The 144,179-nt window shown below is 38.0% G+C and overlaps 1 protein-coding gene across 4 annotated transcripts; it reads left to right on the top strand.

Annotated features, from left to right (window-relative positions):
• Positions 1–48,808: 48,808 nt before the first annotated feature.
• On the top strand, positions 48,809–118,918 carry SUCO (SUN domain containing ossification factor; the record flags this gene model as incomplete). Of its 4 annotated transcripts, none has more annotated exons than XM_084251008.1 (24): positions 48,824–48,885; positions 70,637–70,745; positions 72,309–72,419; positions 74,466–74,620; positions 76,343–76,480; positions 76,686–76,836; positions 82,000–82,123; positions 82,798–82,922; positions 84,280–84,347; positions 87,280–87,387; positions 88,975–89,080; positions 90,931–90,951; positions 91,158–91,213; positions 91,636–91,727; positions 92,826–92,891; positions 97,728–97,796; positions 98,545–98,635; positions 99,594–100,757; positions 102,070–102,157; positions 104,368–104,472; positions 106,163–106,317; positions 106,786–106,877; positions 117,042–117,097; positions 118,475–118,918. In XM_084251008.1, 24 exons carry the CDS (start codon positions 48,824–48,826, stop codon positions 118,916–118,918), a joined length of 3,756 nt encoding a protein of 1,251 aa, XP_084107134.1. The 4 variants fall into 4 exon arrangements, with proteins under 4 accessions (XP_084107135.1, XP_084107134.1, XP_084107133.1 ...); XM_084251007.1 differs by having other exon boundaries at positions 82,786–82,922; XM_084251010.1 differs by lacking the exon at positions 72,309–72,419 and having other exon boundaries at positions 99,594–99,758.
• Between the last annotated feature and the right edge of the window lie 25,261 nt (positions 118,919–144,179).

Here is a 144,179-nt window from a genome sequence, read left to right as displayed (position 1 = left end):
GAGACAATATTCTATCTATCGTGGCTACTCCCAAGTTAGAAATGGAGAAATAAAAGTTTTTATGGCAGATTAACCATGGCATTGGGATGTTAATTCAGTGCTCCCCAGTCATTTCTTTTTCCTACAAAGTCAGAACTTGTCTGTGTCTGTCATCTTAGGCTCTTCTTGCAATGGAGGACTAGATGATAGCTTTTATTAATTGTCATGCTGGCATCCAGACAAATGAGTTTAAGCTGCTAGAGCCTTCAGTGTTTGAGACAGAACTGCCCTGGAGTCCCAAGACTAATTCTGGAATCCTTATCTGGAAATGATGAATGCTGATTGAGGTTTGTTTTTTGTTTTTTTTATAAATTTTATTTTTATATTCCCCATATAATTGCGACCCTCTTATTTTGACCCCAATCCCTCCCCTCCCCACCCCCCACACCCGATTGAGGTTTTGAGAGAAACCATAAAAACTATTATAAACCATAAATTGGGCAAAAGAGGTAGAATTCTAGGTTTTTCTACTACAAGGAATCCTCAGAGATTCTAATTGCTCAAGCCTTCTGAAGGGCTCCTATCATATCTGATCTTTGCATGATTCAACCTTTTGCATAATTCAGGTCTCCATTTAAATATCACCTCAGAGAAGACCCCCTTGATTATTTTATCTATACTAGCCTACCAAGATGCTTGCCCTTTATTCTGCTTTTTTTAATCATAACAATTACCACTATCTGATATGCCTGAAATGATTAGTTAATTGCTGACTACTTTCCCTCCCCCCATCTCACTAGAGCCAGTTCAGTGCCCAGAAATACTTTAAAATACTTAAAAATATTTAAGTGAGTGAACAGTGACTTAATCAATGAAGAAAATAAGGACAATAGATTTAATTATCTCAATTTCAAGCAAATGAAATTCTCTATCAGGTTTAGAGTGGGTTTTAAGTGAGTCTTTCTTTTTTTTTTACTTTTAAAATGCTACCATATATTAGTCAATTGACTTTCTTTTTTTTTGTTTGTTTTATTTTATTATTATTATTTTTTTAAATAATAAATTTTATTTTTATATTCCCCCATACAATTGCAAACGCCCCATTCTGACCCCAATCCTTCCCCTCCCCCCCCACCCCCCAAAAAGTGTCTCTGGTTCATAGTTTTTTGTTGATTTTGATTTTCACTTTCTTATAGTTATTCATTTTCCTGGTCCCTTATTTAAGTTTTCTAGATTCCTGCTATGAGTGAGACCATCCGGTATTTTTCTTTTTCTTTTTGGCTTATTTCGCTGAGCATGATCCCTTCCAGCGCCATCCATGTTGCTGCAAATTGCATGTGTTTATCTTTTTTGAATGCTGAGTAATATTCCATGGTATATATGTACCACATCTTCTTGATCCAGTCATCTATTTTTGGGCATTTGGGTTGTTTCCAAAGCTTAGCTATTGTAAACAGTGCTGCTATAAACATAGGGGTGCAGGTGCTCTTTGGAATTGATGTTTCTGTGTCCTTTGGGTAAATACCTAGGAGTGGAATTGCTGGATCATATGGAAGCTCTATGTTTAGTAGGTCCAGAAATCTCCACACAGCTCTCCATAGTGGTTGGACCAGTTTGCACTCCCACCAACAGTGCAGAAGAGTTCCTTTTTCTCCACACCCTCGCCAACATTTGTTGTTGCTAGTTTTTTTAATATGTGCCATTCTCACTGGTGTGAGATGGTATCTCATGGTAGTTTTGATTTGCATTTCCCTAATTACAAGTGATGTTGAACATTTTTTCATATGTCTGTTGGCCATTTGCATTTCCTCTTCAGAGAAGTTTCTTTTTAGCTCTTCTGCCCATTTTTTGACTGGATTATTTTCTTTGTTGTTGCTGAGTCTCATCAGCTCTTTGCAGATTTTTGTGATCAGTCCTTTATCATTAGTGTTGGGTGCAAAAATGTTCTCCCAGTTGGTGGGGTTTCTCTTTGTTTTTGTTATTGTCTCTTTTGCTGTGCAGAAGCTCTTTAATTTGATGTAGTCCCAGCTGTTTATCTTTGTCTTCACTATCACTGCTTTGGGTGATGTGTCTGTAAAGATGTCTTTGATGTGCAAATCCCGTAGTGTTTCGCCTATATTTCCTTCTATGTATTTTATGGTTTCAGGTCTTATGTCTAGTTCTTTAATCCATTTTGAGTTGATTTTTGTGTATGGTGTGAGGTAGTGGTCAAGCTTCATTCTTTTGCATGTAGCGACCCAGTTTTCCCGGCACCATTTATTGAACAAACTTTCTTTGCTCCAATGCATAGTCTTTGCTCCTTTGTCAAAGATTAGTTGACCATAAATCTGTGGGTTTATTTCTGGATTTTCTATTCGATTCCATTGGTCTGTATGTCTGTTCTTGTTCCAATACCATGCAGTTTTGATGATTATGGCTTTGTAGTATAGTTTGAAGTCTGGGAATGTGATGCCTCCATTTCCTTCTTTTTTTTTTCAGTAGAGCTTTGGCTATTCGGGGTTTTTGGTGATTCCATATGAATTTCATCAATAATTGTTCTATTTCTTTGAAGAATGCCATTGAGATTTTGATTGGAATAGCATTGAATCTGTATATAGTCAATTGACTTTCAATGATATAACTGAACTCCAGTTTCAAGTCCAGAGTGGGCAAAGGAGGGCAAAAATCATCGAAATAAGGGGGTGAAAACATTGGGGCCAGGAATTTGATCACCCTCTTACATTCCCATTTTGAATTTTAAGGGATTCATTGTGTGGAAGGAATTAGCTCTAATGTCCCTGTACCACACTTCTTAGCATAGTACCTGCCATGTACGAGGCTCCCAGGAATTCACTGGATGAATGAATATTCATCATATACCCCATGTATGATTCTCTGGAAAAGTGACAAGACTTATCAACAGGGAACAATGACATAGGTGATGTAATTAACAACAACAAAAACAAAAGCAGTTGGAAAACCCATTTTAGATGATATGAAAATTGAAAGGGATCAAATAATTTATAGATTTTTTAAATTTTTAAAAAAGATTTATTGTATTTATTTATGCATACAAGAGCTGGGATGTAGGCCAGAGGTGCAGAGGGGGTTTGAGAGGATTCACCAGAGACAGAGTAGGGAGCAGAACAGGCAGATCTACTGAAATACACTGCTGAGGGGAGCAGCAGGCAAGACAGGAGAGGTCTGCTATGCCATGTGGGTTAGCTCCCTGGCCGGGGATCGAACTTGTGCTGTAGTGTTTGCTAATAGCTTCATAGTGCTGAGACTTAACCCCTTGTGCCACCAGGGAAGCCCATAATTTATAGATTTAAAATAGGCCTTTTTAAATGAAAATCTTCAAGACTGACAGTGGCATGCAGGAAGACTTGTAAGGAAGAAGAGAATCAAGATATCATCCTTGTCCATGCTCCTCTCATCCCTTTTGTTAAGTAATCAGGGAGGTTATAAAATTTTTTAGGTGGATTTTAATCATAAGGTCACTTTTTCCTTGACTAAAGAGTCTGCTCTGATAATAATAGATAAACTAAGTGACCTTTCCAACATCTTCCAGTCTTAGAATATTCTGAATTTGGACATGGAAAAGCTACTTGTTCATCATTCAGTAGCCATTTACAAAGTGCCTGCTAAGTACCAGGGAGTATTCAGGATCCTTTATGTTACAAGTAACAAAACTCAATTCAAACCTTAAGAAAATATGGAAGGACACTTGAAGTATCTCGCCTCCCCACACACACTCCCCAGAACAATCAAACCATGGGACAGGCAGGGATGCTGCGGACACCAGGGACCATTAAGGCCTAATATGCTGTGGGTTCCCTTTTTCATGTGCTTTCATCTTTCCTTCTCCTGTTGCAAACTGCCTCTCTCCACATGGTGGGAAACTGACTATGAGCATATTCTGAACTTTATATCTTTCAGTCACTTTGAGTCCAACCCCCAAATCCAGGGCAAGGCACTTAGCCTAACTTGGAAAGGTACCTTACCTTCAAGCAATAAATTAACCTTTGGCTTAGGAATCAAATAAGACCTCCATAAAGATGAAATGGTGGGGGGCCTCCCTGCTGGCACAGGGGATTGGGTGCCACACTGTGGAGCAGTCCGCAGCCTCTGCAGCAGGAGATTGATCCCCAGCTGGCCAGGGAGAAACCCACATGGCGAGGCGGACCTCTCCTGTCTCGCCCACTGGTCCCTTCGGCAGTGTATTTCGGTCGGCCTGCCTGTTCTGTTCCCCACTCTGTCTCTGGTGAATCCTCTCACCCCCTCCCCCCACCCAACCACCCCCCCGCATCTCTGGCCTGTGCCCCAGCTCTTGTGTGCATGAATAAAGACATCTTAAAAAAAAAAAAAAAGATGAAATGGTGGGGAGAAAGAGACACAGTTTCCAAAGGAAGTGGGTGGAACTGAGGGGCAACACCGAGTCTGTTTGTTTTGGCCTGGCTCTGTGTTGAACACTGGTGAGGCAATGACTAAGCCTTTGTACTGTAAAACCAAGTGTAGTCAACAGCCCCCCCTACACAATGGGGCTGTCAATGATTTCCCCAGAAAGTGAGAATGAGGTGCTGTGTTTAGGAACAGCTGAGATTGGCATCTCTCTTTGAGAAGACTGCTAGTGGGGGAGGGGGGGTGATGGCTTTTTGTTTTGGGGTTTTTTTTGTAAAGGGCACATTCTGTCTCTCCACTTAAGAAGCTGACCTGTACTTCAAGCTAGTGATGATGGTAGAGGTGAAGGTGAGGTGATGGTAGAGGAACTGGTTTGTCAACTCCTAGAGTGTGGAAAAGAGGTCACTATGACTTTGGGGATGAGCAGAATGAAGTGAGAAACAAGCAGAGTAGATGGAGAGGAGAGAAAGAAAAGAAAAAACAGGAGAGGACTACTGTTCATGGGGTCAATGTAAAATTTAACTACAAACCTCACAGTTCTCCATGTCCTTTTCAGTTCAGAGAAAGAGAGGCTCTCCTGAAAAATACTGAGGGGCGTCCCTGGTGTGCAAGGGATTAGGACACAGCATTATGAAGCTATCTGTGGCCTCTGTAGCAAGAGTTCAATCCCTGGCCAGCCAGGAAGCAACCCACATGGTGCAACAGACCTCTCCTGGCTCGCCCACTGCTGCCCAGCAGTGTATTTCAGTAGATCTGCCTGTGCTGTTCCCCACTCTGTCTCTGGTGAATCTTCTCACACCCCACACCTTTGGCCTGTACCCCAGTTCTTGTATGCATAAATAAATCTTAAAAAAATAATATTGAGAAGATAAGTTTTTTGGTCTGGTTCTCTGATAATTCACTGTCCCTTCTGGTCTGAGGCTGCCTGCTCAGCTCCTCTTCCTAACAGCGCTAGGAAAGTGATGCTAGGCTGAAGGAGCTGCTCATGCCACAGCTTTGTTTCCATGACAACCAATCCTCAAGTATTGCATATGGATCCTTATAACTTAAAACTTTCCAAAATGAGAATCTGTACCTATGAGGAAGGGATGGGGTTGGCTTATGTCACATAACTGGGCTTTTCAGAGATTCTCCATTTCCTTTAGAAATATTTCTGTTTTCAATACTTAAAGTAATAGTGATTCTTTCCAGATGCCATGAAATCAAAATTTTTCACTTTTCCCTTTAGTAGATGGTCACAGCCCAGTAAGTTCCAAATAGGCCTATAGCAATAGCACAGACTAGAGTATGTACATTCATTTGCCAGTCAAATGGGAAAGTTGGCAGAAGTAATGAATTGGTTTAAGCAAAGAGCCATATCCCTTTTCCTTGGACTGGAGTGATTTGCCAGAGCTGGAGCATTTCAGGGAAAGAAATATTTTAGGATGTTCTGCAAATCAAGTGAAGCATGTTGCTAGAGACCTGGAGGAGATGGATTTATTCAGGGAGATGAAGATGATAAACACACACTATAAGACTATCAGCAACTCACTCAGCTCTTCCACTAGGTTTAAAGGAAAAAGCCATGACTTAGCCATTTCTTTGCATCTAGCCAGATTGGACCTGGTACAGGTATTAGGGAAGTTTTGGTTGATAGACTGAATAAAAGTAATATTAGACATTTCCAATTATATTTCAAGAGCAATCCACAATCTAAGGCTTTCTAAGGCCACACAATTTTCCCTCTAGAATTGAATTTACCCTTGCTTTATTGTTAATGATCCCTCATTTGATTCTGATTTGATTTTTCCTAATTGTGCTCCTGTTGATTCACAAAAATTGGTTCCAAGTGAAAGAGAGAAAATGAATATCCTTTTTCATAGTCTTCTCAAGGAGGAGCAACTCCTGAAATCCAGAAAATCAAGGATAGGGATTTCTGTAAATTCCTGAAAAAACTCAGGATTGAAACTAAGAGCCATTAGTGCCTTGCATATCTCTTTTTGGAAGGATACAACTACTACAGAAAGGTAAAAGCATTCCAGTCAGCCTGGAATTCTCTGTGCATTCCTTCCAATGTGTAATGTCCTAGACCTTATGTAATTGAAATCTGGGTTATTTCACAAAGTCAAGCCTCTTTTTTGTGCATGACAATTGCTAGAGTAAATTGATTTAAAATGGAAAAACAACAAGGAAAAGATAAGCAATGAGAATCAATGTTTGTTGCTGAGAAACAACTGTGAGATGAGTTTATAGCTTAGTGGCGGAGAACAGTGTTGCTGGCGTCAGCCTGGCTGGCCCCATCCCGACACTGCCCCTTCTCAAAGCCTATGGCTTGGGCAAAATTGTGGTGAGAGTGAAATGTATTGTATCCAAAAATGTGCTCAAAAGATGCCTGGCACATCGTAAGTGCTCAATAAATATCAACCAATCATACTATTATTATTTTAAAATGCTTTCTAAATCACCATTCTAATAAGGCCATTCTACAGCTTAAAAAACTTCAGTGACTTCTTGTTTTTCCCCAAGATACACTGCAAATTCTTTACCATGACCTACCGGGCATTCTAGGGCTGGCCTCTGCTTATCATCTACTTACTCATCTACTCCCTGAATAAACCCTAAGTACCAGCCTCACTCAGAGCTCATTGAGGTGACTTATTCTCTTTCATTTCTGTTCCTGTGCTCTTTCTGCTTAAGGTACTCTTTCTCAACTCATGCATGTGGCTAAAATCTATTTGTCCCCAAATTTGCACAGGAATCTATTTCTTCTTCCAGAAAGTTCCTCCTAACATAACCAACTTTGGGACAACTCCTACCAACTCTATTCTATTGCATTATGTCCTCTAATATACTCAGCTGAGGGGTCCTGGGTTTTCTCCTAGAGCAATCAATCCACCAGAAGGCCAGGGATGCAGCTGACCTCAGACACCATTAGAGGCCTAATGTTTCTCTCTCTCCCATGGATTATGCAGTCCTATGGGGGAGGAAATTGTATATCATTTTCTAATGTATCCCAGATCAGTTGCTCTCCAAAATGCTGGGAATCTTTAGACTAGAGGAAGCTTAAAAATGAAATGTACTATAAGGTTGAGTACTGAAATGCCAAGGAAAGGGAAATAAGAAAAACCAGTAGTCTCTCCCCTTTCAACCACTTTTGCACTTTCACATTTGAAGGCCTGGGATTCAATCTTTTATTATTTTCCATTCTCAAGTTCTCCTTATGTCAGGAGTCACATTCTGTGGTGACCCACGTCTTTGTGACTGTTTCGAGATCCTGCTTCATTTCCCAAGAGAAAACATTGCACTCACTCTGATCCTCAACAGGAAATTCTGAGCAGTCCTGGTTTTAGATTCTTCTAAGCCGATTATGGTTCTTAGAGGTAAGGGATTCGAGGCTTTCCATAATCTAGACAATGTAGAGCCTGCCCATCTGACTAGCCCAGCACTTGATTAATAACAATTCCCTTTACCTTTTGTGAGTATCCTTGAGAGCACAGTTAATCCTTTAAATGCTGCTGTGGGTGGAAATGCCATCCTGTTACATTTTGATCAGGAAGCTCTAGCTCAAGGTTGTATTCAACAGATCAGCACCAGATCCAGAAGGTCAGACTCCAGCTCCACCCAATAGGGTATTAGCATCATATAACTCAAGTCAGGCTCTTTTTTGCTTTGGTGTTTTTTCATTCTGGACACAGAACTAGGAGTTAAAAATGGAAGACGGGGCAAGCTAATGAGAAAATCATATATTGAACAAGATTTTAAGATGTACAAATAATAAATAGCATTTGTGAAGTCCCTGTGAACCTGTTCCCAAAAATTTGGAAGGCACTAGCAAAAGCAAACAACCCAAGACACACGAGGGAATTACCCTGTCTTTTTATTTAGCATGATAAAAACCCCCAAGGAACCAGAGTGAGGGTTAAGAAGAGGAAGAGAAAAAAATGTTTCTGAAGAATTAGGGGCATGATTTTTCTGGTATTTAGTAAAGATTTTATTTTGAGAGCAGTTATCCCTGAAGCTATTTGCCTATCTCATAGAAAGCAAGAGAATATTTGTGGGGTTTCTCAAAATTAATGAGGTCTCTTCTGGTACAGAAATCACAAAATACCTATTTCTATAGTTCTTATACCTACTACAAGATTTGTCAGTTTGTAGGCACTCAGTGAGTTTTGCTGAAAAAATTGTGTATGTTTGGCATGTTTGGTGAAGGAATCCTGGTCTCTTAGATCTCAAAGAAAATAAAGTATCACTTTATAGCTTTTGCCAATTTCTGTGCTGTAAATACTCCCCCACATACCACTTTTAGACACTATGGATTGGCAATAAAGTCTCTATGATAGCTAGGCAAAGAATTCATTAGATAATCAAAGTGAGGATTCAAACCAGGGAAGCAGTCCAACAGATTTTTACTCTCTGAGAGCTTGTGTTTGATTGAGTTGATAAAGGTAGGTACAGTGAGTCATTGACATTTAAGAATGTAATTATTTTTTTTTTTAATTTGGGTATGGTGGCTGATTTTTTTTTTAAAGATTTATTTATTTATTTATTTATGCATGTGTGTATGTATACAAGAGCTGGAGTACAGGCCAGAGGTGCAGAGGGGTGAGAAGATTCACCAGAGACAGAGTGGGGGAGCAGAACAGGCAGGCTGACTGAAATACACTGCTGAGGGGAGCAGCGGGCGAGACAGAGGAGGTCTGCTTCGTCATGTGGCCTGCCGGGGATCGAACTCATGCTGCAGAGGCTGCAGGATTGCTTCTTAGTGCAGTGCTTAACCCCTTGCACGACCAGGGAAGCCCCTGTTCAGTTCTCTTTATCTGGCTTCTGGGTCATCAGTAGGTATGAAAAGACAGGCTTTACATCAGAATTCCTTTATAGGCTACAGGTTGGAACCTGTTCACACTTTAAGTCTATGAAGACAACTTTGCTCTCTGGCCTGCTGGACCTTGGAGTGGGGTGTGTTCCCCAGAAAATTTCACATAGTTTTCACACTATCAATGGCTTACTAAGTTCATAAAATTCATAAAAAAATTAATCATTGGTTTTCATGACTGGCAGTAGTTGATGCTCGTACACTGGGGTTGTGGCAGTACAATCTTGGCTCTCTTTGGATCCCGACTGAGTACTGAGTGTTTTCAAGGTATTTAACACTTGCAAGGAAAAAGAGGTCCTGGGTAAAGGTGGAGATGGCAAGGGGAAAGAAATTCTGAAAGATTGCAGAATGATTAGTTCCTCCTGCACAGTAAAGCCCATCAGCAGTCTCCTGTTGGAACTGCCAAGACAAAAATACTTTTCTGTCTCTATCCTGCCATGAAAAATTGAAGAAGCACACATTAACTGTTCTTCTGCTTACTGCATGCCTCTTCCTGCAAGCAAATAAATATGAAACCTCCAAATTCACAAACCCTTTTGACAGGAGTTGGGTTGGCATGAACAAGTCAGAAACCCTAATCCAGGTTTGAACATGCTCAAAATCAGTTTCTAATTTAAGACATCTATATTATGTAGCTATTAGACTAAAGAGAGTTATTCCTAATTACCTAAACATTTATATCAATGCCAGGGATATTTTTTGTGTGTTTGGCAGTAAGCATTCTTCCTCAAGACAAATAGATTACTATTTCCATTTTCCCCACAATTTGTAGCATTCACATAGTTTTTGTTAAATGTCTCTCCATTTCTAATGCTGCTAAATGAATAGGGTGTCTTGCTTAGCATGAGTGTTCTGTGATATGTGTTCTTAAGAGACACACATGTTCAGCCATATTCAGCCAATGTGACTCCTTTCAGCCAATACATCTCCCTCTATATACTCTGGGCAGATCTGGAAGCTGACATGGGTGTTCTGGTTATGGGTTGCAAGAATGTACTTGAGACCAGGTTCTGTCTGACCCACAGATACTTCCTTTTCTAATTTTGCCTTATCTGGGAGGTGGGAGCCTTAGATGGGGCAATAAGAAATGAAAAGAGGCCAGCAGGCTCTTATAATTCACACTCATCCTTACCACACAAATAGTATTAAAGTCAGGTCTCAGCCTGTTTTTCTACTTATGGCGTTAGTTCCACATCACTTACTTTCACCTGCTCTTCACATGTCACTTGCTCCTGCTCTTGGTGTTGATGGTATTCACTTTGGTAATTGTACTCTTTCTAAGAACTTTCTTTGGAATCACCCTCCCAAGTTCCATTGACTCCTCTCAGAGATCACAGCAGATTCTGAGAAGTTAGATGTTCTGGGTATGCACTTTGACCCCTTCACTGGCTGACTGTGTGATATTGTGAAAGTGATTCGACCTTTCTGTCTAAGCCATGCGTCTGCTCACCTACAAAACAAGGTCCCTATGAGTCCCTCACTTAGGAGTGTTATGATGCAAAAATGAGAACATGTGCCAAGTTTCTAGCAAATGTCTATGTGATAAACACTTACATATGTTAACTCTTATCAACACTACTTCTATCTTTGATATGATTGTTGCTGTCAGTAGAGTGGAGATTCCATGGCACAATGTTGCCTTGAGTATCTTGCCTACAGTCAGGTCTAGTCTGGCTCTACATCCAAAGATTCCCAAGACCAAGGTCCCTGAGCAAAGTGTTGATAAGAGCTTAAAATGAAGAGATGCTTCTGGAATGGATGCCAAACCTATCTCCAAGCTTAGACCCATGTTATAATTTGGCTTTCAACGTATCCTGCAAATTTGTCTTGGATAAGAAAATCCTTAATGACTTTTTGAGTTTACTTCCCATGTGCTTTGATATCGCTGACATGAAAGTGTGAACATATTGCAAATGCTCTGGGAATATCCTCATCCCCACTCCAGTCTAGCAGACAAGCAAGCAAGTCCATATGCTTAGGCTATAAGTCAGAACTCACTCCTCATCCTGTGAAACAGCCACACAGAAATCTGCTATCTGTGGGTAAACCAGTCTTTCAACTTCCAATAATGTCCAAAGAGCCAGATAAGATTTCAACAATGGGTATCCAGCCTTTTGAGTCTTTAAAGTGCATTCTTTAGAAATCAGGGGTGATTGAACCCCAGCATTTGCCCTTCACATACAGTTAGTATTGACATTTCTTTAGGTCAAGATCACTTAGTAAATCGAAAGATCTAAACCACTAGACAAAAACCAGAAGCTTCCCCTCCACCCCACTGCCATCAAGAATAATTGCTTTTTTTTTTTTTTTAACAACGACTCACTTTTTCTATCTATATATATAAGCCAAACTCAAACTTGTGATTGTTGGAACAGAACTCATAGAGTAAAATCTGTCAGATTGCTTCCTGGGTTCCAATTCTCATAGTGATCATCTATTACTGAGACTTTTAGTCAACAAAAATATGCCTAAAAAATGTACATCTTTTCTTCAATTTACATTTGATAAGTATGACTTTTTTTTAAAAATAGAGGCATTTTATTTATTTATTTGTTTTGTTTATACATGCACTGGGTACAGTCAGAAGCGCGGGAGGGTGAGAGAATTCACCAGAGCCAGAGCGGGGAGCAGAGCAGGCAGAAGGACCGAAGTACACTGCTGAGGGGAGCAGTGGGCGGCAGGAGAGGTCTGTGCGCCATGTGGGACCCTCCTCTGGTGCCTGGGGAGCAGCTGGTGATCGAACCGGGGCCGCAGAAGCCACGGGCAGCTTCGCAACCCAGCGCTCAACCACTGCGCCACCGGGGAGGCCCAAGTATGACTTCTTAATCTGCGAAATAAATGATGGCCAATGTAACAATGATGGCAATGAAATGGTTATATCATCTTTTCCCCTCTAACAAGCTAAATCAGGAACAGGTCTCTGGTACCCTTTGTAATTAAAGATCAATCTGGAATCCTGCCTGAAAGCCTTACCTTTTCCCACTTCCCTCCACTGGTTCCAGGGAAACAGCCAAGCTTCAGAAATAGGACAGATGCTACCAGGTTTTGTCAGGTCTGGCTGCCCTTGAAAGCAGCATCTGAACTCATCTGTCAGGATCAGAGGTTTGAGCTTACCCTCAAGGTCAAAAATACCTTTGAATTTTTAGGCTACACTAAAAGATACTCCCTTTATGTAGTCAAGTGTAGCTCTGTCTGGGAATGAAACTGTATTTTATAAGTACTGTGACAATAGACTTCCAGGCTCTTGAGGAATCAGAAGAAGGCAGGAGATAACCAAGAATGAAGGTCAAGAGTACTTGGGGTTTTTCAGTGACTGTAGAAGTCACTGCCCAGGAACCCTAGTGCCAGTCTCTGATGGCACTGTCACCATTTCCTTCCACTCTATGCCCAACAGCCCCCCGCTCCCACCAAAGCCCCACCAAACCCTTCCTATAGCTCTCGTTGCCTCTCCCCAATCATGCTGTAATTCTGTTCCATCTTCAATTTCAAATGAGGATGGAATACTTTTGGCAAAATGCTGCAACCTTTGCATAGGCATCTAAGGTCCAGCTAGGACTTTAGTTCACATATTGCATCCATGCTGCTTTAGGGGCTGTTCAGAGCTGATCCCACTGTCCCATCATAAATCCTCAACCCAACCCCTGAACATTGTATTTGTATTAAAAATCCAAAGATTTTATTGTGATCTTTTATTTTTTAAGTTTTTTTTCTTACATCATTGTTCATTTTTATACAATATTTGATTTCTTCCCTCAGGTGTAGTCCCCATAGTTCTCCCACCACCCACAGTACCTGTGCTGAGAATAGTGTATTTGTATTTTACAAATCCAAGTTCAATTTTGTGATAGAATTACAACTGCAAATGTAAAGAGAGAGATCTAAGAGATGGAAGGTCTTCAGGGACCCTCTTGTTCAATGAGAGCATGGTCCAGTCACAATATTCTTCATAGAGATATCTGGCCTTTGATGAAATACCAGGTAACAGAGGTCACCTGTTCAGAAACTAAATAAATAAATAAGGAATATGTGTGTGGGGGGGAAAGGGTGGGAAGATTAACTTTTCATTATTATTTTTGGCTTTTAAAAAAATTTTCATCTTAACAGCCCAAATGCCCAAAAATAGATGACTGGATCAAGAAGATGTGGTACATATACACCATGGAATATTACTCAGCATTCAAAAAAGATAAACACATGCAATTTGCAGCAACATGGATGGCGCTGGAAGGGATCATGCTCAGCGAAATAAGCCAGAAAGAAAAAGAAAAATACCAGATGGTCTCACTCATAGCAGGAATCTAGAAAACTTAAATAAGGGACCAGGAAAATGAATAACTATAAGAAAGTGAAAATCAAAATCAACAAAAAACTATGAACCAGAGATACTTTTTGGGGGGTGGGGGGGCGGGAGGGGAGGGATTGGGGTCAGAATGGGGGGGTTGCAATTGTATGGGGAATATAAAAATAAAATTTATTTTAAAAAAATTTCATCTTGTTGCATTTGTTACCAATTCAAAAAAATGAATATTTTAAAAATGCATTCAGTGTGAGAAGATGTATTCCTCCAAAGCAGACCATTCACTTTCAGATGGCTGGAACCGGTAGAAAAGTTGTTTCTCTTGCTGAGCTGAAATCAGTCTCTGGTGTGGCATCTAGTCACCTACCCATCCCCCAAAATAAGTAGTACAGAACCAGTCTAGCCTCTCCAGTTTAAAAAAAAAAATACTTCAAATAGTTGAAGACAATCATTCTATTTTCCTTTGGTGATTTCTTCTCAAATGCCACAAAGGCCACCCACTCAACTCAAAGGGCTAGAGAGAAAGAAAACTGACCTTAGTGTTTATGGGGACAAAAAGGAACTGGCTCCAGAGATGCATTACCTCTGTGCTGTCTTGCTGAATCTGGCCTCCACTGCTCACTGAAGGGTGATGATTTGTAGAACAAAACTTCACTCCAAAATAGAGAGGTGGCTCTGGCCTTGTTTAGCTTTGCAGTCTGAGGGGGAGGAAAGGGGAACTCTTTTTTTTTTATATAGTGGACACCTGAGTTTCATAGAAACCCTTAATAAGTTTCATGAGCTTCCATAACAATTGCAACCTCTTTCTTTTTTTTGGGGGGGGGTGTAGGGTAAGGTAAAAGGTATCAGGTTTTTCTGCCATTCCGCTATCAGGATAGATGAGGGAACCCTGGGATCCTGAATGCATGCCTGATGGGGGGCACCTGAAGTGGGCACACCTGGGCTAAGGGAGGTGTCACGGGGACGCCAGTAGAAGCTGAAAGAGAAGCCGAGAAAGAAGCAGCAGAAGCCGAGAGAAAGAGAAGGCCAGAGAGCCCAGATAGAGTGAAGACCTGCTGGGGGCTGGGAGGCCTGCCAGCCTCCCAGCCCCCCAGCCTGCCGTGTACCTGGTGATCCCAATAAAAGACCTGCAAAACCACTGAGGACTCTGACTCCTCCTTTACTTGGTCTGCATGGGATCTTAGAAAACCTGCTCAGTGCCCATTCCTGCCCCTACAGGGGGGGTGTTGTTTCTATATGACCCAACCTTTCATCAAGAAGTTTATAAAGAAAAAAAAAAATCAGGGACTAGATTTAGGAGCCCTGTGAGTTAGAAAGGGAATGGACAGACCAGGAACTTTGTGCCCAATGCCTTTCTTGATTTGTCATTTCAAAAAGCATTATGTCTCCTCCCCTCTCCTACTTCCTAGAATTTTGCCAAAATACAAAAGAAGCACCAAAATATTTACCCTGCCCTGAAAGAGCATATATATTCATTTTAAGAAGGCTGTATACACACAAAAGCAATGAAAGTAAAAATACAAAACCAATTAAACTGTAGTTAGCACTCCCCAGGGGCATAACTAAGACCATCGAGTCCTTCTGCAGTGGGGGTACCCCCCACAGACTATCTTCCTTACCAGGTCCTGGGTATTTTCTTCATTACTGTTCATTGCTTCTCTCCTATGGAAAAGGCCCCTGTTGGTCTATTGGAAGATCATCTTAGTGTTATGTATCCAGTTTCAAAAAAATGTACCCTTCCCCAGCCACCCAAATATCTGTATCCAGATTACCTATGACCAAGGACATATCTAGTTGATCCTCGAATAACTTGGGTTTGAACTGCAGGGGTCCATTTATACTCATATTTTCTTCAATGTGTTGGTTCCATATTCCCAAATTCAACCAACCTTGATGTTAGTTAAACCCATAGAAGTGGAACTAGTGAAAACTTGAACACAGGGGTGCTGGGGGGCCAGGAGGCTGGCAGCCCTCCCAGCCCCTAGCAAGACTTCACTTTATCTGGTCTCTCTGGCCTTCTCTCATGTTCTCTCTGCTTCTCTGCTCTCCTGCTTCTGTTTGCTCTTGACTTCTTCTCAGCTTCTGCTGGCATCCCTGTGACGCGGCCCTTAAAAGCCCAGTCTTAGCCCAGGTGAATCCCATCTACCTATGCTCACACCCCTGTGTTCAAGGCTTAACTGTATTTGGGATCAGACCAGAAGTGGGAGAGAAAGTTAACAATTGTGAGGTTTGAGAAGTGGGACCAAAGAGGCTTTTCTTCCAGAAGGATATCTTTAAGACTCAGATTCAGGTCAGAAGAAAGCTCACCCTTAGGAGTGGCAAATCCCATAATGCCTTGCTTAGCAAGTCCATGACCATCCTAAGCCTCTTGTCAGCATTGTAAAGGCTTTGCAGAAATCTGGCGTTTCGGAGTATCTGCTTACCTTATCAGAATTGCAACCCTTAGAGGAGCCAGGTGTGTAGAAAAGCATCAGATTGAACCGAGAGGAGGCCTCTGTATAAGCTCAGACACACCTTTTATTCATCTGTCCACTCTGGACCAATTCACCAGCCTACCAATCACCTCTTGTTTGCTCAACTTAATCAATTCACCCTGGGTTTAAGCTGGAGCGTGTAAAACATGTTCTCACCTGGTGTTTACCTCTAACCAAGCAGAATGACCTAGTGTTTCTTGCCTGTTATTGTTCTCTCGAGGTGAGGGAATCCACCTGTGAGGGCCTACTAATTATAGCGTGGCAAGGAGAGGGAGGGCACGCACAGAATAAAAAGCAGTGAAAATCTGTTTTCTGTCTGGTGCTATCCTTGGCAAAGAGAAATAGGATGCTCATGTCCTTGTGTGGAGGGAGGGAGCAGACCAGTAAGTAAGTGGTGAGGTAACAATGAAGAACCAGGGTTGTGAGTAGGCCCAGGAGGGGCACCTACTTAACCTTGGTGAGGGGTGGTGATAGGAAAGATGATTATAGGGCGATGTGGGGGAGGTGGCAACTGAAGAACTGATTGGTATTAGCTAATCCAAAGACAAGGCAGGGTAGGGGGACAGAGAGGCAGTTCAGTGGCCAGAGTGACCTCTGGGAATTGAGAGAAGATGTGTTAGAACTGAAGGATGAGTCCTTGTGTCTCCGGATATTTTACTTACAACTGAAATGTTCTAAAGGTTTAATTATTAGTTTTTTACTGAGTGAAATAGTGGTTAATAAAAATTAGCATTCACAATGAGTCTAGTTTAACGAAAACCCTCTGTCCTGATCTGTGAGAAGAAAGCTTCCAATATGTGGACGTCAGAAAAAGCAGTTTTTCTGCTTCTAGTTCTGGTAGAAAAACACAGTTCGCCAGCACATGTGAACCATGCTGGAATGTGCTGGAGCAGCTCAGGGGCTGGGGGCATTCTCTCGTTTTTTCCTCTCTCCTCTTTTGGTCTTGTGAGCTTGCAAAATATGTGCATTCTCGGAGCTGGCCCTGTCAGGTCTCATACACACCTCCTTGCTCAACCAGGCACACATCCTCCCTGGCTTTCATGCAGGCTTCCTTCCCCATCCCCCATTCTTCCACCCACACATGCCCCAGGGCCCTCAGAACTGTGACAACTCTCTGGAGACAGAAAGTCTGCAAGGGGGGAGACAAACCTTTTGTGAGAAGATATAAATATTAGGCAAAATGCAAGATGTGGCTCTTACCCATGAGACCCAGAAGGAAGGGAGGGGATTCGCTCTCCTAGACAAATCTTAAAAATCTCAAAAGTAGGGAAAAGAACTTCAGAGTCCTGCTTCCGTTGCACAAGTAATATTCTTAGGTGTCTATAGGGTAAGGAAAAAATGTCAGGCTTTTCTGCCCTCCCGCCATCAGGATAGATGATGGATCCTTGCAGTCCTGAATGCATGCCTGATGGCAGGCACCTGGAGTAGGGTGTGAGCATAGGTAGATGGGATTCACCTGGGCTAAGACTGGGCTTTTAAGGGCCGCGTCACAGGGATGCCAGCAGAAGCTGAGAAGAAGTCAAGAGCAAACAGAAGCAGGAGAGCAGAGAAGCAGAGAGAACACGAGAGAAGGCTGGAGAGCCCAGATAGAGTGAAGACTTGCTGGGGGCTGGGAGGCCTGCCAGCCTCCTGGCCCCCTCGCAACCCTGCCTGCCATGTGCCTGGTAAATCTAAATAAAAAGCCTGCAAAACCCACAGAGCACTCTCTAGGAATCCTTTACCCGGTCAGCTGGATCAGAAAACCTGCACTGTGTCCTCCCTGTCCTTACAGTGTCCAAATGCAAGTTTGACATGTTTCATCTCATTTAACGCTACCAAGAGTTTTATGAGGCATTTGTATCACTATCTTCTCTGTGCCTCAATTTCCTCCTCTGAAAACTGAGTGTAATAACAGCACCTAACTTCACAGTCTGTAAATCCTATAAGGATTTAACAAAAATATATCAAATACATTGGAACTGTGCCTGATACACAGTAAGTTCTCAGAAAAAGTTAATTATTATTGTGAGGAATCTGGAGCACAAAGGTTCAGTATTTTAGCCAGGATCACACGGCTGATAGAATGAGACTAAGATTCAAACACAGGCAGCCTGAGCTCAGAGCCTGACTTCCTAATGGCAGCAGTATCTACCCAGCTGCTCCATCCACAGAACTAAGATGTAGCAAGAAACTGGTGACTTGGGTTGTGCTAACCTTTAACAAGAAAACAGCAATGTTGGTGGTAATGTTACAGGGCAAAAAGTAAACTTCTCAAGACTTGAGACAGGTTATGCTACGTGTCCTGCAGACCTAATGTGCTTACGGTGACCAGGCAAGGAAAGTTACTTTGGGCTACTCAACCACGGGTGTAATGTGGTCAACCACATTGGGCTCCAAACTGTTTCAGGGCAGCCCTGATGTGAAATGGGTTGCCTGACTGCGGGTCATCACCTGTGCGCTTTAAAGGGACTATAATAAGACTCAACTGCCGGCACACACAAGGAGGTTAATAAAAGGTTTATTTATAAAAGAAGGGGAAATGAAGAAATGAATAACTCAGGGAGAAAGAGAGGGAGATAAATTGGTGAATGTGTCCTACCATTTCCACTGAGCTGGAACCCCAATAGCATGCTGAAAGCTGGCGAAAAACCAAGGACCTCCAAGGCCCATATGTCTGGTTATATGCCAAACCTGGCTGCTTAACTCCATCCTCAGTTCCCTGCAATCCTCTCTTTGGTGGTGATGACATTATGGGATTTGTAGTCCTTGGTTTCTTGGATCTCTTTGGTCTGGGGTAGGGGGGCATCCATAAAACCTATTTGTGGAGTTTGTTCAGAACATCCTTCCCCGCCAACGTAAGGCAAAATGCATTTATTTGGGAAGAGCAGAGAATTGCATTTCAGGGAGGACAGGCTCAAGTTAGAAACCCAAAACATGTTCCAAGAAGGGACTGTAGGGTAAGTGAAAAAGTATCAGGCTTTTCCACCCTCCCGCCATTAGCGTTCATGATGGATCCCTGTGGTTCTGAATGTATGCCTGATGGCGGACACCTGCAGTGGGGTGTGGGCATGCATAGGTGGGCACACCTGGGCTGAGACTGGGCTTATAAGGGTGGCATCATGGAAGAAGAACCAGGAGAATGAGAGCAACAGAACAAGAACGAGGAAGAGAGTAGTAGAGAACGAAAGGAGAAGCAGAGACCACGGGAGAATGCCAGAGAGCCCAAAGTGAGGACTCGCCAGGGAGCTGGGAGGCCTGGCAGCTTCCTGGCCCCCAGCACCCCTGCCTGCCATGTACCTGGTAAAAGCTCATTAAAACCTTGAAAAAGCCACTGAAGGCTCCAGAACTCTCCTTTGCTCATCCACTTGGATTAGAGAGATCTTGCTCTGTGCCTTCCTGGCACTACAGGGACCCAGGTCAGGGGGGTTTTACGGATGGAAAAAGAAGGATGAGCTCATGGCAGATGAGGTCATAGTTTATGTAATGATCAGATGAAGTCATCACAAGGCAAAAATGGTCAGGTGGAGGGGTCACAAGATGAAATGGTGAGTTGGAGAGGGCACAAGGTAAACTGGTCAGATAAAGGGGTCACAAAGTAAAAGTAGGTAAAAGTTTCCTTTATTAGTTTTCTCAAACAGGATAGTCTCACTGTGCCGGCTTCTTGGTATGTTGGTAGTTTGACCTAGTCCGAAGGTCAGAATCCGTATAAAGAGGATAGTGAAGTGGTTTTGTCTAGAGTGGCTTTCTCCAGCCTTATTTTAATATGGCTCCACTGATGTCACTTTTCACAGTTGTTAGAAGCTGGAGAATCCTTTAGGTTTGGGTTAAACCGGTAATTCCCCAGCAGCAACCTCAACATTTCCTATGAATGTTAGAAATGCGTGTTCTCAAGTCCATCCCAGCTCTTCTGAATCTTAAGCTCCAGGTGAGTCAACACCCAGGTGAGGTTCTCCAGGTGATTCTGAGGCACATGAAGTCCCAGGAGCACTATGTAGACTTTCAACTCTTATTCAACTTTTCTCACTCTTATCTCAGACCCAGCATAAGTCAGGGCTCCATGAGTGAATAGGACTCCAACTTGCTTGTACCACATTGTGATTGCTTCAACCCATCCCTCCCCCAACAATGGGATGGAGGTTTAGAAAAAAAAAAATTGGCACAAATGGGCTCATGGAAGCCTCAGAAACCCTCAATCTTTTGTCAGGGGCAAATGGCAATGAGACTTTTTGAGGTCTTGCCTTCCTTGATATTTGCTCCATCAGTTAAGAAGATAATCCTCTGAAGAAACAGATATCAAAAAAGTGAGTTATTTCATCTCATGACCATGTCATGTGGAGTGTTTGGTTTACTAAAATACTAAGTTGCAGATGGAGAAAATGAATCTGGTGGTGGTTATTGATTTGCCCTCAAATCCATTGAAAGTGGAGTTTAAAAGCCAGAAATGTGAAAAAGTAACCAAGTAGATTCTGTCCCTTGGAGTGTGTAACTATGGCATGTGGGATGGCAAAAGCATAACCAAGGTTACTTGTAGCTTTAAAAGCTGGGTCATGTAGGAAGAGCTACAACTTCAGATAACAAGTTTGAACTTTCATAAAAATAGTTTCAAAAAGAGCACAATTTCTCCACAGATCAGGGAAGGGGAGAGGTTGGTCTCTGAGCAGGGATGGGGAATGGGTAAAACAATCTTAAGCAATGCAATGTTCTCTAGTGCCTTCTGCTTGCTTCAGTCTGTGGAGCAAACTTTCCAGGGTACTATAAGGAGCATCACTGTGATGATTGAGACTGAATATTGTCATTTATCATACATATGTCTTGTTGCTAGGCACCATGAGTGAGAATTAATATACAGAAGCCCTATTTAAATGAGGTTATGAGGCCAGAAGAGATTCCCACATGTGGAATCAGCCAACTTCAGGATCCATTATAACTTGCATCTAGCCTGGGTGTTGCTGCCCCAAATGGAAGGAAAAAAGAGTAAACTTCCCCAGCAAGAGTCCATCCAAAGTCTATAGAAGGAGAGTGTTGGCTTTGGCTCTAGGGAGGTGCTCATGAGAAAGCCATGAAGCTATACATTTGAAATTGCTTTTTTGTTATTGTTTCCAAATAAGACCATTTGTTGAAGAAATAATTGACTGCTTTTTGCTTGAGGCCAATGGTATCATTTTTCCATTCTCCTATTACAGATGGATTTAAGGATATTGAGGCACATGGAAATTAAGTAATTTGTCTGAGAACAAAGAGCTCCCCACTGGTAGAGCTGGGATTTGATGCCAGGCAGAGCTGGCACAGAGCAGCCCCATCATGTTTATCTCTTTGGCAGAGATTATGAGAAAAGGAATAGAGAGAGAGCAGGGAGGAGAACTTGACCAGAAACACAAGACTCTCAGGTGATCCTATGGCCAGATTCACTCAAGCTGCCTCATACGCTGCCACATCGGTCCTTTGGATTGAAGTTTGGCACCCATGACCTGTTCAGAGTCAGGTGGCAATGACACAATGCAGTGCTTTGCAGGAGGATAGCCTGAGATAGTATCAAAGTTCAGCCCTCCAGGTCGGTTTTCCACCAACCAGACTAGAATGAGCTTTGACATAGCTTCCCCAGGGGGCCACAGGAGTGAGTTGGAGGGGTAGTGGGTGTGATGATGGAAGGGTGGGGTTAGGGGGCCAGGTCCTCACTCCTCTCTGCTCAATAGTGGGCTCTGAATAGTGAGCATCCTGGCCTGAGACAGGGGCAGGTGGCTCCATTTCAACCCCAGAGGCTGGGCTGATAGGTGTAACTAGGTGTTTTCCCTCACCTGCCCATTCCCTCCTAGAGGCAGTTTTTTGCTGTGAGTCTCCTCCTTGATATTTTCATAGGGAAGGAAGACTGCCTCTGGTTTTCTCTGGGAGAAGGAAATTAAAACCAACAGGCCTCTCCCTGAAAGATTGTGAGCACATGCCAAGGTGCCCAGGAAATTGCCAGCTCACCCCTCTGACAAATGACTTCTTCTGACAAGTGGCCAATTGACTTTCAAAACAGCAGTCGTGCTGACTAAAATAAATGGCCTCTATGAAGGAACACAAGGTGTTTCGTAGATGTAATCAGATGCATGGGTATGCAGAGCAGGCTAGGGTTCATACTCATTTTACATAACAGGGTAATTGGGTCACCCCTTCACAGAGGGTTGAATTCTTTATATTGAGGAGATGGGTAGCTTGAAGTGGGCACAGGATCGATGGGCCTTGATTACTGTTGATGTTGTCTGAACACAGGAATAACCTCCATCGCTGGCCAGTGCTTAATTCTGGCTTCTGAACAGTACATGTTTTGTTTCCTTGTTAAAAGTCAAATTTAAACTAAGTGTAAGGGGAAAAATCATGCTTTTAACCTATTGGACAGTCTTTTAAAAAAACTGGTCAGGATACAAGGAGCCCTTGTTACCTGAATGGAAACTGAGGAAAGACTGAAAAATACTCTGGAATAAACTGTCCCTTTTACCAGAGCTGGCAAAGGCCCTAGTGAGAGATAAGGGACAGATGAATAAAAACTGAGGCCTCCTGAGAGCTAGTAGGACCTCCCAAATTCCTCAAGTTCCCTCAGGGGTTTTGATTTCCCCCTTCAAAACAATTCTGAGTCAATTATCCTAAAATCTGTCCATTTTAAACACCTCTTACCTCCTCAGGGAAAAAGTCTTTTTCTGTTTGAAGTTCTGGAACTTTCTGCTTTTAATTTTTGTGAGTTTCCTCCTGGGTACTAAAGATTCTTGACTCAAGAAGCAGACAGTCATATTTTTTCTCACCAACAAACTGTGAGCCCAGGAATTCCTGTGACCATACTTGGAAAGGACCCCAGGTTAACCCTGAAACAGCTGGTCTTTTCATTCATTGAGCAAATCTTTAGGTTGTGCCTTATGTGCCAAGCTTATCTAAGCTCTAAGAATCAATAACAAATCAGAGAATTATCCTGGCTCTCATGGAGCCCACATTCTAGTAAATATAACTTAATAAAAGAAAAAATTTCAATGTGGTATATTATGAAGTAATCATTACTAAGAAGGAAGCAAAAACAGCATTGGTAGTAGCCAAGGTGGCTGATGGAAATGTAAGGACCCAAGGGACACAATCAGGAGTAGGTCACTGGGATGGGTTGTCTTTTGGTCCAAATGCCATGGCTCCCCGTAGGCCCTAGTCCCTACATTTTACTAAGAGCTCCTTCTAATGCCTGCTTCTCTCCTTTCTATCCTTCTGTTCCTCTCACTTCCTCCGCCACCAAAATTGGTGCTTCCTCTTCTATCCCTCAACCTCTGTGGATCTTCAATATCCTGCTCAAGAGCAGCCTCTCTGAGCTCAGCCCAAGTATACAGGTCTCTCCTTTCTCTGAGCTCTTAAAAAACAGTAAGCCATACACATGCTACTTGCCCATATCTTGTCTCTTATTTGTCTATAATTACTCCTTTTCTAGTATTCTAGACTCTGCAAGCTATGATAAACAAGACTGAGATCTCAGCACGCAGCTTTGAATGTAGGAAGTCTTTGTAATCATATTAGGTGGTCTCAGTGCAATTTGGTAAAAACCAACTCCTCATCCCATTCCAGGGAGAAGCAGCTTTTTCTAGCCAACCCTGAACCACTCTGCCAATTTCTTTAAGCAGAGACATTACTGGGGTTCATTTCATATAAATTTTCTCAGTTTTCCCTCCCATCCTCTCAAAATTTCATCTATACTTTCTCTCTCTTCTATTTCAGAAGAATTGTTGCTAACTCTTGTCCAAGACTCACTTCATCTATACTGTCCCACAACAGCCATTACATGCACTGGGATCTTGCTCTCTTCATTATCCAGAAATTCTTGTTCATTTTTTTTTTTTAAGTACAAGCTCTCTCTTCTTAGCATAGAAACTATTTGAAGTCTTCTTCATTAAAAATAAGAAAAAAATCATAATAATATTTACTCTTTTACTTTCTACCAAACTGCTCCACAGGGAAAAATGAGTCATATCATAGACTTTTCAAGCAGATTCCCTCTATGGTTTAAATACCAGTTCTGTTGTTGATAACAGTGGCTCCCACAACTTACTTAACCATATTATGCCTCAGTTTCTTAATCTGTAAAATGGGAAGACTCATGACTATTTCATGGTAATGATGGGGGTTAACTGAATTAGTTTTATAAACCACTTAGCACAGTGTTTAATATATTGTAAGTGCTATGTAATTGTTTCTTAATTATTAAATAGTTATTAAGCATGAGCTATAATTATTTCTTTCATTTCCATGGTCCCTTTTCTTCCTAAAGCTGCCATCCAAACTCTTGATTTCCTTTCAATACAAAATTTCTCAAAAGAATAGCCCACAATGCATTCTCTATTAAGTGCCTCCATTTTCTCTTGTTTCACTCAACCCTCCATAATATTGAAAACACTCTTTTCAAAGTTGCCAGTGGTTTCTTGTACTGCCAATCCAACATTTCTTTTCATGTCATTAGACTTCCAGTATCTAATTTGGAATCTCTTCCTCCCTTTGGTTTTTCTACTAATCCAGCTCCTCCTTAGCCATCTCCTTTCTATGTACTCGTTCTTTAATATCAGCCTACTCAAAGGTTTTTCTTGGCCTCTGCTGTACTCTCTCCCTGTCTTCAAGCTTTGCCTTCATGCCACTGACTTTCACACCTATTAGATTTGACATTTTTTCCCTGAGCACCAGCCAAGACCTTGATTGACCAGACAGACATATCCCATCAGATACTCAACTAAAACTTGTGAATTTTCTTCCTCTCATGTACTGCTTCAACTCTCCATCTTGGCACTCAATCACAAGTCAGAAACTTTGCTATTCTAAATCCATGAGTAATCTTGCATTTTATAAAACAATTGTCACGTCCCTTTGTTTATCTGCTCTTCAAAATAACCCTTAGTGCATCATTTGATTATTTGATTTGTTGGTCAACTAATGGGTGAATCTTCTTTCCCCCGACAAAACAGACATTTTTGCTAATTCTTTTAAGAAAGGAAGAAAATGAGGCTCATTGAGGTTAAATAACTTGTCCAAGATGCTGGAAGTGTCAAATGAGATAGGACATGTTTTAGAAGCTCTATGAACCATAAAATGATAGGCAAGGTTTTCTTAATTACTTACAAAATGTTAAATTATTGGTGATAGAACCTACTTGGTAAATGTTATAAGAGAAGTATTAAGCATTTAAATTAAAAAATGAAGAGATGGCTCTCCTAGGCCCCCAAATCTGCCCTATGGGCTACAGCATAAGGAACAGGGAATAGAGAAAGACCACTGAGTCAATGATTGAGAATAAAACATTGACGTGCCTGGGTTGGGAGCTCTAAAGATCCAACCTCTGTGAAGGACTCCTTGATGTCCAGCTTTTCTCAAGAGTTTCCCATTAACTTCCTCTAGCATTATTTTCCCCTCACCCCACCCCTAGGGAACACTAACTTGGAACAATGGGTCAAAAGAAATTCCTAAATCTTACCCATTGGCTGATCTGCTAGATAGTAGGGCTATAGTTGCCACTGAGGGCCTCATCTCTACCGCTAAAGGGAATTCTAGGGAAAGAACCTACAAAAAAATTACAACTGGAAAGTGACATCTACTTGTCTAGATTTTTTACATTTGCTTTCAACTGAAAAGGGAAACCTTGCCTCTGATATCAAACTATCATTACTCCTACTTCTGCATAATTGACCTCAGCTGCTGTCTTGGTGGGTCCCTCCCCACCTCCCCACCATCTCCACCACATTCATGCTGAAGCCACACTTCCCACAGGCTGCTCTCAGTCAGTGAAGAAGTAGAGGGTTTATGGGCATATACAGGCCCATTCCTGCAAGTCTTGGGACTTTTCCAGTAGGTGACTTTGGCTCAATGACACTCTATCTGCTGGGCCAAATCATTTTGGAACTGTGCAGTAGTACAAGACTCTCCCTGTCCATTTATCTATCCTTTCCCTCTCCTTTGCAGTTACCATCCCTGCATCATGGTAATTGAAAGTTCTCTTAACTCTCTCCTGCTCATTCCCTCCTTGTCATTCACAGACATTGACCCCAATAAATCCCTTGCTCACCTAATCTTCTCTTGGACCTGCTTCAAAAAGGACCTGAACTAGTACAATCATTAACAATATATTGTTACCATCAAGAATAACATATCTATCACATTCTCTATAGAGATTATTGTTCCAAGGTTGAGGAGCGAAAGAATTGTTCCAAGGTTGAGGAGTTAAAGGCCATGGCCCCTTTACACTGAGTAGGTAGTATGAGTCCCACAGATTTAATAGTTAACATTAAAAAGTTATAAAAGTAATATAAGCTTCTAACCCAATACTGTAATTACCTACATGACTGTTTCCCTTTCTATATCTCACTAAGACCAGTGTTTCCTTTTGTTCAACTGTGAGTCAAGACTCATTAGGGGGCTGTAAAATGATGTGGGTCACAACCAGCATCATTTAAAACAAAATAGAAGATATCAAAAGGTAACATACATAACAAATATTATATTGTGAAGCTTTTATATACACATATATGTATACACACAAAGATGTATGTAATGGATTGTGATATAAAACATATTACTAACTGAAACATCACCAAGAAATTTAGAAATCTATTTAACTAATGCATGAGTTTCCTGAGGACAGAGACAGTGTGCTTTTTCAGGGCTATATCCCCAGTCCCTGATTATATGTAAGGACTCAATAAATGTTTATTGACTGTGTGTGATTTTGATGGTTAATTTTATGTGTCAACTTGACTTTATGTGTCAACTATGCCTAGATAGCTGGTAAAACATTATTCCTGGGTGTGTCTATAAGGATGTTTCCAGAAGAGATTAACAAGTGAGTCAGAGTTTGGGTGAGAAGATCACCCTCACCAATGAGTGGCCATCATTTAATCCACTGAGGGACTAAATAGAACAAAAAGGAGAAAGAAAACATATATGATCTCTGCTTGATCTGGGACATCCATTTTCTCCTTCCTTTCGGCCTTAGCATTTCTGGTTTGCAGACCTTCAGATTTAGGCTAAAACTTCACTTCTCACTTTCCTGGGCTCTGCTTACAGACAGAAGATTAGAGGATTTCTCTGCCTCCATAATCATATGAGCTGTTTCCTCAAAATAAATCTCTTTAGATAGATAGATACCCCAATTTTATCCTATTAGTTCTATTTCCCTGGAGAAATCTCACTAATACAGTATTGAATCAGAAAAAGAGAGAACCACTTCACAGAGAACAGGAAACCTGAGTTAGACCTTGAGAAAAAAGTTGGATTCCGAAAGTGGGAGAAATAGGAAAAACATGGATGATGGAGGTGGGCGGGGCATAAGACACAGAGAATCAAATGTCAGAATGTTCAAGGAATGTTAGGGAGATTGAGCAGACCAGTTAGATTGGTTTAATGTCCATCAGTGTGGAAAGAAACAAGGGAGGAAGAAGTTGGACAAATCGATGTCAAAATGGTTAACACAACTCTTCAAGCATGATTTTCTGCTATGATAATGTGATAAGGTAATATTATGGTATTAAGGAATCATACCCAGCATTTACACCAGGCATCTCTCCAAGGTTTCAATGTATGTTAATATGCAGGATTATTCATTTTCCTGACAATTCTATCAGGCAGATTCAGGGAAACTATCATTGCCTCATTACAGAGGTAGGGAAACCATGGGAGAGGTGGTGAGAGAGTCAATGCCCCATTCCCACAGCAAACCAGCTGGAGTTCTTTGTCTGAAATGCAGTCACTCCATTTCAGTTCCCTCTTCTAGAGTCAATCCTCCCTGTTAATGTGTGTCCCAATTCCCATTCTGGGTAAGTCTGTAAATGTTAAATCTTTCCCAGGCAACTAACTGAATTTAAAGTAACTTCTCCAGTTTGCCCTTAGTAAAATGGACTGGTTATATCTACTCTGCTAGTGTTACATAGATATTTCTCATTAATGCCTGAAATGAAATCTTTTTGTAAAAATTTCTAGTCTACTATAGATCCATTCTACTAATTTGCTAGGGTCTTCTGTCTCTGAATTCCATCAGTTTATCTCTGTGCTGTTCCTTCCCCCAATCACCAATTAAAACATGATACATAATCTCAGATACCAATTACCATATCTATTGAAAGCAATGAAATTGTCCACAAACCTTCTCAACTTCCAGTTTTTGCCTTTTTTATCTTCATGATCACTGTAGCAGATTGGATCTCTTTCCCAAGAATTTCTTAGTCTATTTTACTTACCCTCTGAGGGCAGATGCAAGGGTCAGCTATGTTTTCTCCTAATTCACCCAGAGCTCAGTTGCATAGCAGTCCAAGCTGCCAAAAGTTTCCTGGTTATATTATACTTCTTCCTGCTTTGCAAGGTCAGTTGATATTCCTTCTCTTGATTCTATGCAAAGCCTCTAACATGATGTCAGGATAAGTCATGTTAAATCAACAAGATGTGCAATATCATTACTGATCATAGCTTGTACTAGCTATCCCTCAGCTAAGTTGCCAAGCTTAATACCAAGAGGGCAACATAATGTATCAGGAAGAGCATAGACTCTGGAGTCCTGCAGAACTGGGTTTTTGGTTCTACTCTGGGCACTGCCTTTAGGTAACCCCTACATATTTCAGTATACTGTATATTTTAGTCTTTCTCTAAGTGCCCAACAGAGTCTCTACAGTGCCTAGCAGAAAGTACATGCCAGTGAGTACATGTTGACCTGATTTGCTGGAACCTGCCTTTAGGATATAGTAGCTACTTTAAAGCTTCTCCTTGCAACCTATAACTAGATAAAAGTCACTAAAGAGAAAAAGAGTCACAAGCCATAGTAATGGTTTCTGCCTTAGCCGAACATTAGTTGATACTTCCTTTCCACTTCCAATTCTCTCAAACATGAGGACTTCCTCTTACCCCCATAAAGCATTCTCTGGAATGGAACTAGAGGGTGGGTCACACGTCTCAGGGAATCTCCTGAAGATACATAGTGATGACATAGTGATTGGCTTTGGAAGAAATGGAAAATGGAAAGATACAGTGATTATAACACAGTGATTGGCTTATAACACATTGATTAGCTTTTGGAAGAAATGGAAAATGGAAAGATACAGCTGTATCTCTACACCCTAAGCCAAATGAGATGCACTCTAAGGGTCATAGGACCAACTGCCATTTATCTGGGGGAGGCTAGGTGGAAGAGCAGCAGTGTAGGGACCTATGGTAACTGCAGGGATGACGGCATGACTCCTCCCTTCCTTGCTAGCCCAGTAGTTCCCTAAATATATTCCAAGAGCCAGGCATACTGAGCCACTTGTAATTTCCTGGAAGTGCCTACATTTTATTTGTTTTCCTCTAGGTTTTTGTGTTATAGGACAGGGAGAGGGGCAGCCCAAACCCCGCAAACCTGCCTATTCTAAATGGGTTCTGCCATCCGCTGCATCAACACAAAACATATGAGACTTTAATGGGAAGGAACTTTAATAAAACTAGGAAACAACACAGGTAAGGCAAAGAGTCTAGTTTCTAAATGAAGCACCCAAAGTTACCCGTCCCCTCATGGGTAAAACTCCATCCATATGGGATCGGCCCAGAGCAAGGCCCCAAAGCCTGCCACAAGTCCAAAGCATCTTCCAGTGGGGACCCACAGAAAAGGGTCAGAAACAACCAGACAAGCCCGGAAGGAAAAGAGCAAAATCAATATCAAGATAAAAGCTGCCATTTTCACCTCCCCATGGGTCTCACCCACATCTGTGTCACCCAGTCCATGACCAAAAGACAAGCGCAGTTTCTTCACGTGTCTCTAGGCTCCATGCGCCTCCTCCAGGTCTCCTGGCTCCATCCTGCTTCCTTCCTTCCTCAGTCTCTTCTGCAGCTTCTCCTTTTCCTGCTCAGCTCCACCCTCCCTTGGGTGGGGCAGGGAAACTCCCCCTTTCCTGGGGACCACCCTGTTACATTTGTACATGCTTTTATTCTGTCTACCTATTGTAAAATGCCCTTTTCACACCTGCCTTCCTACTACTTATCTTTCTGGGCTCAGCTTGGTATCAATTACTCCCTTCTTATAAGTCTTCTTCCTCATTACCATCCCAGACCATGCTCTTGTAGCACCTTCATCTTCATCCATCACATGTGGTATTGTGATTGTTAATTTACTTGGCTGAGCCCAAGATGATGATGATGATGGTAATAACGTAGATGCCATAACGTAACAGCAATCTTGGGAAGTAGGACTATTATTCCCATTTTGTAGATATGGAAAATGAACCTTAGAAAGGCTTTGTTCACATTATATAGTTAACAAGAGGCAAGGTTAGGACTGAACACAGGTCTATCTGACTCCTAGTCTGATTTTCATCACTACATCCTGGAATCTACCATTGGGCTGTCCATAGCTTGAAGACAGGACCACACCATTTATCTCAGTGTTGTCAGGGTCTAGCACCATGCCTGGAATGAAGTAGCTGATTGTAGGCCCTCAGAAATACCTTTGATAAATCAGTGAATGAAAGGCAATGAATTGTTAAGTCCCCCTTAACTTAGTTCTGATATTCCCAAAGTATTTCCTAGTCCTGAATATTCAATTTGATCAGATCAGTTAAGTCTGAGGTAAAAAGATATTTCAGGGCCTCCCTGATGGTGCAAGGGGTTAAGCACCACACTATGAAGCAATCCGAAGCCTCTGCAGCACAGGTTCGATCCCCGGTCTGCCAGGGAGCAAACCTCATGGCGCAGCAGACCTCTCCTGACTTGCTTGCTGTTCCCCTCAGCAGTCCACTTCAGTCAATCTGCCTGTTCTGTTCCCCACTCTGTCTCTGGTGAATCCTCTCACCCCTGCATCTCTGGCCTGTACCCCAGCTCTTGTATGCATAAATAAATAAATCTTAAAAAAAAAAAAAGATATTTCAAGGACAGAAGCAAATGAGTATTTTGTATCTTGCTCATGAACATATTAGATGTGATTGGACTGGGCTGAGTTAGGGGTAGATAAATATATAAAGCAGGTCAAATATCCAAAGAAGAAATGGCTCTAGATAAATTGTATTTATTCCCAGGAACTCCCACAAAGCGCTTAACAGAATTTAACATTCTGCTGAGGCTGGGCCTTGGCAAACAGCTCGGCCTTATTTGCACAATAAACAAGTGGCCCCCAGCATGAGCTAAACTTCCAACCTGGCAGATTGCTTAGGAAGCAGATCCCAGCTCAGAACAAGTTTGAAGCAGTTTCTTAGTTGGGGCAGGAGGAAAGAACAGGTAACTCTTGGGGGAAATAATAAACTGGAGGAGAAGAACTTAGTAACTCATCCTGGCCTTCAGCTGATCACTGACAAAGTCTAGACCAGATTCCACCAAGTCCTCAGAATTCCCCTTGCCTCTCAAGCCATGGTTCTTATTTATACCAAGAACCAACGTCTTCTTTGGGTTTCCTTGTTGCGCAGTCTAGTCAGAGAATATTTCTTCTTGTTCCTTGGGCAAATTACTCCTATGAGAAAGAAATGTAACTGTGTCAATTTTGCATGAAAATGTATTTTCCATCCTAGATGGATCCCAAGTCTCCTTTTTAGCACTAACTTTCATAAAACTTAAGCAGAAATAGGATTAACTCAAAAAATGCCTTTTTTTCCCTGCTTGGGCAAAATAAGAGGTGATATACCAACTAAAACTGCCTAATATTTTTTCAAGGAGAAAATACAAATAATCTCAGAGCATGCACATTGTTAGTCTTCTTTCCAAAATTCTCTATAGGTAGCCTACTGCCCTCAATGGTCTGCAGCTTTAGATAAATAAGTTTTCTAGGCAGAGCTGGGCCTATATGTATTTGTGGCTATGGTCTTTGTTAGAAATTAAACTGCTGTTGGTGCCCCAATCTATTGCCATTTGAGGTTACATTGCATCTCTCTTAGGTTAACCTTAGAAAATTATAAGGATCTTACATTTGGGTTCCAGGATTATAGGCAATCATAAATTCTTACCTAGAAATCACTTAGGTAGCTGACTGGTAGATGTGTGAGAAAGGACCTCTATGGAAGATGATTCAAATCATTTATTCATTTGTTCAATATTGATTGAATATGAAGTGTATGCTGGGCACAGCAGAAAAAGTGAGCATGGGATGTAAAAGAGGAAACTGGTCACTGGGTTTGATGATTAGGAAATAATTATGTTTGAAATAATTTTAAAATTTTCACTTCACAGAGTAGATGGTTGTTAACAAACACTCAGTGACTTCTACACCCTTTCAAGCAGAGTCAAAAAGAGTATTGCTGTCATTTCTAATTATTTTCTTGAAATGGCTGTAATATTTACCCTCTCATAAAATATTTACATTGGTATCTTCATCTGAGGAATTACAGACTGTCAGATTTTTCTCTGCACAGAGAGGGCATGCAAATTGGCATTTTTTTTTATGTCAAGAGTCTGAAACCTAACTTGAACTAACCCTGGTCAAAGAGGATTGACTGCTCTGTCTCAGGATCCAAACAGTAGGAAGCGGAGGGATGTAGCAGGCCTTGGGAAAACTGAAATCCAGCTTTAATATCAGCAAGATTCCCTTCCCCTTATATTTGTTCCCTTTGCTGTGGACTTCATGAGATCCTACTCTAGGCTAGAAAAAGTTTCTGGGTTTGCTCTCCATCCCTTCCCTACTAGAAAGAAAAAGGGGCACCTCCCCCAATTCTGGTCTGAAAATCCCAGAGAAAGTTTTTGAACATGTCAGCCTGGGTCACGTGTCCACTCTTCGGTCCAATTCCCTGGTCAGGAGGGTGAGGTTAGCTCCCAATCAGACAACTTGGGACCAGATGCAAGGTGGAATTCATTTCCCCTAGGAGAGGGAAATGCTATTTCTGGAAGAAAAAAGGGCTGATGGTCACAAGCAAATAAAAATCTACTAATAAATGTAGTCACTTCTTTTACTGATGGGAAAAGTGAAACACAGAGGCATTAGAAAATCAATGCATAGTCTTTCTGAGTCAGAATTTACCAGAGGTAGGGTTCTTTTACTAATCACGGTGCTAAATTTTTCAAGATATTGTATTAAAGATTTGGTTTGAAGTTAGTTGTAGTGATTGCTGATTTCCAATATTATTCTTTGTAAATAAATAGCAACTTGTGACTAGAAGCTCATATTTCTGATGCTCAAGTCAGTGTCCCCCTTATCCACATTAAATATTAGGAAAAAACTAGTAACAATTTTCCCTTGGGCCAGCGTGACTGTGTTGCTACAGGCCTGATTTCACCTGGATTACTCAAGGTGATCTCAGCAAGAGCCCCACCTACAGAGTCATAATGAGTGAACTGAAGAATAGAAAACTTCAGTTCTGCCAGGTCTGCTGACACAAGCCTTTGACCATCATTTCATCTTTCATGGTTCATTTAAAATAAGTACCTGCTTCCTCTCCAGCTCTGTGAATATAGTCATTTGGATATGCTAGAATATTGACATTGTAAGTCCAATTTCACTCTCCCAAGTTTAAATGTTATAAAGCAATCAGCATATTTCTGACAACTTAAGCATATATTTCTCTTTATTAATGAAATCACAGTTATTAAATACTTAGAAGCAAAGCAGAATGTAAGGATTATCAGGATAGTTAGATCTCTTGGAAATATATATCCATGGAAGGAAGGAAACTTGGACTTAAAGAACAATACTTATGTTTAATTTATTGTGTGCAGAGCTTAGCCTGGAATGCTGAAAAGATTCACTGAGAAAAACTCAAGAGTTCATTGTTTCATTCTTAAAAAATAAAAGGAATTTTATTATTAATCTCCATAATAGTAGGTATGACACCCAAAACATGTTCCTAGACTAGCAGAACTACTTTTAGAAATAAAAATAGTTCTAATGGATATTTTCCAAGTATTTTGTGTTCTTTTCCACCTACTGATTCAGATTCAGGTTCAAATAACGATGTTCACGAGTGACTATTCTGAGCTGGGTACTTTGCTAGTTGCTCCTATTACCTCTATTGAGTCACACTTCAATTTCAGAGGACTCTCACTTGTAATCATTTTATGAAGTCTGAGAGAAATGAAGTGACTTACCTAAGACCTTAGAAGTATTGGCTAGAGTTCTGATTGGCATTTTTCTCTTGATACTATGCCTGTGCTTCTTCCAACAACCCTTGTTTCTGTTTAATCAGAGTCAATGAGTAATATCAACATTTAGATATTAAATAATAATAAAGTTGGGGAGAAAAATATTCTTTTTTGCTAATTTTAATTCTACAAGCAGAACCTTAAGCACTTTGCATAGAAACAACAAAAATAGAGAATCTCTAGCTTGAGTAGTTAGGGGTGATGATATAAAGCCACCTTTTCTTTCCCAGGACTTTATAAATGTATGATTGACTTTTGTAGGGTAAGCAAGTTCTTTGTATTTCAGGAAGGTGTGAAAGGTAAAACACAGCAGGTTTGGATTAAAGGGCATATAGGTGTGAGCTAGCCCCACACTGGTAGAATTTCATTTATTCACCCCTAGTCCTATGCAGCATGTTTTCTAAGACAGATGTATCTTGGAAGAAATGATGTGACACTGGCCATATCAGACTGTCATGCAGCCATGTGCCGCCTAAAGATAAGGGTTCTTTCTACACAGCCCATCCAATCAATTCGAGCCTTGCCAACTTCCGATGAAATGTCCTCTTAGCAAACACAAAGGTCCTCTTAGGGAAACAAAAGATGGATACACACTGGCATTTTTACCTGAAACTAAAATAGAGGTATCAAGTGGATTATTCAGAAAGAAACTTCAGTGGTCCCTAAGCATATCACTTTAATAAAAAAGTTAATTTCCTCTCTTTAGAAATTCTAAATTTCCTGTCTTTAGAATGCATTACCTTAGTTCCCATAGTCTCTTGATAAATGACAATTTGCAAGAATACCTGATCTTGTGTTTTATTTCATAAGACCGCGGCCCTCAGCCACAGAATTGCATGGTTTGTCCTTTTATGCACTCCCTGGTGGAGTTTAGATGTTCAAACAAACAAACATACCAAGAACAAAGTAAGTGTGTTAAGGAAGAACCATTTCTCTGTAGCTCTAGGTCTCCCCAGTCACTGCCAAAAAAGGAAGAACCGGGAACCGCTTCCTGATTATGCCTTTTCAGTTTCTTAACCAACTTATTTTTATCAACCCATTGCTCCCTTTTGAAAAATAAAACGAAACACCAAAAACTGCATATCATTGCTGCCAGTGAAAGCAACCACAAAGGGAAAGCATACAGGGTCTCCTCCACAGTTCATAGGCTCCCTTCACCTTTTCAACTGCTTGAAGATTGGAACAGGCAAGACAGAGAAGTAGCTTCATGAGGGTCGCCATGGTGACTGCAAGGCTACTGGACTTGCCACGCAGCTAACTTCCTCCTCTCCTCCCCGACCATCTCTTTTTTTTTCTCTCTCCCTGTCCCTGTTCATATCCTTCTTTCCCCCTTTCTCTCCCTGTGATCTTTTATAGGGACACGTTTTTTAATGTAACAGTCATTTATCTTAAAGAATCCTACCTCCCCATGTCCTCTCACACAGCTATGCTGTTTTCCCCTCTCTTAATTCTGGTCTTCATTCTGCTACTGCTAGTGTTATAGATGCTTGAAACTTTGCCAAGGCTTCCAAACTCCAGCTCAACATGTTTCAAACACCTTTTCAAGTTGGAGTCACACACACACTACACCTCAAATGCCAAAATGTCCACTAAATTGTATTTAATCTCCTAAGTACCACTGCTTCTGGCGCCTTATGCATCCTGTTGACCAACAGTAACATGCTGAATAGTTTATATTCTTCTCACTTCCCCTCTCCAGCCTTTTCCTGAACATTCTAACTTCTTGGTATTGGGGCAGTTGCAGATGCCCCCAGCTCATCTGGCAGCCTGTACATACCCTGAAGTCTTCCATGCATCGAACAAAACCTCAAGTAGCTTTATTTTCAAATCACATACATGAGGGTACCATAATATACTCTGTTTGTGAAAATGTGCACATTAAAAAGTAATTTTGAAAATCCAGTTTTGCTTCCATAATATAGACATATTTGTGAAAGATAATGGAAAAATTATAGACCTTGTAATACCTTTTCCAGATAAAATTCTACATATATTCATGTACATTCCCAATTAAATATATATTTATAACCATCCACATGTCAAACTTATGGCAATAACTTAGATGGTTTGAAGATGAAAGAACTTTGAAATAAATATCAAAAATATTAGAAATTAACCACAAATATATTTGATGTTAAAGGGAACAGAAAGATTAAAAAACTAATTTCTTCCCTGTAGTTCCTTTTAACCTAGTTAGGAAAATAAGGCATAATGGAAAAGAAAATATAATGATACAGACATTAAAAGATACATACATAGGGCCTCCCCGGTGGCGCAGCGGTTGAGCGCTGGGTTGCGAAGCTGCCTGCGGCCTCTGCGGCGCCGGTTCGATCCCCGGCTGCTCCCTGGCCACCGGAGGAGGATCCCACATGGTGCGCAGACCTCTCCTGCCACCCGCTGCTCCCCTCAGCAGTGTACTTCAGTCCCTCTGCCTGCTCTGCTCCCCACTCTGGCTCTGGTGAATTCTCTCACCCTCCCGCGCTTCTGACTGTACCCAGCGCATGTATAAACAAAAAAACAAACAAACAAATATAATAAATAAATAAAAACATGCCTCTATTAAAAAAAAAAAAAGTTAAAAAAAAAAAAAAGATACATACATAAAGTGTCATGAAGCAATATATTCTGGTTGATTCTAGCAATCCAATGGTGCTGGCAATGAATGCTATGTGGGTTGAATGGTCCTGATCTTGATGGTGTACAACAACAAGAACAGATGGATACAAAAAGGAAAGAAAAGAAATACAGAAAAGTTGTTAACTGTGGTTGACTTTATGCAGTGGGATCATTGTTTTCTTGGATTTGTCTGTAACTTCAAAATTAACTATCATGAGCCTTAAAAAAATAAAGCTAATATTTACTAATACCTTTAAAAATCTTACACCAACTTCCTATTGACTTTTTGCTCAGAAATCATGCATACAAAGACAATTCAATTTTTTAAATGTGCAGAAAATTTCCATGATTAATCCTTTTTTAATACATTAATCTTTGTGTTTTTTTCTTTCATCAAAGTAGCCACTGCTCCAGTTATCTTTTGTATAATAAAATTGTTAAGATGTAGAGATGTGAAATATCTGTTTATAGAGACTGTGACTCAAGTATAAGGATGGGGCACAATGGGAACAATTTGTCTTTGCTTCTCAATGTCTAGGCCTTTTGCAGGAAAAATAAAAGGCTCAAGTGACGAGACAGCTGAAGCCTGAAATAATCTGAGGGTTTATTCACACATTTGACATTGGATTCTGGCAGTTAGCTGGAATCTAAACTGAAATTACCATCTGGAATGCCTATATATGACCTCCACATGTCACTTGGGCTTTTTTATAATATGAAGGCTGTGTTCTTTTTGTTGTTGTTGTTGTTGTTGTCTTTACATAGTTGTTCATTTTTGCACAGTAATTGGTTTCTTCCCTCAGGTGTAGTCCCCATAGTTCTCCCACCACCATATACCTGTGATCCATCACCATATTCATTTGTGCTCTTCCTTCCCCTGTTTTGATCCCTCTCCTCCCCCCTCCCCTGCAGTATGTGGAAGCTATGTTCTAAAGGTTGGTGACCAAGAAAGAAAGAGAACCAAGGAGAATCCATTTCTCTTTTTCACTACTTAGCCTGAACACCACACAACTTCACTTTTTCACGTTTTCTTTGGCAAGATAGCACCAAGCCCCACTCACTCTTGTTTCAAGAGGAGGAGAGGTAAGACTTGCCTCATGATGGGGGAGTGACAAGCTTCTAAAAGAGCTCATGGAACTGGACAAATTTCTGTTTCCTTTTTTGGAAAATACAATCTATCATAGCCATTGTCACATTTTCTTCTGCAGTTAATTCAATTGCATGCATTTATTGTTGAAAAGGACAGATGAGTCATAGCTATTCAGGTCCAGATTTATTTAAGTGGCAGAGAGATACCTTGGTTCAGTGATATGAAGTATTTGCTGCAAGTTGCTTTCCCACTAGAGAAAAAATGTTCCACCTTCATCATCGAAATGGTTTAGTTTATAGCCTGGTACCTGTTGTTTATTTTATTAATATTCTGACCAAGACCAGAAAGCTCTGCTGAAAATGTCCCTGTCTCAATGAAGTTTACATTCTAGGTTATGTTTATAAATACAGATATAAAGTCATTACTTGAATGTGGACAAAACAGAGTCAACGGAGAGAGCTTGGAAAAATAGCAGAGAAAGGAAGGAAATGAGTCCCCAAGGGGGAGAGGCTTGATAGGAGGAACTTTTCTAAGCTCTCTTATTTATCTTTGCCAAATTTGAAATCTTGGTTGATTGTAGTTGAAACTTAGTAGACAAAAGATAGCAGAAGGATCTCTGAGGGTAACATAATGAAAAGTCTGTGCCACTATAACTATCATCAGATTTCTGCTTTGTCAATAGTACATAATCTGATTTCAAAACAAGAAATCAATATTTTATGCCTACAATTTGCCTATTTTAAATATGTGAGAACATGGTCACCCATAATGTTCTGGCCTTTTGGGATGAACAAGTCATAGTAGAACCATATACATGATACATTTTACTTTTTCACTCTAAAATGAGAATGTGAGTTGTCAGTTCCCCAGAGTGGTGGTACAACTTAAACACTGAATGACATTAGGATAGAAATAATGTTCACCAGGTTTCCCTGAAGCTATGCTTACAGTATAATGCAATAGTGATCTTTTATTTAGTCTTGTAAAAATAATGGCTCACGGAGTCTAGGGAAAAATGTTTTAGAACAGGGTTTTCCAAACTTATCTCAAAATAAACACCATATATTAGGAGCAGATTTCAGGTCCTTCTCTTGGAGATTCTGATTGTGTGATTCTATGGCAGGCTTTATTAAGTATACTTTAACGGAGGATTCTATTGTATGGAAATTTTGGAAAATTGAGATTTAGAAAAAATTGTAATCAACCAAAGAGGAGTGAAAATCCAAAGAACTGCTTCTCTAAGTGCAAAAAAAAAGACAGCTAATTAGATGCTTTGTGTGTTTTGCAAATTGAATCTACATTCACCACATTGCTGCTTCTAAATACAATACAAATAAATTAACTCAAAATATTCCATTCATTTATGAGGACATGTTGAGCAAAGACATGTATCTAACTTTAAGGTAGATATATTTAATTGCAAATGAGCAGATAAAGCATTATATTTTTTTAGGCCACAAATAAGCTCTGCAGAAAGGTAAAATCAAAATTAAAAAGGTGAAATTAAAAATATGCCATGTTGGTGCCGCAGACCTCTCCTGTCTCTCCTGCTGCTCTCCTCAGCAGTGATTAGATCTGCCTGTTCTACTTCCCCTTCTGTCTCTGGTGAATCCTCTCAACCCCGCCCCCACACCTCTGTCCTACACCGCAGATCTTGTATGCATAAATAAATAAAATAAATCTTTAAAAAAATAAAAATATGCCATGTTAAGATTAACCAAAATTACCATAACTGATTCAAAATTTAAAGTCTAGTTTATAGCTATCAAAAACCTCTTTCTTCTGATCTCTATTCTTCAATAATAAACATTTAAAAATTTCAAATTTCTTAGTGTATAATTTTTTTGTTTGATTGTGTCTTGGAAGATAGGATTGTAACTACTGACAGTACTAATACAATCCAATAAGTTCAAATGTTTCTAAAAAGCCAGATTTTAATATTTCAAGTAACATAATGAGGACTGTATAATGAAAGAATGCATCTTGAAGCTCTAACTTAGAGTTGCTCAAAAGTTTAAGTATGCTACTTTATGAATTACTGCTCTCATCACCATTATTGCCCTCATAGACTTGTTGGAATGTCTCCTTTTTGCTAAGGATAAAAATGTTAAGTATTGTGGGGCGCAGAGATGAAATAAGATACACGTCCCATTCTCCCAGTAAAGGACCCATTAACTAGTGCAATAATCCATATTATAGAAACTCATAAAGTGGAGGGAATACAAAGGATGATTCTGAAATAGAAAAAAGATTTTATGGAGAAAGTGGCTTTTGAGTTGCCTGCATATAGTGTCAGTAAAAATGCTCTATTCTCAGTCACTAAGCTTCCCAAGGAACATCGCTATTATTCTTCATCATCTATTTGGTGATGTGAAATGATTATTATTTAATGCTTTCCTATGCAAAAGACTCCCAAGGAGTTCAGTTAAATTGAGTTATTTCAGTATAACAAACCAAAAGTTGTCTAGTGAAGGGAAATGGCAAAGACCCTTCAATACTAGTTTACCTTGAATGTCTTTTCAGAAAGATCCTTTAGAGACTTACAGATGGACACATTTTAATATCACATATCTCTCCCTGTGTGAAGCGAAGAGGAGGAATTACTTGATCCATATAATGATCCACATTTAGGTCTCAAACCAGGATAATGACTAAATGGCTGAGGCAAAGTAAGTTTTCCTCAATTATCTAGGTAATTGCTTTACTTTATAGAATCTTTGAAAATAGTTTTAAAATAGAGATAAATAGCAGAGGGAAGGAGAACAGTTCAGACAAGAAATTAAATTTTAAACATGAAATAGGTGGTTCTGAGGGAAGAAATGGCAGGGAGTGTTTGAGTAATGCTTTCATACTCTAAAAGAGAAATAATTCCAAGGAGAATGTTTATTTGCCCCACAACTATACTTTTTATTATCTCATCACATTATCTTCAGATTTTCAAGGCTAGAAACAGAATGACACAATTGTAAACTGGATACATCATAGCAAAAACTTTCTTTGTTCTATATATTCAGCAGAGCATAAACAAAAGGGAAAGAAGTTACTAAATGTCAAAAATATGAACTGACTTTTTCTCAAATCACAAACATCACAATAAAATATTCTATATTTTTTCTAAAATTTAATGTGTAATTATATATGTAGATAAGGACCAAATCCTTCCAGCGAGGTTTGTTATGAAAAACAACAGTTCTTGGCCTCCCTGGTGGTGCAAGGGGTTAAGCAACGCACCATGAAGCAATCCGCAGGCTCTGCAGCACAAGTTCAATCCCCCGGCCAGCCAGGGAGCAACCCACATGGTGCAGCAGACCTCTCCTGTGTCACCCGCTGCTACTCTCAGCAGTGTGTTTCAGTCAGTCTGCCTGTTCTGTTCCCCACTCTGTCTCTGGTGAATCCTCTCACCTCCCACATCTCTGGCCTGTACCCCAGCTCTTGGATGCATAAATAAATAAATCTTAAAAAAAAAAACAAAACAGTTCTCTGCAGTCCTCCTCCTGCTCAAAAACATCTGCTTTCACCTCTTATAATCAATTGTTTTAATATTTACCTCCATGCCCTGAATAGCATAAATTGTCATTGTTTTTTCAAGATTTGGGCATTTTTTTTAAAGATTTATTTATTCATGCATACAAGAACTGGGGTACAGGCCAGCTGTGTGGGAGGGTGAGAGGATTCCCCAGAGATTGAGAGGGGAACAGAACAGGCAGACTGACTGAAATGCACTGCTGAGGGGAGCAGCGTGCAACCCAGGAGAGGTCTGCCCTGCCATGTGGCTTTCTCGCCGGCCGGCCAGGATAGAACCCACACTGCAGAGACTGTGGACATCTTCACAGTGCTGTGCTCAACTACCTTGGCCACCAGGGAGGCATTATTGATTTACTTTTATTCTGTAACAACTAAGGTTTTGCTCTTTTTTCCTTTTCCCTGACTAATTCTCCTCCAGAGACCATAATCCTCCTTCCCATTCTCTTGAGGCAGCTTTGCTATGCTTTTGATTAGATTTTCATTGTAAAAATCATGTGAATGTTCATCAAAGATGAATCTTTCTTGCACAGTTGTTTTTTAAATTGTTTTATCTTGGTTTTCTAAGTGTTTTCCACTAAATTATCATTTCACAGTTGTCTTAATTTCCCCTCAAGTTGCTCAGATTCATTAGGTGTTCTATCAACATCATCTTCCTGAAGAGGTTTTGCCCAGTGCTTTCTGCTTCTCTGCTCAGCACTGCCTTCTATGCCTGATATTTAAGTGTCTAGCTGGGTTCTTTCTGTACTTTCACCCTTGACACTGCCTTCATCTCTTTCCTCTCTACTGGATTTCCTGTTTCCTGCACCAACTGTCTTTTATGGGTTCTTCCTTAGTTTGGGTAGACAAAAATCTCTAAATTTCATCACAAATTGTGCAGAATGGGTATTTATTTATTTTGAGTACTTGCCTATCTGAAAATGCCTTTGTTGTTGGTTTGATGATGGTTTGGTGAAGCATAGAATTCTTGGTTGAAAATAGTCTTATTTTTTTTTTTTTAAAAAGATTTATTTATTTATTTATGCAAGCACTGGGTACAGTCAGAAGCGCGGGAGGGCGAGAGAATTCACCAGAGCCAGAGCGGGAAGCAGAACAGGCAGAAGGACCGAGGTACACTGCTGAGGGGAGTAGCGGGCTTGCGCGCCATGTGGGACCCTGGCCCGGCGGCCAGTCATGGAACCGGTGCTGCAAAGACTGAGGGCAGCTTCGCAGCCCAGCGCTCAAACGCGCCACCGGGGAGGCCCTTCCTTTAGTGTTTTAAAGCTACTGTTTCACTGCCTTTCAATTTCCCATGTAAATGTAGAGAACTCTGAAACTATTCTGATTTTTTTTTTGGAAAAATTATTTTATTTATTTATGCATGCAGGAGCTGGGGTGTAGGCCAGAGGTATGGGGATAGGGGTGAGGGTGAGAGGATTCTCCAGAGACAAAGTGGGGAGCAGTACAGGCAGATCTGCTGAAATACACTGCTGAGGGGTGCATCAGGAGAAAACAGGAGTGGTCTTCTGGGCCATGTAGGTTAGCTTCCTGGCTAGGGAGCAAACTCATGCTGCAGTGGCAGCCCATAGCTTCATAATGCTGAGACTCAACCCTCTGTGCCACCAGGGAGGCCCTTATTTTGATTCTTGATCTTTTTTATGTGGTCAATTTTTATCTTTGTCTCTAGAATTTCCATGATCTCCTCTTTGTTTCTAATGTTCTCATATTTCACTGTGATATGCCTTAATGTTGATCATTTTTATCTAGTGTGGTGATCACTGAGGTAGAAAAATATCTGAACTAATTAATCCTCACCCCTTCCTATTACTGATACACTGGATCTTCTGGATTAGTGCTTTATCTTTTTGTACACTTTTTGGGTGATTTCTTCCAATTTATCTTCCAGTTTTTCTGTTGAGTTTTAATTTCTTCTTTCATAGCTTTACTTTACTGTTTTTTTTTTTTTTTTGAGGTACTAATAACATTGGTTGTTTTATGTGTTAGAAGCATAGGATCTCCCTTCTTAGGTGTTACCACATGACATCCAAGTGCTCCACTATATATATATATATATATATATGTGCATATATAAAACACATGACCTCTTTGCATAAGGAATTTATATACTGCTTGGGGAGACAGAATGTCCTGAGAATATGAGTCTCTAACTATTAACTAGATTGAATTATTGGAAGCTTTGAATACCAGGCCAATGAGATAGAACTCTACTCAATAAATATATAAGATCTATTGGAGATTTTTGCATCAAACTAAGGACATGATGAAGATAATATTTTACTGAGTATTATACAGCAGATACCAAAGGGCACAGCAGTTAGAATCCCGGGTTACCTTCAGTTGTTACTTTTCTTTCCTCACTTGGAATCTTTCGTTGCTACTTGCTTGCTAGATATTACTATAGAATCTCAAAAAAAAAAAACTAACAACCTCCAGACTTTCCTATTCATGTACTCACCACACACTCTTTCTGCCCACTTCCTGAATAATTCTTCCTCTGATTCCATTATTAACCTACTAAACTCATGTATATTCAAAATAGATGTTAACCAGTGAGAGAAGATTAAATTTGGGATCAAAGTAGACTTTTTTTTAAAAAAGGGAAATCTTATTGTTATTTGCATGATAAACATTACTGAATAAGACTACTTTGCGATACTTTTATCTGTTAAGAAGACTGAATTTTCTGGCTGTTCTGGAGCAGTTTATTTTCTTATCTCCCTCTGAGTTCAGTTTTACCTCCTGAAGTATTCACATTATGGATGGTCTTTTGAGGTAGCTTTGGCAAAGTAACGTAGGCTTTCTTCAGTTTAGAAGTAACTACATGAAACAGGTACATGCTTTTCTATATTTATACCTGCCTACACTCAGAGAAGCAGCAACAAATGGAGTAGTGACAGTAGTCAGAAAATTCTGTTTATAATGTATCTATATGTAGTTAGAAATTTTTTTTTTAAGATTTATTTATTTATGCAAGAACTGGGGTACAGGCCAGAGGTTCAGGAGGGTGAGAGAATTCACCAGAGACAGAGCGGGGAGCAGAACAGGCAGATGGACCAAAAACACTGCTGAGGGGAGCAGCAAGCGCAACAGGAGAGATCTGCTGCACCATGTGAGTATCTCCCTGGCCTGCTGGGAATCAAACCTGTGCTGCAGAGGCTGTGGACAGCTCCACAGTGCTGCGCCCAACCCACTGAGCCACTGGGGAGGCCCTACTTAGAAATTTTAAATGTTGCCATTTTCATCCTTCCGTCTATTTGGTGTAGTCCTTTTTACTGTCTGTTAGTCAGTCTTTCTCTCTTTTCTCTGATCTTTCACTGATCTCCAGGGAACTTTTGTCCTAAGTAGTTTTTTTTTTACTTTGAAAGTGTATAATTGGACCTCAGCTGCTCCTATGGAAGAAATGTAGCAACTCGGCATTTTATAAAATCAAAAGAGATAATTTTTCAACTAATTCAAGTTATCAAAACTTGCTCAGCAAATGTCAACTTATATTAGACACATCACCTTACATTAGACAAACATTTCTTTACCAGTGCTTTTTAAGTATGATGCATTTATGAGGTAAAGGACAAAAGAAATAAATGGCAGGAGAGGTCGGGGAGTTGGGAGTTGGGAATGACTCCTTTCCTGAGATCTGCTTATTCTTTTTCACTACCAGCAGAGTATCTGATCTTTATCAGGGCAGGGACTTTGAGCTGTATGGTTTCTGTGTAGTTAACTTTTTAGGTATGGGACTCATGTTCACTCTGCGGGTTACTCCTTGGTGATTTCTTGAGTAATCTCAGGATCTGCAGGGCACATGAGGTACAATGTTTGTTGAACTGAGAGACTGTTATGCAGAGTTCCTTAAGTTTGACACTTTTGATTTTTCAGGTCAGTTTTTTTTTTTTTTTTTTTTTTTGCTATATAATTCTGTGTGTGTGGCCTCCACCCACTAGATACCAGTGATACTTTTTCACTTGTGGCAACCAAAATGTCTCCAGACATCATCAATTGCCAATGTAGAAAAATGTCTTAACAGTTTTGTAATGATCAAGACCATGGAATTCTCTTACGCTTACTATCTGAAATCTTAGAACAATGTATAATTAAAGCAAATAGAAGTCAGGTGAAGAAATTAATTTATAAGGGAGATGAGTTCTATTTTGTGCAGGTAAAATTTGAAGTAATGGTAGAATATCCCAGTGTTATGTCCAGCAACTACTTGAAGAAAGGTTGGGATATAGGGCTGGGAGTCAATGATATAGTTGAGAATTGAAATTATGAAGTGTCCCAGAGAAAAATGAAAAAGCTGAGGACCAAAGATTAAACTTTAACATGAAACTATGGATATGTACCTAGCAAAAAGTAAAAAGGATAATTGAAATAGTGAAAGCTAATGATTGAATAATACCTAGGTGAATGACAACCTTATCACATGGGCATTAATTAAGTCCCAAAAATAGGAAAAAAGAAGAAAGAGGAAATAGAGGGAATGAAAAAATTCTACCAACTGTATATTCTAAAAGATTATTTCAGGAATCTGGTGGAGAAATGGGTGAGCTTGTGGTTTGGAGAGAATAAAAGGAGAGACACCTGATAACTTGTCAAACTTGAAATGAGCCTGTATCCTAATAGGACCTCCTTGACTCTGGACTGTTGAGAATAGCCATTGAATACCAGTTCCTGATTTGAATTAACTATTTCTTGGAGGGAAGGGGTGCCCAACGCAATAAAGAATGCCAAATAATCCCCATCCTTCTATCGCCCATCCCTTCTTTATAACATGCACATTAATTTTTTGAAACTGCTCTTGGGTGAGATACATGCTTACCTACTTCAATGAGAAAGAGATGAAAGGATTTTACTGGCATATGTTAAGAGTGGCATAAACAGATCATTGAAATTGTTACCTAATTACTTTCAGAAAAATTAGCTCAGGGTGAGCTCCTCTAAAGCCAAATCATTCTTTGTAGAATTTCTCTAATATCCAGTTGACTTTATGAACAATTTCCGAATGGATCAAATCATTCAGTTCCTTGGTAATACAATGAACTAATTCAACTTAGAAGGATCATAAGAAAATACATGGCCCAACATTAGATGTTAGATGGGTCTTTTACTGAGTTTCTCCTCACCCTCCTTCACAGCCACATGGGCAGTAAGTTGAAAGGTTCGGCGCGGTAAAGAAAAGGAGAGCCAGGCTACATTTCTCTAAGGGAGGGAAAGTTTATTGCGCCCCTGGCGGACCTCACAGACCCAAGGCAGGGGTCAGTGGAGTCGCGCATGTTGTTAGGGGGAAGCAGGGTTTTATAGGGTGAGGAGAGGTCAGGTGGGTAGTTGGGCTCCTACGCGGGAAAAGTTTGTAGGGCAGGTAGAGGTTCTTTGTCTGAGATGAGACTCGTAGTGGGAGGGGGGAGGCTCATTGTCTGAGTCCTCCAGGCAGGTATCCGCATTCCTGCCCCCCAGGTGGGCTTCCTGATTGGCTCCTGCATTCTGGCTTCCTGCATGGACCTTTCATAAGTGACCTTTAATAACAACTGCTTTAACTTTTTTTTTTTTACAGTAAACATTATATCATGTTCCACAGCACAGACAGTTGAAGCCTATGTTTAACAATTTGGCTGCTTTCTGTAGAACATATTTGAATCTTCCTACAGTCAAGACAAAAATGTAACCATCATTGTTACATACTTTTTTTTTTTTTAGAGGCATGTTTTTATTTATTTATTTATTTATTTGTTTGTTTGTTTTGTTTATACATGCACTGGGTACAGTCAGAAGCACGGGAGGGCGAGAGAATTCACCAGAGCCAGAGCGGGGAGCAGAGCAGGCAGAAGGACTGAAGTACACTGCTGAGGGGAGCAGCGGGCGGCAGGAGAGGTCTGTGCGCCATGTGGGACCCTCCTCCAGTGGCCGGGGAGCAGCCGGGGATCGAACCGGCGCCGCAGAGGCTGCGGGCAGCTTCGCAACCCAGCGCTCAACCGCTGCGCCACCGGGGAGGCCCTGTTATATACTTTTTTATTTCTCTAATAAAAGAAATATCCTTTGCTAGTGATTAACTTCCCTCTTAACGTTTACAGTCTAAGAAAATATATTACTAGAGATACAGATGAAGGAACCCATTAAGTCAGAGACCAAACGACTTCTTCCCCAATGGAAGCTCTTATCATTTAAAAGAGCAACATCCACAGGAGCGTGGGGGCAAGGGAGGGTAAGCATTTTGGAATTTCAGAGAGCTAGAGTGGGTCCCTAACCTAGTTTTGAGAAATTTTTAAGTGCTACAGTGACATAAAATCCGGACGAACCGCAGATTAATAAAGATTGGGGAATGATCCTTTCTTTGCTCAGGCCCTAGCAACAGGTATGCACACGCGACCTCCATCGCTGATAACGGTGGTGTTCAGGCCCTGCAGTGTTCGAGGAAGCGTCGCTCACCCAGCGGGGGTCGCGCACTGCACCCACAGCCCACCGCACTGCACCCCAAGTACAGATCTAACAGAACCGACACCAATCAGCTGACCGCAACTGAGGAATCCGGCGGGCGATGAAATTCTTCCTGGACACTGACAAGTAGCGCCATAGTTTTCGTTCCAACCAATCAGGCTAGAGGAAATTTTGGCGTACACCCGCCCCTTTCCATCCTACCAATCAGCACCTAGACCAATGCGCCCGGCCCACTGGCAACCGGAAACCACCTTTTAAATTTCATTCGTAACCCCTTCCGCCCACCGTCATTGTAGATCACCCTGCAAACTGCACAAAAGAGGAACCGAGGTGACAGTTCCAATTCAGGCCATTTTTTGCGGTGAGAAGCGAAAGAATAGACCCCTCTGTCAAAACTGGGGTTCCAGGAGGGACGGGGAAGGGGAAAGAAGGGTTCGGGACGCAAACTACAACTCCCAGGGGGCCTTGCGCGGCCTACGCGCGCCCAGGGCGAGGGGGCGGGCCATTGTAAGGAAGAAGGCTGAGCGTCCCAGGGTTCCTCTCCGACTTCCTGAACGCGAGCCTCGGACTGGGCGGTGCTTAAGGTGGGCGGGGCGGTGACTACGCCGGGCCTCGCGCTTTGTGTCCTCCTCCCTGCGGCTCCAGGGCCGGGGACGCCGGAGGGGGCGTGGCCCGCGCGGAGGTTGGTGGGGGCGCGAGCGCCGCGGGACGTGGGTGACGCGTCCGCTTCCAGCTCAGCGGTGTGTGAGGTGTCGCGGCCCCGTCGGCGATTGGCTGTTGGAGCGAGTTCGCCGCGGCCGTTGGTCGCCGGCAGCACGGAGCGAGAGCCGGGGCGGGCTGGGGGGATATGGGGCGGCACTGGCGGCGGCGGCGGCTGGAGGAGGCGGGCGCGGACGAGCCAGCGGCCGCGGCAACACAGGCAGTCGCGGGAGTCCTCCCGTGAGGCCCCCGGGTCGGCACCGCCGTCGGCCCCGCTCGGAGGGCGGCCAGCCCGCGAGCCGCTGAGGAGCCGCTCCCCCGGCGCCGCAGCCCTTCGGACTCTCGGTCCCATTCTCTCGATCCTGCTCCGGTTCCTCCATCTTGGCCTAGGCAGTGGCGGCTGCCGGGAGGATGTGCCGCCTTCTGGCAGGGGGAAGAAGGAGGAGAAGATGAAGAAGTACCAGCGGGCCTTGGCCCTGGTCTCCTGCCTCTCTCTCTGCTCGCTGGTCTGGTGAGTAGCCGCGACAAGTCGGGAGTTCCCCGGGAGGGGGTCGGGGGAAGAAGGAGCAGCCCAGGTCACACCCCCAAGTCCCCTGGCTTTTGGGGTGCCGGTCTCCGAAGTCCCAGTGGAGCGACACGCCGATTCCTCTGATCCTCTTGCGTTGACGGGCTCGGCTGCACTCTGCGGGAGGTTTCCTTTTGTATTTTGGAATTTTCAGGGGCTCAGTGAGAGGGAAAAGGTGCCGGGTGAAAGGGACCACCTGAGTGCCTTTGTGCTCAGTCACCCTGCCCCTGGGATACCGCGCTGTGTTGGTGTGGTGTTGAAGCTAGAAGCCAGGTAAGTCGCCCAGGTGTGCTGCCAGTCACTTGCCTGCGTAGTGTGGCGAGGACGAGCAGCTCGTCGGATGCCATAGGTTCTCGACCTGCGATTTAAAAAACGTGAGTCGTCTGAAGGGTGAGAGTAGTGGACAAGCCTGCCCTTCTCCTGCCTCCCTCTCGCAGTCTCTCTGGCCTCAGGTACGCTTGGGGCTGCTGCTTTGGAAACTTGGGGGAGGGGCGTTATGAAGTGCTTTTTCAAGGGGTAGGTGATGGGAGCCCTTAGTTTAGTAAACAGGGTGACTTGGGTGTAGTGACCACCATAGTTTGTGGTGGTGTGGCTTGGCTAGTGCTCCTGAGTTATGGGAGGAAAAGTCCCTTATTTGAAGGCCGGAAGAGTGCTTTGCCCCTCGTGGAGTTTCTTTTTCATCCCTGCTACATTTGTTTTTGTTTTTGGCGGGGGTGAGGGGCGCTATGAGCATTTATCAGTCAAAGGGCTGCTATGGTTGTATTTGAAAAAGCCATTCTTTCCACCCTGGGAATTTCTTCTAAGATGTGTGACGTTTACTGGCAGAAAAGATACTTCTTCAGTGGAAGGGACTTGCTGTTTGCGATATTAAAATGTAGATAAGCCAAGTCTCTTGTTTAACTTGTTTCTGCAAAAACAATGTTTTAATTTTTGCGGGTGTCTGAAGGATGCTGAAGACACTGAAGTTTGTCGAGTTATTGCTGACATTAAGTAACACAGAAATAAGGGGAAAAGAAAAAGCTGGTTTAGCTAATTTTGAGTGGAAGGCTGGTGGAAGTTTTAGAGAACAAGAAATTTTGTCTCATTCTAGACCCATTTAATAAGACCATTGTCATCCCCTACCTTCTACTTTCTAGTATCATGTTGGATCAAGAAGTGCATGTAGGAGTGAGTCCATTCACCCCATTTTAAATTTAAATTTATAGATGAGATACTGAAACCTTGTATTCATAATACATCTTCTATTGATGACTGCTTAGTTGTTTGTAGATAATTTATCTTTCTGCAAGGTCTTGCCCATCTTTAGACCATGTTATTCTTCATTAGCACTTCCTGAAATGACTGACAGGGCAGAAAGGTTACAGCATTCATCCACATTTAAAACACACCAGTTTCTCTTATTTTTAAGTCGAAATATTCTTGACAGATAACAATGTAAATTTCAGGTATTGCGACATGCTGATTTGATACATTTACATACTGTAATATGATTGTCATCTTCAAGACCTCTATCAAGTAATGTTATTTCTTTCTTTGTGGTGGGAATAATTAAGATTGCATCTCATCAGGTTGGAAGGTTTCATGCAATGTTGTTGTCTATATTCATTATACTGTATGTTAGGTCACAAGGGCTGACTTATCTACTAGTTGCAAGTTTGTACCCTTAAACATTTTTTTAAATTTAGTTAGGTGGTAAAGATTAGACATCACACTGTGGTTCTAAAAATCATTTGTGGATTTAAATCAACTGTGTGTCTATTTGTGTAATTTCTGACTGTCTTTTGCTAAAGCTAACTTCAGTATGGTTTCTCAACTTTATTCATTAGCGATAGTGAGGAGATTATGACCCTTTAGAGATAAACATCAGCCCAATATTGAAAATGTACTCATAAAGTCCTGTAAGGTTTTTTTTTAACTCCCACAGTGAAAGGTGGGTTGATGAGGATTTAAGAGAATGAAAAGTTTAAGAAAGTTTTCCTTAACAAACAATTGAGTTAGTGTATTTTGAGATTTGTTTGGACTGCCACATTTAGAGACATTTTATTCTTTACTGAAGCTATTAAAAGGCATTAAAATCAGGTTTTTTTTGGGGGGGGGGAACATGGGTGTTATGAGATTGGAGAAGAGGAGTAGTGTGCTGGTGATTGACAAAAAGGGTATGTTGTGCCTTTTGAGACTCTTGAAATACTGACATTACAGCACTGACACAGCTGGAGGTCTTATACTTGCTACAGTCTGTTCTGTTAGACCATTTCCCAACATCTCCATTGCCACTTAACTGATGCATACCTAAAGCCACTTTAGAGTTAGAAAACAGGTTTGGAGAAGAGTTGATAAGCTCCTCTTAGTAGCTTTGTTTTTGGTCTGCTTTGCCATTCATAATTGTCCCAAAATTGTGTGATCCATTTCTTTTTAAAGTTATACCATTTTTGGGCTTCCCTGGTGGTGCAGGGGGCTAAGTCACAGCACTATGAAGCTATCTGCAGCCACTGCAGCACGAGTTCGATCCCCAGCCAGGGAGCTAACCCACTTTGCACAGCAGACCTCTCCTGTCTTTCCTGCTGCTCCCCTCAGCAGTGTATTTCAGTAGATCTGCCTATTCTGTTCCCCACTCTGTCTCTGGTGAATCCTCTCACCATCCGCACCTCAGTTGTACCCCAGTTCTTGTATGCATAAATAAATCTTTAAAAAAATAGTTATACCATTTTGTGGATTTATGAAGGCTATGTATTTATACAATACTCTAGTTTTTGAGGTTCTTCTTCCTCATCTTATAATATTACTGAATTTTGGTATCACCTTTTGTACTATCTATCTTCATTATGTTCCCCTTTCCTTTTCTATTCAGTGAGAGTCCTAACTTTAGATTACTTTCACAGAAAACCCATCCTACTCATCTTTTTTAATATATTTTTTTATTTTATATATTTTTACATCATTTTTCATTTTTGCACAATGTGTGCATTTTCGTCATGATTATAGTCCCCATACAATTCCCACCCACCTTGTTTCATTCTACTCCTTCTTACCCCCCCACCCCCGTTGTGTCTCTGGTTTATAGTTGCTTGTTGATTTTAATTTTTACTTTATTATAATTAGTCTTTTTCCTGGTCCCTTATTTAGGTTTTCTAAATTCCTGCTATGAGTGAGACCATTGGTATTTTTCTTTATCTTTCTGGCTTATTTCGCTAAGCATAATCCCTTCCAGTTCCATCCATGTTGCTGCAAATTGCATGAGTTTATCTTTTTTGATTGCTGAGTAATATTCCATTGTGTGTATGTACCACATCTTCTTGATCCAGTCATCTATTTTTGGGAATTAGGGTTGTTTCTATAGCATAGCTATTGTAAATAGTGCTGCTGTAAAAATAGGGGTGCAGGTGCCCTTTTGAATTAATTTTTCTGTGTCCTTTGGGTAAATACCCAGGAGTGGGATTGCTGGATCATATGGCAGCTCCATCTTTAGCACCATCCTACTCATCTTACTATTCATTCTGGTTGCTGTTTTTTCCTTTTGCATACTCTGTGTCATTCTTTATTAATACTATTTTAGGCATATATGTAGTGTAGCTGCAGCAGCACAGAGAAATACTGATAGCTAATATTTGTTAGTAATTTTTGTGTCAAGCCTGTGGTACTTTATACATTTTTGCATCTTAATTTTTCACCACAGATCTGTAAGTATTATTTTAACTTCATTTTGTGTTAAATAGTTGAGGAAATGGAGAAGTGAAGTAATTTGGCTAGAGGAAATCGGAGATTAAGTTTAGACCTTGGTTCTGAGCCTAGGCATACTGATACAGAGCATAGACCCCCCTGACTGCTATGATCCTTTGACTACAGGTCAGAAGGCCTGTATTCTAGATGTAGTTCCATTACTTACTAGATATGTCTCACTGGATGTGTGCTTAGTTGACATGTGTCTTTGGATGTGTCATATATACAATTATTTTTTATTTTAGTTCTGATATCCTAAAAGTGAAAAAAACTAATTCATATCTCACAGGGTTCTTGGGAAGTTGAAATGAGATAATAGATTTGATAGATCTTTATAAGACAATAAGTGTATATTTTCTATACATTTCATCATGCAATCATGCAACAAAGATTTTTCCCATGTTTATCACATACTAGCTGTTGTTACGGGTATTGAAAACCTGAAAATAGGATCACTAACTTACCCTGGTTTTAGTACTCAATGGTCACATCCTAGGAATCACCTACTTTAATTTCCTGACTTCGCTGTAACAAGTTACCAGAAATGTAGAGAGTTGAAACAACACACATTTATTATCTTTCAGTTCTGAGGGTTAGAAGTTCAAAATAATTCTTAATGGATCTGTACTAAAGTCAAGGTGTCTGCAGAGGAGGGTTCCTTCTTCAGGTTCTGGGGGAGGAATCTGTTTCTTGACTTTTTCAGCTTCTGGGGCTGCCTACATCCCACCCTCTTGTTTCAGGTCTCACATCTACTAATGACTCTGATCTTTTGGCCTCCTATTACAGGGACTTTTGTGATTACAATTGGACCCACCCAAACAATCCAGGATTATCTCTCCATCTCAGAATCTTTAATCACATCTACAAAGAACTTTTTCCCATGTAAGGGATTAGGACTCATACATCTCTGGGTGGCCATTATGCCACCTAAAACACCCCCTTCAGATCTGGCAACCTGGAAGATTGATCATCAGCATAGAGAGGAAAAAAGATTTGGTATGTGCTTTAAGCAGGGGCTATTAAAATTTTTTTGAGTGTGTCCTCTAATCAGTAAAACCTTGTGCATACACCTTTAATATGTGTTACTTGTTTACAAGTTATATACATGTACCAATAGTAGTGTTAGCATACAACTAACATATTAGTATATGTAAAAAAATTACTCAAATTAGATGTTTAAGAAAGATGAGAAGGAAAGTAAAGAATATATTACTTTCTGTTTGTAGTACCATTTTGTTATCATTTAAAATGGTATTAATATTTGGTGAGAACTATGTGATTGATTAGATTATTTTCTATCATAATGTGGATGAAGACTAGCTTGTACTAGTTAGAAGTCTTAACTTTGCCCTTTTTTTGTTGACTTGTGCTTGCATTATTAATTTTTGCAGTCTTTGCAAGCTTTTTTTCAAAGCTACTTCTCATTACTTGAGAATCAGTTTAGTTCAAACTAAATAGTATAATCCCCAAATCTACTTTAGTTGGGCACACATAAACTACCATGAGTCACATTGTGCTGGAAGTAACCCTCACTGTTTGTGGAACACACAGATTCCTTGGGTTTCTGGTTGTGTAGCCCTTGTTATTGTTGTTCTTCAGACCAAGTATGTCCCTATATACTCTTGGTACAGTTTAACTCATTTAAAAAACTATATTTTTTAAAGTTGTTTTAGGTTCCCAGTAAAATCAAGCAGAAAGTACGGCGATTTCCCTTATATTCTCTGCTTGCACACATTCATAGCCTCCTTCATTATCACATCCTCTACCAGAGTGGTTAAAATTATTTTTCAAGACTAAAAAGTTACTCTTTTCTTCCTGCATTCAAAAAGATTATCTTGAAGCTTCTGTTTAGAGGGAATGTGAGGAGCCTGCCGTTTAAGGAGTTCTAATTTTTGACAAATGTAAAAGAAATAGTTAATAATAGAGAAAGTTTTTAGGAACACTGAGGGAAGAATTTCTTTCCTAGTTTTGATTTTATCACTAGTGTAGTTCCTTGGGGAAGCTATTTCTCTGAGCTTCAGTTCTCATCCATAAAGTGGTTTTCGGGGTAGTTAGTTCAAGATGAAACATTTTTGTTTCAGTGAGTTTATCTAAAATATATGTGAGAAGAGATAAAAAGGGAGGCTAGAATAAGACTTTGAAGAAATTTGATTATTGTGAAAATGAACTCTCATTTTAACCTGAGGGGATGGATGAACCAGTGAAGTAGTTTAAACTGGAGAGTGGGATCAGATTGATCCTTTAATTAGATCTCATGGCGATGAAATGGATTGGAAGGAACAGACTTCAGAGGCAGAGTAGTATTAAGGGGCAGCCACACTAGTAGAGAGTAGATGTCTAAATCAAGGTGATTTGTTTTGTTGGTCTTTTTGACCTTAGTAATTTTCTGAGCATATCACCCAGTTTTCATTGGTTTAATTGGCAATTTCTTGGTTTTTGAATTTTTTAAATCTCTGTACACTGTATTTTAATTTTTCTCTGAAGATAATTTTATTGGTTTCTTGCTTATGAGCAGAAAAAAGAAACTAGAAAAATATGTAAGCAGCTTTTTACTTTTTAAAATAATGATTGTAAAAAAAAAATGATTGAAAATGTCCTTGAAAATCCCAATTATCTTTTATTTGGAGAATTTTTTTTTCCCCTTGCTTTGTTTCTGTAACCTTTTAAAAGCTAAATCTATTATATTTCTGTTGTGGATAAAATAATTTTCAAAATAAATAAGATAATAAAATAAGTCTTCTCTCTAAGTTATTTGATGACCAAAAAAAAAAAAGTTTTTCTTGTTCTGGGAATGTAATTTCAGCATAGTCACAATTAGCAATACTGTTCCTCTTACATGTTTGAAAGTTGTTAAAAGAGTCAATCTTAAAGGTCTTCTTACAAACAAAATATTTATAGCTGTATGGTGATACATGTTAACTGGATTTATTGTAGTGATTATATTGTAGTCCATACAAATCGTTATATTGTTATATCGTTATATTGTACACCTGAAACTAATATGTCAGTTATATCTGAACTAGAAAATTTCTTGAGGAATTTACAGTCAAAAACTTTGGAAAGAAAAGTTTATCTTTGCTCTGGGATATATGTCCTAAAGAATCCCTAGTACTTACAAGAAATGTTGTTAAATTGTTAAAAACAGTATAAAATTCACTCAGGCAAATTAGATGAAGCCACACTGCGTACATAGGAGAAGGTCTGTGAAAGAAGGTACGGTGGGAAGATAAAATATCTTTGTGTAAAACTCAAGTACTTGTATCTAATACAAAAATGGGAAATAAAACTATAATATTCTTTGTTATTTTTTTAAAGACCTGTTTCATAATTACCTTTTTGGATTATTAAACAGTTGAGGATATATTGAATGGATGTAGTTGTGGGGTTGATAGACAATGATAAAAAGCAAAAGATACCAATGCATAATTTACCTTTGGGGGACGGTGATTATTTAATTTTTCAGTTGTTCATGAACTCCTATATTATTCTTTTCATTTTTCTCAGTGATCTGAATAGAGAAAAAAGTCGGAAATTTATTAAAAATTTCAGTGCTAATTCTCTCAAGTTATCCCTTAGACTCATGTATGAAATACTTTCCTTTAGTAGTTTATATATAACTGGAAAAGAAACAAAATGCTGTGTTCAAAATACATGTGCATGTTGTAGATCGTGCCGGTTGTGTTATCTGTTTTTTCAAGGCCATATTTTAAAGTAATTTCAAAAAATAAAATTGTCTTTGTTGCAAGTAGATTGGAAGTAAGAATGTTCATCTCTTGGGATAAACTTATTTTTCAAAGGCAGATTTTTTTTTGAAAGAAAATTTGATTTCATTTAGGACTTATTTTTGTAATGAAGCACTAAAGTCATTTTACATAAAAGTAACACAGCTTTATTAAATGTTTTGTAGCATTAATGTGGCTCGTAGATTACTAAGGTAATCTTGCGTTTCTTGTTATGGAATGTTTGTAATCGGACAGGAGAAAATATTAAAGCAATGCCTTGCTCATTGTAAGCCCTATTACATAACTTCTTATTCATTAACTCTGGTTACTTCCGTAGAGGTACGATGACCAAGGTGTCAGAGTTCAGAAATAGGAATCCATAAATTTGTTGAAAATATTATTTTTAATAATATGTATTTGGTGTGGTGGGGGATACTGAAAAGGCAGGAAATTTGAGCTCTGCCCTCAAGAGTGTATGCAAGCTGTTGTCAAAATAAAGATACAAGTGTAATGGGCCAAAAAATAAGTTAGAGGTGAGTTGCAATTCATTGCATTATTAATAGCGAACATTTAATGGGTGCTTATTTCTATTCTAAGTACTTTATATACACTAACTCATTTTATCCCCATTACAACTCTTTTGAGCTATATACCCCATTCTAAAGATGAGGAGAGGCCCAACAAAGTTAACTAAGTTTTCCAGTTTCTCACAACTAGTAAGCATTAAGCCAGAACCTAAGTAGGTTGGCTAATTCTGAACCTGTGCTCTTAATCACTGCTTTTGCTGCCAGTAGGTTGGTAGATGACCTTAAGTAAAATTTTTAATGTTTTCTTATATGAAAATGGGACTAACTGGTTACCTTTACAAACAATGGGTGGTAAATTATTCATGAACCTTTAAAAGATGCTCATGTTTAGGACTCTGACCTTGGAGATTCTTACTAAGTTTGGGATATTCTTTGTGCATTTCAGTCATTATTACTAAATTAGATCAAGTTGGAGATTTTTTGATACTTCTAACCTTCTAATAACTGATTTGATCATTAATGAATGATAAAAATGTTGAATTATTTAGTAAGTGCTTAAAGGAGGGGAAAATTAAGACTGGAGTTGTCAGAGAAGACTTGACTTTAGTTTAAAAGAAACAATGTGTGGTTTATAAGTTATCCTTTTGTGAAATGCAAGTGATTCATGAAATGAAATAAGATGTATTGGTACCACTGATGTGGATAATGCTGTGTGTGTGTGTTTTGGTACTTAATACTTAGTACTTGATTGTCAAGAAGAAAGAGTTATGAATAAAAGAAGTAATGTTCTTGATATGGGTGGAAGTAGTAATAAAAAGACAAGCCTGTGTAGAAAGTATGAGGTATACTGTGAGTTTGTGACTGGTTTTGCAAGCTAAACCAAGGAGTTAGTAAAGATCTAGCAAGGGAACGTGGTATTTTGAGAATGTTATTTTGATATTATTATGCTAGATATAACTCAAGAAGAGAGACTTGAAGGGATGAATATTAAATAAAAGCAATTACAATAATTGAGATTTGTCATAACAAGAATTTACCTTGGCAATAGATAGGAAGAAGGTAGATTGAGCAGATTTGAGGAAGTAAATGATCTGATTTGGTGATTGATTAGCAAACTGGCAGTACAATAATACATTAGACAGAACAGACCTTGGTATTAGTTTGCCTGTAATCATCTCATGTTCTTCAACATCCTCTTTCACTCCTCCATCTCAGAGTCAAGAGATGCTTCTATGTGTTGTGTTCAGTGCAGGATTGTGGTGGACAAAATAAAGTAGCTATTTTCTTGCAGCATCCTATCTTGGAAAGAATAAATTCTGTTGTTATGAATCTGTGAAATAAAGATTAATGAGAAGAAAATTCAATTTTTTAAAACTTGGATAATAATAAGAATTGGAGGTATTCAAAAAGAAATGAAAGAGTTGCAGAGAGCTTGAAGGGAGAAGGAACTGTTTGGATGCAAGTGGAATATCCAAGTGAAGAATTTATATAGGCACTTAAAAATTCCGCAGTTCATTCTGCACAGTGACTAACACACAACTTTGATTATGTCAATTTCTTGCTAAAACCTTTTCAAAGACTCCCTTTTGCCTGATAGATAAGTTTAAACCCTCATGTTACAGGCCTGAACCTACTTGTGTAGCTTAATTTTCCAATGTTCCTTTCTGTTGCAGCATGGCTAACCTGCTAGTCTGGTAGTAACTTACTGGGTGAAATATTTGTAATTTGAATTGAAACGGAAGGTTAAAGGTACTGTGAAGTGATTTTTAATACAACTTACGTAGTTTCTTATAGTATACCTTCATTAAGTGTAGCATATGATTTATTCCAGAATTTGTGAGGACAGATTGTGTTGACTGAATTTCTAATGGTCTGTTTAAGATATGAAAACAGTATATACCACAGTGTTAATAAATCCTTCGCATGTTGGATTCATAAAATTGTAGGTCAATTTGGTGAAAAAGTCTCATAAAATTTGATATGTGGACTATTCTAAACTTAGGAGAACCAAAGAACAACCTTACATCAGAGTGAAGATTAAAGATATATATGCAAAGGTTTGATTTAGATCAAGCACCAGAGCATAGTTTTCTTCAGAGTTTGTAGTTCCATGTGATTTGATTGGAGACTGCTGAGGCAGCCAAATAGAATAAAAACTGGGAGGATAAAGGGACACAGGGTGACCTCTTACCTACCAGCAAATGGACCTAACAGATGGGACACCCCTTAAAAAGCGCCCAAACTGTTAATAGATTAAGAAAAGTAACTGTCTTTTAATACATTATGATTGAAAACAATAGGATGCTAATTAAGCAAAGGTACTGGGGGTCCAGTGATCTGTTAGTGTTTATCACCAATAATTTGACTGAAATGGCTTGCTTATTATTTATCTATTTCCTGCAAGTCTCTTAAGTACTTCTGTGAATTTTTTTCAAATGGTTATGCGTAATTTCCATGGTTATGAAAGGTAAATCCTACTTTCCTATGCCTGTGTTTCAGGAAGGTGTCTTTCCTGGAGTGTTCCTCCCCTCCTTTTTTTTGAGGGGCGGTGTGGGCAGGGCACTACTTTAAATACACTGCTATAATTGAAGGATTGGCTTTTTGCTGTTGTGCTATGGATTTGATTTGTACATATGTTTAAGAAGCAATTTTTTATTGCCCAGTTCAGTTTGTTCTTTTTCCGCAGTCACTGCGGGGCTCTGCATTTTCTAACCTCTTATCAGAAACTTTTCTAATCCATAATCAAAGCAAGAGCTAATAAGTAAATCACTGCTAAGAACAGAGCAGGGAGCTATTGTACTAGAGGTGGTCGGTGTTGTGTGAGAGGCAAATATAAACAGTTCATTTACATTTAGAGTTGTAGTAAATGCCCATAAAGAGATAGACTAAGGACTGTGGGAATTCAGAGGAAAACCACCAAACCCCACCTTGCGGAAATCAGGACAGTCTCCTTGTTTCCTGCAGCCAGAAAAAAAGAGTGATAAAAATACTGTAATATTTTCCATGGTGGGAAGTGAGAGCAGAGGGAAAACATTCTTCAAAGAGGGAATAGCATGAACTAGATATTTGGAAACATGAGACAACATGCTTTATGTTCAAGAAACAATTCAAAGCAGTTCTTTCTGTATCACTTGAAGCATAAGATGGGAGGCAGGTGGTGGCAGGAAATAAACTGAAGACTTTGGAAATAGAAGAATCATAGAGATCGTTAAATATCATGTGGGAAACCTTGAATTTTGTAATGGAATCTATACAGTGGTAAGCAGGGGAATGATTATCTGATAATTTAGTTGGTTTTGAGACCGTGGTATGAAGGATTGATTTGTGGAAGAACCGAGATGGAAATTGGGAAGCTTTGTTAGGAGGTTATTCTAGGTAAGGGATTAAAGCTTGAGGTAAGGCAGTCTTACAGGGATGGAGAAATGCATTAGAGAAATTTGAGTTAAAATAACTGAGATGGTAGAAGAAGGTAAAAGAAAAGGAGTAGTAAAATGTTATTCAGGTTTCTAACTTGAGGACTGGGTAGATAGCAGTGTTACAAGGTGAGATCAAGAACAAAGGAAGAGGAGGTTTGGCAAAGGAGATACTGTGTTCAAGTTTGGATTTAGTTATTTATGGGATGTTTTAGAATGTAAAGGAAGAGAGATTCAACTTTTAAATGAACTTAATTCATTCTCTACATTAGTATAGAGGTAATAGAGGTTTTTAAGGAATGCATTTAGGAGAAGATAGTAAAGGTTAAAGTTGGTAGAAATTAGCTGAAAACTGTAAGAGTAGATGAAATCTCCCAAGAGTAGAAAGGGAAGACTGAGACTAGAACCAAAAATTAAGTTGTGAGCAAAGAAAACATAGTAAAGACTCAGAAAAAGTTGGAAAAAGAAAGTGTGTAATTTGACAAGCCAAAGGAGTTTCAAGTAGAAGCAGCAGTCAAAGGTACCACACACAGCAGAGAAATCAAAAAAGGTAAATTCTGCTACAACCATATGCCAGTTTCAGTGGCATCATGAGGGCAGCAGAAATTACAAGTGAGCAGACTGAGGAGTAATTAGAAGGTGAAGACATTAAGAATATAGGTACTGTGTAATACTCTGGAATTTGATAGGTGAAAGAAGATAGGAGAATAGATGGTAACAGCAGCTAACGTTTGAGAGTATATTCTATACCAGGCTAAAAATAGTACATACATTATTTCATTTTACTCATATTAATTTAATTTTGCAATGTTGATATTGAGATACACAGGTTTTATAATTTGTCCAAGATCATGCAACTATTAAATGGGCTAGCCAGGTTTGATATTTAAATGTTTTGACTCAGAGCTCCATACTATAGCCATTGTATTATAAAGTGTCTACATCATGAGGTAAACATTCTCCTCCTTTGTGATAGTTCTTATATTTTTATGTTATACTATAACTAGCTTTCACTGATAATCAATTCTTGAATGAATGGATCAGTGCTATTTCCTCACCTTTCTTTTCATTTGTTGACCAAAAAATACTGAATATGAACTACAGCAATACAGAAAGATCATAGGCTTTGGAGAGTGAGAGAACTTGCAGTGGAGTGGCTTTGGGAAAGTTGACTCTGGAACTTCAGTTTATCAGTAAAAATTAGATTAATCAAAAGGCCTTTACGACTTAAGAAATAAGCAAAACATGACTTTTTTCTCTAGAGACATCAGAATTGGAGTGATCATACTCAGTTTATGCCATACTTTTCATTGTCCCTATTTTTGCTATATTTTATGCCATTACTCTTTTATGTTCTCTCTTAGATCTTACTTTTAGCTACTCCCAATTTAGGCATTTATCCTAGAGTATGTTTGAGGTGCTTTCCCAGTCAGCCTTCAAGTATTTGTTTAGATGTGTGCTTTCTTCCAAAATAATATTATTTGTTCATATGTTCTAAAATACAAACAAGTGGTACAAAGGTTTTAATCTCACTATTTTTTCCTACTTTCCTTAAACTTAACGATATATTTACTAGAATCATCAAAATTACTTATACATAATTATGATGTGGCAAATGCCTTCAGGAAGGCCTGCCATTCATTCATTCAACAGGTATTGAGCACTTTGTGTGTGGGTCCTGCTTCTAAAAAGAGACTTTTATGCCTATGAAGGCATTCTGTTCCCTTTGGTTATCTTTTGCTATCCCAGTACTGTAGTCCAATTAGAGTATAGTCTAATTTAGTGACAAATCTTCATTATCTATCAAGGTGAATCACATACCTTTGCTTTTTTTATTGATTTAGTTATTCTTGGACCACCCCTTTCTGTATCATATTTGAAACAATTGAATCCTGTGTTTTGGTAGGAGTTATATTTGAAGTGGTGAATTGCTTTGGGGAGAATTACTATGTTCACATTGCTGTTACCAGCATTTCATGTATAAACATACTAGACCTTTATTTCTTTATGATCATTAATAGAGTTAAATTTTTCTCTATAAGTGGTTGTAGGTATTTTTTTTAGATTAATTTCTAAGTTGTTTTATGCTTTTTGTTATTGTTAAGTTTATTTTCTATTACAGCTGTGGAGGAAAATAGTGACTTGTTTCTTGTATTTTTGAATCGAGACAATTCAGATGCAATGAAATACACAGATCAATTGGATCAGTTTTGACAAATGTATACATCTGCATAACCCACACCCCATCAAGATACAGAACATTCCTATCACCCAAGAATATTGTCAGATCATGTCCATTTCTAGCAAATACTATGAAGTAACCATTGATTGAAATTATTATCATTATGGAACTGGAACTTAATCTATCGATAAATGGATTTATACAGTATTTTTTCTTGTGCCTGACTTCTTTCACCCAGTGTAGTGTTTCCAGATTTATCCATGTTGTTTCATTCATCAGTAACTTTTCTTTTTCAATTGTGGGTAGTAGTACATTGCATGAATACATACCACTTTTTGTTTTTCTCCAATTGAACATTTGGGCTGCTTCAAGCCTTTGACTATCAGGAACACTATTAGGGACTTTCTGTAGACACAATTTTCATTTCTCTTGGGAGGTACCTAAAGGTGAATTGCAAGAGCTGAAACAGATGTGTATCTTAAGCTTCTGGATGTATTACCTTGAGAAAGACACAATATCACTTGTGAAGGATTCTGACCAGGAATACATAACCTAAATCTGGTAATAATGAAACATCAGGAAAGCCTCAAATAAGAACCAGATTACTTAAAAATAAAAGGACTGTATCCTTTAAAAGTGTCAGTGCCACATGAAATACCTAAAACTATTCCAGGTTCGGGGAAGGCTGAAGACACATGACAAATGCAGGACTTGATCTTTAATTTAGGCAGGTCTGTAGGGGGTGGGGTGGTATAAGGACATTGGGTTACTTTATGAAATTGAAATGCGATGGAAAATTATTGTGTCAATGTAATATATATTGAAATTGATAGTTGTACTGTGGTTATGTAAGAAAATACCCTTTTTCTGTGGAAATACAAGTATTTAGATACTGTCCTTTGTGATAGTACACACACACACACACATACACATAAACATACATATATATTTAAGTAGCATTCTCTAGACTGTATGCCTTTTTTTTTTTAAAGATTTATTTATTTATGCATATAAGTACTGGGGTACAGGCCAGAGGTGCGGGGAGTAAGAGGATTCCCCAGAGCCAGGGTGGGGAATAGAACAGGCAGATTGATTGAAATACACGGCTGAGGGGAGCAGCGAGTCAGGAGGGGTCTGCTGCACCATGTGGGTCACCTCCTTGGCCAGGGATTGTACTCGTGCTGCAGAGGCTGCAGATAGTTTCACAGTGCTGTGCTTATTAACTCCTTACACCACCAGGGAGGCCCAGTTCTTATATTTTTATGTTATACTATAACTGGCCTTTGCTAATATCATCAGTTCTTAGATGAATGGATCAGTGTTATTTTTCCACTGAGGGAGGGTGAGTATGAGCCATAAGCAAAAAATAAATGATGAAACAAATGGGGTAAAGTGTTAATAATAGGTTCCTATAGGTAAAGAGTTTATGAATGTTCTTCATACTGTGGTGGGAGTTCTGAAAACTTGAAATTATTTACAAATACAACATGGAAAAAATGTGCTGGGACTGCCTTCCCCTATGTATGTGAAGTGTAGATTAATCCATTAAAGTTCATATCATTAGTCTATTTCAATTTTTGTTGAATTTTGCTGTTTTTCTGGAAACAGTCATTTCTTCTAAATTTTCAAATGTCTTGTGTCTGGCTAGTATATGTACCAGTTTATAGCATTTTATAATTTGAAAAATACAAGTACTTTGTGTTTATCTTATGTTTTATACCATTTTGTTAAATCACATCACCAGCTCTCCTTGATAAGTCTTGCCATGTTTATCTTTTTAATATTTTCTTCTAAGAACCAACTCTTGGTTTTATTAATCTTGTCCTTTTTTTGTTCTCTGTTCAATGACTTCTGTCCTTATTTCCCACTTCCCCCCACTTTGGATCTACACTGTTCCTTTGTTTTCAGTGCTTGTCTCCAAATGTATTCAGAGGCTTAGTTTTCCTACCATTGTCTTATGTGAAGCCCATCAATTTTCACTTGTAGTCTTCCACTATAACATAATATTCTGTTTTTGTATTTTTTCCTGTTTCCGTCACATATCTTTACTCAAATTTTTAATGAGTTGAAAATTTTACCTAACATTTCTTAACAAGATTCTGTATCTAAATAATACCTAGTGCCAATTAGGTAGTCTTAAATGCTTATGTAGTTTCTTCAGTATAACTCTTAAGAGTAAAATTTTGACTCATTGGAAAGCTTAACAGATTCCAGTTTACTTTTATCCCCTCCCCCACAATTTTATACTTGGCTGATTTGCATATCAGTATGTTTTTATTGTATATTAATATGTCCTAGACTTCATTATTATATTAATTTGCTAGATTTCTTTGGTAAGCTTATAAAAAATAATTGTTAAAAGATAGCTAGTTCAGTATTTCTGTGTCAAGCAGATGTAAAATGCTGTTTCTCTAAATCATTTGGCTATTATTAAAAAATGGTATTTTTCTCAATCAATTTCACATTAAAGAATGCTCTCTGCATTCTTAAGTCTTCCTTGGCACTTCAAGGCCTAAGTCAGTTGCTATATCTTCTAGAAAAAAATTTTCTGAGTCCTCTTGTACATTTTATAAGAACCATCCTTTCTGCATCAGCACAAGCAAGATCTATTACCCTCAGAAATTTTCTTGTCCCCTCAGTAATCGCCTTCTTCTAGGCAACCACTTGTCTGCTTTCTGTCGTCATAGTTTAGATTACATTTTTCTTTGTATTATATAAATGAAATTATGCACTGTTTTTGGTCTTTTTTTGCTCAGCATAAATAATTTTGAGATTTATCCAGGGCATTGTATGTATGAAGCTCATTCCTTTTTATTGCCTAACAGTATTCCATTGCATTGGGTATACCACAAGTTTTTGATCAATGTACCTATTGATGGACATTTAATTTTTTTCCCCTGGATTTTAATAATTATAAGTAAAATTGCTGTGAAAATTTATATTCCCCTTTTTCTTAAGTAAATACTTACAGGTGAATGATTGGATCATATAGAAGTTTATGTTTCATTTTTAACAAAATTCCAAATTGTTTTCCAAAGTGGTTTCACCATTTTATATTTGCACGAGAAGCATGTGGAGGTTCCAGTTCTCCATTTCTTGGCATCACTTGATGATTCTTTTTTAATTTTAATCATTCTAATAGGATGCTGCCGGAAGGGATCATGCTCAGTAAAATAAGCTGGAAAGAAAAAGAAAAATACCGGATGGTCTCACTTAATAGCAGGATTGTAGAGGATCCAAAAATAATAAGGGAGCAGGGAAAAAAAAGACTAATTATAATAAAGTAAAAATCAAAATCAACAGGCAACTATAAATCAGAAACATACTGCAGCGGGGAGAAGGGAGTAGTATCAAAACAAGGGTAGGAAGAGCACAAGGGACCATGGTGATGGTTCATGGGTGAATGGGTGGAGGGAATTTCACAGGGACTATAACCAAGATGAAAATGCATACATTGTACAAAAATGAAAAATGATGTAAAAATATATAAAATAAAATTTAAAAAATCTTTTATGTGTTTACATGCTATCCTTATATCTTTGGTGATAGACCTGTGAAAATCTTTTGCCTATTTTTTAAAATTGAATTGCTAATTTCTTATTATTAGGCTCACATACTTATGGTATCATTTGTCAAAACTAAGAAATAAACATTGCTATAACACATAGATCATTCTTTTGATGCTGTATATAAAAACCGTGCCTAGAAATTTCAGGATGAGGGGCAGGTGGTGAAATATTTTTAAACTAAGATATCATACATAGTTTCACTGATGAATACTTATATAAAAGTGGATACATTTTTGCAGGCAGTTGTGTGGATTTCTACCTAACTCCTAACTACCCGTTAATCCAAATTCCTCAGTGTAATTCTATTCCTGTCAAGTCTAGAATCCTACATTAAGTACATAATCAAGTCCATTGATCAAGAAATCACATGCAAATGAGTAGAAATATCCAAAATGTTTTTTTTTTCCACCATTGGTTCATTGTAGACATTATAGTTTAGAATAAAATCTGAGCGTCAAGGATATTTTGCAGTAGATTTATATATGATCAACAGTGGATAAAAAGATAAAAGAACAAATTAGAAATAGTTCAAAGGTATAAATTACTTCCATTTGTAATTCTCACTGAACCATGTTTTTAGGTGCAAAAACCACTTACTTGATTTTCTTAGAATTGAAAATATTTTTCATAAGTATAATAATGCTTAATATTGTGTGTCTATTATGTTGTCTATAGTTCTCAGTGCTTTAAAGTATCTCATTGAATCCTCAGAACAGTCCCATGAAATAGGTAAATTAATTTTGAGGAAATAGCACAGAGAAATATTTATTTAATGAACTTTCCTAAGATCATATAGACTGTGTAGTTACCAGAGGGAAGGTGGTGGTGGGGGGCCCTAAAAAACAGAGGATAGGGAGCAAAAGTGACAGGGATGTAACACTGGAACTTTGATGGAGGGTGAGGTATGTTCAAATGTAGAAGTAGTTCCAAAATTATATAGTTATGGGCATATAATATTTTAACAGCTTTATTGAGGTATAATTGATATACGTTTATATTAGGGTTGGATGGATGGAGGGAGAGAGAGAGAGAAATTGACCCGCATGATTATGGAAGCTGAAAATTCACATGACTTCTCAAAAACCTGCCAAATAGATGCCCAGGAGAGCCAGTGGTCTAATTCTAGTTTAAGCCCAAAGGTCTGAGAAACCAAGGACAGGACAGGGGGCCAATGATGAAATTCTACTTTGAATTCTACCCAGAAGTTTGGGTTTTTGTTCAAGGGCAGAGTATGAATGCAAGTTCACCCTTCAACAAATAATGTTGGGAAAACTGGGCTGGACAGCTACATGGAAAAGGATGAAACTATATCACTATCTCAAACCTTACACAAAAATTAACTTAAAATGGGTTAAAAACTTTAGTGTAAGACACAAAGCCATAAAATACTTTGAAGAGTATATAGACAAAACACTACATGACATTGGTTTTCAGTGATGTATTTGTGGGTTTATCTTCAAAGGCAAGAGAAATGAGAATATAAACAATAGGACTGTATCAAGCTAAAAAACTTTTGCACCATGAAGGAAACTATCATTAAAACAAAAAAGATACCCTACCGAATGGGAGAAAATATTTATATATCATACATTCCACAAGGGACTGATATCTAAGATATACAAAGAACACATACAACTCCATAAAATAAAACAAATACCTCAATTGAAATTGGGCAGAACAGCTAGTTAGACACTTCTTCAAAGGAGACGTGCAGATGGCCAACACACACATGTAAGAATGCTCATCATCACTTAATCACAGAAATGCAAATCAGAACCACAATGACATACCATCTCACACCTGTGAGAATTATCCATATCAAAAAAAAAAAAAAAAATCCAGAAACAGCAAGTGCTGGCAGGGATATGGAGAGAAAGGAACCCTTGGACGCTGTTAGTGGGAATGTAGACTGCTGTGGCCCTTATGGAAAACAGTATGGAGATTTCTCAAAGTATTAAAAATAGATGTCCCAGATGATCTAGCAGTTCCACTCTTAGGTATCTCACTAATTTGTAGAGCTATGTGTGCTCCTATGTTTGTTGAAGCACTATTTACAGTACCCAAGTTATGGAAATAACCTAAATGATAAAGGAAAGATGAGTGGATTAAGATGATGTACGTGTATGTGTGTGTATATACACACACAATGTAATTGTATTCAGTAATTTAAAAAAAGATGAACTCTTGCCACTTGGAACAACATGGATGGAATTGGAGAGGATATTTCTAAAGTGAAATAAGCCAAGAAGGAGAAAGCATATATGTGAAATATAAAGAAAAAAAACAAAGGGTCAATCAAAACCAAACCGATAACAAAACCTAGGAATTTGTCTGGTGAATTAAGATTCCAGGTGGGGAAGGGGAAAGGGAAAGATATAAAGTGTGGAGGAGGATCTTGTTTTGTTAAGTTGCTTATTTTTTTTTTATTTAATTGCAAATTATTTGCCAGTTACATAAATCTGTACTTTCAAAGAATCATCAGCTACCCTGGGAACTTCATCTTCCTGAAGAAGAATTTTTTCAAGTTAAAATTGATAACCTCCAATTTATCCAAGTTATCAAATTGATAACCTCCAGCAGTGGTTGCCCACTGTTCTAGGATTTCTCCTTCCAGTCACCATGGGGTTTCCCTTTCTTCTCTCATCTCAGTATGATGTTGTAATTTGGTTTCATATGAATCTTGTTCCTTCATGTTAAAGTCTTTTTGACTGTTCTTTTTATATAAAAGCTAGAAGCAGGGCCTCCCCTGGTGGCGCAGCGGTTGAGCGCTGGGCTGCGAAGCTGCCCGCAGCCTCTGCAGTGCAGGTTTGATCCCCGGCCACCTGCGAGGGTCCCACATGGCGTGACAGACCTCTCCTGCCATGCCCGCTGCTCCCCTCAGCAGTGTATTTCGTCAGTCTGCTTGTTCTCTTCCCCGTTCTGGCTCTAATGAATTCTTTCACCCTCCCGCACTTCTGACTACCCAGTGCTTGTATAAATAAATAAATAAATCTTTAAAAAAAATTTTAAAAGAAAAGCTAGAATCAGCTTACTTAATTAAAAACAGGTATCCTTTTTCTTTCTTTAGTATATGGTTTTCAAATTTCCATACATAGATATATTTACTTGAATTGTATGAAGTTAACTTTTTTTCAGGTAAAAGAATTGCCCAATATTGCCAATTTCAAAAAGTTCTGCTTAGAAGATTATTTCTTGCTAAGTATATATTTGACATTTTATTGTTTTGGGGTATTTTTTGGTAATTGAGGACTTCTAATATGACATATAACTGGCAGTGATGGTTGATAGTCATTTGTTTCTTAAGTTTATAGGTTGGCATGTAATTACAAGACTTAAGCATGAAATTGAAAGTCATATGCAAGACTTACTGTGATTCTTTTTAATTTCCCACTTCTATAACTCATCTGCAATTAATTGTCATTTTACTATCTCCTTTTCCATTTTGATTCCTTTTTTAATCTTCATTTTATGTAATAATATTAATAATGGATATTCTTCTTTTAGGATTCTTCATTAAATCTGATACTGACTTTTAGGCTTATTTATTAAGTATCTGCTTATTCCTATAGATTTAAAAAATTTAATGATTGTTTCTCAGATGTCTTTCAGTGACTATAGAGATAATCATGTAAGATATTTTTTCTTTGGTATTTTTGCATGGCAAACAAAATATCAGAGCTAAACTCCACTTGATCATAACAGTGGTGTATTATTTCTTTGGTATGAGCCTGGAGACTTTAGAAGTTTTGCATGTAATTTCACAAATATTATTAACCTATAGTAGTATTCATATTTCTGTGCTGTGTGTCTGTGTGCTATTTATGTTAATTTTTTATGTCACTGTTCCCTATATAAAAACAAAAAGCTTTCCTTCTATGCTTTAAAATAGTTTATGTAACTTTGAGTTATCTGTTCTTAAATATTTGGTAGAATTTAGAATATCATTGGCAGCTGGTGTTTTTCTGAGATTGGCTCTTTGACAACTTTGTTTCTTCTGTGATCATTATCAGATACTTTTTTTGAAGTATTTCTTATTTTACTTTCATGAAATTCATGTATTTTTTTTAAAAAAGATTTATTTATTTATGCATACAAGAGCTGGGATGTAGGCCAGAGGTGTGTGGGGTGGTGGGAGTGAAAGGATACCCCAGAGACAGTAGGGAACAGAGTGGGGATTTACTGAAATACATTGCTGAGGGGAGCAGGAGGGAGACAGGAGAGGTCTGCTGTGTCATGTCAGTCAGCTCCCTGGCTGGGATTGATCTCAGGCCTCAGTGGCTGGTGATAACTTGATAGGACTGAGACTTTAACCCCTTGCACCATTAGAAGGCCTGAAATTCATAATATCTTAATTGGAATACTTATAATGCTATGTACATCTTAGGAGATTAAAAGATATAGCCCTTGGTTTGTGTACATTTGTTTTCATTATGAAATTGTTAATTTTTTAAGTGCATAGGGAACATCTCTTTGTTTATTACTTCAAATTCTAGCTCATAATAGTATATAAGTTGGCTTAATAATTTTTGCTTCCTTTTTTTTGATGATGATGACTGATGTTTTTCAGGCTTCCCAGTTGGCATGTATGTTGTAAAGAGAGTTCTTCACCTTCATCATATTACTCTCAAGATGACAGCTGTACATTAGAAAATGAAGATGTACAATTCCAGGAAAAGGTACCATAAATAAAGTTGTCATTATAATTGTTTGTCAGCTAAAACTTCCTAATACATGTGGAATAAAAGTAATTTCAAAGATACTAAGATAAAAAATTTGATGGTAATTATCCTGCTATAATCTGTGGAGTTACTCAGATAATTTTGAAATTAAGCTAACTCTGAGATATTTATATATTTGTTCTTATTTAATCAGTTGGAATGTTATAATATCCTTAGTCCTATGGTAGGAAAAAATAATCACTGTTTAGAGAACTGAAAACTAGTGGCTCTGTTTTCAATGCTCTAAATATTTTCTAAAGAAACTATAGTCTTATAAATGAAAAACTGTGAGAAATGAAGATTATAGAGTCTGTAATAAGTGGCTGTATAGTTTGTTTTATATAATTGAGTAGAGTGAATAGACAAAATCCAAACAACCTAAATCATTTATTTTTTTTAAATGCTCAAAGGTGAATATTGACTAGACTTGGCTCCCACCCTATCAATGTATTTATTTTAAATTATGCAAGTAAATTATGCTGACTGTAAAATATTCATATAAATATCCCATTTCTCTCTTCAAAGGAATCACAGTTTACTGTTTCTTGTGAAAATATTCAGATTATTTTCTGTGTACATAATGGTATGTAGACATACCATTATATAGTACACAAATCAATATTTTTCTTTAAAATGTCACATTATAAATATTCTACCGACTGATTTTTTCCCTTCCCCTTTAATGTTTCTGTATTCTTCTGGAGAGCTGCATTTGTATTACATTGTATAGGTATGTCTAAGTTTATTAAACATTTCATGACAGACTTTTGCATTATTTCTTAGCATTGTACACGTGTGTGTGTGTGTGTGTGTGTGTGCATGCTTGGGGTTTGGGTTTTTTCCATATTTAGAGTGGATTATTTAATTTTTTGAGTTATGTGGGGTATATTTCTAGGCTGGAACATTTACAATTTTGAAGACTGTTGCTGAATATATCTACAGAAGAGTGTAATTTCATGCTTTCACCCACTGCTGTGAGACAGATCTAATCTCTTCTTTTATGAAAACTAAATGTTGTAAGAGTGAATTTAAGCAGAGCATTAAGCAGGGAAAACTTATATTCTTTCAATAAACATCTAGGTACCCAGTATGAGAGACAGGCTTAAATAAACAAAGATGAGGATGGATATAATTTTGCTTTTGTGAAACTATAAGGTAATTTTAAAGACATGAAGGCATCTGAAGTTGAATAAGTATCAGATGACACAATAGCTATGTGTGTATTCATTTATCAGATATTTACTTAGTATGTGCCTAACATAAAGTGCTGTGGTTGGACTGAAATCCTTATAAAGAAATCAAATGAAGTTTTAGAACTGATAGTGTACATTTTAAGTACACAAGTATCTTCCTTGTCTACACAAGGAAGATAGACAAAAAGCATGTAAACATAAAAGTAATTAGTGTCAAATGGCATAAAAATATGTTTTTGTTGTATATCATAGAAAGATGGTCTTTAATATTTCTTCAGGAAAGTTTTGTGAAACAGTATTATTAACCCTTTTCCTTTATTGAATATAGGATAAAAGAAAGGGACCTATCAATACCGAATTATCGGAAAAAGTGGGTTCAAACTTACCTATTCCTCCACAAGAAAATAAATTAAAAGATGACCACATTGTGGATGTACAAGTAAGCTATTTTGCTCTGATTTTTAATAGTGTATTCTTTTTAGCTACTTTACAAGACAGAAAACCTCTGTTTTGTCACCATATTGTTTTTTCTTTTTGAATTACCATACAATTAGGTTTCAGCTTCTGAGAAAATGCAAAATTACAGATAAATGTGACATTTCTTTGTCTTAAAATTTTAGTGTAAGTCCTTATTATTTTTTAGGTTCCATTTGGCTCACTATACTGTGTTTTGTCTCTTCATATTTTCATATGGCAGGAAAAATTATTTTTCTATCTTATTATAAAGAGTATATGTGGAACTTAGTGTCTTGATACCAAATATTTGTCAGTGTGGAATATGAATTAATAAATAACTAATAGGATAAAATGTTTTTTCCTTTTTCTCATATTACATCTCGATATCATTTTTTACTTTGTATACCAGATTTTATGAAAGATCTTTAAAACTAAACCAGAATGTAAGCTGATCAGAATGCTAAAAACATCTGGAAGCCATTTAGTATCAGGAATGACTGATGGAACTGAGAATATTTGATCTGTAAGAAGAAGGACTAGGGAAAAACTAAATATTTTAAATATTTTAAAAAATCAAATTTCAACTCAAAATGAGGGAGAATTCTCTTTTTAAAATATAGCTAGAATTATTTTATGACTTAATGGTTTATCATATCTAAGGAGTTATACTGAGTTTCATTTTATTTATCTGGAAGATATTTGTCACAGGTTTGTGTGTAGAAGTAAGAGAAGTATAATCTCTGTAGCCCATCCAGTTATATTATTATCCTGAACAGTGTGCCATTGTCATTTGCTAGGCTTTTTATCATGATTTGCTCAAATACTTTGAAGTGCTTACTGCATCTTACAGACATGTACTATTCAGTACAGTAGCCACTAGCTTACATGTGGCTATCAAACACTAGAATTGTGGCTAGTCTAACTTGTGATTTGCTCTAAAGACAAAATATACTCCCAATTTTGGAAATTTAGATTAAGAGAAAAAAAATTAATTTTTTAATATTGAACCATGTTGAAGTGATAATACACTATTTTATAATAGTTCTCATAATAGTCTCTAGACCTCTACAATAAAATGCAAACTATTTGCATTGCTTTTGAATTTTTCATTCCAGTACAAATAATTCCCTAACTGATCACATTCTGTATTCTTCTTGCTCTATGCCTTGTGTTTTCCTTCTGCTCACCTATTGGCCCTCCTTTTCTCTAGAGTCCTAGCTCTTCTAGTCTGCCGTAGTTCATAGTCTCTGTTTTCCTTGAACTGAATACTGTTATTCATTTAGTAAGGATTAAATGTCTGCTCTGTGTTAGGTCTATGTTAGACACTGGGAATGTAAGAGAACATAATCCTTATTCAAGGCACTTATAGTATAGCTGAAGACATAAATAAGGGCAATTAAGGTGTTACAGATGCTATGATAAATACCTATACAGGAAACAGTAGAGACGAATAGAAAGGGAATGACTAGTTCCATTTTAGGTTGGTTAGGGAAGAGGAGGTATGCTGGTAGAGGTTTTCAAATATAAGTAGATATTAGGGAGATTTCAGACTTTTTATTTTAGGCAGGTGAATGAATGACTCAGCCATTTAGGATGGGAGCAGCAAGAATCATGTGTTGCTTGATAACGTTAATCCTATATAGCTTGTATTGTTATTGACACCTATTATTTTCCAAACTTAGGGACAAGAACCGTGTGTTTTATTATTTTGTTATTTACATGGGGTTTCTGTTTTACTGCTAGCATTAATTATAATAACAAAGAAATGTTTGTAGGTCCGATAGGAAAGAAGAAAGACATGTTCCTTTGTTCTAGTTTATGTATTGTGGTGAAAAATGCATAGAGCCTGTATTTTAACATGAAGTATTCTCTGGGGTGGTAATATTAGAAGAAGGAATTTTTATTACTTTTTTAGTGAGCATTCTTTATATTGTCACCTTGGAGACTTTTAAAAATACAATCCTTTTTGGCAAAAGAGATAACTTATTAATCTCCATATTTACTGTAACTGACTTTTTATGAAAAACAGAATACGGAGTCCAAAAAATTAAGTTCATCTGTGGTTAAGACACTCCCTGCAGTTGATCTACATGAAGATTCATCCACTGTAGTTGTGGGCAGTGAAAACATTGAAAATATCTCCAGCTCATCTACCTCAGAGATCACTCCAATTTCAAAGCTTGAGTAAGTTATTACAGAGGGAAAAAAAGTAATCTCATTACATAATGCTAAAAATTTTCTTTTCAGGGTAAGTCATCTTGGAAGATTTGAAGTTTAGGCTATGTGGCAGACCCAAATTAAAATCCCTGTTTTATGTTATATATTATTTTTTAATTTGTTGAGCTTAAAATAAGTATTTATAAATCTGCCTAACTCAATGAAATTGGTAAAATTTCAGCTATGAGGTTTCCACATCATATATGTAAAGTGAAAATGTATTTGTTTAAAAAACAGAAAATTGAATAAAATAATTTTCCTTATAATTTTCAAAAACTCTTTAAACGCTTTAAAACATCTATTTTCATGAATGTAAGGGATTGGATTGAAGGAGTTACACACAAAGATGTTATAGTTACTGTTCAGTAGTTTGTCCCACAAGAAATAAGGGAACAGAAGATAAGTTTAGAAATAATGATTGCATTTAAAATTTTTGAATACCAAATACTTACCCCAGAAAGCATGTAAGACTAGCTGCTATATATCTGGACAGCACATCTTACCTCTCCATAATATTTTTTTTTTAAAGATTTATTTATCTATTTATATCTATCTATCTATCTATCTATCTATCTATCTATCTATCTATCTATTTATTTATTTATTTATGCAAGCACTGGGTACAGTCAGAAACGCGGGAGGGTGAGAGAATTCACCAGAGCCAGAGCGGGGAGCAGAGCAGGCAGAAGAACCGAAGTACACTGCTGAGGGGAGCAGCGGGCATGGCAGGAGAAGTCTGCGCGCCATGTGGGACCCTCCTCCGGTGGCCGGGGAGCAGCCGGGGATCGAACCGGTGCTGCAGAGGCTGCGGGCAGCTTCGCAACCCAGCGCTCAACCGCTGCGCCACTGGGGAGGCCCTCTCCATAATATTGAACCTAAATATTTAGTGAAATGGAAGTGAGGCAGGGAAACATATTAGGATGTATATGTTTTTATTATTTTTTATTTATTTATTTTTTTTTTTAGAGGCATGCTTTATTTATTTGTTTGCTGGTTTGTTTGTTTTTGTTTATACATGCACTGGGTACAGTCAGAAGCGCGGGAGGGTGAGAGAATTCACCAGAGCCAGAGCGGGGAGCAGAGCAGGCAGAAGGACCGAAGTACACTGCTGAGGGGAGCAGCGGGCGGCAGGAGAGGTCTGCGCGCCATGTGGGACCCTCCTCCTGTGGCCGGGGAGCAGCCGGGGATCGAACCGGCGCCGCAGAGGCCGTGCGCAGTTTCGCAACCCAGCGCTCAACCGCTGCGCCACCGGGGAGGCCCAGGATGTATATGTTTTTAGATGATATTCTAAAAATGCCTTAAGATTTTTAAATGTTTTGCTGTAATAGATGATTTTCGATATTACAGGCAACTATTCTAATATTGCTATAGTAATAGAAATGAAACATTAGAGAAGATGCATTTTGAACAGATAATTAAACCTTATTTTTGATAGGACCAAATATTAACCTATGATATTTTGTTTTAAAATTTGGTAACCTTTTGGTAACCATTTAGAAACCCAGGACATTAGCAAATCAAGAATCAACAGTATATTTTACATGATTTAAAATAAGTGAATTCTTAAAAACAGTCTGCAGAGCTGTTAAGCATTCTCCTCTGCCTAGTTTTGGAAACCACTAATGTTGATTTCAACTTATGCTATATTATGTCCATTAAATTGCCAGGTTGTCTTTTTCTATTTTTTAGTGAAATAGAAGAACCTGGTACTGTTCCTATAGCCAAGCCAAGTGAAATTGAGCAGTCTGAAACTGATTGTGATGTTGGTGAGGCCCTTGACGGAAATGCTCCAGTTGACCAGCCTGCCTTTGTCAGTTCACCTGAAAGGTGTGTGTCATGTCACTGGTCATGTTTGAATAGACTTTGGTGTGTGCTTAATTCATCTTTATTATCAAGAGAATACTGATCTCTTGATGCTCCTTTCTTGATTTACTTCATAATAATTATAATAACTTATAATAGTTGAAATTATATAAACTCATTACGCACCTATAATTTGTTTATTTAACATATGTCTTTTGGTTTCAAATAGTCTTGTTGGCCAGCATATAGAAAATGTGTCATCTTCACATGGCAAAGGAAAGATAACAAAATCAGAATTTGAATCAGAAGTTTCAACAAGTGAGCAGCGTGATGGTGATCCAAAATCTGCATTGAATGCTTCAGATAATTTAAAAAATGAAGTAGGTATATAACTCACACTGTCTCCTAGCTTATCATACAGTGGATTTTGTTAGTGAATCTTGTATTTTGCTAACCATATTTATCATAAAATTAGGGATTAAGTAATTAATGATGAATATGAAAGTGGGGTAAGCTGTGCACCCTAGAATATATTACTACATAGTATTTATTTATACATAAAGTTTTTCCAAATACGAGTTCTCTTTAGTTATATGTAATTAAATCATTTTTCTACCATCACTGACTTTTTGATACCAGATACAGTAAATTCTCTAAGCAATTTTTTAGGGAGATGTATAGAAGAAGCACTATTAAGATTAAGAATTTTTAGAATATAAGGTTAAGTCACCAAAACAATGTTAAATTTAAGCTCTTCAACAGAATTATTTTAAAGAAACCTTGACCTTTCATTATTTGTATGCAGAGTATGCTGCAACTAGACCAGTTTATTTTGAAGAGTGTCATTCTTCCAGGAAAGACAGGGCTCATCCTAGTGAACTGGTTTTGCTTTCTTTTCTGCTTCTGAGTTCTGCTTTGACTTCCTGTACAGGTCAATAAAGAAATATTGACAGAAAAATTTAGGCCATATTCAGGTAAGAAATACCAAAGTAAAACAGATGAAAGCTACTGCATGAATTTTACAGAAGCAAAACATGGGATCAAAGAATAATTTAAAATTTAGAGTACCATATCCACATTTGTCCCTTTTTATTTTGAATCTTGAGTTCTCTACCTTTTTTTTTTCACATATTTTCAGTGAATCTGAATTCACAATGAACTAAAATTCATTCTGGAGGCTTACTGTCATTGGATCAGCTGTTTCTGTAATGCTTTCTATAAGTATAGGAACTTAGTATTTCATAGTTCAACATCTTGAAGGAACCAGGTTCCCTTGAAACCAAATCAAGCATATGTTACAGTTCAGTTGTCAAATACTAAAGCCATGAAATTAGACAACCATTACAAAAAGGTCTTCTTTGGAACTATTCAGGTATCAAAGGTAAAAATTCAAGCACGGTAGCCAATTTTATCCTAAATTTATTTGTTCTCTTTAACCATGAGCAGAGTAGAGCTGCCCATTATCTAAGGAACTTAAATGATTTATGAGTCTGCTGATAGGCAAAGGGTGGGGTTTTTAATTGTATTATCCTGCCTAAATAAGTTAATATCCCAGAAAAATTATATAATGAACACATTATGAAATATCCAGTGGTTTTGTCTGTTATCTAGTTCAGGGTAATTTTGTGTAGCTAAGTTTGTGTGAATGGAAAGATTTTGCTTTCTGATGCAATTCTTTCTTTGTGCTGTCCCTGTTATCTCAAGGATCTGTAAAACACTGTGCCATGTTTATAGATAGTACTTTTTAAGGTGGTTTTATTCTATTGTTTAGTTTTCTTATTTTTTGTTAAGAGGTGACCGTGATTGCTTTGCCTAGGCCTCAAATAATAATGTATATGTTCCTTTTTCTGTATTTGTGTTTCACTTTTAAGTATCTCAGCTAGCTTAATTTTTATAAATATGTTTCTTGTTTATTTTCTTACTGTATTCAAACTATATTTTTATCATTTAATGTTAAACTTAATGACACTGCTGCTTAACTTTTATTTTCTGTCAGTTGTTTTTTAAGTTATATACATCACTTCATTAAATTAACTGTTCTACAAAACACTCCAGCATGGAGATTGTATGGGAACCGTTTGTCAAGTTTTCCTAAAGAGAAATTACTAGCATTTGTATTAGTTCATTAGTATTTATTGCACTAATATACTGATTAGTATTCAGAAATGTGCCCTAAATAGCTAGTACATACTATGTGATATTTGTGCCTTTTACCAGAGTAAGCTGTTTAAATAGATTTTATATATGTCTCAAGGTGCTTTTAATAAATACATTATACATTGGTTTAGGAATGCAAATAATTAAAAAGTGGAATGAATATCCTTGCGTACATTATTTAGCTTAAAGAAAAAAGTGACATTGAATTTTCTTCCTTTCTGTGATTACATTTCTTCTTTCCTATGTAGATATAACCACTTTGTAACCACCAAAGACTTTCTTTGATTTTTAGAGCATGTTTTTAAATTTTTTCCAAATATGCATTACTGTAAATAGCATACTGTTATTTGGTGAATTTTGAAACAGTATAAAATAGTATCATTCTTAGCTTATTTTGTTGCTTAAAATTTGAGATTTGTCTATTCATTGTTTTTACTATTGTATTTGACTCTGCTACAGTTTGTCTATTTTTCAATTAATAGTTATTTGCTTCTAATTTTGTGATAGTACCGACAATAGGGCAGTGAGCATTCTTGTGCATATTTTCTTACACGTGACTAATGTGTTTCCACTGATATTTATACATAGGAGTAGACTTACTGGGTACTAGAGTATATCTCTCTTTGTTATTTAATATTGCTAAATTTTAAGCTCCTTTTACCAGTGTAATAACTATCCCTATCAATAGGTGTGCCATACTTGTTGACAGAGTTATCACATTTAACCTCCATCAGATTGGTATAATTTATTTGATATCTGATTTTCATTTGTATTACCTGATTATTACTGAGGTTGAGCATTTTTTATTTTCTCTTTGCTGAATTTATTGTCCCCAGCTGCCAACTTATGATTTGTAGGCTCTCTTTATATGGTAGTGAGTAGTTGTAGATACTTTTTTCAGTGTGGGTTATTGTACCTTGTAGTTTTTGATTTTTTTGTTATGTTTAGTTTTTTATTTTTATCCAGCCAAATGTATCAGCCTTTAAAAACTGAGGTACTTTTCATCTTGTTAAATATTTCATAGCCTGAATCATAAAGATATTTACCTATATATTTTCTTCAAAGTTTAGTTTGTTTTTCAACTTTAATTTTTTAAATCTACTTTAAAATTTTTATGTAAATGGCACTTCTTATTAAGGATTTTGTAAAAATAATATACTGCCTCTAAAATTAGTCAGCTTTTATTTTTTAGCTCTCTTTAATATTAGGTATTTGACATAACATAGATGCACTACAACTATATAGTATTTATTAATTTGTACAGTTTATATTTGACTAATTTTTTAGGATATAATGTAGGGTTTTTTTGTTTTTTTTTAAACAACCCATGCTTGTTTTGCTAACTTGTGAGGGAATACATCCTGTGCTACTTAGGTTGAAGGTTTCAATTCTTTGAAGGAAAACATCAATTTTAAGTAAACAGAAACTTCTTCAAATGTATATTACTATGCAACACCACCACCAAAGCACCCATAATCCTCTACCATAGTCCATTGGGCTTCTCTCTACTCCCACCTTGATCTTCATCCCCCTGCTTCATCCTCTGTTAGTAGTCACATTTCTAGGTTTTGCTTTGTTGTTGCTTGTTCCTGTGTTGTTTCTTTATATTCCACATGCATGTGAAATCATCTGATACTTGCCTATCTTCTGACTTATGTTGTTTAGTATAACCTCTTTCATCCGTGTTGTAGCAGATACGAGTTTTTTCCCTAATAACTGAATAGGATTCCATTGTGTATGTATACTACATGTTCTTAATCTGTTAATTTGTTCTTAGGTATTTAAGTTGTTCTCATTACTTGGCTATTATAAACAGTGCTTCAGTGAACATATAAGTGTTTATATTCCTTCATAGTGTTTTAATTGTCTCAGGTGTGTGGACTTCTAGTGAGTCTGAGACCTGGGATGCGACGGGGAGGGAAATCAGACATGGGGGACTGTCATGTCCAGCATGCAGCAAATCTTTATTGTCTTAGTGCTCGTTATATACTATTTTAATTGCAGCAGGTGTTAACATCAAAGCATACCATATAATGATAACACATATGAATGATTTGTCTACTTTCTTACTATCATCTGTTTACTTCAGACAGTGGGATACCAGGTGGTTAGTTCTCAAGCACATAATCTTATCGCCCCCTAGGTAGAGCCTGGGAAGTTCGCTCATTATTTTTGTTATTCTCAGACTGTGGAGATGTAGAGGCCTGACTCCACGCAGGTCACTTTCCAGGCACTCAACACCAAGTCCTGTCACCCAGAGGTTTTCCTCCAAGACGCATGTGTTTTCACATGCCTTAGGGACTCAGGTCAAGGCCCTTCTGCTCACTGCACGGGGTCTCTCCCAACAAGGTGGATATGTAAGAGTGGAATTGCTGGAATCTATGATCAGTCTATCTTAAATATTTTGAGAAAACTCCATGCTGTTTTCCATAAAGGTTGTGTTATTCTGTATGCCTAACAGTGTTCCTTTTCACTCCACACCCTCAACAACTTGTGTTTTTTGTATTTTGATATGGGCAATCTCACAGGTATGAAATGGTATCTTACTGTGATTTTGATGGCATTTCCCCTGTGATAACTGATGATGTGTGTTTTTTCATGTGCTTGTTGGCCATCTGTATGTCTTATTTTGAGAATTGTCTAGTTAGTTCTTCTGCCCATTTTCTGATTGGGTTATTGTTTTCCTTTGGAGAGCTGGATGAGTTCTATGAAGATCTTGGATGTTAGCCCATTGTGGGATATGTTATATATAATTATATAAATATGTTTATATTTATATATTTATGTATATATTTATATATTATATTTATGTTATATGCTATTTATATAATATATATTTATATATATAATTTATATATATATTATATAAATATCTTTTCCCATTCAGAAGGGTGTCTTAATTTTCATGATAGTTTCTTTGGCTATGCAAAAGCTTTTTGGTTTGATGTAGTTCCCTTTGTTTATTTTTGCTTTTGTTTCCCTTGCTGTTGGAGTCAAGTCCCCAAAGACACCTGAAGTCTGTGCCTGGGAGTATTTTGCCTATGTTACCTTCTGTTTATTTTATGGTTTCAGGTCTTACATTGAAGTCTTCAGTGCCTTTGAGTTAATTTTTGTGTGTAGTGTGAGATGGTGGATAGTTTAATCTTTTGCATTTGAGTGTCCAGTTGTTCCAAAATCATTAATTGAAGAGACTTCACTTTCTCCACTGTATCCTCTTGACTCCTTTGTCTTAGATTAACAATCCAAAAAAATTTTTTTTGTACTATCATTCATTATAAAGTTAAACTTTGGTTTGGCGGAAACATTTGTGTTTACTTTTGTAATTTATTAATCTGATTTTTCTGTTTTCTGAAATTTAAAATCTGTTTACTTTTGAGATTCTTCAGAGTTCTGACTATACAAAGCCAGGAGAAATTGACCCTACTTCTGTAGCAAGTCCCAAAGACCCAGAAGATATACCAACATTTGATGAATGGAAAAAGAAAGTTATGGAAGTAGAAAAAGAAAAAAGTAAGGAAGTGGAGATTCTTTTCAACCCCTTTAAGGGATTGGTTAAACATGCATTTTTCCTTTTAATTGGCAGAATAAAGTGAAACTCTTAAAAGCTTCTTAAAGGTTAAAGAACCTATTGATTCATCTGTACTGTGTTATAATTATATACAATTTTAATCTTAAGATTCATTCTTGTAAATTATTAAATGAAGATACTAAAGAAGGAAAAGCATTGATTTTTATCTCAATTTATAAGAGGAAAATTGAATCATGGAAATTTCTGAGTCATACAGCTTAAATTGTAAACAGAATTGGACTGTTATATTTTCTTTTTGCCATAGGACAATAAGTTACAGAGTTAAGAATTCTTAATATTGGGGCTTAGAGTTTGAAGGATACCATTCATCCTTAATGGAATAAAATGTATATGCAGAAGCTTTGATTCTTATGGAAAAGATTTATTTTGTGAATTACATATAACTTAGACATGGATTTTTCTATTTAATCTGTTTATTGATACTTTAAAGCCATTGGGATGCAGAACTTTGAATTTCTTAGGAATTTTTAAATATCTTTGAAGCATTAAAATCTTTTCTTAAATGGCAACCTGTTGCTTTTGAGATCATTCTGATGCTGTCAGAATCATCAGTCATAAGCACCATGTATATGTTTATAATAAGGTTTGTCTGCAGGTCAGTCAATGCATCCATCTTCTAATGGAGGTCTACATGCTACAAAAAAGGTCCAGAAAAATCGGAACAATTATGCCTCAGTAGAATGTGGTGCCAAAATTTTGGCAGCTAATCCAGAAGCCAAGGTATTTCAAGTATAAAAATCTTCTATACATATAACAAACTGTCTTTATTAAGTATGAACAGTGGTTTGCTGGAAACTGTATTTTAACATGAGCCATTAATTCACTAATAAATAGAGGATTATGCTTTTAAACACATTCCTTGCATGAATTCTGAGTTATCTTGGTTAATTGTGCCATTTTTTAAAAATTTTCTTGTAAAACTTTTATTTTTTAAAACAATTTAGAGTTCATAGCAAAATTGAGCGGAAAGCAAAAAGTACTCATATACCTCTTGCTCTTGCATTCTCATAGCTTCCTCCATTATCAATATATCCTCACCAGAATGGAACATTGATTACAGGTGATGATGAACCTAACTTGCACATCAATATCACCCAAAGGACATAGTTTACAGTAGAGTTTACTCTTAATGTATGTTCTGTGGGTTTGGACAAATGTGTACATGTATCCACATGTATTCATATTATAATATTACACAGAGTATTTTCACTGTCTAAAAATCCTCTGTGCCTCACCCTTCACTGCCTCTAAGCCCTAACAACCACTGACCTTTTTATTATCTCTGTAGTTTTTGTCTTTTCCAGAATGTCATATAATTGGAATCATTCAGTGTGGAATATTTTGTGTTCCTTTCACTCAGTAAAACGTATTCAGGTTTTGTCTTTGTCTTTCATGGCTTTATAGCCAGATTCTTCTTGGTTTGGAATGATAGTTCATTGTCTGGGTGTATCACAGTTTATTCACTGACTAAAAATCATGTACCTTTTTTTAAACTTTTAAAATCTGTGAAATTTTAAAATGGAAATAATAGAAAATCATTTTTTCTTAGTAGCAACAGGCATTTATTGAATTTTAAATATTTTATTTAAACAAATATTTTGTTCTGCTATTATAGCTGTAGGCAGTAAATTTTAAAATTTATTTATTTATTTATTTATTTATTTATTTATACATACATACATACAAGCACTGGGTAAAGTCAGAAGTGCGGGAGGGTGAGAGGATTCACCAGAGCCAGAGCGGGGAACAGAACAGGCAGACTGATGAAATACACTGCTGAGGGGAGCAGTGAGCGCAACAGGAGAGGTCTGCGCGCCATGTGGGACCCTCGCCGGTGGCCGGGAATCGAATAGGCGCTACAGAGGCTGCGGGCAGCTTCGCAGCCCAGCGCTCAACCGCTCCGCCACCAGGGGAGGCCTGGTAGTAAATTTTAATGATTTTTATGCTTTTACCCCAAGTAAGTATTTCAGAGTCTTAAGTATATTTTTTAGATCAAAATTACAGTCCTAGAAAGCTTTAGAGTTAAAATAAATATTTTTCCTTAAGTAATATATGCCCTTCTCCTTTGTAAAAATAGAGCACATCTGCTATCCTTATAGAAAATATGGATCTTTATATGTTGAATCCGTGCAGCACTAAAATTTGGTAAGTAATATAAAATTTGATAAAGCACATTATGTTAAGCTTCTCTGTTAAGATTAGGCTGATTTGTTTGTTACTACCTAATAAGCTTTTATGATTGTTTAGTGCCATCACTGTACTTATCTTAGGCCCTAGATACAAAATTGAAGATAAAATATCTTTCCTTTTACAGAAGTCACAAAAAATGACAGTGAAACAATTATGAAATAGTATAAAAAGTACAGCTAAGGTGTACTATAGGAGCAGAGATGTTATGTAACTACAGGAGAGAATGAGAGAGGGCTTTCTGAAAGAGGTAATTCTTGAGCTGAATCTTGACAGTATCATAGAAAGGAAGGCAGTATATTTATGATCTGTGAGAATAAGGGGCACTAATTAAATGAGCATATTTCTTCTGGGCAATTAGACAAAATCTGAAGTTATTTTAGACATGATAAGAATAAAGATGTAACTAGAATAGTGGTAGGAGAGTTTTAACAATAATTAGGCCATACAATTCTATGTATATCCAGATTAAATTTTTGAAGTTTATTTTAGAGACTGTGGACAGCCTTGTTTATTTAAATGAGGAAGTGATATGATTGTACTGACATTTTAGGAATGGCTCTTTTTTTAAAAAAAAGATTTATTTATTTATTTATTTATTTATTTATTTATACAAGCACTGGGTACAGTCAGAAAAGAGTGGGAGGGTGAGAGAATTCACCAGCGCAAGAGTGGGGAACAGAACAGGCAGACTGATGAAACACACTGCTGAGGGGAGCAGTGGGCGTGGCAGGAGAGGTCCGAGTCATGCCGTGTGGGACCCTCGCTGGTGGTGGCGCCTCAGATATTGTGGGCATCTTTGCAGCCCAGTGCTCAATCGCTGCGCCACCAGAGGAGGCCCGGAAAGGCTTGTTTTTAAGGTGTGCAGTTATAGCAGAAAATGCAGTTGAAAATTGTGCTATATTTATACAATGAAATATTACTCCGCAATCAAAAAGACAAAACTCATGCCATTTGTGGCAACATGGATGGAGCTTGCAGGGATTATGCTGACCAAAATAAGTCAGAAGGAAAAAGATAAATATCGGTTGGTTTCACTTTCATGCAAAATATAAAGAAACTGAACAGAATTTCAAGAAACAGATATAATTAGCAAGCTAAGCATAGATCTGAGGAGTAATACATTAAGGAAGGGGAAGGAAGGAAGATCAAAACAGGGGAGGGAAGAGCACAAGAAAATACAGTGAGGGAAGAAACCAATTATACTAAAATGAACAATAATATAAGAAAATTAAAAAAATAAAATAACAAAGCAGAAAAAAGAAAAAGAAAATTTGGGAAATGAGTTTGGAATCTGTTATTATAGTTAAGATTTAAAACAGCAAATTGTATTGGCAGTTTGCATAGAGAGGAGAAGGGGCTATATCTGAAATTATTTTCAGCAGGTAAAATTAACAGCTCTTGGGTAGTAATTGGATATGAAGAAGACATAGGCATTTAGGAAATCTCCCAGGATTTTGGCTTTACCAGGATTTTGGCTTTACTACTTGGATTTATGACTCTGCCATTAAATAAGAATGTAGAAAAAGGGACCGGTTTTTAAAGAAATAATGTGTGATATACCAACAGTCTTATTAGATTACTTGATTTCATTGCTGAAAATTTTCAGTTTTTATAATTGAATAGTTTATAGTATTCTCTTACTGTTTAAAAATCTCTTCTGTTTTAAAGATTCTTTCTTTTAAAAACTTCCTAATATCTTAATGTATGCCCCCTCTTTTAATCACCATATAAATTTTTCTAATTTGGCTTTATTGATTACCTCTTCCATGTTTTTTTCTTTGTTCATGAATTTCAGCTTAAATTTTTGTTGTTTCATGTTTCATTAGGTTTAGTCCATTGAACTTAAAGATTGTTTTAATTTGCTAATAGACACATTTAAGGTTCTAAGTTCCCTTAATTGTATTATCTAAATTTTGATAGGTGGCATTTTATGAAACTACTTTTGCATTTAGAGCTGTTAATTTAACTGATATTTTAAAATGTCTGGCCTATAAATAATAAGTGTATTGAATTGTATTTTTGACCTTTTATGTGTGCTATTAATTTGCATGCAATATTTTGTGTTTCTAAGAAAGCATAAAAGATACAACAAACATTTAAAAGTGAGTTTTAATGAAGGATAATTACATACTAATATTTTATATATTGTGAGGCTTTTTATTAGGTGCATGTAGTTTTAGAATGGTTAAATTTTCCTGCTGAATTTTGCCAGTTAAGACATTTGTCTGAAAGCTTATTTTATCTGATACTAATATAGCTCATTTTTTCTTTGAAATGGAGAACATTATATACATAAAAGGAGGGTGTCAGGATTCACTTTTTATTTTCATTTTTATCCTCTTTTATATTTATTTTTCCATTGTAAATAAAAACCAGAGGCTGAGTGATTTTTCTCCTGGAGCCATCTCTAGGATGTTGTGGTGGTCTGAAAATGTTTATGTTTTAGAGTCACCCAGATTTGTAGTCTGATTTTAACTTCAATATTTATTGCCAAAATATCTGTTAGGACCTTTGATTCTGTTCTTCTAACAGAGACCAAATTGTGGTTTAAATAAGATAGACACTTCATTTTCTCTGACATAAAAACTCAAACTGATAGGTGATACAAGACATAACAGAATAATGGAAGAAACTGTGTACTTTCTGTTCTTCCCTGCATTGCCAAATTGATTTATTCCTACCACAACCTCACTCCTGAGGGAGTGAGGGAAGAAGCATAAGGAGAGTTAGTAGCTTCCTTTTAAAGGCTTGACCTGGAAGTTGCTTTCCTTATATTTTTAAGTGACTAACTTAATAAATGTCTAATTTGTTTGGACTGTTAATGTCATGTTTAATATATACTGTTACTTTTGTTTATCTAAATAATTGTCCTGTTTTCTTTCTGAAGGTTTGTTATTGAACTCTGTGAACCAATTCAAGTAAAACAGCTTGATATTGCAAATTATGAATTATTTTCTTCTACTCCTAAAGACTTTCTGGTTTCCATCAGTGACAGGTAAAATCAATCATTTTATTTTTTATTTTAAAGTATTGATTTGTAAGAATAGTAGTACTACCTGTATAGTGCAGTCATTTGCTAATCAGTTTACTTTCATTAACTCATCTGGTGCCTTATACCAAACATAAAGATATTTCCATGTAAGATGAGGAAGCAGTCAAGGAGAGGTTAAGTAGCTTGCTTAAGTCCCATGACTTGTGAGTTGGAGAACCAAGACCCAAACCTAGTTCTATACGATTTCAGTGTCCCTCCTTTTGATGATTATGCTCTGTTTCCAAACATTTCCTCTAAGAGTTATTAAAAACAAGCATGGGTACTTCATTTTGTATTATGTGGTATATTTTTTGTGAAATTATATTTCAAAACTTTATTTCTTGTGTGTGACTATGAAAGAAGTAAATATACATTGTAGGGAATTTGGTAAAGAACTACAATCCTGTTAACCAGAGATAAATTAACATTTTTAATATACTCCTTTCAGTCTTATGCTTATTTACTAATTCTACAAATATAAACATTCAGTTCTTACAGCTTATATCCTGAGAATATCCTTTTATCTTTTAAAAACATCATTTGTAAGTACTTACTGTTTTCCTCCCAGAGGAGGTGTTTATTCATTCCATAAATACTTTTTGAGTGCCCATGATATGCCATGTAGAGTTGTTACTTCTTTATCTATTCTTTCCATGGTATTTCTTCCTCCATCCCACACTCAGCATTGCATTGGTTTTTGAAATCAATTCTCAAGACCTCTTGAGAATGCCATCCCTTTCCCCCAACCACTAATGGTTTTAGGCTGTTATATTAGATTTCCTTTTAAAGGGGGAGAGGGGTCATCTAAGCCTTGTAAGATCTATGAAATGTAAGTATCCTGATAAAGAGTTATTTTTTGGTGATTGATATTTCTGTTTACACCAGTATTTATACTTTTTATTTTCAGACATTTGTCAGTATATGAAGAATAACATACTTCCTTCAAAAAGTGATCTATTAATAGTTTTAAAACCTCCGTCTACGTGGAAGCTCTCTAAACCCCAAGATAGCAGTCCTGGTCTTATTTTTATCTTTTCCTGTTTTTTTCCTTCTGTTTGATTGTGGTCACTCTTCAAGATAGTTTCTCCTGTAAAGAGGAACCTATCAGTTTAGTTGGAAAAGAAAATGTATTTATTCAACTCAACATTTAACTTGTATTTAAACTATGTTAAGTGAATAATGCATTTACGTGAAGAGGAAAAACATTACACAGGTGGTTCTTTTTTTGTTTTGTGGTTTTTTTTAAAGATTATTTATGCATACAAAAACTGGGGTACAGGTGGTGAGAGGATTCACCACAGACAGTGGGGAACAGAACAGGCGGATTGACAGAAATACACAGCTGAGGGTTGCTGCGGGCGAGACAGGAGAGGTCTGCGCCATGTGGGTTGTTCCCTGGCTGGCATCAAACTCGTGCTACAGTGGCTGTGGATAGCTTCATAATACTGTGCTTAACCCCTTGCACCACCAGGGAGACCCATACACAGGTTGTTTTGAGGGTGATTTTTGTTATGATATTTTAAAGTAATATTTACATTTTATATTTTCTAGATATCCCACAAATAAATGGATTAAGCTGGGTACTTTCCATGGTAGAGATGAGCGGAATGTCCAGAGTTTCCCTTTAGATGAACAAATGTATGCAAAATATGTGAAGGTAATGTTTACATATACAGGCCTATGTTCTATAATGAAAACATGCCTCACCCCCACCTGTTTAGAAATAAGAAAAATTAATTTCTGTATTCACTTTGTTATACAATTCTTACGTAGACATATTGTTATGCAAAAAATATTAATTCAATCCTATTTATATATAACTGAAAACCAAGGTCAGTTTTTGATATTTGTGACTGATGAAATTCCAAATTATGACTCTTAATTTTCCTTGAGTTTTAATAAAAAAAGTCATCTTTATAGTATTATATTTCTATTTCAAAACCCAAACATTGTGAGTCATTGAAGTCTTTAATGGAAGTCTGATTTCTTAAATTAGAATCAGATGTTTAGATTTCTATTTTAATATCCAGTTTTTTATTATTATGACTTTTGCCTTTTCTTTTGTATATTCAAGTGAAATGTTCTTTGTCCAAATACAAATTTCAAATAAAGTTTTGATTAAACATTTATAGTCAGTATTCCTGCTGCTTCCTCTCTTTGTGGGGGAAGAATTATCTGTCAAAGTAGAATTATCACAAACTATAAAAAGTCCTACTCCTTCCCACTTCTTTTTTCTTGCAAATATAGTAATATCCATGTCTTCAAGTACCACTGTGTTAATAATGAATTTTTGGAGTGGCAGCAGTTCTGATTTCTATCTTTTCTTCTTTAAATGTGAAAACTTTAACTGATTATCTTCTGAGATTTTACTATCTGTGTCTTTTTAAAGCATGTTTTAAATTGGCTTTTATGAATGGGTAAACTTGTAGTATTCCTAGTCTTGGTATAAATATTCTTAGTTAATGATGATTCAGTAGGGTTCAGAAAAATGAAGGTATATTTTCAGTTTTTTTAAAAGGAATACTGAAAGAATTCTTTAGTGGCTTTTTTATTTAGCATAGATACAACACTGAGAAAAAAACATTTAAATTATTTGGTGATATAGTTGTATTTAATTTTACAGTTACAGCAGCTCACATGTTGTGATATAGTTTCAAGACTCATTCTGTGTTATTAACAAGGGAAGAACATTTTATTGGTGCTGTAAAAAAATAAATAAAACTCCCTACTTGTCTTTTAATGGTTGAGAGGTATAGAACATTTGGTAATTAGTGTTCTAAAAAACCCTTTTTGATAGAATTTAATCTAAAAAGCAAAAAAAAAAAAAATTTTCTGATTCTTATTTTAGAGGAATAAAAGTTACTTAAGTTTTCCTGGTGTTTCCAAAAGAGTTAAACCTAGATTTGCAAACCACTTTATTAGCTTACATTTTAAAGGTGGATTGCTATATATCATCTAATTCTGTAAATTATAGTTGAAATGACATAGCATACCAGAACTTCATGTTTTCCCTGAAACAGTTTGTATACAGTATCATACAAGAATAAACATCAATAAATATTTCATATTGTGCTAGTTATTAATCTTATCAATATGTATATATGTGTATCAATACAAATTCATGTATAGATATATATATACACATGATACACATCTATAATATTTAAAATAAGACACAAGTTGTCTGGATAATTTTTATTATCTTCAGAGTGCTTTCATATCTAACACATAAAACAACAGCAGTGGTTTTTAAGTTATTTAAGTTACTAGCTTTAAAAGTTAATTTATTTCATTACTTTAGGCTCTACTTTTTAGTTGTGATGGTAAAAATTTAAATCATTGGTTTGATTTCTGCAAAGAAATGAGTACTACAATATTATCCATCACTGTATATTGCTTTCTATACTTTAATTATACAATATAATTTACAAATATTAAATGTTGCTTATGGCATGTAATCCAGACTTTGAAACTGATTTCTTTTTCTTTTCCTTTCTCTTGCTTCAGATGTTCATCAAGTACATAAAGGTTAGCAACCTTCTCTTTTGCAATATTGAATAATAAGGCATGGCATATTACTGCATGGCAAAAAAAGGAAAACATTACAAGTATTGATTTGGGGGGAAATGAGGACTTTATTTTTAGAAATGTTGCAGTGAAAGAAACAAGAAATTGCTAGGTAATCTTACATGCATTATTGCTGGCTTCCTGTTTCATGTGCTTTTATTCTTTAGGTGGAGTTGATATCACATTTTGGATCAGAGCACTTTTGTCCATTAAGCCTCATAAGGTAATATAGAGCAAAATATATTTACAGTGTTTAAAAAAAAGAGTAAAATCCCAATATATGAAATGAAGAAATAATTTCTGTTATGTGAAGCTAATAATATTTTTTAGAAAAATATCAGTTTCTTCTGTTAAGAAAGAATAATGTATTTGGTATAGTTTGTTTGCTATTTTGCTATGATGATAATGTATAGAAACATTTTAGACTGATATCAAACTTTGGTCATTGTATTTTTAAATGTATTAAATAGATTAAGCTTACATTTAATGGAAGCTGAACTGCATTGTAAGGAACAGTTAAGAGTCTAAAAGCTAGTGGATCTCAAAACATGACCAGAGCTAATGTATTTTGTCATTTTTTGTGTGGAGATGCATTTAATAACTCTATTTTGTTTTAAAAGTCTCTAATGACATTGTTTTTAATAGGGTATTTGGCACTAGTATGGTAGAAGAATATGAAGAGATTGCTGATTCTCAGTATCAGTCAGAACGTCAAGAACTGTTTGATGAGGACTATGGTAAGTGACTTTAACATGGATGACTATTGTGTATATTTTTTTTATGCTTTTTAAAATATGATACTTATGAGTCAATACAAATCATTTTAAAAAACTAATTAAGATGGTTGTGTTTATATTTTAGTTTTTTTCATGGTTTTTTACGCTAATTAAGTTTTCCTTAAAGCTACTTTCTAAAATGATTTTTCTGTTTTTCAAATCAAGTTGTTTTCCAAGCATGTTAATCAGTTTATGACTGGAGCCCCATTTCATAAAATCAGTACTGTAAGTTATGATTATATCCCTATGCCAGGTCCAAAAGGTCTGTTATACCTATCACATAATTGAAATAATAGAATTGAATGCAAAATCCTTTGATTACCAGAAGCTAAGAGCCAAGCACATTGAAACCTGAGCCTTTCAGAAACTCTTTAGAGCCTGATGGGATAGGAAAAGGTCTTATGCACCCTCCATTTCAAATTTTTCAAGTCCTTGTTTTTTTTTAAGATTTATTTATGGATACGAAAACTAGGGTATAGGCCGGGGGGGTGGGGGGGATTGGTGAGAGGATTCCCCAGAGACAGAGTTGGGAATAGAACAGGCATATTGACTGAAATATACTGCTGAGGGGAGCAGCAGGCGAGACAGGAGAGGTCTGCTGTGCCATGTGGGTTATCTCCCTGGCCAGGAATGGAACTCATGCTGCAGTGACTGCCAATAGCTTCTTAAGTGCTGTGACTTAACCGCTTGCGCCACCAGGGAGGCCCTCAAGTCCTTGTTTTAAGATGTCTTAAACTAGTTGAAAAATCTAAATTTTTCCTTCTGTAGTTTTCCAGTAAGTGAAATGAATGCATTTACTGGGAGGTGGTAAAATACCTTGAAAGCTTGAATGAAAGTTTCATAATATGATTAAAATTTTGATGAAGTTACTTTCCTTGGTTTACATCTGTTTGCTTGATAAATGATTTTTGATCTCTTTTTTTTTAACATGTTGTAGGACTATAATGAGTATTATGAGATTTGAATGTCAGCTGACTTTGGCAAGCCATAACTTGAGCTTTTAAATGTATTATTATATTTAGTTCTCAGCATAATCACCTTCATTTTCTCATGAAACAGACTATCCATTGGACTATAATACTGGGGAGGATAAATCCTCAAAAAACCTCCTTGGATCTGCTACAAGTAAGTATTTTAGGTTTTCCTAGTCACTGTTAGAGTGTTTCTCAACTTTTTCCCCTTGATATGTGTGGTCATTTTGTTGTGATATGGTTTGGGGAGGCTCGTATTCCCATTGTTGAACTTTGAATAGAAATGAAAAATACTAGGTTTTGAAAAGTATTCCTATGGAAATAAAATAGGAATGGTAGATGAAAAAAAAGAGAGGGAAAGTGCTCCATAAATTGTATACTTCTGTTCTAAGAATTTTTTTTTTTTTAATATAGAGGCATGTTTTATTTATTTATTTGTTTGTTTGTTTATACATGCACTGGGTATAGTCAGAAGCACGGGAGGGTGAGAGAATTCACCAGAGCCAGAGCAGGGAGCAGAGGAGGCAGAAGGACCGAAGTACACTGCTGAGGGGAGCAGCGGGCGGCAGGAGAAGTCTGCGCGCTATGTGGGACCCTCCTCCGGTGGCCGGGGAGCAGCCGGGGATCGAACCGGCGCTGCAGAGGCCGCGGGCAGCCTTGCAACCCAGTGCTTAACCGCTGTGCCACCAGGGAGGCCCTGTGTACTTCTGTTCTAATTAAGAACTTATTTTTGCACAAATTTCTTTTTTCTTTTTTTTTTTTTTTTGTGGGACCCTCGCCGGTGGCCGGGGAATGAACTGGCACTGCAGAGGCTGCGGGCAGCCTCGCAGCCCAGCGCTCAACCACTACACCACCAGGGGAGGCCCCTGCACAAATTTCTTAGAGTAAATAAAGGGCTACAATTTGTCTGAAGAAAGAATTGTTAAAACACTCCTAGGTCATATGAGTAAGAACATATAGGTGCCTCATATCAGGTGGGTAAGGAATTTGAGTGGTAGTTTCAGGAGTGGTATGCATCACTGAAATTCTAGGAAAGGAGAATTCTTTAATCTATGGATATGGCTATATTCCTATTACATTACCAAAAGAGGTAATTAGTGTAATAATGATCCCCAAGCAACAGTAAAAATAGTGATAATAATATATACTCTTTGTAAACTAAAGAAACAATCACTAAGATGCTAGTTGTTTAGTTTCTTGACTTCCAACATAGTTATTTGAGTTTAGTGGTAGGCTTGCTATGGAGACTCCTGGAAAGTCTGGTACTTTACCAACTTGTACTTTATTTTTATTGTTGTAATATATGTAGGTACATTTGAATGCTTGTTATTTGTATTCGCAAAGAGTATGAAACTGACCATAAGGAGTTTGGTTTTGTTTGTTTTTTTTTTTTTTTTTTGAGATTGAAAATTGAATTTCAAGGAAGTAAATCTTAGTAAAGTAGAAAAGTAGTTGCTTATGCCTTTCCCTTGTTGCTCTTAGTGACTTGAATTGCCGAATTTAGCCTTATTATGTGCACATCTATAGCTTTTTAAGATATTCAAACAGTAATACATGTACTTAGGTAAATATTTTACATGGCTATGGTATATGAAGTTCAGAGTCATTTCCCTCTCTTTATATCCCTTTTTGCATTTTTTCTTTTCCATAGAAGACAGTAGACCTCAGTGTACTTTTTTAAGAAATAGGAAGAATAACATTAAAAATACCTGGATAAAAGGGAATCCTTTTATATAATATTTAATTTTTTTACATATTATATATTTTTATTTCGTTCTATTGCTAGTCAGTAGACTTTAGATAATATTGAATCCTTTAAAGTAAGAGCTATTGTTATCTTGCTGATAATGGTATTAAAAATAGGTGTTTCGTTCACTGCAATGGGATATCATTGTTTAGGTATAAAAGATGCTGCTATATCTATCTGAATATTAATGTTTGTGCCCTTAAATTTGTGTTTATAAAGTTCATTGTGTAATAGCCACCATTCTTTGCATATATGCCAGCTCTAGCAGCTCCTCTCTCTGATTCTTTTGTTTGTGTTCTTGAACTAAAATATTATAATATTTTGGCTCAATAAGAAATCTTTATATACTCTGCTATCTTTGAACTTGTCATGTGGATTTTCCAGATCATTCTCTACTTTGATATTATTGCATACCTGCCTGTACCCCTACTAAAGACCTGTATTTTATTAGAAGTTCAAAATCAAGTCCAGGTTTTAATGCATATGTTTAAGATAAAATATAATATTTGTTTTTTTAACTACTTTTAAGTATTTTTTTAATAAGTGTATGTATTTTAAGTCCTAGAAGAAAAAGAGAGAATGTGAGCATGCTTCACAGATAGCTGAAGTATTTATTTTTGTTTGTTAATCTTGTGTTGTAGTTTAGGTAATTTGTTTTCTGTATCAAAAAAGAGCCGTTAGTGTGCTGGAGATTGTCTATAGCATGAAGATAAGCTAGGAGGAATAGTTGCCTAATACAAAGATTAAAGAGTTTGCTAATTGAGGAGAAACTAGGAACAGAGATCTAGTTAGATACTGTATACCAAATTATTAGTATAGCCTACCTGAAGACTTTGTAGTGATCAGATTGTCACTGTGACAGGCTGATATGTATTCGGATACAAAATATATGAGCGTTCAGATTAGAATATACACAGTCCTGCTTTCCCTTAAAAGACAAGAAAAGACTACATTTTTCAGTGTTCCATGAACAATGCAAAATTATTTTTTGTCGGTTAGATGGGCTGAGAAAGTAAAAATTTTCCCCAAATTTTTTATTAGAAGGTAGTTCTCTGAAATGATTTTTAAATGGATAGTATAAATTTTCCCTTCTTTGTAGATACTAGTATTAATATTTAGGTTAAAAAATAGAGACTCTAAAGCCTCTTTATTTACACAGGATAATTGGTGTGATCTTTACTTGAATTCTTTAAATAGTGAGTGCCAAAATTTTTGAAATATGAGGTTAGATCACCCTTTGAAATACAAGCACTTGGGTAAAGACTAAGATTACAAATCTGGGTTTTGTCAGGTAGTCAGGTTTGATCAGCTTTAGCCAGTAGGCTGAGTAGAAGATCACATACCACTAATTGAAATATTGGTTGGCATTTAAAAGTGGGTTTTTGAGGAAGTAACAGTTTTTCTTGCTACTTTGTCTTGGTTTGTTAAAAAAAATATGAAGTTTCCTTTCCTGTTTTTATCATGTGCTGAGGTATCTGTTTCAGAACTGAGACCACTTATGTTTACCAATTTGCCAGGTCAAAAGGCAAGGTTGACTTATAAAATTGAATATTTTAAAATGTCGGATATAAAACTTGAGTATATTTTACTAATGATTGCAAACAAGGTCTTTCAAAGCATAGGATCATAGTTCTGTAAAGAGCAAAATAATGTCTACTGGTTATCACCTTTAAACTAAACTCTCCTACCCCACAAGCATATATTTACAGGATCAGCTCCAGATAACAATGCTTATTAGCCCCTTTCCAACTTTCTTCATGTATTAGCTTGTCCTCTTTTGGATCCTTTCCTACTTTTCACATCAGTGGTTTTTTTGGTGTGTGTTGAAAAAAATCCTATGGCTCTCTTCTTGGAGAGGAGACTAAGATACAAATAGATGGGCCTCCCCTGGTGGCGCAGCGGTTGAGCGCTGGGTTGCGAGGCTGCCCGCAGCCTCTGCAGCGCCAGTTCGATCCCCGGCCACCGGCTAGGGTCCCACAAAAAAAAAAAAAAAAAAAAAAGGATACAAATAGATGATGATGCTTCATACATAGCCTCTGACAAGCCTTAGTATTTTTTTTTTTTAAGATTTATTTAGTTATGCATACAAGAGCTAGGGTACAGGCCAGAGAGGCAGTGGGTGAGAGGATTCACCAGAGCAGAGTGGGGAACAGAACAGGCAGATCTACAGAAATACACTGCTGGGGGGAGCAGTGGATGAGACAGGAGAGGTTTGCTGTGCCATGTGAGTTAGCTCCCTGGCCGGGGATCAAACTCTTGCTGTGGTGGCTGGGGATAGCTCCGTAGGTGCTGCGTTTTAACCCTTTGCGCCACCAGGCAGGCCGCAAGCCTTAGTATTTTAATAGGAAAAATACCTAATACTGATGAAGTAACTTTCAGTGAAACTTCAGAGATTACATGGGGGGTAGAAGTTAATTTCCCTTGAAATTTTATCATATTCCTGGGAATCATCCTGTTCTCAGCATGAGCTGGTTTGATTTCTGCTCTTTTATGGTCCTCCTCTTTTATATAGATTAAGGTTTGTGCCACTTCAGTCATCATCCAAATACCTTCTTTGGAAAGAGGCAAAATTAGCAGATATGCAGTTTGCTTTTTACCTCCTACACTTAGAGTTTCGTAACTTTGAGGTTTAATTACCTCATAACTGTATCCACCCAACTCGTGAAAAAATTTGTGTATTTTATTGTCCATTGTTAAATTTCATCTAATAAATTTAATTATAGGCAATATCAATTTGGGATTTAATCATAATACCAATAGATATTATGTGTTCATAAAACAAAATCTAACTGTCTTTTGGATAATTTCCCCTTTTTTTGGTTACCTATGATTATTACCTGTTTAGGAAAAATTTTTTTTTTCTTTAACCTTTCGAACCTTATTAAAGAAAAACTTCTCTGTGAAATATGAATTTTGGACATATTTCTTCCTTGTCACAATACTATGTTGAATTATATTTGAATATTTATGATATACTAAAGATGGCATTTTGTTTATACATTTTGGGAAGCTTTATTATAAAAGTACATTTTAATTTTCAGTCCTTATGAACATAAAAATTGAGATTTATGTTTTATATCTTTTGGCTGAAATTTGTGTCCTGTATTTAAGTAGCAGGTGATTTAACTTTAGTCCAAAAATGCAAAAAAAGGACCATTACAAATGGTTTCTTGATTTTCTGATATTTTTATATGAGACTATTTAGGTGTATTGGTATTTTTCTCTGATTGAATTTTGTTTTAGATGCCATTCTAAATATGGTGAATATTGCCGCTAATATTCTGGGAGCAAAAACTGAAGACCTAACAGAAGGTACCTAATCATTTTGTGGGTCTTTGAAATATCTGATAATCCAGGGTTCTTTCTTACTAAGAAAATTAATAAAGCTTACATTATCAAGCAGTTTTTTTAAATTTAGAAATACTGAAATGTTCCAAAGGAAATTAGCTATCTTATTATTTATTATTTAAATTACACAAATTCTCTTTTATAATAGGATCCTGTTTGTGTAAATTCAAAATTTGTATTTTGACTCGTCCCTATTGTCAAAGTAGTGATTTTACTCCTTATTTCTTTACTGAGGTTTTGATAACCAGTAATACTTCAACTATGTTTTTCTTTTATTTTTTGAGATATTCCATTTAGAAAGAGGGTTTATTTTCCCTTAATGAGTGCCAAACAAGAATATTATTAACAAGGAGAAACAATCTTGCCTTTATTTTAAAAAATTACTTAGTTCTAAGAGCAAACTTGAAATGACCTGTTTATTTCTTATTCTCTTTATAACTTCAGGTCTAGAAAACATATTAATCATGCAATATTACATAAAATTCATAGTTATGTGACTTTAATTATCTGAGAAGTTGGAAAAGAATATGCATTAGTTGTAGTTGTGACCTTTTACAATCAATACTTACTAAAAGAACTGATAAAAAGGTCTTCAATAGTAAACCTAATTGACATTGAATTGACATTGAAACTAAGTTTTTTGTTAAAATGAAATGTTTTATGATATAGCTTTTTAAAATTAAACTCAAAATGGGCATCTTTTTTGAAATAGGAAATAGAAGTATATCTGAGAATACCACTGCCACAACTACACCTAAAATGCCTGAGTCAGTTCCTGTTTCAAGTCTTGTTACAGCACCTGAGTAAGTTATATTGTATATTAGAGTTTTGTTAAAATAGAGAGCTATCTATACTAGCATATGAAAAGCTACTTGTGATTTGTATGTGAAATGATTATCTATCCAAAGCTCTGAATCATAGGAAGGATGTTTCAGTTTTCAAAACAGCTTGGTACAAGGTACTTTGTTTCTTGGTAGTAGGAATATACTTCACTCTAAACCAAATGTTTGTCATATTGATATTATGTATTACTTTACATTTCCCAACACTGAATCCTTATTGCAAATAATTGACCTCACACTGTAAGTATAGATTTGAGGACAAATATAAAAGGCCTGTAATTTGAAAGCATTGATTAAGTATCTGTGCTATGCCTAGAAAAAGCTATAAAGGGTGCCTGAAATACTTAAACAGTGTAGGGGGTGGGTGTGGGAGGGAGAAATACTCTCTCTGAAGTAGATAATCATGTGTGTGTTTAATGCCATATTGGAATTATTTAAATAATCCTTGGAAAAATTACCTTTCAGAAACCTAGCTGCCTTTTCAGATAGGATAGTCAAGCAAAAAGTACATTCATAAATATTAAGAATTCTGATTCTGGCTGTGAGACTTAATAGTCCTTAGGTGACTTAGTTTCTGATATAAAGAGTGATGAAGCTTATAAAGATTTTAGGTAGATTTATAGGAAGAAAGGTATGTGATATTTCAGTAAGTATCTTAAACATTACAAAAACACAAGTTTGATTTGTTAAATATTGTGGTTTCAGTCTCTTAAATGTTAACCTGATAAATGGTCTTCTGTTACCATTTCTGAACAGTTTTTGTCTTTATGATGAAAATGATTTGAAGGGGAAATATTCATCAAAAAATAATTTGTATTTCTTCATTTTTGGCCTTTTGTCTTCTGTGTGAAATATCTATAATAATTTTAACTTCAGATTTCTAGTTAAAGTGATTTATAATTAAGATATATAATTTTAGGTTTGTAACCACTGAAGAACACAGAGAAGACATAAAGGTGTCATCACCAGATATTCCGAAAGAGAGTCCCATTGTACAACTAGTTCAAGAGGAAGAGGAGGATGCAAGTCCATCCACAGTGACCCTTCTGGGTAGCGGTGAACAAGAGGATGAGTCATCACCCTGGTTCGAGCTAGAGACACAAATATTTTGCAGTGAACTTGCTACAATTTGTTGTATTTCCACTTTTTCGGAATACATATATGAATGGTGTTCAGTTAGTGTTGCTTTTTATCGGCAACGCAGCAGAACTGCTGTGAATAAAGAAAGAAATGATCTTGTGTCATTTCAACCACCATTACTACTTCCTGCAGGGTCAGTAGATGTTTCAGTATTGCAACCTCCAAGTGAAGAATTGAACAGTAAGAGTAAGGAAAATGAAGCTGAAACTATTGTTGGAGGTGACTTAAGTAGTATGCACCAAGGTGATTTGACTAATCACACTATAGATGCAATTGAACTTGAGCCAAGCCATCCTCAAACTCTTTCTCAGTCTCTTCATTTAGATGTTACTCCAGAAATCAATTCATTATCTAAAATAGAAGTATCTGAGTCTATTAAATATGAGACAGATCCTATACCATCACAGGTGGTTCCCCAAGAGGGTTTTGTTGAGGTTGATAATGAAACAGAAAAGAAGTCTGTGAGTTTTAGTTCTATAGAAAAACCAGCTGTGATCTATGAAACAAGTAAAGTTAATGAAGTAATGGATACTATTGTAAAAGAAGACGTAAACTCCATGCAAATTATCACAAAGCTATCTGAAACAATAGTGCCACCTGTAAACACACCTACTGTACCAGACAGTGAAGATGGCGAAGCCAAAATAAACATAGCTGATACACCAAAGCAAATTTTGACTCCTGTTGTGGATTCTTCTACATTACCTGAAGTAAAAGAGGAGGAACAATCTCCAGAAGATGCCCTTTTGAGAGGGTTACAGAGGACAGCTACAGATTTTTATGCTGAACTGCAGAATTCTACAGATCTGGGATATGCTAATGGGAATCTTGTACATGGATCAAACCAAAAGGAGTCAGTATTTATGAGACTTAATAATCGTATTAAAGCCTTAGAAGTTAACATGTCTCTTAGTGGTCGCTATCTGGAGGAGCTAAGCCAAAGGTAAGCTTTCTTATGAATGAGCACAATCTATTTTGCATATTATGAGTTAAGTAGCAGAACATACTCTGTGACTAGAAGAGGAAGGATTTCATTATCCTGTGATATAATAGCAGTAAGCATAAAAGATCTGGAAGAGAAAGAATGTAATTGGATATTAATTGGTGACTTAAAGAATAAGTTCTTTTTTAGAAGTACTAAGTAATGAAATGCTTTTGATATTAGGGTAACAAGTTTGAATTATCTGTACTCTATTTCTGCTTTCTACTGTTGCTTAAATTTAGCCACTTTTACTATTTGATTACCAGTGTGCTCATGGAAAAAAATCATAGCACATGAACCTTAAAGCTCCTAGTGAAACTTGACAAGGGATCATTCTAGAGTTTAAGTAAGTGAAAATTAGAATGGACCGAACTGGATAATTAGGCAACATTTGTGCTATTTTAAATAAGTCCTAGAGTCCTAGTTCTAGTTGTAATCATTTATGTTCTTCTGCTCATAAGTGCCAGAGGCAATTCCAGTATGTTTATGCAGTTATTAAGATACCATTTTTCATTTGACAAGCATATGTACTCTTTTTTTTTTTTTGTTCCTTTTAAGTACCCAGGGTCCTCAGGGCTTCTCCAGCATTTTGGCATTAAGTGTTTAGAATTTCTGAAATACTACCTTTTCTTCTTCCTCTTAAGTAGAAATACTGATGAGATGTCACTAAGGTAGTCATTATATCTTAAATGGGGTTTCGCCCTAGCCCATACATTTATTGACAGATTGTGTGTCCATGTGCATGTTCACCTAGCTCATACCTGCTTTTCCCAATCACCTCCCATACCCCAGGCAGCCCCCAGGAGAACTACAGCAATTGGTAATAACTCTTCTATAGCAGTGAGAGGCATAGAATTGACATTGAGGTAGCCGATACTTCAAGGGATCTTTTTTTTTTTAAGATTTTTTTTTTTTTTATTTTGTGTAAAAGAACTGGGGTATAGGTAAGAGGATTCATCAGACACAGAGTGGGAAGCACAGCAAGCGGATTCACTGAAATACACTGCTGAGGGGAGCAGCGGGTGAGGCAGGAGCTGTCTGCTTCACCATGTGTGTTAGCTCCCTGGCGAGGGATCGAACCTAGGCCAACATGGCGGAAGGGCTAAGACTTAACAGCAAGGGATCTCTTTTTTAACCTTTCTTTTTACCTGTATCACACAGGTTCACAAGCATCATTTATAGAAAAAATGAATTTATCTCATCAAAATCAGAGGTGTTTCCAGTAAATAAATGAGTAAATAAATTAAATTTAGATCAATTCTTAACTCCACAGGTACCGAAAACAAATGGAAGAAATGCAGAAGGCTTTTAATAAAACAATAGTAAAACTTCAGAATACTTCAAAAATAGCAGAGGAGCAGGTTGGTCATCTTCATGTCTTTTTTTCTTCTTATGTAAATTTCCATTGAATTTTGTAGGATCTCTCCGGTAGGAAGATTAAGTATTACTAGTTTATTTTTCTCCTGATAACTAATGATTAAGTCCATTATGCATCACCAATGTTTGGAAAGTCACGTTGTTTTTAGCATCATTCTATCCTTTAGAGAAAACTTTCTAGAGCATTTTAATCCTACATTTTGAGACACGTGTTGAGGTACACTGTACTTTTATGCACTTTTGCTAAACTCAATTCTTTTGTGGTTTTCAGTTAGACAATTTTATTGCAAATAAGAAACAACAGTTTTTCTTCTTTTTCAATCCTTATATGTTTTTATTTTTTTTTCTCTTTCGCCTTGAGCTATATATGATGTGATAGGACTGATGATGGTTGCCATTCTCTCTGCTGATTTTAAGGGAATGATCTCAGTATTGCACTGTTAAATGTGATGTTTATTAAGTTTTTATAGTGTGTTATCACAATTATTTTATGTCAAACTTTTCTAAAAGGTATTTTGATATAGGGACTTGTGAGATGAGGTGAAGTGAAAAGACATAATTTCAGTGAGTTCCATTGCCTCTTAATCTTAGCCTTTAATTCTCAACATTATAGTTGTGATTCCATAAAAAATTCCTCCCCTCTACTCCCTCTCCCACTTTTTTTTAAGGTTTGAAAGTTATTACACATTTTGAGTGCAGGTCCTTTTTTTGAACTTGAGATTTGATTTGCAAATGTTTTTTCCCCCTAATGTTACTTTTTTTTTTTTAAAGATCTATTTATTTATATAAGAACCGGGGTACAGGCCAGATATGTGGGAGAGTGAGAGGATTCACCAGAGACAGAGCAGGAAACAGAACAGGCAGACTGACTGAGATACACTGCTGAGGGGAGCAGAGGGTGAGACAGGCGAGGTCTGCTGCACCATGTGGGTTGCTCTGTGGCCGGTGGGGATCGAACAGGCACTGCCGAGGCTGCAGAAAGCTTCACAGCTCAGCGCTCAACTGCCTGTGCCACCAGGGAGGCCCAGTGTTACTTGTTTTTGCATTCTCTTAAAAGTATTTTTAAAAAGCTACATTTTTAATTTGTTGAGACCCAGTTTACCATTTGCTTTGTTCTGCAAAATCCCTGCCTAAAGAAAGTCACACAGACTCTTTTTCATGTATTTTCTTCTAGGAATTTTATAGTTTTAGTATTATGTTAGGTTTATGATGCATTTTGAGTTATTTTTTATGTGTTGGAAAGGATTAAGGAAGTATAGAGGAAGGAGATTAGGAAATGTGGATATTCCTTAGTTTTTCAGCATCATTTGTTCAAAAGACATCTATCTGCACTGAGTTTCCTTTGCCATGTTGATCAAAATCCATTGGCTATATCTATTCGTCTATTTCTGGGCTTCTTTTCTGTTTATTCATTTGTACATCTTACCATTGCTATGAAGTAACTTTTAAGGTAATGTGAATCCTCCTCTGGTTACTCTTCTTTTCCAAAATTTTTTGACCAATCTGGATTTGAGAGCAAGCTTGTCAGTTTCTATTAAAATCACCAACCCTCCCACCAGAAGGAAAAAAAAAATCACTCTGTGTTGAATTTATAGATCAATTTGAGAACTTACACCTTAACATAACTGTTATAATACATGAGCACAATATTTATTCATTAATTGTATTAATTTCCCTTACTCTGTATTTTTCCCTGTGATTTATATGTTAACATCTTTGCTATTATAGTATTGGAAGTAAATCTTGATTAGAAAGGTTAGCCTACTTATTAAATTTAATACCTTATCCTGTAAATGTTTATAAATGTCTAGAATTCATCAGTGTTTTCCAAATGTTAAACAATTTAATGAGTCATTTATGTTCAACATTTTAAAATAATAAAGTAGGATAGAAATTACCCCAAAAGATCACAGTAATGGTAGTAAGTGAAACATTTTTGTTACAGTTTTATACATGAAACCTCTTCCCCCAGCATAGCATTGATGGTCTGCATGATCAATTGTAGGTTATTGACTATGTGACATCATAATATTAAGTAACAGAATCCAACCAAGTTAATTTTAAAACCAATTAGTTTTATTAAATGATTCATGAATCGGGCAGCATTCCACTTAGCAGATTATTTACTTGAATTTATAATGTAGTTAATGTACAGATGGAAAATAAAGTACTTATTTTTTTTCCTCTATCATAGGATCAACGTCAAACTGAAGCCATCCAGTTACTTCAGGCACAACTGACCAACATGACACAACTTGTTTCAAACTTATCAACAACAGTAGCAGAATTAAAACGTGAGGTAATTGTTTTTGCAGGTGCACATATAGAGATTATCATAAAGGCAGGCTTTTTAAAAACTTGGTAGAAATGAATTTTAACTGAACAGAATTTTATAGAGAACTTTCATTATACCTGAATGTGGCATTTTTAAATTTTGGAAATGAAGTATCAAAATCTTTTGGAAAACACAACCATTATATCTTAACAGTTATAAAGCAGTTTTAGGCTTTTTGCAATAAATACTCCATTTTCACTTCAAAAATACATGTTAGGTTGCTAAGGAAAGCAAAGATTTCATTGATTTAACACATTTTGATTGAACTGTCAGAACATGACGCATGAACTTCAGGTTGGCATATAGTAGTGAATAGCCCCTGGCCTCACAGGCTTTATGTTTTGTGGGAGAAAGGAAATAAATACATATAGTAAATATAGGTGATCATTTCTCCTAACAATAGGTGCTCTGAAGAACAAGAAGACACCAAAATGTGTGTGAATAGATTAGTGTGATATAGATTGCTGCTTTGGCTAGGGTGATCGTGGAAATTGTGGAAGTCTTTTATAAGGAGGTGGTGTTAAGACTGAATACTCAGTAAGAGTAAACAGCCATATACAGCTTGAGGTCAGACCAAACCTGTTACTTGCAGAACTAGGGCAAAGGACCCATGATTACAAACAAGGTAAAATGTTTGAGGGCAGAAAGGAAGCTAATGTTGCTAGAGCAGTGAATGAGAGGCATGAGGGTAAGAAGTGAGTTCTAATCATTGCAAAGTCATTGCAGAGTATAGTGACATGGATCAGCTCATTTAATAATTTAAGAAATTCCTTATTTCTTGCTCTGTGGAGAATTGCAGGTGTGAGGAAGAAGCTCATTGCCAGGTAATTGTGGTAATCTGATGAGGTGAAAGTGATTTGGACTAGGATTTTAGAAGTGGAGAACAGTGTGAGGTTGTTAAATTGAGAATATATTTAAAAGGTAAGGAGACAAACCTTGCTGAAAGATTGTATGGTAATGAGAGGCTATGGGTGAGCCCTAGGTTTTTGGCTTAAAACTGATGGCTCGGTTTTACAGGATGGGAAAGACTAGGTACAAGCATCATTTTCTCTCCCTAAGGAAGAAATAATGTAAATAGAAAGACAGAGCAAGTGTGGTAAAATGTTGACAATTGGTGGACATATATGAAAGGCATGAATATGTATATTGTACCACTTTTTTAAAAAAGACTTATTTTTATTTATTTATGCATACAAGGACTGGGGTGTAGACCAGAGGTGTAGGGGGTGAGTGGATTTACCAGAGACAAAGTGGGGAGCAGAACAGGTGGATCTACTGAAATACACAGCTGAGGGGCAGCAGGAGAGCCAGGAGAGGTCTGCTTTGCCAAATGTGGGTTAGCTCCCTGGCTGAGGATGGAACTCAGACCATAGTGATGATAGCACCCCTACGCCTACAAGGAGGCCTGTATTGTACCACTTCTAAAACTTTTCCATTTGTTTAAAATTTTCTAGGTAAGGATTAAGGGAAAACTAAAAAGTAAAACATTGCATAGCTGTGTAATATCAAAGAGTATATAGCCTGTATTTTTGAAGCACATTGAAAAATGTTTAAAATGATCAAATTTTTGATTCCTTTGAATTTGGATTTCACTATATTTTTTACTAGTGTGATTTATTATTGTTTTTATTATTCAAATCCTTTCCCATCTCAGGTCTCAGATCGACAAAGCTACCTTGTCATATGTTTGGTTCTCTGTGTTGTCTTGGGACTGATGCTTTGTATGCAGCGTTGTCGAAATACCCCTCAATTTGATGGAGATTTTATTTCACAACTTCCTAAAAGTAGTCAGTATCCAAGCCCTAAAAGGTAATGTTGGCACTCTATTTCACAATTTTCTTTTTGTTACAATGCATTTTGTATTTTTGAGAACTTTGAACAAATAGTGAGTTAATTCATTTTACCATATGATTATCTTGAGACCAAAATTTTGAAAGATTTATTTGAGTTAGTGAGGCATCCAAGTTCTACATGCTTGGATGATTCTGTTGACTAATGTATTTGAAATGTTTGGTTTTAAAAGATGCTTAAATGTGAAATTCTAAAGGGGAAAAGATAGGTATTTCAGTATTGCACCTTTTAGAGAAGAATCTTTAGAATTCTTTCCCCCCCACCCCCCCACACATGTATTGGCAGTAATTGGAATGTTCCTTTAGAGCTTGGTCCCATGTGGCATGTACAAATTCTCAATAACTTCCAATAGTCCCACCTTGTAGAGTAAGTTATATATTGTTTACTCATTATGCTTAACATTGATTTTTTTTCTTAATGTGTTAGGTGTTTCTCTTCCTATGATGATATGAATTTGAAAAGGAGAACTTCATTCCCACTCATCAGATCAAAGTCTCTACAGTTAACTGGCAAAGAAGGTAGGTTTGTGTGTGTGTGTGTGTGTGTGTGTGTGTGTGTGTAAACATGACTGTAGCTTACTTCTGGAATAAGTATGTCAGTATTGTGTTTGAGACCATCTGTAACAGAATAATGGATGCAAATCTTTGCGTTTGTGCTGTGTTAAAGCCACCTTACCACTTTCACACTTTATCTTTGTTCCTAAGAGCCCATAGGGTGGGAGGGGTGTTTAGTTTATTTAACTAGCCATTGGTAGCTTTGTTTGCACATGCTCCTGTTTAGAAGTATTTCTTTTTAGAAAGGGATGTTTGAGAAAGTTCAACAGATATGGAAAACCTGAATGTCCTCCCATAGCATCCTGTGCTTATCTGCCTCCTCTTCCTGTACAGGTAGGACCCCTTTTGTCTATAGTTTAGGACTATGAGGCACTTTCTAATTAAAAAATCTGGCCTGTCTTTTTTTTATAGCCCAGAGTCTATAATAGCTTTCCACTGTCTAACATTTAATGAATACTTAAATTTAAATGAGTGGATGGTACTGAGTTGCTATTTTGCTTTATCAGTACTTTTACAGTTAGTACTTACTAAGAGATTTATTGTCATAGCAAGGTTAAAATAACCAGGTTAATAGCCAAATTGTATATTTCAATTAGGAGTGCTTTCTTAATGATCACTGGCCTCTCTCCCTCTCTCTCTCCCTCCCTCTTGCTTTAGGATTAGTAACTAAGCAACATGTTTTAATAGATCAAATCATCAAGTAATCATTCCTGAACTTCAGCTGATTTTACTGTTATCACTAAGTTTTACAGACTTAACCCATTACATGTATGTTTACTTAGAACTGGTTAATCTATTCTTCCTTCCTAATGTTTTCTTTCTCATATTTTATTTTGTCTGATGTCTTTTTATAACTGAAATTTTTTATTATATGCAAGAAAGTATAATTATTATATGTAAAGATTGATAAGTTTTCACAAACAAAACACACCTATGTGACCCAGATTAAGAACCAGTAAATTATCCAGCCCAGAAACTTTGTGTTCTTTCAGTTACTGCCCATTCTCTCACTGGATAGCTGCTATTATGACTTTTAAGTATTTGTTGAGCGATTTACCATTTCTTTGAGTGTAATTTGTTTATTCTCATTCCTGTGTAGTATTCCATTACGCACATTTATTTATATTTGGATTATTTTCAGTTTGAGGCTATCACATGTATTTGGTAAACATATGGATGATTTCTTTTAGATATATACCTAGAAATGGGATTGCTAAATCATAAGATATATTTTTATACTTAGGCATGTACCACATACACACCCCTTATACATATATACCTTATATGTGTGTGTGTGTGTGTATATGTATATATATACACACACACACACCCCTGATAATGTTTTCCACCTGTCAGCCCTCCTATCAGCTATGTATGAGTTTCATTTGTTCCACACATCCTTATTAACATTTAGTATTCTTGCTCTTTTGGCCATTCCAGTGGATATGTAACATTCCTTTTTTGAACTATATACATGTAATTAGGAAATAGGTTTTTCCTTCTCCATATTCTAATCTTATTTTAAATTAGTTGAAAGCATGACTATTTTACTATTTCTCTTTTCTTTATGTAACATTTCAAAGAAAATGAAATAGTCTTTTATACCTGACAATAGAATTACTTCTATTTTAAACAATTATTTCATCCTTGTTTATATTTACAATTAAAAATGTTGACTACAATAGGCAGGAGACTGACTTTAATTCTGATTCTGCTATTGTTTCTTCTATTTGAATTAAATTTCTTCTTATAGCACTTATAGTCTGCTTTGAGGTTAGCCATCCTCTATTTGCCTTATTTTCAGTCTAAACATTATGAGACAAGACCATGTGTTATTTTTTAAAATTGTGGTGAAAAATGCACAATATAAGCTTTACCATCTTAATCACTTTTAACTCTGTGTGTGTGAGTGTGTATAGTTTAGTAGTGAGTGTATTCACATTGTTGTAAAACAGATCTCCAGAACTTTTTCATTTTGTAAATCTGAAATCATTCCATTAAACCCTTTTCTGCAGCTTTTAGTAACCACCATTGCATTTTCTGTTCCTATGAATTTGACTACTTTAGATATCTCATATAAATAGAATCATACAGTATTTGTCTTTCTGTGCCTAAGTTATTTTACTTAGCACAGTGTCCTTAAGGTTCATCCATGTGGTACATGTGACAGGATCTCCTTCCTTTTATGACTGAATAATATTTCATTTTACGTTCATACCATATTTTTTAACATCTGTTGGTGGCATTTGGGTCACTTCTACCTCTTGGCTTTTGTAAATAGTGTTGCTTATGAACATGACTGTGAAAATATTTCATTGTTTTATTTCTTCTGGATATATACCCAGAAGTGAGATTGCCGAAACATATGGTAGTTCCAATATTAGAGGAACATCTGTACCGTTTTTCATGCTGGTTACATCAATTTTACAATCCCACCAATAATGTGTATGTGTTCTGATTTTCTCACATCTTCGCCACACTTGTTTCCTGTTTTTTTATAGACCTGTAATATTTTCTGGTTTTTGATAGTGTGATGATGGAACTCATGGTTTTGATGTATATTTCTCTGATAATTCCTGATGTTAAGTATCTTTTTATGTTGCTTGTTAGCCATTTGTAAGTCATCTTTGGAGAATATCAATCAAATACTTTGTCCATTTTTCAATCTGGTTATTTGATTTTTTTTTTTTTTACTGTAGGTGTTCTTTACATATTCTGAATATTAACCCCTTATCAGTTGTATCATTTACAACATATATTCTCCTATTCTATAGGTCATGTTTTCACTCTGTTGTATGTGCTTTTTGATAGGATTTTTGACATGTGATGTTATCCTACTTGTTATGCTACCCTTCATTGCCAATTATTGTCATGAAGTTTTTTCTACTATGTTTTCTTTAGGTATTTTATAGTTGTTGTCTTTAATACATTTTGGGTTAATTTTTGCACATGGGGAAAGATAAGGCTTCAACTTCATTTCTTTTGCCTCTAAATATCTAGATTTTGCAGTAAGATTTGTTGAAGATATCATCCACTTCCCCATTGGTTGGCATTGGCACTATATTGACCATATGGATAAGGTTTTGTTCTGGGCCCTTTTTTCTATTCCATTTCTCTGTATTGTTTGCCCATCCCATCTCTGTTTCCATTACTGTGGCTTTATAATGTGTTTTAAATCAGGACGTTTGAATCTTACACTTTTTCAAAAGTGTTTTGGTTATTTGAAGTCCCATATGAATTTTAGGATGTATTTTTCTATTCAGGCAAAAAGCACTGTTGGGATTTTGATAGGAATTACACTAACTGTGTAGATCATTTTATTTTATTTTATTTTAAGATTGATTTATTTATTTATACAAGCATTGGGTATAGTCAGAAGCGCAGGAGGGTGAGAGAATTCACCAGAACTATAGCAGGGAACAGAACAGGCAGACTGATGAAATACACTGCTGAGGGGAGCAGGGGCGCTGCAGGGGACGTCTGCGCGCCATGTGGGACCCTCGCCGGCGGCCGGGGATTGAACCGGCACTGCAGAGGCTGCGGGCAGCTTCGCAGCCCAGTGCTCAACCACTGCGCCACCAGGGAGGTCCTGTGTAGATCATTTTAGATCATGTGTACATCTTAACTCTATTAAATCTACTAGTGATGAATATGAAATATCTTTCCATTTGTTGGCATGTTCACTTCTTTCATGAATGTTTTGTATTTTTCTGTATACCAGTCCTTCACTGTCTTAAACTTATTTCTAAAGTTTTTATTACTTTCTGTGCTATTGTGAATAAAATTGTTTTCTTAAGTTCTTTTCTGGATTACTCATTATTACTGTACAAAAACACAAATGATCTTTATATGTTGATTTTGTGTGCACAACTGCCGAATTCGTTTATTTTACCATTTTTTTGTATGTGAAATTTTTAGATTTTTTTACATATAAGATGATGTCATTTCTGAATAAAGATAATTTGATTCCCTCCTTTCCAATTTGGATGCCTTTATTTTCTTTTTCTTGCCTAGTTAGTCTGGCTAGGACTTTTCAATACTATTTTGATTAGAAGGGATAAGGACATATCCTTTCCTTGTTCCTGATCTTAGTTAAAAACTTTCAGTATTTCACTTTTGAATATCATATTACTGTGGCCTTTTCATAAATAGTCTTTATTTTTGTTGAGGTAGTTTCCTTCTGTTCCTGGTTTACTGAGTGTTTTTGTTTTTTGTTTTTTTTAAAATCATGAAAGTGTGTTGAATCTTGTCATAGCCTTTTTCTGCATCAATTGAAGTGATCTTGTGGTTTTTGTCCTTCATTTTGTTAATGTGTAGTATATTATATATTGATTGATTTTCATATGGTGAACCATCCTTGTGCTCTGAGAATAAGTCTCACTTGGTCACAATGTATAATCCTTGAATTTGGTTTGCTAGTGTTTTGTTAGAGATTTTTCCGTAAACATACCTTTTGTTACTGGAACATAAGTTGTGTGAGTTTCTCTAGGAATAGTACCTAAATGTAAAATTGCTGTGTTTGTAGAATGTACTTATCTGCAAATTAAAAGATAATAGCAGGGGCCTCCCCGGTGGCGCAGTGGTTGAGCGCTGGGTTGCGAAGCTGCCCGAAGCTGCCCGCGGCCTCCGCGCCGCTGGTTCGATCCCCGGCTGCTCCCCGGCCACCGGAGGAGGGTCCCACATGGCGCGCAGACCTCTCCTGCCGCCCGCTGCTCCCCTCAGCAGTGTACTTCGGTCCTTCTGCCTGCTCTGCTCTCCGCTCTGGCTCTGGTGAATTCTCTCGCCCTCCCGCGCTTCTGACTGTACCCAGTGCATGTATAAACAAAACAAACAAACAAATAAATAAATAAACAAACATGCCTCTATTAAAAAAAAAAAAAAGATAATAGCAGACTTTTCTAAAATGGTCACACCAGTTTATATTTTTACCAGAAATTCCACTATACTGCATTCTTATCAACAAACAACATTAACATGTTTATTTTTATTTATTTATGCATACAAGTACTGGGGTGGCCAGAGGTACGGGGGGGTGAGAGGATTCACCAGAGACAGAATGGGGAGAACAAGTAGAGCTACTGAAATATACTGCTGAGGGCAGCAGCAGGCAAGGCAGAAGAGGTGTGCTGTGCCATGTGGGTTAGCTCCCTCACTGGGGATCAAACTCATGCCACAATGACTGGTAATAGCTTGATAGCACTGAGACTAACCCCTGCGTGTCCAGGGAGGCCCCAAAATTGATATGATTTAAAGTGTGTGCATTGCAATTATAATTTGTATTATCTTGATTACTAATTAAGTTGATCATCTTATGCCTTTTAGTCATTTGACTTTCATTAGCCTTTAAAATTATTTTGCCTGTTCTTTTATTGGGTTGTTGACCTCTTTTGTACTGAGTTATAGCTGTTGTTGAGATTTGGGTCTTAGTTGTTGGTTGGCTAGGTATATTGCAGATATCTTACTTAACATGTGGTCTTTTAAACAAGAAAAACACTTGATTTTAATGAAATCAGATCTATTAACTTATTTTTCCACTTTGTTTGTGCCATTTATCTCTTGTTTAAACAGAATACTCCAGGGCCTCCCTGGTGGTGCAGGCCATTGAGCACTGCACTGTCAAGCTGTCCGCAGCCTCTGCAGTGTGGGTTCGATCCCGGAAGGCCGGCAAGAGGCCGGCGAGAATCCCACATGGCAAAGCAGACCTCTCGTATCTCGCCTGCCGCTCCCCTCAGCAGTGTATTTCATCAGTCTGCCTGTTCTGTTCCCTGCTCTGTCTCTGTTGAATCCTCTTGCCTTCCGGCACATCTGGCTTGTACTCCGGTTCTTGTATAAATAAATAAATCTTTAGGAAAAAAAAATAAACAGAATACTCCAAGTTTTTGGATGATATTCTGTTATGTTTTCTTTTACATGTTTAATTTCACTTTTATGTTTAGGTTTTTCATCTACCTGAAATTGATTTTCTGTATATGGTATTAAGTAGTGATTCTCATAAAATTTTAAATGAATATCAAGTTATTTCAGGTTTCTTGGCCAGTGTTGTCTCTTTACATCTCCATATAAATTTATTCAATGCTTTATTAATAGTAGTAGGCTTTTGTTTTTTTGTTTTTTTGTTTTTGTAGAGGCATGTTTTACTTATTTATTTATTTATTTGTTTGTTTTGTTTATACATGCACTGGGTACAGTCAGAAGCGCGGGAGGTTGAGAGAATTCACCAGAGCCAGAGTGGGGAGCAGAGCAGTCAGAAGGACCGAAGTACACTGCTGAGGGGAGCAGCGGGCGGCAGGAGAGGTCTGTGCGCCATGTGGGACCCTCCTCCGGTGGCCGGGGAACAGCCGGGGATCGAACCGGCGCCACAGAGGCTGCGGGCAGCTTCGCAACCCAGCGCTCAACCGCTGCGCCACCGGGGAGGCCCAGTAGTAGGAGTAGGCTTTTGATTGAGATTACATTGACTCTACAAATCAATTTGGGAAGAACATAGAATATCTGTTTGGTTCAAAAAGGCAAAACTTTTGAAAGTTTTATTCCTAGAATATTTTTTGATGCTGTCATAAATGGTATGTATATATCTGTATTGCGAGTGTGTAGAAATACAATAGATTTTGGTGTTTAAATTCAGCTATGTGCTTACTGGTTCTCAGCTTGCTAGATCTGTTCATTTTTGATAGATGTGTATTAAAGCCTGTAACTGTAACAGAGCCATCTGTATTTTCTTGCAGTTCATTAAGTTTTGCCTCTTGTATTTTGTCTCTGTGTTGTGAGGCACATACACATACACATTGAGGATTTTTATGTCTTCTTGGAATAGTCACTGTTTTATTATGAAATGCCCCTCTTTATTTCTGATAAATTTCCTTATTCTGAAGTCTGTTCTGTCTGAAATTAATATACTTATTCCTGCTTGCTTTTGATTATTTAGTATTATATGTCTTCATCCCTTAATTTTTCATCTATATGTGTCTAAACATTCAAAGTGGATTTTTCATAAACATATGGTTGAGTCTTACTTTTTTAACCCACTCTTCTGACTTTAAATTGGTGTACTTGTTATGTTACATAAATTTTTATTGACATGTAATATTATATTAGTTTTTATTTATATAGCATAATGATTCAGTATTTCAGAATATTACAGAATGATTGCCACAGTCATACATGGAGTTAAAAATTTATTTGCCTTATGATGACAACTTTTAAAATCTACTCTTAGAGCAGTTTTCAAATATACAATGGAGTAGTATTAACTGTAGTTACCATTCTGTACATTATATCCCCAGGATCCATTTATTTATAATTGGAATATTTTGCTTTTGACCCCTTTGACAAATTTTTTTGCCTATCCCACCTCCTATCCCCTCCCTCTGGCAATCACCAGTCTCTTCTTATCTTGACTTATATGTTATTGTTTTTGTGTATTTTTACTTTTTTTTACTTTTTTTCTGCTCAGTTTTAATGCAGTAAGGTTTTTTAATACTAAAGTTCATTTAAATCTACTCACATATTTACCAATTTCTTAATTCTTAAGTCTTTCTAAGGATTTCCATTTGTCTTACTTTTACTTGCCCTCAGACTTCTCTGTTATTTCTTTTTTCCTGCTTCAATTTATTGGACACTTTGTATCTCCAAATTGGTATTTTTGATCAATATTGGAAAATTCTTCACCGTTTTTCTCCAAAATACTGTCTGCTTCATTCTCTTCTAGAATCTTCACTTTATTAAATGTTAGTCCTTCTCCATAATATCCCTATTGTCTCCTAAATTTCTTTTCCACCCTTTTGCCTTTCTGTGCTTTATTTTGTATGATTTCTTCTGATCTGCTTACTAGACCACATGTCCTTTAGCTATAGATAATCTACCATTTCCAGTGCTAAGAGTTCTTATAGTTTTTTTGTCTTTAGTATTTTTCGAACATCTGCATTTTTTTTCTTGTTTTATGTTTCCTGCAGGTATTTTGAACCTACCCCAGTATAACTGTATTTATTGTCTGTTTGGAGTTTTGATATAGTTAATCTTTGTGAATCTGTTAATTTTTTCTGCAAGCTCTTACCTAAGGTGCTTTTTTGCTTGCCTAAGGCCATTGTTTGCTAGTCCATGTCTTTGAGAAATTGTTTCTAGGGCTAATTTGAGAGTAAGAATGTAGGTCCTTATTCCAGAGAGAATTTGTTTGCTTTTCATTTTAAAATACTTTACATTTGTGGATTGAGGTTTGTTGGACCACTGCCAGGTGTTGGGGATTTGGACTATTAAGTCTTTCCTATAGCTTCATTCTTTCCCTGAGGATGTAAGCCTTTGGAGTCCCTGTTTACTGAGGGAATGGAAAGGATATCTTGTTAAACTACTTTGGGTAGATGTGAAGTTTGATTTCAACACATTCTCTTATGATACCATCAGAGCTATGCTCACATATTTTTTTTAAGATTCATTTTCATTTATTTACACATACAAGAACTGGGGTATAGGCCAGAGGTGCGGGGGGTGAGAGGATTCACCAGAAAAAGAGTGGGAAACTGAACAGGTGGATCTACTAAAATACACTGCTCAGAGGAGCAGCGGGCAAGACAGACAGGAGAGGTCTACTGCACCATGTGGTTTAGCTCCCTGACCAGGGATCAAACTCATGCAACGTTGGGTGGTGATAGCTTGATAGTGAGCCTTTTATAACCCCTGTGCCACCAGGGAGGCCCTATGTGCACATATTTTTGCATTGGCAAACGCTTTCAGGACAGAAATGACTTGTGTATTCCACTTGACTCTGAATTCTATTTTTCTTTGAATTTTGGCCTCGGGATTACTCACTATCTTAATAGTTCTTTAGTGCTTTCAATAATTTATTAAAAATCTATCATATTTAGTTGTTTTCAGTGGGAAGGTTATCTGAATAACATTCACTGTTTCTAGAAGTTTACAGTCATGTTTTTTTTTTAAACAATTTGAGTAAGATTAGTAATGTGATAAAAATGATGAATGTTTTCATATATTCAATGTCTTCCTCAACAAATTTCTATGACATAAAAATTTATAAAAAATTATAATTGTTTGAACTTCTGTCACACCATAAATTGTGTATTTCTAATCGATCAGGACTAAAAGTATCAATAACCCCTCTTATATGTACATTTACCATGCCACTCTGGGGGTGTCATAGAGATGTCTTGAATGTGCTTGACATAATGAAGTCTTAGAAACCTAAAACTAATATGTCTAATTTACTCACCAGTTCAGAAATGTTTATTCTTATTGTTTATTCATTTGTTACATGTTGAAGCTATTTTTTTTTATGTTAAAAAAAAATTTATTTATTTATTTGCGCAAGAACCTGGGTACAGGCCAGATGTGCGGGAGGATGAGAGGATTCACCAGAGGCAGAGCCGGGAACAGAACAGAACAGGCAGGCTGACTGAAATACACTGCTGAGAGGAGCAGTGGGCGAGACAGGAAAGGTCTGTCGCACTGCGTGGGTTGCTCCGCCGCCGGCAGGGATCGAACCAGCACTGCCGAGGCTGCGGACAGCTTCACAGCGCTGCCCTCAACTGCCTGTGCCACGAGGGATGCCCCTGAAGCTATTTTTAGACTTTGGAATTCATAGTTTTGATCATGGGTAAATCATAGTAATAATTAGAAAAAAATTCTTAGATCTCTTTGTGTGCACATTTCTCTAACCCTCACACATGGTCATAACTTCTTGTTGCACAATGTTAACCAAACATTTGGACTTAGTGTAGAGTTTAGATTTTTTAGGGAATTACTTAAATGATGGGTAGCTAATTCATATTAGCTAACTTGGTGATATCATTTTACTTAGCAGGTATGAGGGTAGGGCTAGACCCAAAAGAAGGATTACCACTGTATTGACTGATATTCAGCTATTAGGTAAAAACTTGAAGGGAGTTATTTGAAGGTGACCAATCAAGCCCAAATAAGGATGCCATCTCCTACCTTGTCGCTTTTGGCTTACTAATTTTAAAAATATATATGCATTGTTAACCTGGTATTGATATAAACTCACTGTTTAAAAAAATAATTGCTAAGGGGTCATAAAATATTTTTGTAGTGGTTAATCCTGGCATACATAATCTACTTTACATTTTACGTCTTCCTCTTCTTCTTTTTTTTTTTTACTTATAGTAGACCCAAATGATTTATACATCGTAGAACCTCTCAAGTTTTCTCCAGAAAAAAAGGTAAACATTTGTTTCTTTTTAAATGTGTGTTGTATATTGTTGTGTTGTGAAGAAATAGGTAGCAATGTTTAATAATCTTTTACATGGTCCTTGAACATATTATTTATTTTCAATAATAATATAAATGTTTAACAGGGTTCAGTAAACTGTGACCCATAGGTCATACGTGGCTTGTGACTTCTTTTGTATGGGCCTAAAGCTAATTTTTAAAAATAAACTTTCATTGATTTACCATTGATTACAATGTTAATATAAATTTCAGGAATACAGCTTACACCTCTGTATGTATATATGCCTCATTCATCCGCCACCAAAATTTTAGTGTCTTTCACCCTATTAAATTGACCCCTGAAAACTACTGCTCCCTTTTCTTTCCTTCTCCTCAGGAAACCACCGTATTTTGCAAAGTCTTATGAGTTATTTTTGTTGTGTTTTGTAAATTTGATTATATTCTACATATGAATGTGCAACTATCTGGTGATTTCTCTTTCTTACTTCACTTACTATAATCTCCTCAGGTTCATTCCATGTTGACACAAAAGAGAAGATTTCATCTTTTTTTAAGTAGTATTTTCATTGAGTATATATAGCACAACTCATAGAGCCGTTTTTAAAACATAGTAAAATAAAGAAGAATAGTCAAGAGCAACAATATGTACTTGCAAAGCCTAAAATATTTACTGTCTGGCCCTTTACAGAAAAAGTTTGATGATCCCCGGTTGATGGCCATTATTTATTGAGTAATGTGTATGTACTGGTCCTACACTCCTCACAACAACCTGTAGATGAGAAAACTGAAACTCAAGAGAGTTTGTAACTTCTTTATATGATCAGCATCTAAGCTTAAACTATACCTTAGCTTTTTTAGCTAAAAAGTATGTGCTTTTTCCATTTTGCCTCTCAAAGTAAGTTGTACTCATTCTGATTAAAGGTAATTGTGTGCAAGTGAAAGAATTGGTTGTAGGCTTCAATCACATGTCTACTCTCTACATTGTAGGTTGCACAGGGAACCAAGCCTCTTACTGAACCTTGTTAGGAATCAGGGATGAAATATCTTTCAAAGTTAGTAAATAAGATACACATGACAGCAACTTGAATGATATCTGGCACGTAACGGGTATTCAGATGTTAGTTAAAACACTGCTTAATTAGAAGTTACCACCTTTAAATCTGTAATCAGATGTCAGATAAGGAACTTCTGAGTAGTTTACAAAATGGAAAGATAATGATGGTATGTATATAGAATATAGCAGTATCCAAATGTTTATAATACTGTCTTGCTTTTCACTGGCGGTTGCACTTGCCTCCATCTCTAGATGTTTAGTTACGTGCCTATTGGAGGTCTGACTCCTACCTGTCCTTTTACTTGTCTTTCAGAAGAAACGCTGCAAGTACAAAACCGAAAAAATTGAGACCATAAAGCCAGCAGATCCATTGCACCCAATAGCCAATGGAGACATAAAAGGAAGGAAGCCCTTTACAAATCAGAGAGATTTTTCTAATATGGGAGAAGTTTATCACTCTTCTTATAAAGGTCCTCCATCTGAAGGAAGCTCAGAAACTTCATCACAGTCAGAAGAGTCTTATTTTTGTGGCATTTCCGCCTGCACAAGTCTGTGCAATGGACAGACCCAAAAGACAAAAACTGAGAAGAGGGCTTTAAAACGAAGGCGATCTAAAGTCCAAGACCAAGGGAAATTGCTAAAAACTCTAATACAGACTAAGTCGGGATCGTTGCCGAGCCTGCATGACATAATCAAAGGAAACAAAGAGCTCACCGTGGGGACATTTGGGGTTACAGCAGTCTCGGGACATATCTAAAATTAGTCACATGTTTCATACTGGAGACTTTTTTTGTTCTTTAAAGAACAATCTGTGGTATTTGAAGGATTTGGGGGAGGGAGAAAATATTAATGGGAGAAGTATTCAGAAATTATGGTTTCTGCCATTTTAAAAAGTAGGTGGGATTGTGTCAATCTTGGTTAATGATCCGCAATTTTATAAGACTGATCACTTCCTACAAGGACAATGGTAGACATTTTGTAAAGAAGTTTTTTTCACAGATTAATTACTGGGACAGAAGTAATTTGGAAGCCCAGTTCCTTGGGTGGGATAGGAATGAAAGCCTAAACCTCTTCCTTTAGCTTTGTTCCTATTTCTTGCACCTTCCCATATTTATGTGCCTTTTGTCTATTTATAATGCCACTGGAAGAGGAGGAAGATGTTTTTTGTCATTTGATTTCTTTTATAACTTTATTGGTTTTTTGAAGCTGCAAACACTACAAGGCTTTAAGGTGCTCTGCGCCTGAAGTTCAGTAATGTGGGTCGAACAGTGAAAAGATCCTAAAGACTTGTCCAACTAGTCTATTTAGCAAACTCACTTGAAACAAACTTGCTGGAATTTTTAATCTATTCTTATAGGTACATGATGATATGTTAATGTTATTTTCACTTGACTTTAGTCACACTAAGTTTTCTTTAGTCACTGACTTGGGGACGGGGCAAACTATTTTCTTACAAAAGATGGGTATTTGCAAATAAATTTCATTGAAATTTACCTGTTAATCACATTCCACCACTTGTAAAGTTTTTCTTTAACTATATTGTATTTTAAACACTCACAGTAAGCACTAATCCTTCCAAACTTTAAGGTCATTGTTTTCTATTTCCACAAATAGAAAATTTGAAGCTTTGTTGAATGAGTTCGAATCTCATAATCACTGCCTACGTGCCTATGCACAGAACCAGCTAGTGAGTTTGTTAAACATTGTCTAATTGGGCAAGTTTCAAGGGATTCTTATTACTTGCTTTGCATTGGCTACAAAAGTGCAGAAGTATCCGTGTGTGATGTCCATGTGTCTTTTTTTGTCCTAGTTTTTCTTTAAAAATAATTGGCAGTGACTATTTGAATAAAATGATTTCTTACTATGTGTTTGTACAGCAATGAGTAGAAGAGGAAAGTTTCTTTTTGAAAGAGAGAATTGATCATTTTGTGTTATAAGATTTAAGTTATAACTTATTGAGCACTTTTAGTAATGACTTTTTAAACTTGTCTAATACCTTTCTGGGGTATTGTTTGTAATGTGACTTATTTAAAGCCTTTGTGTTTAAGTTGCTGCTTTAGGTTAACAGTATGTTTTAGATGATTTAAAATTTTTTCCAGTCTGTACAATTAGCCATTCAGAGCAAGAGGACCTGATTGTACAGGAGGAACCCGTTGAAAAGAAGCCCAGAGGAGAGAAAAGGTAGAGCGGGAAGTTACACCATCAGTGTGCAGCATCCAGTGTTGTGAAAAGATGACTTTCAATATGTAACTACAAAGCTGTAGTGCCATTAGAAACTGTGAATTTCCAAATAAATCTGAACACTTGTCTTTATTAATTATTGGCTTTTCTGTTCTTTGAAGGAGAGTAACAAATCTGTTACTCTTAACATAGATGTAAGTTTTTGCCACTTTAAAAGCTAAACACAAGAGCATACCATTTAAGTAATTGGTTGGTTGTCAGTCAACTCCAAACTGATTATATGTTCACATAAACATTTGTTCCCTAAACAATCACAGTTTACCTTTCCAAACACTAAGATGAGAATTTGAATCTGTTTGATAAGATGTAGGTAGTTTTCCTTTATTAAATATGATCTTTAAGACTAGTTTTTTGTTTTTCCATATTAGAGTATATATTTTGTAATTTATTTTTATATTTTCTATATTTAAATAGAACATAACATCTTGCAACTTGAAGTTTATTTTTCTTCTCTGAGATTATGCCCGAATAAGGCAAAAAAATATTTAATGAGTGAAAGTTCTTGCCAGTGGTAGATTTGTACCTGATAAGAAGCTATGTTATCTAATAGGCTTTCAATCTTCTGTGATAATCATCCTCTTTTTATTTCTTCTCCAGTTAGGGATTAAGACTGTATGAAATGGAGGAAACTAAGGGATGGGTAACAGTGAGGATATAAAATGAAACAATTCTTTTAATTGGATTTTTTAGCTATTGAAGTTATATGTACAAACACTTTGAAGAATTTAATAGTATTATAAGGCTTGTACAACAGGTCCTCAACATTTCATTCCATGTTTTATTCTAAGATTGATAAGGAAAATAGTTGTTACTGAGCTGGAATCATTGTGTGGAGTCTGCACATTCTCCCCACGTCAACATGGGTTTTCTCCAGGTATTTTGTTTCCCCCGAATCCCAAAGATGTGCATTTAAGTTCTCAGATGTGTGTCTCATCCCCAATCTGAATGTGGGGTTGCGTGTGATGCAATAGAAAGGTGTCTATCCAGGGTTGGGTCCCTTTGTGCACCCTGAGCTGCCAGAGTCTGTCTGCCCACACTGAATAAAGTTAATAATTCCACAGTAGGGCCTCCTGATGGCGCAAGGGGTTAATTCTAAGCAGTATGAAGCTATCTGCAGCATGAGTTCAATCCCCAGCCAGGGAGCTAACCCATATGATGCAGCAGATCTCTCCTGTCTCACCCACTGCTCCCCTCAGCAATGTATTGTGTATTTCATTAGATCCTCCTGTTATGCTCCCCACTCTGTCTCTGGTGAATCCTCTCACCCCCGCCCCACACCTCTGTCTGTACCCCAGTTTTTGTATGTGTAAATAAATATTTAAAAAAGAATCTGTAGTATCTAATATACAGTTCATAGTCAGATTTTTCCTGTTCCTCATGTATGCCTTTTTTTTTGTAATTGAGGTAATGTTGGCTTACATTGTTTACATTTTGAAAGCATAGACTCCCCTCCTCATGCTGTTAATTGCACTTTTTTTTTTAAAGGGAGAGGTGTCCAAGGTGCAGTCAAGTTTCATTATGTTGTAGTTCTGTTTAGTTTCTTGTAACAGTACAGGTTGCTTTCTGACTTTGTTGCATGTATGTCATCCTTGTGTAAGGGCCATACTTAGCTTTTTTCCCAAATCATTCTAGTATTAGTGTAGGAGCTACCAAACAGGGGGGACTAAGAGCTTTTCAACTGATATGTTGACACTAAATTTTACAGCAGCCCACAAGTATTCATTTTACACCAGCCCACAAGTATTCATTTCATTAACGGTAAAACTTGTAAAAAAAAAAATCCTATTGGAGCATGTATTCATGACTTTCATTTAACCTATTACTTTCAAAATTAATCTTTTAAAGTATTTGCTTATAACAGCTCATCACCTGACAATTTTAAGGTCATACACCCTAGACTCAAGTTTGTGGAAGTTTTTTTCTGACAGATCCGATATTAAAATCCAAACAAGTACCTTCTGTTATAACACTTACTTGTAAAATAGTCTGTGTGAACTACCATAAGCATTTGTGATTTTAAGTGAATAGGAAGAAAAAGCAAGTTTTAAATCCAGGGTGATTTAAAGTAGTTCCCAGGGAGGTGATGTGCCACTCTATTTAACAGCAGTTTGTCTTAGCACATGGTAACTGCTACTTCAATCAGATGGGAGGCTTTTGGTAATAAGTATCCCAAAAACTACTGAGGATGGCTTAAAAGTAGGATTTATTATTTCATTTATCGAGGTCCTACAGTTGGTGGCTCCAGGATTGGTTGGTCCAGTGACATAGAGCGAAATTATGAGGAACTTTACCTTGCACTGTGCCATCTTCCCCATGTACTAAGACCACACTAAAACATAAATGTATCCTCTTAGTAACATACTTTTATAAATGTTGTCATTGTCCCAGTTTTAAAAAGAAAAAACTGAAACAGATCACAAAGTTAGTCATTTGAAGACTTGTGTTTGTATGACTTCAGTGCCTAAGCTATTAATCACTGTCATAACGCCTCCTGCTGGATACCTATGGGTACTACCGAGAATCCAGAAATCCTCTGAGGAATTCAACAGTGAGAGTCATTTGCAGAAGCACACTTCTGGCACTAGGCAGGTAGAATTTGTTCCATAAAGTTCTTATTTTGTATTCAGAAGCTGGAGAGACCTAGGACTCAGTAATGCATTAACTTTATATTCTTAATACCTATTTGGGATCAAATGTTACATTTAATATTCAGTTTTCAGGAAAATCCCAAAATTACGTTTCCAGTACTGCTTAGGGGGGAAAAACCATAATGCTCTTTGGATAGATAGTGAGTTCCAGATTTCCTAATGGAAAAATTGTGAAATTGAAATTGACTTAACCCAGGTTTTCAGGACCATAAAGTGATTTTTTTTTCAGATAAAATTAACAATATATTGGGGGGAAAAAGTGCCAAGAAGACATGCAGCATGTAGTCATCAATTGAGAATATATGAGACTTATTTCAAAGCAGCATTTTGTTTAATGAAGTCAAATAAATATAAATGTTATTGATTAAACAGAGAGCCACAGGACTTAACCTTAAAGGGCTCAAGAAGTCCACAGTCCAATTCCAAGAACCAAGCAGCAATGAAGACAAATGAACAATATTTAATCAATGGTAAAGAAAAGTTTACTCTCCCCAAGAGCCAGCAATCAAAATTCTTATTTATTGGGGTTTATGGAACGTTGAAAGAGGAAGTACAAAAATGACTCAATCCCCACATGAAAAAGAATATTGATTTGAGGGAGCATGAAATGCTAATATACAGCACATCAAAGAGGCTCTACTTAAAAATAATAACTACTAGCACAACAGAAAATGGAAACTGTGGCTCTCCTTTTCCCCCCAAGTCACTGGTCTCCCCCCACAGCCCCCGAATATCTTTCACATGAATGGCATGAGCTCCGCTTCAGCTACATTAGCTCCAGTCTGCATGCTCTGTGTAACAGAATGTATCCTCACTCAGAAATACCTGGAATATTTACCACAGGGCCATAATGCCTGTAGCTCAGGCACACTGCAGTTTGCCTGATTTATAGTTACATCAAATAAGTAAAGCTGTGTATTTTGGAGTGTCCATTTATATTTTAGATAAGTTTAGATCCATCTCTGCTAGCTACTTAAGTACAGAAATTAGTATGCTGCTTAGTGTTATCAAGAGTGAGAATCTGAGCCTGCTACTAATGAAATCACCTTTATTCCATCTGGTGATGACTCTCTAAACTGATCCATAGATTGCTACGTATGATAAAGAAATTGTTGATTCATCTTTGAAAAATGCCTGTTGGTTGTATTACCTTTCAGCAATATTCATGAAAGAGGACTAACATAACAAAAGGTAATCTATTCAATGGAATTTAAAGAAATGATCCCTTATCCTCAAGATCCCCACTGAGGAACGTTATCATATGTGTTGATAGTGGAATGATCCTACCTGATCAAGAGATGTCATACACATTAACATTGTGATGCCCCTCGCTGATGGAAAGGTGGAGGAAACTGAGGCAGAGTGACTTTTAAGTTATCAATTAAAAATTAGCCACTTGTGGGGCCTCCCTGTTAAAGACAGCACTGTCAGGCTATCTATCGCCACCCACTGCAGCTCGAGTTCGATCCCCAGCCAAGGAACAACCTACATGGCTCAGCAGACCTCTCCCACCTGGCCTGCCCGCTGCTCCCTTCAGCAGCGTGTTTGAGTAGATCTGCCTGTTCTGTTCCTCACTCTTTGGTGAATCTTCTCACCCCCCCCCCCCCACAACTCTGGCTTACACCCCAGTTCTTGTATGCATAAATAAATAAATCTTTTTTAAAAATTAGCCACTCTTTTACAAAGACGGAGGTGAAAGGAGTCCAGATAAAAACCTGACTGTGCAGAAAGGCCCTGCCTAAATTAAAATTAACAGGTAGTCCTGTTAACATGCCTATGAAGGGTATATAGATACTGAATTTAAGCCACTTTGAGATGCTTATGGACTCCATACCCAAGGATTGAAGCTTCTCCAAGTTTTGGCAGTTGCCAAAGACTCACCCCCGAGTGGCTTTCCCTTCCCTGCCATGATGCCTATTAAGAATCCTCTGTGGAGCCCCACCTTTTCTACATCGCCATTCTCTAGAGCCTTGTGAAGAGATTTGTTACCATCTCCCTTTTTTTGCTACCACTTGAATTGTATGTTTTTAATGTTGTACATTCCCCCCAAATATTCATGTGATCATATGCATTTGACTAGAGTTATAAGTGAAGATTTTCTACTCTGTGGAAGCTAGCCCTCATGAGATCTTCAACCTGATAAACCTTAATTGCTAATATTTTTCTATCTCCTATAAGAGAAATGACAGATGTATAAACTTCCACCAGTAATTATGTGAACTAATTTCCCCTAAATCTGTAATCTTCTGATTTTTATCATGTTTTATGGGTCTCAGTTTCTTTCTCTGTGAAGTCTAGTAAATAGTTCACTGTTAGCATTTCATTTACTACCCTGAGTTCACAAAGGCCCAATAGAGGATCTTTTATTGCCTAAACCATTTCAAGACTTTTTCTGAATAGCACAGTCCAGTCTTAAATCTTCAGAGTCCAATAACACATTATCCTAATGTGAACATTCCTTTGGGTGGTCCCACAAAGGCCAGTCCAGGTACTGCTGGGCTGTGTCAATCTTTGTCCCTTTTTCTTCTGTGATGTGACATGAGAAGGGAAGGTTAGGCTGTGCCTCCCACCTTGGTAGTGGTCTGCTCCCACTTGTGCACTGCTTGAACAAGTGCACATAGGCTTTAACATACATGCTTGAATGCATGTATGCCTTCCAAGAAAGAACCCACAACTTTCAGGCAAAAATCCACAAACTTAGACAGACAAAGCCTGTCAAAGTAGACATCTAGAAAGACATGTTCTAACCATCTTTATCTCTGCACAGTTACCTCTATTCTAACACTTATCATAGTATTATGATAATTTACTTATACAACTATTTAGGGTGAACACACACACACGGAGCTACACATTAACTGCTCTGTTCAATTTAATATGAGAAGAGGTAAAGACTTGTGTTCCTTGCAGCAGAAACATTTAAGTACTCATGCTAATTTTCCATCTTTTCTTCTCCTTGCTACAGTGACTGGCAATGCAGATGGTGGTACCTTGGTTGTCAGGGATCCCTGAATGAAGACTATGTATCCCAGCAACTATGGACTCAGTGAGTGAACAAGAAATACAAATTTATGTTGAGCTAACCAAATTTTGGAATTGTTTGTTACTTGACTAGCTTAATAAGTTGTCATGCCTTGCTTAAAAAATATAGCACAATACGATTTTTAAAAAGCAAGTGAATTAAGGATAGCCTATAACATTTGCTTTACAGAATCATTTGGAGAAAACATATCCTCATGACAGCTAATCAGTAGATGCAACAATAGGAGAATCCAGTATTTTATTTTTCATATTTGCATTTGTCTATAATTGATGATTCCCCCCCCACTCCAAATGGGGGGGGGGAATCATTTTCACTTTCCACCATGGTCAGGGAAAACTTCTTGATCTACTGGTAGTCATAACCCAGTTTCCTGCACCCCATTACAGAAACTGAGGTTAACTTGCCCCAATATCCCTAAGCCACACGTAAGCTATTGTGATCCAACTTACCTAGTTTTATTTTTGAGCTTATTTTTGCAGATGCAGCAGAGTTTGACTTTTGTTTTCAGGTTATTCAACTCCAATATGCTGGGAAACAATTGGCCTTAAGCTGAACTTGAAGCCAGCCAGGGCCGGAAGACTGCCAATATGGAACCGAGAAGACAGAAGAGAGGTTGCCTCATTCAAAAATGAAGGGTCCATCAACAAGGACAAGCTAGTTATTTGGAAAAAGCTCTGCCTTTGTGGACCCACTTGTGACTAACCTATCAAACTTTGCCACGTTCATAACTTTCTCATTCCTAGCTTTTTTTTCCTCCACTCCCATAAAAACAAATTAGCTCCCAGAAGAGGGAGATTTAAACCTTGCCTTGTGTCTCCTTGCTGGTCAACCTCACATTAAAACTCATTCTTTTATCAAAAAATGGCACCATAGTATTTACTTCTATGTTCATACCTTGCTTGGTAAAAACATCACCCTTACTTATTTTTTCCATTGTACTTATCACCATCTGCCTTATAACATATTTTACTTATTTATTTATATGATATCTGTCTCCCAACACTAAAATGGAAGCTCCAAGAGGGCAGAGTCTTTATCTGCTTTGTTCATAGCTATATCTCCAGCATCTAGAATAAGCCCTGACAGTCAGTGCTTACTAACTGTTTTTGATGGAGTTTTGAATTATTTTTTTAAAGATTTATTTATTTATTTATACAACCACTGGGTACAATCAGAAGTACAAGAGGGCAAAAGAATTCACCAGAGCCAGAGCGGGAAGCAGAGCAGGCAGAAGGACCGAAGTACACTGCTGAGGGGAGCAGCGGGTGGCAGGAGAGGTTGCGCGCCATGTGGGACCCTCGCCGGCGGCTGGAGATCGAACCGGCGCTGCAGAGTCTGCGAGCAGCTTCGCAACCCAGCGCTCAACCGCTGCACCACCGGGGAGGCCCATTTGATGGAGTTTTGAATTAAGAATTGTGACTTGAATTGTGAATTGATAGAAAGTTCTGGAATGCTTAGTACAAACACCAAAATAGGATAATTGCCAGTTGTCTATTATTCCAGAGTTTGGGATGTCAGCACATACAACCACACTAAGACCTGTCTTTCATGTATATCCTCCTCTACCCCGAGCTCTCCACCAATACTTTCCCTCCCTGCTCTCTCCCTCCTTGCCAGCATACTGGTAGATAGACTATCCACTAGACAGACTTCAACAGCAATAATAATACCACTATTGAACTAAATATTAAATATTAACAACATATTGAACTAAAATAATGATTAACATTAATTAAGCACTTATAATGTGATAGCTTCAAGGTTAAGTATATTCCATTCTGCCCAGCTTCAGTTCTCAGTTCTCCCCAAATTCATCCACTCAGCGAGTGTTATTTGATTCCTACTACATGCTAAGCCTGCTGTAGGTGCTGGGAACTAGCAGAGAACAAAACCAAGCCCTGCCCTCGGTGGGCTTACATTCTAGTTGAGGGAGACAGATAAGAAACAAAGATAAGAATTGTCAGATGTCACTAAGTACAGGAGAAAATAAAACAGAGTGAGCTTTGGGATGTCAAGTTACTTTCTCGTCTTGCTCTTTTCTCTGCCTTGAACTGTCCCTCTTCCTTCCCTTCTTTGCAGGCTAGCTGCTTCCTGCCTATCACTGGAGACTTAGCCTTAGAAATATTTCAGCCTCTGAAATATTTGCTCTGACCCCAATCTTGCTTCTGCCCATGTAAGATTGGTGGCTCTGCTCCTCCTAACTCCCTGGGTACCTGTGCCTACTCTTACCTGAAAGTTAGGTTTTTTAAGTTTATGTTTACCTCTCAGGAGGTAAACAGTGACTAAACAGTGACTAAACGGTGACTAAACTATATTCCTTACATGTTCTTTAAGTCTTTGTTGATCAAAGGAACATCTTTTCTGTGCATATCTTCAGTGAAGGAGCTACTTCATGGGACAGAAATCCTCCTGCCCCGTTTTCTTCTTTGCCCTTCTGGTAAGAAAAGTACTTTCCCCTGCCTCAAACACAGAACTGTGCTCATGGTTCCTTGGGAAATCAAGTTAAAGGACATTGTTCATGTCCTCTGACTTATTAATGTATGTAAAATAGCATCATATTTTCAATGAGTCACAGGGACCAAAGGTGACTTTATCTCGTTGTGAGACAGACACAGATGTACTCCTATTTGCATATATATTCAGGTATCTACCTATATTCGCATTTGTACTTCATATTTGCATATTCATAGGCACATTCATACACATACGACAAAAAATATATTCCCTCTGCCTACAGACTGAGACTTAGCTACGTGCACTCACACTAGGTACTTAGATAAACAGGATGCATGTTTATGACTGACAACCATCAAACACTGAAAGCCCCATCTCTGACCAGCATCTCTCACTCTGAACGCTGAGGTTGTCTCTCTGCTGCCTGAGTTTCCAGTGGTTAAGACCTTTGGTGTCTAATATTTTGAAAAACCCAGTGAGAGTGCCCAGAGTCTGCCATGGTTTTCTAGAGGATCCAGGGCTGGTGCTCCGTCTGCCTGTGTTGCCACCCATGGAACATGATGAGAGCTGAATTTCTGATGCTGGGCGGTGGTGCAGGCACATGTTCCATTGCTCTCTGGAACGCATGAGCTCTCAGCCCAGACCACAGAGGGCTGTGGGCAGATCAACCTCTGATCTGTCTTATCTCTGGAAACCCTGACTTTTAAGCTGTGTCAGACGACCCCCACCACAACCAAAAATATGAAAGTGACTTGAACCCTGGTTGAGGAGAAGAGTGTCCCAGATAGAGTGGCTGTGGGAAAACCGGCCAACAGGTAGCACTACCTGTGTTCACCTCCTCAGTGGGGGCTGTTGGGGGCGGCAGTTGGAGTTTCATCACAGCTAACCTCGCTGCTCTGTGAGCAGGCTGAGCCAGGCTGGCAGCCATGTCCAGAGGGTTCTGATCACACTGAGCCTGGGGGACTCAAGTCTGATTTACAATTTCATTTCAACTGATTACTGGCTGCATATGATCTTTTCAATTAAATGGGCCAAAATTTTCTTTTCATGTTTTTTCTTGTCTTGTCTTGTCTTTTTCCTTTTTTGTCTCCTCTTGCCTCTTCCTTCCCTTTTCTTTTCTTTTCTCCTCTCCTCTCCTCTCCTCTCCTCATTTTCCTTTCCCTAGATTCAGTTAAAATAAATGATGACAAATTTTTAAGCTCCATTCAAATTCAACCTCCTCCCTGATATATTTTCTTACCTCCCAACTCTGTCCATTCTTTCACCCTCTGCCCAAACATGGTTTCCCTCCTTTTTTAACCCAGAACAATTTGGAGACCCATAAAGCATGTGTCACACTTGGTTTGGTAAAGTTGTTTCCATGCCAACAGTCTTTCTGGCTGGGTGGCCTGAGCTGGAGCACTGGCTGGCTCTTCTCAGCCTCTGTGCTGTGGACAGCAGAATTTAGCAGGAGGTAAAGATCAGTGTAGATGCAAAAGACTCTTAACCCCACTTTCTCTGGCCCACTTAGTTCCTGATGGACCTGCCTTGGTCTCATGCTGGGAAGGGATCCCAGATGGTCTAAATATGTTGCGGATAGATGAGGTCAGCTTGGTGAGGCACACAGCATGGTATGAGCTTCAGAAGTCCATTTATGTCTTTCAGTGCCCTTTACTTCAATAGCTATTTTGTAATCTGAGAGCTATAAACAAAACCCCAACTGAAAGATAGTTGGCTGTGTCAGTTCCTTGTGGAAGAGGGCTATCTTGTGTCCCCACTAAGGTATGTGTGCCTGATGGCCAATAGGGGATGGTGGAATGATTAATTGTGTTCCTGACTTTGTGTTGACCACTTATCAAACAAATTTGTCCCTTTCCTCCAGCTCCCCGTGGGAAGGCGGGACTGAGGATTCATGGGAAATTGACCCGGAAAGGCAATGGGGAATGAAGACGTGTACCCAAAATGTAGGATCGCGGTAAGTCATCAAAGTCTAAGGCGGTGACTGTTAAAGAGGACGGCAGTGCCTTTGTTAACAGGATGTTGATCCACCCTGTCTGTGCTGGGGGAGCACTAGGAAGGACAGTTGTCACAGAGAAAGAAGAACTTTGAGATCAGATGTCTGATATGCATGGAGGGCACTTGGGTTCTAGCAATAGAGAAAATATGACAGTGACGACCCCCCATTCAGACATCTTTGGGTGCCTCTAGATTAAAAATTATATTCTGGGGACCTGGAAAGCACTGTGGGAGTCGGAGGAGGTGAAACCTCATCAAAAGCAGTTTCATCTTCTCATGTTGATTCTCACTGGAAGGTTAGGTGGGTGGAGGACTGGTATTTCTCAGGAAGAGCTTTTCTTTTTGGTGAGCTCTGCTCTGCCACCAGCACGCCCTCCTTAGGCACTGAACCCCCATTTGGCTGGAACACTGCTATGGAACTCACCTAGTCGTGACTAAAGGGAGATTGGAGGTTCTGGCCCTGAGTTGGCCTCTCGCTACCTGGGTGAGAATTCACTTTTCCCTGAGTTCCAGTTTTCTCATCTTTCGTATTATTGCCTAAGCAAAGTAGCTGATGTTGTCTTTCTAGTGTAGTTCATTCCCTTTCTACAGAGCTTGATTTGTAGCTTACTCTCAAAGTCTATAATAATCTGGGTGGCACCATCCCCATGTCTTTGATGGCAAAATTTAGGCATGGTAAGTTTTTTTTTTTAATTAATTATTTTATTTTTTACATCAGTGTTCATTTTTAAACAATATTTGCTTCCCCAAACCCTTTCAGGCATAGTCCCTATAGTTTTCTTCCCCAATGCACCTGTAGGCACGGTATTAAAAAAATAAAAATAAAACATTTTCTACTTGATTCAAGAAGAATATGCATGACAGCAATGTTCAAACTTTCCTCCTGCACAAAAGATGTTATTAAGACACAGAGGTCTTCAAACCTGCTGAGGACCAGAGTTAGTTTCTGGGACACTGTCGACCAACTGTCAAATGTCGACTGACCTTGTGAATTGAATCTACCCACCAACCACATGTCACCCAAGAGCCTGAAACACAGAGAACATGAGGTAGGGCAGGGGAGAGAAGCCTCTGAATTTAATGTACTTAATGTTTAATTGCTCTGGGGTATGTTGAAGATGACACGCTGCCAGCTGTGATGTTTCATACAGTTTGGAAAGATCTTTCCATCTTGCATTTCTAACCGGTCGAGGAGGTAGTTATACTGATGATCACACCGTGTTGACATCCAAGGGTGGGGGCTCAGGGGCACGTGGTAGGTGCACTGAATAAATGACTCCATGTGTGACTACATGGGTGAACAGATGATTGAGTGCTAAGATTAATTCCAATTCCATCTCTGAGGACAGTGAACACAGGCATCTTCTCCAGGCGGGAAAGCAGGACAGGTGTGCATGAAGATGAAACAAATGGAGAACACGAAGAGTGTGTCTGTCATCTAGAGAGAGGGCAGTGGGCAGAAGAGATGTTTGAGCAGAGAGGTCCTGAACAAAGGGGATCCAGCACTGAACAGAGAGGGGTTTAGTCCCTACCCCACCGGCCTTCTGAGAAAGAAAGCACTTTCTGCCTCCTTCTGGCCACCTCCTCAGTGTCCCACCCCTCTCCACTGCTTATACCCCTTTACTTGGTGGAGTTAGAACTAAAAATGCAATGAACCCAAGGGGTGTTCAGGAAATGAAGCTGCTTTAGTGACCACAGTTACTGTGCCCTTATCTGTGTTTTTCTTCTGTTCCTGATCTTCTCCATGGAGACCCCATCCTCTGCTCCAAGTGGTGGTGGTGAATTGAAACTCAGGAAAATGAGTAGGAAGTCACACACACACACACACACACACACGTAGGTGCAACAGAGAGACTTGCTGTGTAAAAATGAAGATGCAGCTGCGAGGTGAAAGGAACCCCGACACCTTTGTACTCTCAGCTGAAATCCCCCCTTCAAGGTTGGGACCCCATGGAATATTAGGCCTAGAACTCAGAAATTCCTTTCTCTACAGTCAACAAACCTGGATATGTGAGAGTTGAGACATGAAAAATATAGGACGGGGTCTCCCTGGTGGCGCAAGGGATTAAAATGCAAGCTAGGAAGCTCTCCGCAGTCTCTGCAGCACGAGTTCGATTCCCCGGCTGGCCAGCGAGCAACTGACATGGATCGGCCTGGTGTCACCTGTGATGCACAATAAATTTTGGTGCGAGGAGGTGGACAGGGTTATGGAGCCAGAGGATCAGCAGAATGGGGCGGATGCCCTTCCTTTGGGTTTTGGTTTAAGGGACCGGCGTTCCTGGCCTGATTGTTCAGGGCTAACCAGGCTACAGCATAGCAGAGAAGGGCGAGAGGATAGAAAGAGCTTTAACTGTGTTCCATGTGGCTCGGTTTTGGTGTGTTGCAGCTGGTTTTCTTAGAATTAACTTTGCTTTCTGAGTGGGATGGGCATTACCCCATTTTCTAACTGCCTTCCGACAGCAAGAGTTTCCATATTTCTTCTTCTTTTTTTCCCCGTGGCATGTGTCCATGGGCTAGGTGGGTTGTCAATATCAGATCATGCCCAGGGGGTCTGCACTGACCTGTCCTGCATAAGGGCCCTCTGTTGTACTTTGTTCTCCTTACCACCTTTCTCCCCGTCCCTTCTCTTCTCCAGTCATCTTTTTCCTCTCTGATCCTTTATTTTCCTTCTTGAGCCTTTCACTTCTGCCTTCCTCTATTTTCACTTTTATGTCTGTCTTTTTATTTTATTTTTTTTAAAGATTTATTTATTTACGCATACAAGAACTGGGGTATAGGCCAGAGGGGTGGGGGGTGAGCGGATTCACCAGAGACAGAATGGGGAGCAGAGCAGGCAGAACTACTGAAATACACTGCTGAGGGAAGAGTGGGTAAGTCAGGAGAGGTCTGCTGTGCCATGTGGATAGCCCCCTGGCTGGGGATTGAATTCGTGCTGCAGTAGCTGCAGATAGCTTCATAGTGCTGATGCTTAACCCCTTGCACCACCAGGAAGGCCCTTTGCTTTTATTTTTTAACCAACCCCTCCCTCGCCATGGGACCATGGTCTTTGGAACTAGGAGATGCCTTGGAAACATCTAGTATAACCCCATCCCAAAATTTGCAGATTTGTCATTTACCCAGTGCTTAGACATCTCCAGAACTGGACACTGGTGGTAGCGGAGCAAGGCTCGCTCTGTTTGGAGTGAGAACTTCATCAGCTAGATGGGGTTTCTTTCATTGAGAAACTCACTCTTGAAACTTTGGTCCAAGGTTCTCTCTTTGGTCCAAGTTCTACCCTATTGGGTCTATGTAGACAAACAACACTCACTAAGTATTTATTGAGACATCCTGTGTGCCAGCTCCTGGGCAAGAGATTACAGACTGCAAAATTCACAAGAAAGTGTCCCAGTAGTTAAGATTCTCGAGGTGAGGCAGGAGCAGAGAGTCTCTGTGCCTGGGAAGGCTTCATAGGGGAAGTGGGTTTGAGCTGGCTTCAAAAGGACTTTGTGAGCAGAGGATGCTCCCAGGCATCACTTTGGGATATAGGGCCAAGCCAGACAGCTAGAATAAGATAAACCAGGACTGGTCCTCCTTGGTGGCACTGGGATTAAGGACTCAGTCCTATCAAGCTATCACCAGTCACTGCAGGATGAGTTCAATCCCTGGCCAGGGAGTTACCCACATGGCACATCAGACCTCTCTTGTTTTGCCTGCTGCTCCCCTCAGCAGTGTATTTCAGTCAATCCACTTATTCCTCTCCCTATTCTGTCTCTGGCGAATCCTCTCACAACCCGTACCTCTGCTTATACCCCAACTCTTATATGCATAAATAAATAAAAATAAATCTATATTAAAAAAAGATAAACCAGGATTAATTCTGAATGAAGATACCACACCAAAGAATGGACCGGAAGATGGAGAAATCCACAGGAAATGTGTGTGTGGGTTGTGGGGGGTGTGTGGATCACATGCCACTAGACATGGGAACCAAACAGACTCTGTTGGCACTGTGGCATTGGTGGGTAGGAACACAAGGAGTCTGGTGTGGCTGGCCCTGAAGTTCCTGTCATGGAAGGAGACACAGCCTTGCTGGGTCCCAGTTTTCTCTGCTGTCTTTAGAGAAGGCGACAATAGCTGCTGGTGGGGGAGGGGGTGAGTGGAGTCTAGGGAGCCTCAGTGACCGGAATATTGCAAATTTAGGGAGGTTAGTACAGCTAGTGGTTGACATTTGGCTTCAAGGTAAGTAGAACTTATGAAAACAGGAGGTGTGAATGTATGGGGGGAGAAGGGAGAGAGTGTGTGAGCTTGAAAATGAGACACTTGCATGTGGAATTCAGGTTTTCTATTTGGATAAGTAGGGATTTTGATGTTGTATGTTGGGATGGGAACGGTTTTGTCAAAGTCATCCTAAAGGCACATGAGAATCTGAAGGGATGAAGACACAACCGTGGGAAGAAGAAAAAAAAAAGAGTGAGAGTATGACCTGAGTGGTGACAGACCTGAATTCAGATACAAGTTCAAGCTCTTCATGTTCTTCAGTTTCTCTGCTTCACTTACAAAATGGAGATTACAATACTTATTCTAGAAGACTGCTTGAAAGTCAAGTAAGGTAAAATCAAATAAGTCAAATAAGGTAGTGCTAGAGGTTCGAGCACAGTGCCTGACTGTAGTAGTTTGTTTTTTAATTTATTTATTTATGCATACAAGAACTGGGGTACAGGCCAGAGGTGTGTGTGTGTGTGGGGGGGGGAGGTGAGAGGACTCACCAGAGACAGAGCAGGGAACAGAACAGGCAGACTAATGAAATACACTGCTGAGGGGAGCAGCGGGCGAGCCAGGAGAGCTCTGCTGCACCATGTGTGTAGCTCCCTGGCTGGGGATCAAACTTGTGCCGCTGTGGCTGGTGATAGCTTCATAGTGCTGAGACTTCACCCCTTGCACCACCAGGGAGGCCCTGTAGGAGTTGTTAAATAAATATTTCCTTCCTTCCTCTTTTCCTCCCCACCAGTCCTAATGGGATATTGGGTTAGCAGTTTGGTTATGAGGGAGAGAAATGACTGGGTAAGTCTGAGAGAATGTGAACAGGACGGTAAGGACGTGACTCATCTAACCATGGGTTGCTGAAGAATTGCACCGTGATGGATATGGTGCCTTCACGCCCTCCAGAGTGCTTTGCATGTGTTAGGCGCCCAAGACACGAAGCGTCGGAATTTAACACAAACAAATGCTGCTTTTTCATTTCCAGATATTTATGATGTTGCAGGCAAGCAGTAGAAGAGAAGGCAGGTCTTCTTCCTAAGTCTTCCACACTCTAGCAGTGATCTTGAGAGAATCCTTTCACTTCTCTGGAGCTCGGGGTCGTATCTGTGACGTAGAGATACAATAGGATGTTTGCCACATTATTCTAGCATGGAGATTCTGAGCCATGTAAGGTTTCAGTTGGTAGGGCAGTACTGTGGCTGGCAGGCAAATAAGGCTCATGGAAGAAAACCTGATTTGTAAAATAACAAACTGTTTCATGCCCTCGATCGCTTCACTCTCTGGGCTGAAACTATCTTCTCCTGCTGTTCCAAAATCTGCGACAGACAACAAATCACATCCCAGACTCAGAGGCACTGTGCCCCGGAGTTGCTTTTGTGAGACCCCAAGGATGGAAGGCTCTCGAGGCATTCAGTGCCAACCAACATCTGGCAGACACACAAAGGAAACGGTGGGTGACAAAAACGACTTTGACATTTAAGTCAGTCTTTGGTGCCTCTGCCTTTCCCACAAACCCACCACGACATCTATTTTCACAAATGAAGCACTTCAAACAAGAAAAAGACGCATGAAAGAGCCCACAAGACCCAAACATTTCCAGTCTTAATAGATGTTATTGGGGGTGCGCCTTGCGCCTTACCCCACCTCCTCACGGCCCGCTGACTCCCAGTCCTAAATACTTGGGGATACTGCTCACTGGGCAGTCGAATATCCCTGCCTCATAATGGCTCTCTTGTGCCCATTTAGAGTTAGAATTTGTCTCAAACACCAACAGGATGTGTGACCTTAGGCAAGTCACTTAGCTTACTGGAATGTTTCCTCATCCATAGTCGTTTAATCAACAGCTGGTGTTGGAATTCGTGTTTGTCCATTCTTTCTCTAATTGTCAGAAATTCAGACAATTAGTCACTGAGATGGCTTTGTCAACAATGCATGGCCCCTACAATGTTGCTAGTTGTGTGCACTGTGTAATGATTGGTTGACACAGGGGATGAAGCTGATCTGCAGGGCCCACTGTCTGAACTTCGTCATGTCAGGGTAAGCCTCCAGGGCTTTCGCTGCCAAGGCTCTCTACTGCTTCTCTGATGTCTCCTGGGAGACAGAGTGATGCACTGGATGGCACAAAAAAAAAAAATTTTAAAGATTTATTTTATTTATTTTTCCTTACAAGAGCTGGGGTGTAGGCCAGAGTTACAGGGGTGAGAGGATTCACCAGAGACAGAGTGGGGAACAGAACAGGCAGATCAATTGAAATACACTGCTGAGGGGAGCAGTGGGCGAGACAGGAGAGGTGTGCTGTGCCATGTGGGTAGCTCCCTAGCTGGGAATCAAACTCTTACTGCAGTGACTGCCAATAGCTTCATAGTGCTGAGACTTAACTCGAGACACCAGGGAGGCCCTGGCACAAAAACTTTTGGTCTAGGAAAGCATTTCTCTTTGGCTTCTTGGGACTTGCTTTGGGTGACAAGGAGATTACCTAGATGCAGGAAACCTCCATGGCTGCCCTGGGACCTGGTTGAATTATTAATGGAAACAGATGCCTTTGGGAATAAGCCTGTGTGGCTCCACTCATGTCTTCTGACTTGTCTCAGGGTTAGGATCTAAAATTGATAAGAAATTGAGAAACAGAATGAAGTTTAATTGGAAGGTGCAGTAAAACTGTAACAGGGTGGTCCCCAGAAAGGGGAAAGTTTTAGGTTTCCTGCCCCACCCAAAGGAGGGTGGAGTTGAGCAGGAGGAAGAAGATGTGGAAGGGATGGAGGAAGGAAGGAAGCAGGATGGAGCCAGGAGACCTGGAGGAATCACATGGAGCTGAGAGACACGTGAAGAAACTGTGCTTGCCTTTTGGTCGTGGACGGGTGACACAGATGTGGGTGAGAGACTGTGAGGAGGTGACAATGGCGGTTTTTGACTTGATGTTGATTTTGCTCTTTTCCTCCCAGACTTGTCTGGTTGTTTGTGATCCTTTTCTGTGGGTCCCCACTGAAAGGTGCTTGAGACTGGTGACAGGCTTTGGGGCCTTGCTCTGGGCCAATGCCGTTTGGATGGACTTTTACCCATGAGGGGATGGAAAACTTTGAGTGCTTGATTTAGAAACTATATTCTTTGCCTTTCCTGTATTAAAGTTCCTTTTCATTAAAGTCTCATATATTTTGTGTTGATGCAGCAGATGGCAGAATCTATTTAGAGGAGGCAGGTTTGTGGGGTCTGGGGTGCCCTGCTCCCTGCCCTGTAACAAAACCACTATTCAGGCAGTTTTCTAAGAATTGCTTCAGCATTTATTTATTAAGTGAATACCAGTTGTCAGGCACTGTGCTAGTCTGGGTATACAATAGAGTTCTGAAGACAGACATGAATATATATTACCCCCCCCAATCTGTCAGGGGGTACATTCTAGATCCTTAGTCAATGCCTGAAAGCTTGGATAATGCCAAATTCTATTTATACTATGTCTTTTCCTATACAGGCTGACAAAAGATAAATTTATAAATTAGGCACAGTAAGAGATTATTAACAACACAATAATTGCTTATATTAAAATAGAATAATTAAAACAATTTATTGTGATAAAAGTTTTGTGAATGTTATCTCTCTAAGTATCTTATTGTATGTAAGGAGGTAATAAATACCTGAAGAGGAAAAAAAACTTCAGCATTATGAGAAAAATGCTATCAAGGGTCATCTCATTTAGATGCAAAGACCAGTGATATTTACTTTAGAGGTAAAGGATTTAGAAGGTGGTCATATAGGGCCTCCCCGGTGGCGCAGCGGTTGAGCGCTGGGTTGCGAAGCTGCCCGCAGCCTCTGTGGTGCCGGTTCGATCCCCAGCTGCTCCCCGGCCACCGAAGGAGGGTCCCACCTGGCGCGCAGACCTCTCCTGCCGCCCGCTGCTCCCCTCAGCAGTGTACTTCGGTCCTTCTGCCTGCTCTGCTCCCCGCTCTGGCTCTGGTGAATTCTCTCACCCTCCCGCGCTTCTGACTGTACCCAGTGCTTGTATAAACAAAACAAACAAACAAATAAATAAAACATGCCTCTATAAAAAAAAAAAAAAAAACCTATAAAAAAAAGTTTTAAAAAAAAAAAAATAAAAAAAAAAAAAAAGAAGGTGGTCATATAAAAGTAGGAGAAGGGACTTCCCTGGTGGTGCAAAGGTTAGAGTCTCAGTGCTAATAAGCTATCATCAGCCACTGTGGCCTGAGTTCAATCCCCGGCCAGGGAGCTGACCCACATGGGTGCTGCAGACCTTTCCTGTCCCGCCAGTTGCTTCCCTCTGCAGTGTATTTCAGTAGATAAGACTGTCCTGCTCCCCACTTGCCTCTGGCGAATCCTCTCACCCCCTGCACCTCTGGCCTACACCCCAATTCTTGTATGCATAAATAAATAAATAAAAATAAACCTTTAAAAAAAAGGTGGGGCAAAGAAACTCCAAGAAATGGCAGCATCTCAGAAGTGGGCAAAAGAACATGCCACATATGATCAACTGGAAAATGATGACAACATGGTGAGGGAGGTGGTGGGGGATGGGAAGACTGTAATAAGGTGTTTATGTTGTTCAGGGAACTATATAGATATTTACACATTTAAGGAACTGGTAGGAAGAAATAGGAGCATGAGTCTGGAATAAATTAGAGGTAACTATCAAGAGAGTTTGCTTCATCTCTCTGCCCAGCATGTGAGAATACAGTGAGAAGTCTGCAATCTGAAAGTCAGTCTTGTTGTAACTGAATCTCAGAAGTGATAGCCCGGAGCCTCTGCTGTATTCTACCAGTTAGAAGTGAGTCAATAGGTTGAGCCCAAGAGCCTCCCCTGGTGGCGCAGCGGTTGAGCACTGGGCTGCGAGGCTGCCCGCAGCCTCTGCAGCGCTGGTTCGTTCCCCGGGTGCCAGCAAGGGTCCCACAAAAAATAAATAAATAAATAAATAAATAAATAAATAAATAGGTTGAGCCCACACTCAAGGGGAGGGCATTAGAAGAAGGCCTGGATTCCAGGAGCCTGGGGATCCCTTGGGTCGTGTTAGAGACTGCCTACTACAGCCTCTACAAATATCACAGGAAACGAGACACCATTTACAATCACACCAGAAATACAAAGAATTGAGCAATTAATCTCAGAAAGAATATTTGAGACAATCATGGGGAGAAAATGTAAAGGTCTCAGAGAAATCATGGAAAAGCTTTGTGGAGAAGGCAAAAACATTGTAAAAATAACATTGTCCCCCAATTAGTACAGTTATTGTTAATAGTCCAGTAGGACATTTTAAGAACATGATAGCTTCCTTCCAATACATATATAGGAGAGTAAACGTATTCAAATAACTAAGTTCATTTTGAAAAAGAAGAGCAAAGAGGAAAAATTTTACCATCCTCACTTTCAAAATATTCTACAAAGTCATAATTATGAGACTATGTGACTCTGGAATCAGATCAGCGGAACAGAAATAAGAGTTTAGAAAAAGACTCAACTTTGTGTGCAACCTTGATATATGGTAAATATACATCTGAAATTCAGTGGGGAAGGGGGAGAATGTGGCTCTGCTGGGAAAGAAAACTTGTTCCCTGGTAGAGGAAAACCAAGATGGACTCCATTTTGTACCACAAACAAAAGAAAATGCCAGCTAGATTATAGCCTAGCCATGAAATTTGTGATGGTGATATTTAAAGTGTCTACAAGCAACAGAGGATGAATGTCTAGGACATAAAGTACAAGGAACTCCTGTAAATCAACATCAAAGAGATAAGAAACCCAAGTGAAACATGGGTATAGTGAATGAACAGGAAATGCAGGAAAGATGGGAATAGTTAAAGTCTGGTTAGTATAGGACAAGATGTTCACCTCACAAGAAATCAGAAAAAGGAAAATTGGAGATAATACAACTTTATAACCACAACACCAGATGAAGGAAGATATGGGCTAAGATAGTCCCGCCATGGTGCTGTTGTCAATGGATCTGGCCATTGACAATGGATCTGGCCTAGAGGCACTTAGTGAAAAAAATTTTTTTTAAGATTTATTTATTTATGCATACAAGAACTGAGATACAGGCCAGAGGTGTTGGGGGTGGGGAGAGAATTCACCAGAGAAGAGTGGGGAACAGAACAGGCAAATTGACTGAAATACACTGCTGAGGGGAGCAGCGGGCGAGTCAGGAGAGGTCTGCTGCACCATGTGGGTAGCTTCCTGGCCGGGGATTGAACTGGTGCTGCAGTGGCTGTGGATAACTTTATAGGTTGCGTCTTAACCCCTTGAGCCAACAGGGAGGTCCCTAGTTAGTGAAATTAATATATAAGGTACATGCTTGTGAATAAACTCCAGGTCGGGCATAGTGGGCCTTTGCTCTGGAATACTCAGAAGATCTGGTTTTGCTACTTACTTGGCAGCTATTCTTGGAGTTCTTCTGGGGGCATGAAGGTTCCCAGCTGTGACTCTCTTGTACCCCTCAATCTGCTGCTGAGACACAACAGAGTTCTGGGTCCCAGGTCTTGTGCAACTTTCCAGCTAAAGCACCAGATAAATAGGGGGGAATGGGAACCTCTTCTCCTTACTACTTTCTGCTTTTTACCTTCACAAGCAAACATGCTCAGTTGAGGAAGCATATCTGAGTCCTTTTAACTAAAGGATCAGGACAATTTCTGAAGAGAATTACAATGCTAGAGGAACCACAACTAAATTAGACTTTGAGTCTAATGATTTAAGATACTTAAAAATTCTAATTGCTTGTACCACGAGGGTTCTTTTTGATTTGACCCTGAACTTAAATTTGCTCCTGTCCCACCCACATCCCTTTAAATTCCTATGACTGGCAATCATACGTCTTCTGAAAGAAGTTGACAGTTCTGTATCTTCCTCCTGGATCCATCATCAAGGAATACAGCAGGGATTAGGAATGCGCACAAAGAGTGGGGGATTGGGGGATTTGGAGGGGGGCATAGGAGAAGTGCTTCTTGGTGAGTTTCCCACAGTGGGAGTGCTACTAGTTTGCTGGTTCTTTGATTTATTTATTCATCTCTCCAGGCAAATACACATTTTTTTCCTTCAACAATCACAGAGCTCTGATTCACTTTGAAGGATTATTTCTGTTCATTAATAAGGTTCTGGTGGTATCTCAGTCCCTATTATTAATGTTACTTAAAGGCTTGTTTATTTTCTCCCTATGATCGGAGGGTATGGGTGGGTCAGAGGCAAATATCAGATCTTTTCTATTACACAATGAATCAAAGTTAGACACACGACAGAAGGGATATGAACATTATTAAAATGCAGCATAATTCTTACTGAAGAATACTGGAAGTTTCTGTGGAAGTTTAATATAGAAAGCAGAGCCATCCTATCCTGGAACAGAGAGCTCTGTCAACCACAGTCTACCTGTGGAATTTCTGTGGACTCTGGATGCCAGGTATTGACTTTGCACTTTTCCCTTCTTTTTTCTTTAATGGATGAAGGTCAGTTGCCTTCAGTCTATAGGTGAATTATTTATGGGAAGCTTTGCTACATTTCCAACAGTTGTGGTGTGCACCCATACTTTGGTGCTAAAGACTATTTTAAGTGTATCAAATATTTGACTCATTTAATCCTCATGATGCCCACACTATCATGGCTCTATTATGATCAAGTCCATTTTTATAGGTGAAAAAACTGGCACAAAGGAGGGATAGTGACCTGTCCAATTCACACAGCAAAAAGTGGAAGAGCTCGGACTTGAATCCAGAAAGTTTAACTCCACTATCTTTCTAAATTTTTCATTCAGGTGTGGTGCATTTTTTTTCATTTATTTGAAAATTTGCCATTTTTGTTAACTCTTTTAGTTTAAAAATGCAATTGTATGGGGAATATAACCAAAATGAAAACGCATACATTGTACAAAATTGAAAAATGATGTAAGAATTATATAAAATAAAATATTTTAAAAAATGTGATTCAGTACAAGTTTTGTTAGAGTTATTTCAGGATACAGGCAAACCTGGGCGATATCATCGACTTGGTTCCAGACCAAATTTACTTCATAGTGAAGATTGTGAGTCATGTGAATATTCTGGTTTCCCAATGCTTATAAAAGTTAAGTTTATACTATAATGTCACCTATTAAGTGTGTAATAGCACAATGTGTGAAAAACAAAGCATATGCTCCAATTAGATTTGACACAGAGACACAAAGTGAGCACAAGTTCTTGGGAAAATAATGCCATAGATTTGTTCCATGCAAGGTTGCTGCAAAACTTCAATTTGTAGAAAATGCAGGATCCGTATCTATGAAGCATAGCAAAATAAAGAACAATGAGACAGGGTATACCTGTAGTTTAAAGGGTTTTATTGGGGGGAGGGGAGTTATTTATCTGGTGGAATTTTTTTTTAAAGATTTATATATTTTTATACAGGAACTGGGGTACAGGCCAGATGCGCGGGAGGGTGAGAGGAGTCACCAGAGACAGAGCAGGAAACAGAACAGACAGACTGAGGAAATACACTGCTGAGGGGAGCAGCAGGTGAGACAGGAGAAGTCTGCTTCGCCATGTGGGATTCTCGCCGGCTGGTGGGGATCGAACCCGCGCTGCAGAGGCTGCGGACAGCTTTATAGTGTGGCGCTCAACCGCCTGCGCCATTATCTGGTGGAATTTTAAAGATTGTATTTTCTGTTATTACTTAGGAATTTTAAACTTTTCCATCAAGATTTAAAGGACTGTGAGAATGCTGTGCAGTCATTCTGACCTCGCCCAGCACTCTGTGGCGTAAGCCAAGAGGGATGGGCAGAAGTTCCTGTAAAGGAGCCAGCGACAGCCATTGGAGTTCGACTTAAAGAATCTTCCTGTCCTGACGAGAAGTTTGGGTTACTCCTGAAATCAAATCTTCTACCAGCAGGTATTAGCCATGAAGTGAGATAATTGATTTTTTTTTTTTTTTTTAAAAGCACAATTCTTGCAGCCTTCCGCAGTGTGACTGGCCTTTGGAAAGACTGGTGGCAGGGACACCAGTTAGGGTACCATTGCAATAATTCAGGTGAGGGGTAATTAAAGTCTGATCTAAGGCAATTGTAGAAAAAAACAGGACCAGAGAGGGTCAGTGGGAATTGTGAGTTGGTGGTGGGGAAAGTAAGCTGTTGTGAGAAACAAGTGGCAGTGACTAGTTATGGGGGCGAGGAAGAGAGAAGAGTTGAAGTTGTCACTAGAAAAAGTGACTTCAGGGCCTCCCTGGTGGCGCAATGGGTTAAGACGCAACCTATGAAGCTATCTGCAGCTGCTGCAGCACGAGTTCGATCCCTGGCCAGGCAGCTACCCACATGGCACAGCAGACCTCTCCTGACTCACCCACTGCTCCCCTCAGCAGTGTACTTCAGTCAGTCTGCCTGTTCTGCTCCCCACTCTGTCCCTGGTGAATCCTCTCACCCCCCACACCTCTGGCCTGTA

This window comes from Talpa europaea (assembly GCF_964194135.1).
Source record: "Talpa europaea genome assembly, chromosome: 12".
NCBI classification, from domain to species: Eukaryota; Metazoa; Chordata; class Mammalia; order Eulipotyphla; family Talpidae; genus Talpa; species Talpa europaea.
This window is presented reverse-complemented; position numbering and strand designations above follow the sequence as displayed.